Genomic DNA, 144,179 nt, shown 5'->3' with positions numbered 1-144,179 from the left:
AAAGTAATCGTATATATTCGCATATTGATGGAAACGAAGCCAAATTGACGTTGCAGGTCGGTTAATTTACGGAAAGCTCGAAACGCGTGAATTTAGCTCCCACCACCTAACGCAACAGTTACACTGAATCCGTGCACAAAATTATGCACGACACAGTGGCCGAACTTCCTCACCAAACCGTAGAAATCAGAGTTACTTTGCTCAATCAAACAGCGTTTTCCGAAAAATAACAGCGTCGATTCACAAGATCTGAAGCTTTTAAATTTCACACATGCTGAATTTATTCCGCTTGCGTTTATTTGAGATGACGTGTAGAGAAAGGGCGAACATTTTCATAATGCCGTCCTTTGAATGACGCACCAACGAAATGAAAGGAATAATTATAGATGCGTCCGTTCTTTAGCCAATGTGATCTTAGGTGCCATGCCTGAGCTACCACCCCAGATCAGCCGCTTAGTAGCACCAAAAATTCGGCTCACTATGGCAAGTTAGTGATGAAAAAGTCACAGTTTCACCTTAAGGGCGAAGCAATGAATGCGATAGCAAGAAATTGGAATGCCACAGGAAGAACGGCAAACAGTTAGAAACTTGCTGCGCGCTGCTCAGGCACAAAGGACGCCGGAAAAGAAAACAAACAAGGCGAGTGCGGAATAACAACTGTCCCAGCTTGACACTTGCAGCGCGCTGCTCAAACACGAAGATGGACGCACGAAAAGAACGCACAGGTATACACAGGACGATCACGAACTGTCACAGTTGTTACTTCAACTAACCGCTACTCTGGCTCTTCTAGCTAGCGCATCACTCCTTCCGCAAACGCGGCCGCTGCAGCGAGCAAAGCGACCTTCGTGTGGTATATAGCTTCAACGCAAACTTTGCTGAAAGCACAAGACGCACAAAACTCCCCCTCAAGTGATAATTGCCCGAGCGTGGTCGACCACGCCTTGCATGTCAAAGTACAAGTCGTAATAGCTTGGCAGTGGCACGTGAAGCCACGGCTCGCGTTCCCTGCGGGCGTCGATTCTGGTCACTGAGATGAAACTTATTTGGCTGTAGTAGGTACATATTCCTGAGGCTAAACATTACAGGGCAAAAACACTTCTTTGTCCTTCTTAATTTCTTTTCCCTGCACCCATATGAATATGATTTCATGCCTTCGCGTATCTAATACTCTATCAACCTTGTTACACGTTTTCGTTTATAGCTATTGTTGTGTGCGCGTGAGCGGTAAGTTTGGCCTGGGCTCGCATATGCACTGGCGTACGAAAGAATAAAGCAGTTTTCAGTCAGAGTTTGTCTCGTACGTTTCATTTCTTCGTGGGTGTCTTGTGCGTTCATGCTGTAATTTTAGCCTCAGGATTCTAGTCGCGGCGTAACATATATAGTGTGATTCTGGTTCAGCCGTATCGTTTCTTCCCTCCTCTGGCATAAGCCTACAAGAGCCAATGCGCTCCCACTAGCTCGCCCCACCACGAGCCATGGGACGCTCTTCTTTTTCTCTTGCCGACCGGCCACGAGTGGTGTGGTGCTACAACCCCAAAATCGGAAACTATCGTGGGTCGCCACCGATACGACACACACGCAGCGCTGGCAACGATGCAGCATGGCCCGCGCCTCGCATAATTTTAATTTCGTGGCATCTCGTGTGTTTCACGCAACGCCACGTGCGTTTGTATTCTGCCGTTAGTATCCCGGAGAACTAATGATTTGATGGCATTATTCCCATGCATTAAAGAAAAAAATGAGGAATGACGTAATTGTCTAAGGCAGCAAGCTGCGGAGCGAGGGGTCGCAGGTTCGAAACCCCGGTCGAGCGCTTCGCAATTTTTCTTCTGAATTATTTTTATTTCCGGCTTTTATTTACATATACATACATATACATATCCGGGACATGACGGAAACGGCAAAAATCCGCTGAGAGTGTCCATATAATTACTATCGCGATACTATTCCTACGCACACGGACACTAATCAATAAACACGAGTCCTAATTCGTTCAGCGCAATCCAAAACGTCAACAGTTTTAGCTAGTTCGACTGTACTGACTTTACTATTGCACCTCCGTAATTAAGAACAATTCACTGACAACGTAACGGTGCACAGAAAGGCATAGCCAAGGGTGCTGACCGGGCTGCACCATCGCCCCCCTCCCCGCTTAAATGTTTTATGCCGTTATGCACTACCCACCAAAACAACCACCTGTACAGGAAGTCCTCTCGGAGTTTTTTTATAGGGACCGCCCTACTAATCCTCTAACTTACCCGAACCGCAAAACGCCTCGATGGATAAATCTCACTTTTAAGCTCCGCCAAGGTCAATGCTTGCGAGAGTCTTTACGGTCAGAGCATAATCGCTTAAAACGGTCAGCCTGGCTATAAGGAATTCTTTTTTTGCAATGTCTGGGGTGGCTGCACCGGAAATGAAGGAATCGATGTCGGTCAGTGGGCTTGCGGAACAGCTTTGTGGAGAGATGTTCTTCGGATATGGCGACTGTTCCGTCGAGAAAATTTACAGCAGTGTGCAAAAAATAGCGCGAGAACTTAGTAGACGAGTGGAAATATTAAACTCTCTCACCATACAAACTTCATTGAAAATTGCAATAGACCTAAAAGTTACGCAGTTAAACGAAAGTATCCGGCAAAAATAATTCACGATGCCATAAGCTAAGCCGACCAGCTTAACTGTGCGGGCATTAAAGGGACACTAAACAGCAAAACGATTTACCTCATAAAAGTAAAGTACTCTTTCACGATACCAAAAGCACCACGCTTGCTGCGAGAAGACGCTTAGTAAGCGAAAAAACCCGCAAAAACAAAATGTGGGTGGCGACGCCACCTTGAATTTTCCGCACCATTCGCCGTGACGTCACATGCTTTGACGGCGCCTACTAGGGGCTACGTAGTTCGTAATCGGTAAAAATGAAGTACATTGTCCTCTGAGGGGGCCATAGACTTAACATACCAAGTTTGGGGTAATTTTGTTGAGCCAATGGCGCCAAAATACGATAAATACACTTTGAAATCCGTGACGTCACGCAGGGAGATTTCGGCGCGAAGTTTAAAAATGAAACTTTGAACTTGATTTTCTCCTGTATTAATAAACCCATGATGGCAAAAATAAAGGCATTAGCGTTCCCAGTGCACAATTATCAATCTCAATGAATTCATTGTTTCTCTTTAGCTTCCCCTTCAAGGCAGCGGAGGGAACGATAGTTCTGCCCAAACTAATTTTGTTGCAACATTTTCGGCACCAGTTCCAAAGCTTCGTGCTATATTAACACGGCACCACAATATACTTCCGCAATGGGACAATGTTAAAAAAATGACTCCTGGGTCACCTCGTGTTGTTTAACGACGTTCAAAAAAAACCTTCGCGACACCTTAGCGTCATCGAAAATTGGTCATCGAAATTGGCAGCGCTCCTTGTAAAAAACCGCTCTGCAAACTCTCTCTGCACATGCAAACCGCACAGAACGCCGCAAGCATGTTTTCCCAATTTTGTGTGAAGATTCGTGGCAAATTTTACTATGACAACTACAAGGTTGGGCACATGCTAGATGCGGTGCCTGTTCATCACAATACATAGGTCAAACGGAAACTCCACATAGCATACGCTTTAATAACCATGAATCGCATGTAAATACTTTCCCACATGTACCGTTATCACGACATGTTCGTTTGCCAGGCCGCTCTTTTGACCAAAGGAGAGCAACCATTCTTGAATCTGGCTTTTGCTCAGATCATGATCTCGAGCTCCGGGAATCATACGTGACATTAAAGTTCAACACTCTAGCATGTGGTATCAATGAGAATGCACGCACATTGACATGCCTTCCATCCACGTAATTTTGCCTGATCTACATTAACAACAAGCGTACCCTAAGGCGCTTCTTTATCATAACCGTGTATAATGACAATGGGATCTGTCTTTGGAAAGTGTTTAACTGAGAATGTTGAACGTGAAAGAGCAAGAGGTTTCGTAAGCACACATAAATTTTCCGCGGTGTTCCCCTTATTTTTACTTTCGCTGTATTTTAGCGATTTCACTGATCACAATTTCATTCGTTACTTGCGTTATCTTGAACCTGTTTTTTTCACGAAAGGACTGCTATTGCTGTCTTTATAAGAAAACGTTTATTTTATTCGCATTGTTGCCGCTGTGTACGCATGCATTCAGTTAAGTCACTTCATGTGCTGATAACTGACGCACGGTGACATCACACAGTGCCAGTGGGGTCTTTTGATCAGTGGGAAAGTTCTTTTCGCTGAAATACAATTGCCTTGTTGATAGACTTGAATACGTGCTTGGGGGAGCCCAACCTTTGGCCTACAAAAGTGCTCAGTTACGTATGCTCCGTATTCTCAGACGAAGGCCGGTCCCATTTCCGAAGAGGCGGAATGAATTGTACTCAAACATACGTCGTGCCCGAAATACCTGCCCAAAGATGCCTACAGTATCTGGGCCTAAATGATATATATATATATATATATATATATATATATATATATATATATATATATATATATATATATATATATATATATATATAGCAATGAAGCGTTGTAGCACAGGACTCCGAAATAAACGTTCAACCAAATCAAGCACGTAGGCAAAACGTTGCGGCCGCGAGACAGGCCTTCATCGGAGTAATGCAGCGGTGGCGTCATAGGAAACGAACAACGGCGTTTCACAGCACTGTGACTCGCTGACAAGCCATTGATCAAAGCGTTTGTGCGAACAGGGCTCGTGATATGACAAGAAAACGGGAATACACGCGTGCGCATTCGGACAAGTAAATAAGCCTGAAGCCGCATTAGATATGTGCTACCAGAACAAACATTATCAATACCACATCACAGCTGCAACTGAGAGCAGAATGTCGATAAACATAAACACGTGCGCAACATTTTCGCATAATCCGACAACCAAAATAAAGTAGGAGCTCATCTATCTGCGCGTAAATCTAGCAGTAATAATATCGCGGCGAATGTCAAGAGGATCTAGGAAACTAAATGGGTAGAAAGGAATGCAGCACTTTCATTGATACCACAAGTAAGGGCTTTAAATATATAGATTAAATACGATTCCCGAAGCTCTCTTTCATGGTGGGAACGAGAAAACTTTTCGTTTTAAGTAAAATTTGGTTTTGGTTCTTATAGATTGGAGCATTTTATATTGGCTTGAATTGGTTGTGCAAAAGTCTAAATGGCAGTGAATCAATGATATAGCAATATTTTGCAACAATATTATTACCATCCTGGCGCAATGGTGATGACAAGACTTGCAGAGCGAGTGGACCTTCCAGGCAACAGGCACACTATTCTAGATTGTCGGAAGCGTTTTCTTGGTCTTGGGATCGCTCGAAAGCCTTCAAAAATGCTTAAGCTCTTCTAAGCTTCTTATCAGTTGGTTTTAAGCCGCATTGCTTGTGATATCTTCTTCTTCTTCAAGGCATACATCGGTGCCCAATAATGTCATTCCAGTTGACTTCCATTTCAACTATACCATCTTGGAGCGAAATAAGGACATGATACTGTAGCGCAAAAATCGAAAAGAAATGCTTAGAGGCCGAAAGGAGTAGGAATGTCGGCCTCTTACTCTTTATCTTCCAGTCCTGTCCTACAGCATCATACCCTTGAGCAAATAGCAACTCGACCAAGATGTATTTGCAGAATAAAAACACGATAACGAAGCATCTAGGACACAAATGAAACAAATTCGATGCGGCCACGTTTGTTGTTTTGGTCATGATTATTGACGCATCGCTGCCTCAATGAATCTTGCTCAGTTTGATTCAAGCAGGTGCAGGATTTGGCTCAACTGATATTCGAAAAAACTGCTGTGTTGAGGCCGCGTTGCAATCAGGAATTGCCCCATTTAGAATCATTTTCAATCAAGTCAGTTTTATCGCCTTTTTTGGCGGAGTAGTTTGCTCAATAGCAACGAGTTGGCGCTTGTGGCCTCCGCTCCATGTGTAAAGACTCTGATATACTCCAGCGTAACGTCGACGCGCGCGTGCGCTCGTCACGGCGACGTTACGTCAGCAGAAAAACAGCCCTCTATAGTCCAGCGTCGGCTGACCGCCGACGCAGCCCACCGCTGCTGGCGCGCTCGGGGGTCGCTCGGCTCCGAATAGATTCTGCTGCATATCGCGCCGGATGCGCCGGACTCGCATGTAGAGGAACCTGCTTCGCGGGCTGTTCCGTCGGGTTCCGACAGGTGCCACGGAGCGTTCTTCGCCTTAAAGGGACACTAAAGAGCAAAACGATTTTTCTCGCATCAGTAAAGTAGTCTTCCACGATACCAAAAACACCACGCTTGCTGCGAGAAGACGCTTAATAAGCGAACAGGTGGCGACGCCACCTTGGAATTACCGCACCATTTGCCGCGACGTCACATATTTTTGACGGCGCCTGCTTGGGCCTACGTAGTTGCTAATCGGTTAAATCGAAGCACATTGTCCTCTGAGGGGGCCAGACACTTGACATAACGAGTTTGTGGCAATTTCGTCGACCCAGCGGCGCCAAAATGCGTTAAATGCTCTTTGAAATCTTTTACGTCACGAATTACAAAGTTCGGCGCGAAATTTAAAAATGAAACTTTGAACTTGGTTTTCTCCTCTAATAATAAACCTATGATGGTGAAATAAACTACACAAGATTTCTCCGAACACACTTTATCAATCTATACCAACTCATTGTTTCTATTTAGTGTCCCTTTAATGCGAATGCGCTCCTCGAGATGCGATCGCACCGGCTCGTTGGAGCCGGCTTGTCTGTAGGGGAGAGCGATTTGCGCATGGCGTAGCGTCGCCGGCTGGACGTGACGTAACGCAACATCCTCGCGCGCGCGCGTCGCGAAAGTCGGAGTATAAGAGAGCCTTAAGGACTCTTGATCATCTGAAACTAGCAACACTTTCCTCCGCGCGGCTATAGGGAACCCAAGCTCAAGTTTGCGGCGCGACGACAGCGCCCCGCTGCGGCTCTGGAGAGAAGCTCTGGTGAAACTGGGTGCATGCGCGGCCGGCTCAGCCTGTTTGTCGGCAGCGGGAACACGCGCACGCGCGCGCTGTTCAGTCGGTGCGGGGAACTGGGGCGGCGTGCCGACAGCTTGGCACGCTGAACCGAGAGGCTTGCAGTGCAAAACTGCATTTCTACGTTGGCAGAAGCGACCCCGCGGAAGCGCGAGCGAGGTCCGAAGTATTGCTGTGTCGTGGCCTGCCACAACAGTGCAGACAACACCAAGGCACGCGATTCACATGTGAAACTGTATCGGTTCTCGGGCATGTCGCACGAGAAATAAAGGCGGCAAGCGTGGATAGCTGACAGCGCTGTCTCGCCTTCTATTTTGGCTGTCGGAGTTCATCGCTTTCTTTCGTTTCGACTACATGAATCAGTACGTAACTCGGCGCGTGCACGCAGCGACCACAGTAATGATTACTCGCAGTCTTCTCGCATTGTTAAAGTCCAGTTACGGTTGTAGGTGAAACAACATTGTGTTTTGACTCCCCGTGTTTGTGAGACCTACCCGTCGTTGTTGAACGTTCACACTCGCGTTATACCAAGCGTTGCGCAGTTGGTTGAATTCACTTGAACTCGGCACATTGTCAGAAGTTTGGCGCCTGCAATTCACGCGTCGGGAAGGCTGCTTTCTGATGCCGGAATGGACGTCTGTGCATTTTCAGCAAGCTTTGACATTGTTCTGCAGGTTCGCTTTGTTTTTGTCACTTCATTAGGGTGGTACTTAAGCCGCTAACCATAACTGGCACTTAATACATGCTTTGCGATTGCAACCTTGAAGTAACCACCTTCCGACTTTGTGCGATTCTCTAGCCGCGTTCGCACAGCAAGTTTTATACGCCTGTCAAGTCGATATTCTCATAAAAAGAGAGTGCAAGCATGATGCGAGAGCCGAAAAAACGAGGCGAGCAGTTCATCTTGCTTCACAGAGATTAAAGCTCAGCTAGCTTCCTAGCGTCTTAATCGGCGGGTGATTCTCCGGCGGCACGGAGGACTTGACTCTAACCTTCTCAGGAAACAGTGTCATGGCCGTATAATTTCTTTTTTTCGCACGCCGCAAATGTTTGTTCACGAAAGTGCATGGCTCCTACTGCAAGCATGCCACATCAAAACAACAATCATAGGATTCGTATTCCGCCCCCCAGAACATCGATAGCGTGCACGGCTTCATATGGGAGTGCACGTGGACCATTACGCATCTTCAACCTGACAGAATGAGACTTACCTCGAGGTATACACCGTAACTGTGTAATCGCGACTTGGGAAATGCATTTCGCTTCTAGTCAGCCGTCGTTGTCGTCGATTGTCTGCTCTGCACCGTAAACGTGATCGACGAGCCTTTCTCATTTTATCAAGTTCGCTTTTCGAAAGTGCCAGTCAAGCTTGAAGATCCTTTTGAAGCCGCACTACAAGCGGTACATTGTGAGACGCCGCAAGTGCACCGCGAGAGCTCAGCACGTGCACGGAAGCAAGCGGCAGCGCATTGGAGAGAAGGGAAAACGCGCGTTGGTGGCACCCAGCTTCTATTTTTATGCCAGAGATGGCGCTGCCTGTCAAGAGCAGCCGCGCCACTAAGCGATGCTTGGGGAGCCTCCTCGATTCTGCTCGTGGTGCGCACGGCATGATTTTTGTCTCAGATCCGGCTGACGGGCCGCAGCGTTCGCTTCCAGCTGGGCGCCGCAGTGGTGCAGAAAATTTTGAAGAATGGTGATGACAACATCGGGAACGCTGAAACAAAGGTTTATGACGAGGTTGGTTTTTTACCGAAGCCCTGTGAATGGGGCACACTGATTTATAAGGACTTGAAGTTCTATGCTCTAGGTACTTTTCTGGCACATAAGAAGCTCTGCTGCTGCATCTGATCTGGCTTTTCTTGCGGCGCATCCCTCTGTGTTTGCCTTTTTTTACAGCGAATCTTGTTATGAGATCACAAGAACGTTATTATAAGATCACAAGAACAAGTTGCGTAGTTGTCCGCCGCCGCTGTCCGTAACAGCTATCGCGCGCAATGAAAAAAAAATATCCAGGATAGGATGGGAATTGAACCTGGGCCCTCTGCGTGGCAGTCGAGTATTCTACCGCAGAGCCACGCTGGTGCTGGAATCTCCTTCGCAAAAAGACCCTATACAGGCGTCTTGTAGGGCAAGCAATCGCGTTAACATATGAAATAGAGCGTGGCAGAAGAGTAAAATAACAACCAGGCGTCACACACTGCGAATTGCGTAACGAGTGCGTCGTTTAAAGCTTCCAACCCATGACAAAGGGCTCAGCCATAATCCTTCATCGTCATCAGCCACAGCATTACCAAAGTGCACATAATGCCTTACATATGTGTAGCGGGCACTTCCCTTCTCCGCATAATAACGAATAATGGCGTAGTTCTTTGGCATAGATGTGTTCTTTACTCTCTTATCTTCTGTCCTCTTTCTCTACTCCTATCTTCCTTTCCCTCCTCCCGAAAGAGTAGGAAGGGGTTGTGCCTCTCTAAGTGGCAGTTGCCAGCTTGCTCTCTTCCTCTTTTCTCTGTGGCCTTGTGTATCTGTACGTATGCAAATCGAATGAATAAATATAAATAAAATTATGATGATTTACTTTGTAGTGGGTACCTTGTTAGTGTGAATGCAGTAGTTGCCCCAAGGGAGTTTACAACGGTCTCTAAAAAGGCCGCTCTTCCGGCTTTTACTGTGACTGCACTGCGTATTCCACGCCGGCCTGGCGTTTTTAACAGCGAAGCTGTTCTTGGTCAAGTCTTTCATGTCCGGGATCCGTGGTAAAGCTTGTGGGCATCATAAACCGGTATGCGCCACAGACATTGGGTAAAGTCCACTACTCAGCACTGGTCCTCTAAAAATGAAGGCAACAGCTAGATCAAGAAACGCGTATGTGCCACAGAAATTGGGAAAATCCCATTACGCACAACTTACACTAAAAAGGAAAAAGGCAACAGTTAGCCCAAGAAATGGCGTGCGCGTTACACTGTAAGAAAAAAAAAAGAGTCAAAAGAGGGTCACGGCACCGTGGCTCTCTTCGGGTATCCATGTCACCCCTTTTTGAAGGTTTACAAGCAGATAAATAGTTACATTTCCGAAGGAATTACTGGACTCTCGTGAAGCGCGTTTTTATTGGCTTCCGTGATGATGGCGCCGCCGTATACGCCGTAAATAACGCGCATTCGCCGTTCGGCGCGTCGTGGCGCCATGGCTCGCCGACGGAGCCGGCCTGGCGCGGCGCCTCCGCCTCCTCTCTCAGTCTCCTCTGGTATTTTGGAATGCTTTGCGTTTGTTGCACGGGTTGCGCCAATTGCCTGTCTTGTAGTGTTGTGTTCGAGCGAACACGCGCATCTTCGGTGGCGGTGACGCTAGGCTCCGAGCTCGAAGTGATGCTTGGAGGGCGGACTATTCATGAAGCTGCGCACACGGACACCGTGCGCTGTTGCGACGGGGGTTTTGATCCGTCCTACCGCTGCAACCAGTTGTTGCGACGTTAGGGTTGCGTCGTACCCAGACTATATTTGGTAGCGTGAGAGAGTCTCCGGGTTGAGTAACTGATGCTTGCAAGTTCGGAAAACGAAAATAAACAAGTTTACTGGCACTTTTTGTACGCCTATTTATATAGGGAAAAGGTAAGAGTTCAGCGATGAGGGAACTGGATGAGCCTTTAACCCAGGGCTCAGAGCCCCTTCTTTCACTTAGCACCGTTGTTATAACCTCTCAGGCTGGCCCGTCCTCCTTGATTGTAACCAATCACACACATGACTTAGCAAGACTTGTGTTTGGGCAAGTTGGTTCATACATGATACGGACATACGAGCGCTATGGGACGGGGACATGGACAAGAGGCACACAGGACAGGCGCTCAACTTTCAACTGAGGTTTATTGAGCAGACGTGTAAAATTTATACCAGCAACCAGCAAGGGCGATAACAATTGTGAATCATCCACCCGATAACAAAAGTGCCAAAACCTCACCAAAAAACCGCGTCATGGCCACGCACCACGCCGAATCAAGTACCTACCACTCAAAGGCGTTAGAAAACGTCCGATATTGAAGACCGCGACACACTTGCATTTAAAAAAATATATATACCTGGAAAGACGCATGCGCACTCAAGAAACCTTAACATCAAAATCAACAAGCCTTAACATCGAAACCCAAAAGGAAGCAAGCGCCATCAAAACTGCACAGGCCGTCAACGAACCATCCTAGCAATGTGGAGACAAACTACCCCACCATCGGACAAAAAAGAAATGTGGGCTACAGAATCTGCACATATGCTCAACGGAACTCCTAAAAAACCTAACCACGAGCCGCGTAAGTAAAATAAACAATTTTCCCCTAACACCATAAAAACCAAAAACAAAACTTGAACACATAAGATCCGCGTCAAAAACCATAAGAAAATAATAGGTCATTAACAATGCTTAAAAACAAGGAGCTGCGTCAGAAAACAGTGGTAAACGAAGTATTAAAAAAAATTACCCACTCAATCCTATAAACAAAATCAACAGCACAAAACATATACGCCAAAGAATGGAAGCTTACAAATAACCTTCTAGGAAGGCGACTTCCTTGTCACAGAGTGTGATAGAAGGTGCACTGATACACTTATCACCAGACTTGTGTATATGGTATGCTTCCACGATTTCCCTTTCTGTTCTGTCATGAGAACGCTTAAGGAAATCAGTGCGCGCAAACTCCAGGCTGCACCCACACCTTTTACAATGCTCCGAAAGGTGGCCACCAGCGTTATTCTTGATTGACATACTATGCTCTCTCGCCCTTTCATTGAAACATCTCCCCGTTTGCCCTATGTACACTTTATCGCAGCTCAAAGGAACGCGGTACACAACGTTCGCCGCGCATGCGGTGAACTGAGTGGCATGCCGCTTGGAACACTGCGTGCGACCACCATTAGAAGTGAGAGAGCAAATTTTTGATAGTTTGCACGGCGCTGAAAACACAACGTTGGCATGGTACTTCGAGATAACTTTTTTCAAATTATGGGAAATGCGATGGATATAAGGAACAGCTAGAGTTTTCTGTATTTCGTTAGTCCCATTGTTAGTTGTACGAGTGCGCTTCATCTTCTGCAGAAGGGACTCACAAACACTGTTGACCAACCACGGTGGGAACTTGGCTGCTTTTAGACGGTCAACCTGGATTTCAAGCGCTTTTTTCATTTCATGTTGACAGGATTTTTCCAAAGCCGCTTTTACACATGTCGTGGCGATCCCCCTTTTGATAATCTTGGAGTGGGCACTGTCAAACGGCAACAAACCTTTCTTGGACCTGGGATTATACATCCAGCATAAATGATCTGGCTTGAAGATAAGTTTTAAATCTAAAAATTGAATGGAGTTCCGCTCTACCGATTCCCAAGTGAACTTAAGACCCTCTGCGGATCTTTCGAATAGGTTCAATATGCCTGCAGTAATATTGTCAGGAACCGGTCCTTCTACGTCACTGAATATCAGCTAGTAATCATCCACGTATCTGAATGCTTTAACAACCTGAAAATCGCCAAGTTTAGGTGCGATACGCTTGTTTACACAGGATAGAAAAATGTCGCATAAAACAGGTGCGACTGAAGACCCAATACATATTCCTGATTTTTGCACAAAATGTTGACCTTTAAAGCTAATAGCGGTCGACTCAAGGTAAAACTCGAGAATTGAAAGGAAGCTGTCACTGCTCACCCCCGTTGCGTTCTGGAATCCAATCTCACCGGTCCCGTCAATCACATCACGTAACGCACAGAACAGTCCCGCGTGAGGGATGGAATAAAACAGTTCCTCGACGTCCACGGACAGCCCAGTGGAGCCGGACACATCACTGAGACCTTTGATGATGTCAAGTGAACTTCGCACTAGGAAGGGGTCTTCTATCACCAGAGAACTCAGGTGCTCCTGTAAATACCGGCTCACAAGGCCTTGCCAGGATCCCTTTTCTGTCACGATCGTCCTAAGCGGACATTCCGGCTTGCGCGTTTTGCCTGTGAAGAAGGCTTCCAAGGCACTCGTTTCAGTCTTCTCAACCTTTTTCAAGAGCGATTCCAGGTTGAGATTCTTCGGCAACCGTAGTGCCTTCCTTTTTTGAGACTTTGCGTTAAAATCACATAACTTGAAGTTCTTCGTTACCGCCGCTAAGGCCTTCTCTTCGAACATGCCCTGAGGCATCAGAATGAAACCTCCTTCTTTGTCAGCCTGGAGTACTACAAGTCCTCGCTCGTCCAGAGCATTGGCTACGTACCTTAAAGGAGGCTTCCTCGTGGAACCAGTGGCAGCCTTTGACATTACGCAGTTCACGGCGTCACTGGTAGCCCTTTCCCTTTCTTGAAAGCTAGTGCAAGTTGCTGCTCGTCGAGCCATGGCGAGGAGCTGGTGCCGTTGGGCACCAGGGTCGAAGCTGTATTTTGGACCTTTGTCCAAAATCTTGCGAACGTTGTTGGGAAGGCTGAAATTGCCTAAAACCGTCACATTGTTCGAGGCAGACTTCGCTTGCTCCTGGACCATCGGGAAGCTGGTACGAGTACGCTGCCACAGGAATTCCGTAACCTGCCCTGCAAGCTTTCTGTACTCGTTGTAGCTTCTGTCGATGTATTTTTGATCCGTCCCCTCCGCCAGGATCACCCGCAGAAAATCTTGAAACAGTCGTACCTGCCGCCAGTACTCTGCCTTGATGATCTTCGCCATCCTTCGAACATGACCCCAAGAAGGGTAGACCACACCAAACAACGCTTGAAGTTCCAGAGGGACGATTTTTCTTCTTAGGCAAAAAGCCACTGCCCGAGACTGACAGGTTGCGACAGCTATGAGGTTGACGAGGGTGATGGCACCGTTGTGCTTGGTTGTCGCAGACAGAAAAGAGCCCAATGTAGGAGAAATTTGGCTTAGCAAGACTTGTGTTTGGGCAAGTTGGTTCATACATGATACGGACATACGAGCGCTATGGGACGGGGACATAGACAAGAGGCACACAGGACAGGTGCTCAACTTTCAACTGAGGTTTATTGAGCAGACATGTAAAATTTATACAAGCAACCAGCAAGGGCGATAACAATTGTGAATCATCCACCCGATAACGGGTGGATGATTCACAATTGGTGGAATTCACTAATGGTGGTCGCACGCAGTGTTCCAAGCGGCATGCCACTCAGTTCACCGCATGCGCGGCGAACGTTGTGTACCGCGTTCCTTTGAGCTGCGATAAAGTGTACATAGGGCAAACGGGGAGATGTTTCAATGAAAGGGCGAGAGAGCATAGTTTGTCAATCAAGAATAACGCTGGTGGCCACCTTTCGGAGCATTGTAAAAGGTGTGGGTGCAGCCCGGAGTTTGCGCGCACTGATTTCCTTAAGCGTTCTCATGACAGAACAGAAAGGGAAATCGTGGAAGCATACCATATACACAAGTCTGGTGATAAGTGTATCAGTGCACCTTCTATCACACTCTGTGACAAGGAAGTCGCCTTCCTAGAAGGTTATTTGTAAGCTTCCATTCTTTGGCGTATATGTTTTGTGCTGTTGTCTTTGTTTATAGGATTGAGTGGGTAATTTTTTTTAATACTTCGTTTACCACTGTTTTCTGACGCAGCTCCTTGTTTTTAAGCATTGTTAATGACCTATTGTTTTCTTATGGTTTTTGACGCCGATCTTAAGTGTTCAAGTTTTGTTTTTTGTTTTTATGGTGTTAGGGGAAAATTGTTTATTTTACTTACGCGGCTCGTGGTTAGGTTTTTTAGGAGTTCCGTTGAGCATATGTGCAGATTCTGTAGCCCACATTTCTTTTTTGTCCGATGGTGGGGTAGTTTGTTTCCACATTGCTAGGATGGTTCGTTGACGGCCTGTTCAGTTTTGATGGCGCTTGCTTCCTTTTGGGTTTCGATGTTAAGGCTTGTTGATTTTGATGTTAAGGTTTCTTGAGTGCGCATGCGTCTTTCCAGGTATATATTTTTTTTTAAATGCAAGTGTGTCGCGGTCTTCAATATCGGACGTTTTCTAACGCCTTTGAGCGGTAGGTACTTGATTCGGCGTGGTGCGTGGCCATGACGCGGTTTTTTGGTGAGGTTTTGCACTTTTGTTATCGGGTGGATGATTCACAATTGTTATCGCCCTTGCTGGTTGCTGGTACAAATTTTACATGTCTGCTCAATAAACCTCAGTTGAAAGTTGAGCGCCTGTCCTGTGTGCCTCTTGTCTATGTCCCCGTCCCATAGCGCTCGTATGTCCGTATCACACACATGACACCACCCACCATGGCACCAGCCAATAACACTGTCGCTGAAGGATCGTTGCACTCACTGAAGCAGCAAAGTTCCTCTGGTCAACGACACGCTTGTTGGGTCAGCCGGGAGAACAGGATACTCGGGCAAGTTCATCTGCCCTCCCCAGAAGGACAGGAAAGGGTTTACGGCGACTTAATGGCTCCTGTCAAAACATACAGGACCGGTCGGCATCGCAGCATACCAAACCATGTCAACGTTGCCCATTGTGAAGACGTCGTCAACTTTGATGCCTCTCAGCTAGTTCATTGTATCTCTGCCGCCCAAGGGAGCTCGTACGAGGCTCTTCCCATTGTGGGGCGCTTGCCGTCGCGGGGAGGCCGTTTCTGGGATGGATGCAGGTGCCACAGTAGTTTGAGAACGCATCGCCCGTCCATTCTCATAGTCACCGCGTCGCCACCGAGAGACAGTCATAACAGCGCCTGTTAACGGTGAGTGTACTGCTTTCGTAGGTACTACTTATACAGCTTACGATGGGCGTCTGCAACAGCTCTGCGGCTGTAGGCTGCCAGTCATTTACAACAGCAGCCTGCGTCCGCGGGGCTGTTTCGGATGCCCACCTAAAACTGTCATTTAACGAGTTGACACCGTTATGCGCGTTGCTGTACAAGATCTCATTATATAAGCGATGTGAACAATTATCAAGGGTCATTGTTTGCTGATCGCACATTGTGTCTGCACTGCTGAAGGTGCAAGATGTTGTTTTGAGATGCACTTTAGTCTACTTCATAATGAAATTTCATCGACAATAAGTGTGCAGCATGCTTCCGCGCGTGGGAACGTGAAAAAAAAGTCGGTATACAGAACACTTAGACGATCTATATTTAATGGTTTTGTTGGCTTAAAGACGATTGTTTAAGATGCAGATATAGTACGATGTTTCCAGCGCGTACGCGGTAGTCGCTTAAGTTGGACACGCCTATCCGGTAAGGTGAAAAGCTCGAGACTTTCGACGGTGCGCGTTCTTGCGGCCGCCGCCGTGCACTCTTTTTCCTCTTTTCTGTTTGCTGTTTTCATGGTTTGCCTAGAGCTCTGGTGACGTTTTGCGTTATAGTGTAACGCGGCGCTGGAATAGCGCGAAAGAAGAACGAAGAAGAAGAACGGGCGCGAGGGATTTGGTGCTCGGCATCATCGGATCGTCCCTTGTCTTTTGCCTGCCGCTTCATTGACCTCATTGTAAATAAACCCATATCATTCGTAACAGTTTTAGTGGACTGGTGCGGAGTAACCGACGCCCTGGACAACACTGTCGCAGACGACCTTCGAAGAAGCCGACGCCTAGCTGGACTACCTCCGGAACACACCAACATGACCGACGCCCGCGAAGGCACGTCGGCCGGCAACGCCCACGCACCAACCGGTGTCACGGAGCAAGGCAGCCACCGACCGAGACAACCTAGCTACTGGGCACCTGAGCCACGCATATTCTCAGGTAGGACCGATGAAGACGTGGACGATTGGTTAAAGCACTACGAAAGAGTGAGCCGCTATCACGAATGGAGTACTTCGGCGAAGCTCGTGAACGTGGCATTCTTTCTCGCCGGGACCGCCCTGCTTTGGTTTGAGAACCATGAACACGTGCTGACCACTTGGCCAACTTTTGTTGAGGAACTGAAGGCCTGCTTTGGGGACACAAGTTCTAAGAAAAAGAAGGCTGAACAGACACTCGCACGTAGAGCACAACTGCCCGGCGAAACGTGTACGACGTACATTGAGGAAGTACTGAACTTTGTGGCATTGTGAACACGAACATGTCCGACGAAGACAAGGTCGGACATCTGTTAAAGGGCATCGCTGAAGATGTTTATAGCTTTTTAATTACACGGGAAAACCTGCACACACCTTCCGAGTTTAGGCAGCAATGTCGGGCATTCGAGGCGCTGAAGACCCGACGAATTTTGCCGAAGTTCGGGCGCTTGGACAACGTCCCTACGGTTGCAAGTATGGACGTCGCCGCCTGCGAAGACCTCCCTCTGATCGTGCGTCGAGTAGTTCAAGAAGAGCTAGCACGGCTTCAGGGAGCAGCGGCTGGCTATCAATGCGCATTCGACGAGTTTCCCGAACCACCATCCTTCTGGAAGCGAGAGCGTCGCATCGAGTATCGATCACAATCTGAAGAGGCGCGCTCCAGCACGAGCTTCCGATCGCTCCCGACAAGTCACGGTCGCCGCCGGATGTCACCACCCCGTCGTGCTGCTGCGGAATATCCCCCGACACCACAACGTCCTCCTGCAGACTACTACGAGACATCACGACGTGCGCCTGCGGAGTACCACCCAACTCCGCGAGCCTCTGCTACTACTAATTTGAACCGTGACGTGCCAATATGCTACACGTGCGGCCTCCGAGGGCATATCTCACGCTTCTGTCGCCGCCAGCCACGAGCGCCACGTTTCTCGGCATACCCGGCTCGTGTACACGAAACCTCGACATCTCCATCTATCGTTAGCCCTCTACGACAGCAGTGGCCTAACAGATTGCGTGACGAGTCCCCAGCATCCGAGCAAAGCCTTACGCCGCCTTCTAGACGACCACGCCGTTCGCCGTCCCCGCGCCGTCGGTCGCCTTTTCCTCCCCAGCTGGGAAACTAGCTGGTGCGACCGATGGAGGTGCGGTCGCGGGACGGTCCGATTCGCCAATTCCTCCTTCTGCTGTGATGTTGAAGAACAAAGTGCGTGTCTGTATAGACGGTGTAAACACTGTAGCTCTTGTAGATACTGGTGCGACTATTTCGGTGATGAGCCTTCATTTTAAAAATCACTTTTTAGGCCATAAGGTTATGTTTGTGTGGGATCGCAATGAAACTTTTCGTGGAGTTGGAGGAGAAATGTTGCGCCCCGTTGGTGTTCGTTCGGCTTTAGTAACGATAGGAGGACAAAGTTTTAGAGCAGAATTCATTGTATTGGCGCAAGCTACTCATAGTGTTATCTTAGGGATAGACCTCCTGCGAGAATGTGGCGCTACACTTGACTGTGGGACTGGGGAAATTATTCTCCAAAGCACGTTGCCAACTGCCGTAATTGACGATTTTCGGGCTCAACCCGCCGACGTTCTTTCGTTGTCAGAAGATGCGTTGATCCCTGGTCATTCAGCCATGTTTATTCCCGTGTGCTCTTCTCGTGTCCTGTTGGGATCCTGCAGCGGCCTAGTGGAACCAGATCATACCAACGCCCTTAAGAAGAATGTGCTGGTCTCTCGGTCGTTTATTCAAGTTATCGACGGACGTGCTCTCTTGTGGACAGTCAACGCTTCTGCAGAGTCTGTCTGTCTGCCAGCCGGATTCAAATTGGGAACGTTTGTGGAGATGACCACAATTAACGTCCGGACGGTTGAAGGGTCCCGAGACATCCGTCCACCAACTCCTGACTACTCAGCCGACTTGCGGCGCATGATAAACAAGTCGTTGTCTTCTACTGAGCTGGATGTTCTCCAAGAGGTACTCGCCAGGTACGCGCCAGTCTTTGATTTTGCGCAAAGCGATCATTGTTTTACGCTGCCAAACTCCCGTATGCACCACCGTATCAACACGGGAGATGCTACACCGATACGCCAGAAGCCTTACCACGTATCCCCTTCGGAAAGGAAAGTGATCGCCGAACAGGTCAACGACATGCTGCAGAAGGGCGTTATTCAGGAGTCATGCAGCCCCTGGGCAGCTCCTGTTATACTCGTCAAAAAGAAAGACGACTCATGGAGATTTTGTGTCGACTACCGCCGCCTTAACGCCGACACGAAGAAAGACGTGTATCCTTTACCACGCATCGACGATGCTGTTGATTGCCTGCACTCCGCCTCGTACTTTTCATCCGTCGACCTCAGGTCTGGGTACTGGCAGATACCAATGCATCCGTCTGACAGAGAAAAGACTGCTTTCGTTACGCCCGACGGCTTATTTGAGTTTAACGTTATGCCGTTTGGCTTATGTAACGCTCCGGCAACCTTCGAGCGATTCATGGACTCCATACTTCGTGGTCTCAAATGGGAGATTTGTATGTGTTATCTGGATGACGTCATTATTTTCGGCAGGACTTTCCACGAGCATAACCAGCGGCTCAGCGTTGTTCTCAGTTGTATCAAACAAGCTGGTCTTATTTTAAACTCCAAGAAGTGCCACTTCGGTGAGCGCCAAGCCGTTGTCCTTGGATATCTAGTCGACCAGGACGGCATACGACCAGATCCCAACAAGATCACTGCAGTCCGCAACTTCAAGCCACCAAAGACGGTGAAGGACCTTCGTAGCTTCCTGGGCCTTTGTTCTTATTTTCGCCGGTTTATTAAAAACTTCACCCAGCTAGCTCATCCACTGACAGACTTGCTTCGAAAGGACACCCCCTACCGCTGGACCGCTGAGCATGAGGCTGCTTTCGAACAGTTGAAGTTTTTGCTCACTTCTGGGCCCCTTCTGCATCATTTCGACCCGGAGGCACTCACAGAACTGCATACCGATGCAAGTGGCATGGGCGTTGGTGCCGTCCTCGTCCAGTTTCATGACGGACGCCAACACGTCGTTGCGTATGCAAGTCGTGCTCTGACAAAGGCTGAAAACAATTATACTGTAACAGAACTCGAGTGCCTCGCAGTTGTTTTCGCCATACACAATACCCAGATCTTGCCTACACAGATCTCGCCATACACCATACACAGATCTTGAAATGATCGTAACCGACCATCATTCCCTATGTTGGCTTGTCGGATTACGTGACCCAGCGGGCCGGTTGGCTCGTTGGTGTTTGCGGCTTCAGGAATATAAGTTTTCTGTTGCCTACAAGAGTGGGCGATGCCACGCCGACGCCGATTGCTTATCTCGTCTACCGTCTCCAACTACAAGCACCGATGACGACGATTTCGACAATTACCTTGCGACGGTCTCCTTGGACTTTCCGAGTATGGACATCTTCAGTCAGGAGCAGCTGCGCGACCCATCACTGAGACCAATTATTGATGCCACCAACAGATCTCGACACTCAACGCAATTTGTGATTCGTGACGGTGTTTTGTACCGCAAGAATTACTCAAGCAATGGTGCCCCACTGCTTCTAGTCGTCCCAGAACGCTTGCGCCTTGCGGTGTTCCAAGCAATGCACGACGACATTACGTCTGGGCACCTTGGCTTTGCTCGGACGCTTCATCACATCCGACAGCAGTTCTACTGGCCTCGACTGTGGAAGACGACGAAGCACTACGTCGCCAGTTGTGATGTATGCCAACGGCACAAGCAACCGACTGCTCTTCCTGCAGGTACACTGCAACAAGTTACGCCACCGACTTCGCCTTTCGAAAAAGTCGGCACAGATTTGCTCGGCCCTTTCCCGAAGTCTTCCACCGGACGCCGCTGGATTATCGTCTGCGTGGATTATCTAACACGTTACACTGAGACGATGGCACTTGCTTCAGCCACCTCATCTGATGTGTCCTGGTTCCTACTGCATTCGATTATCCTCCGTCACGGAGCTCCCCGTGTGGTAATAAGTGATCGTGGCCGGCAGTTCACCGCTGTCGTTGTCGAAGAACTACTACGGCTCTGTGGGTGCCAGTATCGGCATTCCACGCCTTACCACCCGCAAACCAACGGGCTAACTGAGCGTACCAATCGTACCATCATAAACATGCTTTCAATGTATGTCTCCGCGGATCATAAGAACTGGGATGCCGTACTACCTTTCATAACGTATGCCTTTAACACCGCCAAACACGAAGTAACAGGTTATACACCTTTCTTTCTGCTCTACGCTCGCCATCCTCAAAGTTTTCTCGACACCGTGCTTCCTTTCTCGACCAACGAAAACGCAAGTGTCGCGCAGACATTGTGTCGCGCTAAAGAAGCACGTCGACTGGCCCGGCTCAGAACTCTCTCGTCCCATTCCCGTGCTAAGGCCCGTTACGACGCAAGACATTTGCCAGTCACCTTTGCAACAGGTGATCTCGTATGGTTGTGGACACCACTAAGAAAGCAGGCACTTTGCCAAAAGCTTCTTTCTAAGTACACCGGTCCATTCGTCGTCGTTAAAGGTTTGAGCGACGTCACCCACGTCATCGCAAAAGTGACAGCTGGCAACCGCCGTTCACGCAAGACGCAACTTGTCCATGTTGCACGACTGAAGCCCTGCACTCAGCGAGCCGTCTGACTTGCTCGGTGAGCTTCGTCTGGCCCCGAGGAAAATGTAACGCGGCGCTGGAAGAGCGCGAAAGAAGAACGAAGAAGAAGAACGGGCGCGAGGGATTTGGTGCTCGGCATCATCGGATCGTCCCTTGTCTTTTGCCTGCCGCTTCATTGACCTCATTGTAAATAAACCCATATCATCCGTAACAATAGCATAATCGAGTAAGTGCACGTGACTATAGGACCTATGTGCGGCAATTCCAGCATATAACATGCGCGACGTAGGCGGCGTCCGCGAGCGCTGGGTGTCGTTTGGGCGCTCGTACTCGCATGTTTATCTGTATATGGGTTACGTTTGTAAAACAGGCGGTCGGTAACCACTCACGATTTGCCCTGACCGCTAGTGGATGTGCTTCGGTGTTGGAATATGCCGGTGCAAAGCCGGGCTTATTCTGAAAGCAAATTTTGAAGGGATTTCTCAGAAAAGAAGGGCTTTCTCAGAAAAGAAGCCAGTGCCTATTGTGAAACGAAGTTTCCGCCTTCTTTTACGTGAAAATTTGTTTTCGTTGCGAAATTATAAAAACGAAACATATGTGTCAGATGTGTGTACAGAAACGGTGTTTAACAAAGGGTGGTGTTAAATACGCATAACCAGTGTGTGTGTGTGTGTGTGTTGGTTATTTCCAGAATCCTGGATAGCTTCTCCCGACTCTTCACTCCAGTTGACAGCCACACTCGGGGAAACGCAGGTGTCGCTGTGGTCTGGCGCCTCAACACTCGTGATGGGAAAATCAACAGTGGCGTTCGCCCTTTCAACGAGGCAGTCGGTCCTACATTTCATTTGGTTGGACAACGCGGCGTAGGAAAAGAGGTGAGTGGCACACACGCAAAGGAGCCTAAACCAATTTCGTTTGTTGTTTAAAAGAGGCTCACATCATCTTGTGCTGCAAGTTTGTCGCCAAGTGACGTGTGACAACAGCTACTATTTGCAAGTTGCGTTTTACACGATAACGTCAAAAAGCTTGGTTCCTTATGATGCCTGTTTGCATTTGATCTTTTCTTGTGAGCCTTCATTATGTGCGCAAATCACTTATTGTGTAGGTTTTGCAAACTCTTACTGCAATTCCATTTTTTCATCATATTATCACGTTCTGCTTTTCAGATACAATTTTTCATGGCTGCTCACGCTGAACAGGAGCGACAACATAGCAAGCCACAAATCTAATGCCTCCAGCCGTCAGCACTTTTTTTATTTATTCCTAATCATAAGGAATAAATATGTAAACATGATGCCGATTTCCGCAGTTTATTTTGCACCATATGACACTATGCACATCACTGTCACACATTTTAGTTGGCCATGCACATACAAGCATGTAAATAAGGAATACCTCAACGGCTTAATTGGAAATCAAATCACAGACCATGTTTTCACGATTTCGAGAATACTAGCTCTACTGGAAAGGTGTGTTGTTTTGACGAGTTTGATTAAAATAATGCTAAAATTGAACCATTTTTTTACAGTCGCTGGGCACAACGGGAAGTATTATTAGACTTGCATAAAATGAATACTTCACTATTTCCAACAGTTGTCGCGCAAAAGTAGAGAATCGGTCAACTAAGTAACTTAAAATAGTTGTGGAGTCGCTTGACGCTTCGGCGTGTGTCATGTGACCGCCGTAGGAGCGTTACCGGCAAGAGTCATGTGACTCTATCTTAAGTGGTAATGTGATCCTTAGGATAGGGGTTCTTCCACTGTTCCTAGAGTGTCAGGGCACTCACCTATAGCGCGCCGACTCTGACCCACCAAGAGAGACACCGTGCCTCCTTAAAGAGAATCGTTTACGGGACAAGTCAGAACTGTCCGAAAAGAGTGACCCATACTCTTTTTTTCTTAGTGTGTACCACACTCACACCACTGTCACGTGATAATTAGTGGTTAAGGTGGTGGCTATGCTACCACCTCGAAGCTTAACAAAGAGTGCTTAACAAAGAGCAGGGATACAACATATCGGAGCATCTTAAGCGAAAGCTTCTTTGTAAACCTGTGTATAAGAGCAATATTGCCACGCCCACTTCTTGTCTTGTTTTGGTGTATTCGGGTTTGATCGGCAGGGACGGTTATCAGCGCTCGACGCTGTCCGCGAAGCAATGTTCGAGAAGCTTCGCGATTGTAGTAGATCGTTTTGTTAAGATTGTGCCCCGCATGCGAATGTTCCAGCTTTGTCTAGAGATAACGCCGCCGCCAGCGATATTGCTGGAAAGTTCGATAGGGCCTGTATAAAAGCCGACGATCTTGACCGCTTGTCAGTTGATCGACGGTCGACGCTCTGTTCGCCGCTATCAGTGTATTGCTGTAGTTTGACTTTCAGTTGCCCGGCCACAAGTTCGGCCAAATAAAGAGTTTCATCTCTGACGTTCTGACTGCTGCCTTCGTCGACGTCTCGACCACGTGACAATATGGTAAAGATGCAATGAAACTATACTACCACCTCAAAGCTTAACGAAGAGTGTTTAATAAAGAGCTGTGATGCAAAATTTCTGAAAGACTTGAAAAAGATCGAAATGCATTCGCCTAACGAAGGGAACGCCTCCAGCATCGCTGTTTCATCAGTGTCCGCGAAGCGGAGCTGGTTGAATTTTTTTTCTTACCCGTGCGCTCATGTGTACCGCAGTTATTATTTTTAGCGTGGCATCTTGTAATTTATTAGTGGCTAGTACATCGTCGGTCCATGTGTTTGTCTTCTCAATGTGAAAGCGTTCGCGCTAAGGTCTCTAAAAGGAATAGGATGGTTACGCAGTGTCAGTACGATAATATTAATTGTTGGGGTTTTACATCGAAAAACAACGACATGATTCTGAGAGATGTAGTAGTGGGGGCCTCCGGAAATTTTGACCACCTGGGGTTCTTTAACGTTCACCTAAATCTAAGTATACGGATGTTCACTGCATTTTGCCCCAATCGACATGCAGCCGCCGTGGCCGGGGATCGAACCCGCGCCCTCGAGCTTGGCCGGGCGACAGCCTACGTGCTGCTCTACCACGGCGGGATAGTGTCGGTACGATCACTCATCGACAACAATAATGGAATGTCAGGAAAATTATCTTTCGGGATATTTTTAGGCGTACTTTTGAAGGAACCTTAAGCAAAATACAAAACAAAACATAACGGCGCAATAAGGTTCCATTATATAATTTCAAGATAGAGAAACGCCTCTAGATAAAGTATTCTGAGAGTTCACACCGAACTGCTGTTACATTATGTAGTAGAAAAGTTGAAATTGCGAATTTTATTAAGCATCAAACAAAATTATTGGAACTAAAATCAAACAGCAATCTGAGCAGGCTCTTATTTTTGTGAATGCGCAGATCTCTGGTTCACAAGATACACGTAACCGAAAAAAAAAATCCGCATTTCCCCGAAGGGGAGCATGAGGAAGTGCGAAGCACGGGGTGATGTTATGAGGGGGCGCGCGCGACTAAACTGCAGAGCCGAGCGAAGGAGACGGCAGCGAGAGAGCACGCGCCAGCCGACCCACGGAGGTCTGGCCGTTTTTAAGTGCAAAGCACTTTTACTGATGATGATGATCTGTCTTCCGAACTCGTTCCAAAGAACCCGCAACGCGTTCAATTGTTGCGCACGCCCGAGATGGGGCTCAGGTTGTTGTCGAACCACAGTCGATCGCACACCGCGCAGCTATATCCGAAGCTGCGGTCCAGGAAGTCTCGCTTGAAGCGCGCGTCCGGCCGATCGAATTCGAGGGCCCGCGCTCGCTCAAGCATCGCGCGTCCCCGCGCCAGATCGGCTTCGGGGTGCTCGGCTCGCTTCGCACGCTTTCGTTCGGCGTCTCGCCGCCGGCCTTGATCACCACAGGCAATGCGCGGGGCGCGCGCAGCCACGGAGCGGAGGGCGGAGCGCGCGCAGTCACGTGGGGCGTGACGTCGCTGCGCCGTTGCTACAGACGCTCCTCTCCGCTCCTCGCGCCGTTGCTATGGGACGGCGGATTCAGGGTCGCTTATAAAGTGCATTCGCACTTAAAAGAGTTTCATATAAGCATTCGCTATTAAGGCGAGGATTCCCGGCCTCCGCATAGAAGTTGATATGAAGAGCAAGCGAGTGCAGTCATCTGAACACCCCATGCACATTACCTATATCCGTAAGAAATGCAAATATTAATCGTCACCCACCTATGCATGCGTGGTACTGGGTAGCCAAGGTGGGGGGGAGGGGAGGGTAAAGGTAGAGTTGGTACATGAACTCTGCCTTGACGGGCAAATACTTTACCGTAGCTAAAATTACACTGATGCGAGTAGTTCAAAACTGGTTAATTAACTTTTAATTATGGACTTCCGGGCAATTGTTTATATTGGTGTTGTAGTGCGTGACAATTTGTGGCATACCATTTATTTAGGAATCTCCAAACATCACGTAATTTGACATATTCGTAATGGAATTTTCATGTCGATATCGAAACTGATTGCGCCGGCGCGGAGGAAACGCGACCACTGTTACGTCAGACCGGAATTTCCCGCGATGAGGAAGTGACGAAATTTGAATGAAGGCGCGTCGGCGCTGAATATTTTCTAAAAAAAAAGGCCAAGTCATCACACATGCGCTAGAGGATCGCCTTACCATTGCGTGTGGTGTTTGGTGCTTATCTGTTTCCTTCGAGCTGTGCGCGAGAAAACGGCAATATTAATCTTTCCTTTCTGTAACATAGAACAAAGACTGCAACTTCTTACAGAACGGCAAAATAGTTTTTCCCACCTGTTTATAGCTTCAGAAAGAAACAAGTAAACATCACACATCGCGGGCAAATAATAAGCGGAATATACTTGTGTATTTCAGACGGTATGCATATATTTTCCTGGCCAGATACTGATTCCAGGCGCCTTGATTCAAATTTCGTCACTTCTCTGTCACGGGTAGTTATGGTCTGGCGTAAAAGATCGGCCGCATTTCCTCTGTCCGAGGGCGGTCAGTTTCCATAACGTCATTAAAATTCGATTATGAATATCTCATACTACGTGTAGCTTTTGTTATTTCTAAAAAAACCGTAATGTCATACATTGTGGCGAACTACCGTTTCCTAATATAAACTACTGCCGTCGGACCACTAATTACAAAGTTAGTTAGCTCGTGTTCGTTAATTTATCGAGTCAATATCATTTTAGCTGCGAAGAGTATATCCGCCTCGACATAGAGTTCGAGTGCGGAAACGACAGGCATCTGACTGTCATAGAAGTTTTATTAAATATCAGTATTTTCTAACCGGGTTGATTGGCTGAACATGGGAGAGGCCTTTGCCCTGCAGTGGGCGTAGACAGGCTGATGATGATGATGATAATGATTTTCTAACAAACTACACCGTCTATGTATAAATTAAAGTTTATTTCATCTTCATACAAAATAGGAAGCCAGGGCTAACGGCCTGAGGAAGGCCTCGGGTCCCCTTGACATAAAAAAAACATCAGAAACATATAATTCCCTTATAAACACCAGCGCCACTTGATATAGACAGCGCCTGTCGTCGTCTGTCTTCCTTTGTGTTCGCCCCGCCACGGTGGTCTAGTGGTTATGGCACTCGACTGCTGACCCGAAGGTCGCGGGATCGAATCCCGGCCGCGGCGGCTGCATTTTCGATGGAGGCGAAAATGTGTGAGGCCCGTGTACTTAGATTTAGGTGCACGTTGAAGAACCCCAGGTGGTCGAAATTTCCGGAGCCCTTCACTACGGCGTCTCTCATAATGATATCGTGGTTTTGGGACGTTAAGCCCCAGATATTATTATCCTTTGTGTTCGTCCAAAATTCAGCGCTGCTTTCCCTTCTTTGCACAATGAACCAAGTTGCCCTAGCAAGCTTCATATGTTCGTTGTTTTTTTTTTCGCGCTGTAGATTTCTTGTGCAATGAAGTACGAACTGGCCCAAACTGCACCTTAAATGGATAGTAAAAATCACGACAAGTGCGATCGCGCATAATGGTTCTCAGCAAAAAACAGATTCTATAGGTTTGCATTTCAGACTGAATAATTCATGATGTGCGAGACGATGGAGCCTCAGCTGAATATTCAGCATACTGAGGTACAAGCCCTTCTTTATGCAACACAGAAATAGCCGCGAAAAATTCATGAGTAGGCCGGAAGAACGCAACATTCGGGGATGCAGAAGTGTCGTTCGTTGGGGGTCACACATTTGTAATTGGGAGGAACAGCGCGAAAGCAGACCAAGGACATGCGACCTCATCCCGTGTGTTCCATCAATTGTGTTTCGTCTCCCGTTGCGCTTTTTATCCCGTTTCACAATTCTCGATGCTTTGATAGCAGCAACAAGAAAGGCGCCTTACCTCGCAGCGAACGATGTTCGTTGTCGCAACCAAGTTCTTTCAGCCAATGTTGAGCAGCTACTGCTTAATGCACAAGCCATCGCGCATGCTTTTGGTATCATGAAAAGTGCATAACATTTTTCTGGCTTGTTGCTGCAGTTATATGCAGCTCGACATAGCGACAGCACAAAGCGCAGGAAGCAAAGCGCGCAACGTTCGCCACGTAGGCGGTGTTGGGCGACGGAGTGGCGGTACTTTCTACGTGTGTTGATTCAAGCGACACTGCTCCAGCTCCCGTCAGATCAGCTGTCGTAAATGGGACCGGGTGATCGCTAAGGCATCGCCCCGTGCGTTCGAGCTGCCAATGTGGGAACGCTATACGGGACAGGTACAGTCACACCCTCATATATCCAACGCGCAAAAAACGGAAATTAGTTCAATATCTCCTATGTGTCGATATAAAACTTTTAAATAACTTACCGTATTTCCAGTACGAATTTCGGTGCGGACGTGGCCTTCAAGGCACTGCTTGACGACAATGCAAAGAAGGCTGCTTCACGACAATACACGGAAGTGATTTTTTTTTTAGTTTTGTTTAAAATCAGTGGTTTTGTAGTTGGGGGTGTGCGTTATATGCAGGGAAGGGTTATACGCGAGTTAAACTAGGCAGGATATACAGGGGTGGGCTATACAAGGCACGTCGACCTCCTAATCACACCGTTCGCTCTCGCGAAGCGGTGCAGGAAAGCCCCGGTTTGCGAGGAAAAGCCAACAACTTCTGAAGGGTAGTCAACTTCTTAAGGCTTTTCGCTCTGCCCGGCGTTCGATACATCAAGTGCTTCGGCTATTTTATTGCGATAGCAATTATATGGACACCCATGAAGGCTTTTTGACGTCGCCGCCATGTCCGGTATAAAGCCCAAATTATTAACGTCCCCCCGCGCATCGTATGTTGTACCGCGGGTAAAAGCCGCGAGCGGGGGCGACGAACACGGCTGTAGCGGAGATGAAACGAGCCGGCCCATCTCCATCGCTCGGAAGGCGCATGCGATAACATCACCCCGCCCGGGAGGCCTGCCTTCGAAGCAGAGAGGAAACGCACCGCTCATCTCCAACGAGCATGAAACGACGCGAGGGGGGCGGGGTTTGTCCTAGCAAGGATGCGGTCACGAACGCCGGCGCGCGCGCTATCTTGGCAGCGGGCGGCTCGTATACCCTTCTACGTGGTGTGCTCTCAACGCTAAGAGACTGTGCGGAAAGAGCATCTCTACCTGGAGCGGTCGTATTCTCTCACACCAGCGTTTTGTAGAGTTACGTGAGATCGGATCCAAAAGACTTAGCTGACATCCTCAGTTCAAAAACGTTACAATTTGTTGCTGTCGCATTCATTACTTCGCCCTTGCGGTGAAACGGTGACTTTTTTTGTTCACTGCGTTGCCGTAAAATTTTCTATTCATTGATGTTAAAGCATGTTCATGTTCGAAAACATTCCGGTATTAAGGGTAATTCGATTTACCCGAGTTCGATGTAGTCGGGTTCGACTGTATGTGCAGTAGTCGGCTGCAGAAAGAGAAGTTGGATATTGACAGAGTAAGAAATGCGCGGCAAGTTTACGGACCTCTCGTACAAAATTCGACTGACCGTGCTGGCCTTTTGTGATGAGTGTCTTTCCTTGAAGACAAGAAAACGTGCTCTTGTCAGCATGCGTTAGTTGCCTAACATTCAATTAAAGTGATTTCACTCCCGAATGTCGGGAAGAAGGAATACTGTTCACATAGAAAACAACTCGCGTATCTTATGGCGAACGATAATTTGCAGCGGGTTGCTTTTCACGTGGCAGGAACGACTACAATAACGCTGCCTGTTATTATCGCACGTTTGCCGCTAGTGTTCGATTGTCATGAGCTGCACGTGACCAAGCCCGCAGTCCCTGGGCTGCGAATTCCTGCAGGTGATGATAAAGGTGTGGCCATGCCAATGTGTTTGAAGAAATCAAATTTTTACATGCCAAAACGGCGATATATGAGGCATGCCGTAGTGAAGGAACTGGAGTTTAATTTGGGCTTTGTGGGTATTTTAACGTGCACCCGAATCTACGTATACATGACTTGTATTTCTCCCCAATAGAAATGCAGACGCCGTGGCCAGTAATCGAATCCGCGCGGTCTTGTTCAGCAGCGCAATGCAGTAACGTCTAAGCCATCACGGTGTACTATTCTAACCGATCACAAGGCTAGTGTTCTTGCACTTAGCTGAGGGCATTGAAACTGTCCTTTTCTTTTACGCAGACAACCAGGAAACGCCAAGTGGTTAGGCCATGAGGCTGCTGTTGCTACCGTTTCTCCTCTTCATGGCAACCTGTCCCTTCACCTCGGCTGACTTTCGTGGCTGGATGCGCAAAGTCCGCGAACAACCGTCATTGTTCGAGATTGTCGAAGGGGAGCCGCAGAGCAATAGCCCAGTCTGGGGATCTTTTGTCGACAAATACTCAACCCAAGGGCAAGCGAATTAAATTGTTTCCTAAATAATTGGGACTGTAACGGCTAAGTGTCCAAAGCGCTCGTACAGCTCAATCTCGCAGCATGTACCCGGTTTCTCCATAATCAGGCGAATTCATCAAATCCTCCGAAATCCCTGGACAACTTTTTTTAAAGCAATAACTATATTTCTGTGCTCAGTACACTCACGGATTTACTCCGTGAGTGTACTCAACACAAAATCAGCGGGCGCGGGAACACTCACAATTCCGTGAGTGTTTAGTACACTCACGGCATCAGTGTTAAATTCGCTAATTATAGCACATTTTCTCACTTGGTTTTCATGTTGCATTTTGAAGCCCGATTCCGGTATTGTAGCTTTTAGGTTACCAAAGGAATGCGTCAGTTGCATTCTTTGAAACTTTCAAACGAGAAATGTCAAGTACGTGTGTTTTGTAGTTATTAAAACTGCGCCGAAAATTAGTTTCGGTTCGATCTATCCATTGTAAGTGACAGATGAAGCATTGTAGAAAAAGTACACGTTTGCTGTGTCGCGAGTGAAGTTACTCAGGACCGTCAACATGAAATTAGTGGGTTGGTTCTTGAGGCTTAACGTCCCAAAGTGACTCAGGCTATGAGAAACGCCGTAGTGGAGGGCTCCACATAATTTCGACCATCCGGGGATCTTTGACGTGCACTAAAGTCGCACTGGCCTCTAGAATTTCTCCTCGATCGAAATGCAACCGTCGCAGCGGGGAAGGAACCATCGTCTTTTGGATCAGCATCCGAGCACCACAGACCCATTGCGGCGGCCTCAACGTGAAAGCAACATTAATTTCCAGGGTGGTCGTTGTCAATGGTGTACACACTTTGCAATGAAGTTTCTGATAAGTGCGGCAACGGAACACGTGGTCATTCATAGATATGATGTGAGGACGTTATCAGCCCCGTCAAATCTTTCCCTTGTCTCTACATACCACGTATCGTCGGTGAGGAAAGGCATTTCTAAGGCGCTCGCCCTCCATAACACTACAATGCTGTTTCCTGAGAAATCTGCGATAATAGGGGCCAGTGCGTTCTCAATTACAACCAAGCTATCCTGTCAGCGTCTACACGAAGGTTTTTTTGACAAAATGTACTGAGTAATTGATTAATTTCTTCGAATATTTGTTTTTAAGTAGAGCAGTAAGCAGTTCGTTACACTTTGCAGGGTTTTAAGAGCCAGTGCGCATAATGCGTAACGTCTGGCCGTATAGATTGATTGATTTGCAATGCCCTGTGTGACTGCTTTGAAATTCATTCTTGAAGCAGCGCTAAAAGACAGACACTAAGAAGGAACAATCACACAGGACGAGTACTGACTCGCAACTAAAAAATTATTTAAAAAGGTCATCTAATAAAACAAGAAGAACAATGAAAGGCATGCAAAACCATGTCTGGAACATGGAAAGACATGGAGAACATGGAAGGACATGGACATTGAATCTGTCCTCTCGTTAGGACAAAAATAGAGCACCGTAAGCGTGGTAAGTGAAGGCTGTGGAACGAACCATGTAAAGTCCACGTATGTGCCGTGTAAGTGTGGGGTCGTCTGCCAGATCCCACATACTTGTGGGAATTCTTACGTGGGGCAAACAAGCAGATGTTCAAATGTGCGTTCAAATGAGCATGACCAGTCGCTGAAGAAATAGGATGCTTCTCGTCGCACTGCTGCACGTGTGGTTGTTCTCAAGTATTTTCAGATACGACAGTCTTGTCGTCACACAAACGCGAGGTCACTCGAGAGGTGATAGAAGCCTTCCATATGAAAAAAATCGGTGACGCATGCGTCAGTTAGGCATCATTGTAACTGACGGAAAAAGAGCTTTCTTTTCTGCTGAGCGCGTGTTCTTTGAAGTAATGCTTACGTGTGTGACTAGATTACCCCATTTTTTTTTTTGCTTTTGCACACGGTTTTCCATGTCTTTCATTGTTCCTGATTTCTTGGATGATCTTTTGAAATAAATTTTTCAGTTGCGAGTCAGCGCTCGTCCTGTCTGATTGTGCCTTCTTAGTCTCTGTCTTTTAACGCTGCTTCAAGAATGGGTTTGTACCAATTAGCCCAACTTTCTATTCTATTGCTTTGAAATTGCAGATGCCGGTCAGGCGGCTTTCCATAAAAGTTAATTTCGTACTCTGAATTAGAGGTGTGCGCCGCCGCCGCCGCGTGTTTTGGGTCACGCCGCTCGCGCCGCCGCCGAAGTCCCAAGAGAGATCACGCCGCCGCCGCCGCCGCCGCGCAATAATTGCGGCGCGCCGCCGTTAGGCTTTTCTTTTAATTCGAATGGGGAATCTGGAAATAAAATACAGCATTTCGCCGGAAGAGCTTTTCTCGATGTGTCCATGTAATGAACTGTCCATTTCAGTGGCCGCTGAATAGCGGTAGCTCGGCGAGAAGCGCGCTCACTGTTTCCGGTTCTTGTTCTGCAGCGCCATCATGACATCACGAAGCTTTCAAAGACTCTCGACACAAATGATACGGACGGAATGCGCTTCAATGCAACGAACGCAGCCCTCAGAGATCAGGTTTTCGGTGCACATATCTTTTGATCGTGTTAGCCATCGATTTAGGTTTAACGCGGCCGCTCGTCTAACGCAGATGTAAGGTCGGTACGCACTCGCTGCATCGTTCTCAAATATCTGGGACGCACTCATATGCAAATTCAGACTTGAAAAGGTCCTGTTTCTGTGCATTTCGTCCACTCTCTTCTTAACGCTAGGAATGTGCTGGCGGGTTCGGTGCGGCGACGTGGTCAAGAGCGAAGTGACATCACGGCTCACCGCTTTTTCGAATCACTGAATGCGCTCGGCCGAAATGAACTGTGGGCATCTCCTTTGGATGAACGCATCGAGAATAGCTCCCCAGAAGTTGTAGTATCTTTTTCTTCTCCAGAAATATCACGAGTATTGCCTGACCTTAACGTTGCCGCGTCCTCCAGCCTTAAAGGGCGACGACCCAACTCGCTCGATAGCATATTCTTGGAGTGTTGGACCTAGTACACTGTGCATAAATAAATAAAAGAGATAAGTTACATATATATCCCGGTGCGTTAGTACACTTTTTCCTCTCATTCTTACTCGAGTAAATCGATAAATAAATACAGAACTAAAGAGAGTGGTAAACTTAGAATATAGCTGAGCTAGTGGGTAGATATTCATGCTAAAAAGACATGACGTGGAAACAAGAACATAATAGAAAAGTCGAGAGAGTGAATAGCAATCTCTCACGTAGACTGCTACTCGCACTTGATTGATAGGTATGGCCTCTTACGTGGGAATGCGCAGATAAATATCTGTGTCTACCTTCGGTTCCGCCGCTGTGTTATTCTTCAGTTCTCAGCGGCATTTCTGGTGTCTCGACTACTCTTCTGTGTCCGTGTTTGCACGCCCTGTTTTTATAAAAGGCGCCCAACAGCCTTTGAAAATACAACAAAAAACAAAAACAATGAGCGCGTTATTCTCTCTTGGCGTTTCTTGTCTTTTGGTGCACTTCGTCATGCCAGAACAGTGATTCGCGTGACATCATCAGGGTACATACTCTCGACTGGTCCATACACGAAAAATAACAGTTGTAAATTGTCTCCCATACTGCTTTGCTATGCAGCCGCCCACCCGCTCTTGCTTATCTCGCAGGACTATCGTGCGCAATTAACTGATTTCGCTCCATTTTGTGCGTTTGTGACCGCGCATGCAAAGATAACAGACTGTCGCCGACAAGCGCGAAATCATGATAGGTTCAACGCTTAGTGCTGACATTGTACGCGTGCTTTATGAAGAAATAATTGGCGAGAAGATGTCCCCTGTAAGAAGGGTATTGAAGGCGAGAACGAAACCAATGGAAAAGTCGCCGAAATATATGATTCTTCCAACGGCGCACTCTTTACAGCGCAGACGATGCAGCTTTCCAGGAAAAAGGCGAGCCCGCTTCGACGGTTTTTTGTATATGTTTTATTGCGTTATAAATTGTATGGGCACTCAGGATATGTTTTCACCGTCGCCGTCATGTTCCGTTTAAACTCTAGATCGTTTTGTCATAGCCATATCAGTTATTGTATAGAATCATGGGGCGTAACTTACAAAACATACCTACAATCTTTACAAAAATTACAGAAAAGGGCATTGGAAATAATTAATCCTAACAGTAACAATGATATAATTCACGACATTTTCCAGACACAGCAAGTGTTATCGCTTAAGGCTCTGTGTAATTATAAGATTTCAATTTCGGTTAATAGCATTATGAGCACTGACTTTCCTATTCCTCGTAATGTGTTCTGTTTTCCGACGCGCAGTACGAGACATGCTCTAAAAGGCAATCTGAATTTACCAAAATGTTATAATGTATACGGTGAAAGAGTGATCGAATTTAGTGGAACAAAAATCTGGAATGTCCTACCTTTGGAGGTTAAAACCGCACCTAATTTTAAGCAGTGTAGTAAATTCTTTTTTCTTGCGAACCAGGACCTTTAACATATCTGCAATAACTATTCGGGTGCACTTGTGAAAACCATTGTTCGTTTGTTTGTCTGTTAAGATATGTAATTGTATACCTAACTGTAAATACTGCACTGACCTGAATGTTTTATTATTAACACTGGACCGGATACTAGCCTTTTCTGGCTATCGGTCCAGATATCTGTATAAGCATGAATGTAAGAAAAAATGAAAATAAAAGCACTTGACTTGACTTGACTTGACTTGACTTGATAACATCGCTCCGCGCATTGTATGTTCTACCCGCGAGTAAAAGCTCGCGAGCGTTGGCAAGGAACATGGCTAAAGCAGAGATGAAACAATCTGGCCATCTCCGTCACACGGATTAACATCAGCCCGCGTGCGAGGCCTGCCGTCGATTGCTCCTCAAGCAGAAGGAAATGCCCTGCCCGTCATTTGCTGGGCTAAGGAGCAGGAAGGGATGTCTGGGGAGAGGGACTGCGTAACTCGAGCAGCAACTGTGAACTTTGACTATAAGGGCGCGGTCAAGAGCGGTGGCGCGCGCTTTTTCTGCAGACATCCCCCAGCGAACGGTTCGTATACGTTCTACGCGCTGTGAGCGATGTGATCTCACTACTTCGTGCTCGCACCACTGATACGACCGCTTCTCTCCCAAAAACGACCGCATTGCCATACACCAGCGTTTTGCAGAGTTAAGTGAGACCGGAGCAAAAAAGTTAGCTGCTAGCTCTCGTTCATGTAACATTACGGCGTGTACTTAGCGCATTCACTGCTTCGCCCTCCCCCCGCGCCGCGCCGCCGCCGGTGAGTTTGGGTCCGGCGCACATGTCTACTGTGAATGCATAAAATTTTGGGGTCAGTTAAAACTGTAAGTGTGGAAACTTACACACACACAGATATATATATATATATATATATATATATATATATATATATATATTACAGGATATGTCCGAAAAGTAATCGCGCTTTTGGGACATTAAACCCCAAATATCATTATTTTTATATCCGAAAAGTAATGTCGATGAGTCGATTAAAAAAAGATGTATTGATCATATCAGTACAACACAAAGAAAGGTTTCAAAATGGGCTCCTCCTGCGGCGATACATGGCTTCCAGTGAGATTTCCAGACACCTAAAGCGTCACGGAAGGTCTCCTCCGGAATGTCCTTTGAAGGCTTGGTAAAAGCATCTTTGACTTTGTCAACTGTCCCAAAATGATGCCCTTTCAGGAGGTTTTCAAGCGCGAAACAAAATGAAGTATGGAGGTGCCTTGTCGGGACTGTAGGGCAGGTGGGGAACTCTTGGCACCTTTGAATCGACGAGGAGACGGGTCAAGACGAAGACGGTGTGGACTGGCACGTTGCCATCGGTGATGGTCATTAACGGCTGTCCAGCTGACTGTCACAAACGAGCGCGTTGATAAGGTGCGCGCGTGGCCGCTCTCAGACGACCGCGGCACACAACGCCAGCAGTTCGCTCAACAAGCGCGCGCAACAAAAAAAAAAACAAATGTTAAAAGACGCCGGCGCAGCGCCTCTGCAGCCTCTTCCTCACCCACTCGAAACAGCCGCAGACAACCAGATCAAACGCCCGGCAAAGTCCAGAACCCTATCGAAAGAAACCACGATGCGACACCGCCGCGATTTGAACCGTCGAGAAGAATCTCGCCCTTTCCCTGGCATTGGCTGTGCTGCACCCCGAAGAACCCACCCGACGCTTCTTGAACCTAGGAGCGAGGAGATATAAACTCGCACGGACGGTCGGTTAGAAGTCGGTCCTGAGATGGTGAAGTTATGTTGAGTGTGGTTCCGTCGGCCAAAGACGTGTTTATGATGTTGTGCGGTCAGTCGATCGTCGATCTCAAAGAATCGAGTGATGACGCCGTGGGAGCAGTGAAAAGTTGCGTGAGTGTTTTCTGGAAGAGAAACATTCGGGACCGTCGACGGAAGGGATCAACGACGATCAGCGCTGGCGACTGCGTCAGTGTTTCCTGGATGCGAAACATTCAAGTTACGGTCCCAGAACTGTGGACTGGGCACGTTTAGTGAATATTCAAGACTTTAAGAGTTTTTGAATAGTTTGCAATGCATGAAATTGCAGTTGCAACTGGCGATCTGTTTTGTTCCTGTTGTTTTCAACACCTTCCAAGTTATGTTGTGAGTTGTAATTAATACCAACCGAGTGTGCATTTTTGGTGATGTTTGTACTGCCTTAACTGAGAATATATTTGTTGGTGTTATCAACTCTTGGCTCTGACTCGGTCTTTGGTCCACAACCGGCGTTCGCTGGCGCACTAAGAGGACCTGCTCTAAATTGTCCACTCTTTCGGGCCGATGTTTGGGGGGGCCGATACGTCAGCCCTTGGAATCTGCCCGGCGATTGCCACCCGATTAACGGGACAAGTGACAGTGGGCTTTATCGCTGTTGGGTAACAGGTGTCTCAGCTTGCGACTGCTTCTGCGCAGACCTGATAGACGGAGCGATCAAGGCGACGGTGAGTGAAGGCAAATTTATATACATATAAACAGAGGCGTTACACATTCGGCGCTGGGGCCGACAGCTTATTGGGCTCGCACAGCGGTGCGACGACGACCCGGGATTTCTTCGTTCGCTGTCTCGCTGTCTCCGCGCAGCTTGGTTCTTTTATAGCCTTGGGTGATCGCTTGCATCAGCCAGGAGCTCGAAGCCTCCAATCAGGAACCGCCGTTGGTCGCTGGCTCGAACCGGATCCGCGGATGAGAGGCCGTTGCGGGAGAGATTTCCTTCGGTTGCGTCAGACGCAGCCCCGGAGTTGCCGGGGATTGCGTAAGGCTCCTGCCTCGTTGCATCAGCTGGTGATGATGCTGGTTGCGTCAGCCGCATCGCCGGAGTTGCCGGGGATTGCGTAAGACTCCCGCCTCGTTGCATCAGCGGGTGTTGGCGCTGGTTGCGTCAGGCGTTCTACCAGCTTGAATGCCTTGTTGAAGCAAGGAAGTTTGGGTTGGGAGCCCTGGCATACCACCTTCTTACGACCGTCTTACGACCTTCTTACGACCGTCTAAAAAGGCCTTGTGGCGCCGGTAGACTTGAAGTTATGACAAAGAAATACCACCAAATGTGTTTATCATGAGAAAAGTTTGCACTTGGGACTTGTGGAGTTTTACACAAAAATAGATGACAGTCCGTTGTTCCACGAGCCCTGCATTGTGACAGATGGTAGCATACGAGAGCGCAACCACACGTGGGTAAGCTAACTTCCCCCTCAACCAATATCAAGAGGTCCTAGCTTGTTGTGAGGTATAGACGCTTTACAATATAATCACTGACATTACTTTTCGGACAAACCCTGTATTTTGTATTGACTTCATATTGTGACAAGCGTAATTCCCAACTGCTGCCTGTGTAATATCGGCCGAACGACACGGCGAGGGGCTTAGAGAGATGTCTCCATCCTTCCTGATCATTCACTTGGCAAGTGAATTATTGTCCTACGCCCTCTAAGTATTAAAAAGTATGTCTAGCAAGTATTTTTGCAAGTATTACTCGCTTCTAATTACTAAATTTTTCTCTTTCCTATAGCTACGGCTTTCTCGAGTTGTACACTAATGAAAGCTACTCGGACCGAGACCAAGCGTTCAACGCTGGCATCTTCGAGGGTTATGCAACGGCGGACAGGGCGATCATGCACTATGACAATTTGTGGAAGCATTACTGCGCTCATCAAGCCGACGGCTGTGTCAAACTGTTCCTGTTTATTGGCGCTACGCTAAACTACATGCAGCAGCAGGTCACGGAGCTTGCCGTCAAGGACCCCTACTGGCACCAGGTAGAGAGCATTTTTTCTATATTCCAAAAACCCAGTCTAATATTTGGCTTTCTTGATAATAGTGCGTCACAAAAAAGCATTTGTTTGGCGTGACATGGAAATAAAAGGAAAGAAACAGTGTGCTAAAACAAGGCAATCTTAAGGGTTGTTTCTTTAATTCATTGATCTATCAAGGACCATAGTGCAAGAAGTGCAGAGCTGACAGAAATGCAACAAATTGGCGTACTTCTTTGGAGGAAATGAAAAGATGGTCCAGCCCTCCCAGGCATTGTATCGCTCCGCAAGATATGATTATGTTACCTTCCCCTACGGCTGTAGTCGGTCCGAGGACGAATGTTCTATAAGCTTTACTTCGCTCCTTTCATTAGGGGTTTTTAGCTTCTACGTATATTTTTTCACGTTACCGTGTTACCGGAACGCATGTTTTAGAAAAGTTTTAGCATCTCATACGTAAACGTTTACGTACGTACGTCAACGTATACCTTTACGTTTCCGCAAACCACTAAATGTTGATAAAAAATTACACCATCTCCCGCTAAAGGGGACCATGAGGCGATGCGAAGCCGGAGCACTTGCGCGATCGCGTTCTGTTGGCGTTCGTTGGGCATGCTGCCGACCTCGCGTCGTGGAACGCGAAGAGGGACGCTACGCGCGTCGTATCTTCCATCTAGCCTTGCCGTTAATTCTCACAGGGTGAGCGGGGAACGCAGTCGACAGGCGGCGAGAGGGGGGCAGCGTAGGAGAGGAGAGAGGAGGGGAGGGGACGCGCATGCGCTCGAGCTCATCGCGGCGTTGCGCAGGAGAGAATTTCGGCATGTCTAGCCCGCGTTTCAGAGGAAGAGTGGAAAGCGGGAGGGGAGAGGAGAAGTGGAGAGGGGTATAGGAGAGGGGAAGGGGAGAGGGTGAGTAGAGAGGGGAAAGGGGGAGTGGAGAGGAGGTGTGTGGAGAGGGTATGCCCATGCGCAGTAAGGATGGTCACGCCGCACACCACCACCGGATTTAGCTCCGCCTTAAGATACTTCGCATCTAATAACTGCAGTCAAACTATAATAATTTAGGTAAGGTTCAATAGCCGCTGCGGCAAAATCGCAGTAGAGGTTTTTAGCGTGTACGGCATCCCGGTATACGCAATGTGGTGTAGGAATACTAGAGTGACCTGGAATGTTGGGAGAGTGTCCGAAGCGCCGGCTCCCGAGTGGGTCTTTTGCGGTGAACTGCTGCGCCGCGCCGCTGCTGCGCCAGACCCGTGGGCTTTGTGCGCTCGGGAAGCGAGAGGCGTCTGCTACGCGCTGAAGTTTTTTTGCGTTGGGTTTTGACACAACTCACTTCAACAATGCGATGCGGCATGACGCTTACCCATCTTATAGGCGTCGTCTTAGTGCTGCGGCAGCAAGAGAATGCAAAAACTCATGTGGCAACATCTTCAGCAAAAACTGCGCAGCAGGACGAGACACCAAGAAAGTAATGACGAAAACGAGCGCAGACTCCCAACTAATTTATTGAAAACCGTGTCAACCTTAAAAAGCCGCAGCAAAGACGATGTGTCACAGACAACGAAAGAAGATGTGAAACCACGCAGCCAAAGAAACACCGGTCAAAGAATTTCAAACTGACAATGACTCCCGCTTAGTTAACGATAGCATGTGGACCGCAGATAATTGAACTCCTTGTCGGACACACTGATAGAGGGAGCGCTGACACATCTTTCACCCTTTCCTCTGATGTGGAAGGCCTCTATTATCTTGCGGCCCAAGTATCTACTATCCCTGGACACTACTTTCGCGTCATAAAAAACGGGTTCACACCCACACTCTCCGCAATGCGCGGGCAAATGCAAGCCCGCGGTACTGGAAAGTGATCGCTCATGCTCTCTTAGTCTGACGTGGATGCATCTGCCGCTTTCTTCGATGTAAGATTTCCCGCACGTTAACGAAACCTCATAAGCTATGCCTACCTTGCATGGTACATATTTATTCTTATGTCGTACGTGACATTCATTGTTCTGCTTCCTGCTGTCGTGTTCCATCCTATGATTTACTAAACTGCAAACTTTCGAAACGTCGAAACCCTCGTGTCCAGTTTTTGCGGTGTTTGCGTGTTGTGCGCTCTTGCCGCCGTGGTGGTTAAAGGCAAGCACCAATCGTACATCATGCAACAGTGCACGGATACTTTAAGAGCGGCCGAGTTCCGCAAGATTCTTCCATATTCCGAAAAACTAAATGTGAGCATGCGGCTTGCGTTAGCAGCCACACATATACGAGTTGCAGTTGGATAACAAGTTATTGTTTTTTTTTAACATGCCTGAATCATGAATAGCAAGATTTTTTTTTTTTTATCTGGGGTTTAACGTCCCAAAACCACGATATGATTATGAGAGACGCCGTAGTGGAGGGCTCCGGAAATTTCGACCACCTGGGGTTCTTTAACGTGCACCTAAATCTAAGTACACGGGCCTCAAGCATTTTCGCCTCCATCGAAAATGCAGCCGCCGCGGCCGGGATTCGATCCCGCGACATTCGGGTCAGCAGTCGAGCGCCATAACCACTAGACCACCGTGGCGGGGCGAATAGCAAGATGTTGCAGTTAACATCGCTGTTCCTAGAAGCAGTGAAATTAAAGCACTTGGGACTCATAGTTTAACTTTTGCGTCTATGACATGACTGCGTGATGGAAGTGCGTTTTGATTTTTTTTTGCCTGTTTATCACTCGCCATCGTTTGAATACGCGTTTCTGAGACTGTGACAGAGAAGTTGCGACAGGTAAGCCCAGCCGTACACAGAAAGTTCAATGGAGAAAAAAGTGACAAACGGCTAAGGTGCGCGTTCAAACATAAGAAAAAAATTGTTGATTGTCAAACTAACGCTGTATATAAAATTCCATGTTCCTGCGGTAAGATTTACATAGGGCAAACTAGTCGATGCATCAACATTAGGATCCATGAGCATGCGCAAAATGTTAAAAACGGCACAGGTTCTCATTTGGCTCTTCATTGTCGAAAAAGTGGTTGTAATCCCAGTTTTGATAGGACGGAAATTTTGCACAGGCACAGCGATCAGCGCACACGAGAAATAATGGAAGCTTTTTACATGTCATTGGAAAGTCACATATGCGCCAGCCAACCTTCGGTAGCCTTGTCACAGGCTGAAGTCGCTTATCTCAGAGATAACTTGCCTCATGTTCATGGCTAATCACTCAGGTAGCGTTTTTTTGGTTGTTGTTGCTACTTTTGTCGCCTTGTGCATACGTGATAGTCTTCTGATATCCTTTCCCAGATGCTATTTATTCTGTTCCTTGTGAAATAAAGTTTAGTTGCGAGTCAGCGCCGTGGTCTGTTGTTTCTTCTGTTCGTCCTCGTTCTTTCGCGCGTTTTATTCATTCAAGATAGTATACGGACCACGGCAGCGCGTGCCGAAGTTGCGGTCTGCGCCATCTAGTGGCGAGCTGTCTGTTGTCGAGAGCATTGCACTGGCGATTGCGCGGCTAGACCTATGCTCTCGACTGCAGAAGGTTAGCCACTAGATAGCGCAGAGCGCAACTTCGGCACGTGCTCCCGTGGTCCGTATACTTTTGCTCACGGCAGTACGTGATGCGTGATGACGGCGCGTCCCAGCGATGAGCAGTTTTATCGATGGCCGACGCTCTGTTCGCCGCTATCATTGTACAGTGTGTATTGCTGTAGTTTAACTTTCCGTTTCCCGGCCACAAGTTCGGCCAAATAAAGAGTTTCATCTTCGATACGCTGAGTGCTCCTTTCGTCGACGCCACGACCCCGTGACATCTGGTGAAGGTGCGGGGTATGTTCATGTTCCGGACGCCCCCGTCGAGCCGTGAACCCAGCCCCGTTCGTGAAGAGGACACTGATACCATCAGGGACAGTCGAGCAAGCCGTAAACTGAAAGGACTCGCCTCTGAGTTTGGACTCTAATGGACAAGCGAAGAGCCACGGCGACGAAGACAACGGGCACGATGACGGCCGCAGTGTCCCCTGCAGCTGTCGTGATGCAGCCGCCCAGAGAGCCGCCGACCTTCCATGGATCGCTAAGCGATGACTCCGAAACATGGCTGGAGACGTTCGAAACGGTATCAGCATTTAACAAGTGGAATTCCGAAGACAAGCTGCATCACGTGTACTTTTACCTGGAAGACGCGGCAAGGACTTGGTTAGAGAATCGGGAGTTCACTTTTCGAACCTATGACATCTTTCGCAACGCTTTCTTGGAAACGCTCACAAGCGTCGTCCGAAAGGAAAGGGCTGCAGCCTTGCTGGAGACACGGATGCAACTACCGAACGAAAGTGTAACCATATTCGTGGAGCAAATGACCCGACTATTCCGCCACGCTGACCCCGCCATGACCGAGGAGAAGAAGGTCCGCTTCCTCATGCCAAGAGTAAAGCAAGAGCTCTTCACCGGGCTGATGCGGAGCCCCCCCCCCCCCCTCGACAGTTCAAGAATTTGTGTCCGAAGCAACGACCATCGACAAGACGCTGGAAATGCGAACCCGCCAGTACAATCGCCGATCAATTCAAGACAACCAAGCTGTTCATTCCCTCGGCTCCGACGGCCTGCGTGAAACGATCTGAGCGGTCGTGCGAGAGGAACTGCGCAAGCTGTTACCCTCACCACAGCGTCAAGTGGACTCGATCGCAGATGTAGTTCCAGCGGAAACCCAGCACCGCTGGGCAACCCTGAAACGCCACTGCCTCAGCCGCAAGTCATGAGCTATGCTGCTGCAGCCCGACGCAACCCCCCTCCTCGCCTACGTCAACCCGCCGCACAGCCGCAGTGCCGTCGCCATCACCGACGCCATACCGCCTGGCTGTCGACCAGCGCAACACCCCGAGGAAGACCGACGTATGGCGCGTCCCCGACCACCACCCACTCTGCTACCATCGCGGAGAAGCTGAACACACCTACCACCACTGCCAGTACCGACAAATGGGACTGCGAGGGTTCGCCATCGACGCGCCGCGTCCACAGCAGGGTGAACGACCGCGTGACATCGCCGACTATCTCGAAGGAGCGCATTGGATCCGCCCGAGGACTTTCCAGATCGCCGTCGCCAGGCCACTACGTCTCTGTCCAACGCCGACCGCACACTGGCCCAACCCGGGGCTGGTCAGCTAGCCCGTATCCAGAAAAGTAAGGGCAGCAACAGATGGAGGAACGGTTGCGGTGCTACGAAATACCGATGATCATCCGCCGCCGACGACGACGCCGCGATGAAATCTATAGAACACGCCGCAAGCCGAACGGAGCCCTGGCATCGAAACTTCGCGGCCCGAAGCAGACCTGACGACGCAACGTCGAAGCAGCGGAACAAACTGACGTAGCCGTGACCTGACGCCACGACCTAACTGCAACGCAAGACAACGGCATAGCGACCTCGACGTTCTTATCGACGGCCACAGCGTCACAGATCTTGTCGACTCCGGAACCGACTATTCTGTCATCAGTGGACCGTTTGCCACGAAGCTGAAGAAAGTTAGGACAGTCTGGGAAGGCCCCGAAATCCGGACAGCTGGAGGTCACCTAGTAACACCGGAGGGAATCTGCACAGCGAGACTCAGCATTACCAACCACATTTATCTGGCGAACTTCGTAGTCCTACAGCGTTGCTCGAGAGATGTGATCCTTGGCACGGCCGCTACATAAAAAAAACAGGTGCGGCCTGCTGCGTGGCGCCGAAACGGCGTCCGGGGCCTAGTTCTCCTTGCGCCCGCACTGGCGCCACCACACTGGTACAGCTGTTCACGGAGAAGCGCTTCGACAGCCGCGTTTGTACGCCCGACACTTACTCCAATCAGGCCGTAGAGATAACGCGTTTTATAGTTGCACATTACTGGTTGAATATTGAAGTCGTTGTTAGAACTGCCGATTACCCCACATGGCCGAACTTGTGGCCGAGAAACTGAAAGTCAAAATATAGCAATACGCTGATAGCGGCGAAAAGAGCGTCGACCTTCGATCAACTGACAAGCGGTCAAGGGCGTCGGCTTTTATACAAGCGCTATAGAACTTTCTAGCAATATCGCTGGTGGCGGCGTTATCTCTAGACACAGGTGGAACATTCGCGAGCGGAGCGCAATCAGAACAAAACGATCTACTACAATCGAGAAGCTTCTCGAACACTGTTTCGTGGACAGCGTCGAGCGTTGATAACCGTGCCTGCCGGTCAAACCCGAATACATCAAAAGAAGACAGGAAGTGGGCGTGGCGATACGAACTCCCCAGTACAACCACCGCGGCTTGATTCAAGACAGCGCAGTGGTTCAAGTCTTCGGCTCCGACGATCTGCGCGAGACCATAAGGGCCGTAGTTCGCGAAGAACTTCACCGAATCTTCCCGTCGTGCCAGCCTCAAGTTGCCTCGATCACAGACATCGTCCTAGAGGAAATCCAGCAGTCGCTGGGTATCCCCGAGTCAGCGTAGCCGCAGCTGGAAGAAATGAGTTATGCTGCTGTAGCCCGACGCAACGCCCCCGCTCCTCGTCCACGTCAAGAGCCGTGCCACCGCAGCAGTTCCGCCGCCACCACCGACGTCATACCGCCTGCCAGCCGGCCAGCGATACACCCCGAGGAAGATCGACGTTTGGCGCGCCCCCGACCACCACCCACTCTGCTACCAATGCGGAGAGGCTCGCCACACCTACCGTCGCTGCCAGTACTGACAGATGGGACTGCATGGGTTCGCCATTGACGCACCGCGTCCACAGCGCGGTGAACCACCACGCGACATCGCCGACTATACCTAGTAGGAGCGCAGTGGACACCCCGACATCCTTTCCGCTCGCCGTCGCCAGGCCGCTATGTCTCACCGCAGCGTCGCCAGTACACTGGCCCAACCCGGGGCCGGTCAGGAACCAATTGAGGTGCGGTTGCTGTATGACGAAACATCGAAGATCCTCCGCCGCCGATGACGCCGCCGCGACGAAATCGAAAGACAACGCCTCAAGCCGTACAGAGCCCTCACGTCGAAATTTCGCGCTCCGAAAAAGACCTGACGACGCAACGTGGAAGCAGCGGAGCAAGCCGACGTAACCGTGATCCGACGCCGCGACTTAACCGGAACGCAAGGCGACGGACTAGCGACCTCGACGTACTATTCGACGGCCACACGTCACCGCTCTCATCGACACAAGAGCCGACTATTCCGTCTTCAGTAGCCCGTCCGCCACAAAATTGAAGAAATGTAGGACTGCTTGGCAAGGCCCCGAAATACGAACCGCTGGCGGCGATCTAATAACGTCGGCTGGAGTCTGCATCGCCAAAGTCACCATCAATAACCGGACTTATCCTGTGAGCCTTGTAATCTTACAACATTGCTCCAGGGATCTGATGTTTCCTGAGTCACCACAGCCCCGTCGTCGATCTGAGGTATGAGTCAATAACACTAACCTCAGAAAAGGCGCTGCCGCCGTACACCACGCCAGGGAACCTCGCATTGAATGCGACAGAAGAGCACGTCCCCATTCCGCCTCTCTCCAGCATCATCATTTCCGTCGGCACCGCAGAACAAGCAGACCTTGAAGGCGTCATCGAGGGCGATCAGCACCTGCTTCTGAACCGTCAGATTTGCGTCGCAAGAGGCATCGCCGAGCTGCGTGATGGGGCAAAGGATAGGTAGTGCTGATGAAGTGCAGCCACAAATATAGGCACTTCAACATTGGTACGGCGGGCGTCTACATCGACGAATTCGGGGACGCCAGCAATGCTATCGCCCTCTTCGATTCTACCGAACCTGCTTCGATGGATCGAGGTCCCCAACCAGATTTCGACGTCAACCCGAGCCTCCCGATAAACAACCAAGACCAGCTCAAAACCTGGCTCCTGCAATTCAATGACTGCTTCTCGTCGTCGTCAAGAATTCGACAGACCCCAGTTGCGAAACATCGCATCAGAACAGAAGAAAGTGCCCGACCACTCCGTCAGAGCCCGTACCGAGTTTAGACGCGAGAACGCGAGGCGGTTGAGAAACAGGTCGACCAAATGCTACGCGGCGACATCATCCAGCCGTCCAAGAGTCCGTGGGCGTCACCTGTGGTGTTAGTGAGGAAGAAGGATGGCAGGCTACGCTCCTGCGTCGACTATCGTCACCTGAACAAGGTCACGAAGAAGGACTTGTACCCTCTCCCACGAATAGATGACACCACAGATCGACTCCACAACGCGAAGTACTTTTCGTCGATGGACCTCAAGACCGGCTACTGGCAAATAGAAGTCCACAAGAGAGACCGAAAAAAGCCTGCCTTTATAGCAATAGACGGCCTGTTCGAGTTCAAGGTCATGCCCTTTGGTCTTTGCTCGGCACCTGCGACTTTCAACCAGTTATGGATACAGTACTGGCCGGCTTCAAGTGGAAGACGTGCCTCGTAACTTGGACGACGTCGTTTTGTTTGCTTCAAGCTTCGACGAACACCACCGGCGCCTTGAAGCTGTACTGCAAGCAATCAGGACCTCCGGACTCTCCTTCAAGCCTAAAAAATGACGCTTCGCGTACGAGGAGCTCTTCTTTTTGGGTGACGTGATGGTGCTCGCCGATATCCGCAGAAAACAGCTGCCATCACTGCCTTCCCGCCACCCACCGACTAGAACGCCGTACGCTGATTTCTCGGCTTGTGCGCATACTACAGACGCTTTGTCAAGGAATTTTCGCGAAAAGCCGAGCCGCTAACGCACCTAACTCTTACCGACGCGCCATTCAACTTCGAGACGGTGCAAATCAAAGCATTTCAAGAACTGAAGCGACGCCTTCAGATGCCTCCGATACTAGCACATTTCGACGAATACACCGATACTGCGATCCACACCGACGCGAGCAGCGTAGGCCTCGGCGCCGTCCTTGTGCAGAAGACTGACGGGCTGGAAAGAGTCATCAGTTATGCTAGCCGGTCGCTATCAAAGACAGAAAGCAACAATTCACAACAGAAAAGCAGTGCCTGACCATCATCTGGGCTTCATCGAAGTTTCGCCTCTACCTCTGCGACCGGACCTTCAATGTTGTGAGCGACCACCACGCCTTGTGCTGGCTAGCTAACTTGAAAGACCCTTCAGGTCGCCTGGCACGGTGGAGCCTAAGACTTCAAGAATTTGACATTACCGTCGTGTACAAGTCCGGAAGGAAACACTCCGACGCTGACTGCCTGTCTAGCGCCCCCGTGGACCCATCGCCGCAGGACGACCAGGAGGATGACTGTTTCTTGGGAACGATAAGTGCCGACCACAACGAGCGGACCCAGAACTCAGGGGCCTTGTGGAATACCTCGAGGGCAGGACCGCCGTTGTCCCGAAGGTATTGAAGCGATGACTGGCGTCGTTTTTCTTGCGAAACGGCGTTCTCCTGAAGAACTTCTCGCCTCTTCCAACCAACCACCTTCTCCTGGTGTCTTCGGCATTGAGGCCAGTAGTCCTCCAGGCCCTACACGATCACCCGACGGCTGGACACGCCGGCGTTTTCCGCACGCTCGCAAGAATGCAAGAAAAGTACTACTGGCCACGTCTTGTCGCAGACGTCACTCGCTACGTAAGGATATGCCGAGACTACCAGCGACGCAAGACACCGCCGACAAGACCAGCAGGCTTTCTTCTTCCGATCGTGCCTTCTGGCCGACCATTCTGGCAACTCGCTATGGACCTACTGGGCCAAAAACACTTTGACTTGGGCGAGTTGGTACATACTCGGATACATGCAGCGCGACTTGGACAGACACAGTAGACAGATAAAACACAGACATAAAACAGGGACATCTGTGTCTTATGTGTCTCCTGTCTTCGCCCAAGTCGCGCTGCATGTATCCGCGACCTACTGGGGCTGTTCCGTACGTCGTCCTGCGGAAATAAATGGATCGTCGTCGCTACCGACTACCTCACCCATTACGCCGATACAAGGGCCTTACCAAGAGGCAGTGCCGCCGAGGTCGCGAAGTTCATCGTTGAAGACATCGTCCTGCGTCATGGTGCCACAGAGGTCCTTATCACCAACAGAGGTACGGCCTTCACTGTGGAGTTAACTCAGGTGATTTTGAGATACAGCCAGACAAGCCACTGCCGGACCACCGCTTACTACCCTCAGGCGGATGGCCTCCCCGAGCATCTAAACAAAACCGTCGGCGACATGCTGGCCATGTACGTGCACGTCGGCACAAGACGTGGAATGTCATCATTCCGTATGTGACCTTCGCATACAACACGCCAGTACAAGAAACAACGCAGCCGTCGCCGTACAAGTTGGTCCACGGAAGGAGCCCGCCAATGACTCTCGACGCAATGCTTCCAGCTACAACCTACGAAGACAATATCGACTTATTTGCAACGCGCCGAAGAAGCTCTACACCTCGCCCGCTTGCGTATCAAGAACCACCGGAGGATCGAAAGCCGTCATTATAATCTTCGGCGCCGCAACATGGAATACCAGACCGGTGACCGTGTGTGGATCTGGACACCGATACGCCGACGTGGGCTCGGTGAACAGCTTCTTCGGCGATACTTCGGGCCAATCAAGGTGCTACTACGTCTCGGTGCACTGGTCTACGAGGTCCCTCCGGACGGACGGCATCACAAAGTCTCAGCGGCGCAGCGCACGACCTGAAATCGTTCACTTCATGCGTCTCAAGTCGTTTTATGCGCATTGAGAAACCTGAGGATTGTTGTTCTTTCAAGTTACATGCATTTTTTTACTTCCATCTTCTGTTTTGGGCATCGGGACGATGCTTTTTCAGAGGGGGGCATTGCCACGCCCGCTTGTTTTATTTTCATGTATTCGGGTTTGACTCGCAAGGACTGTTAGCAACGCTCGACGCAGACCGCACCACAGCGTTTGAGAAGCTTCGCGTAGATCACTTTTTTAAGATTGCACGCAGGACACGAATAGACTAGATTATTCGAGAGCTTCCATGACCACCAGTGATAAGACTCGAAAGTTCGGTGCGTTATTAATAAAAGACGGCGTGTCCCAGCCATGATCAGATTATGGACGGCCGACGCTCTGTTCGCCGCTATCAGTGTGCAGTGTGTGTTGCTGTAGTTTGACTTTGGGTTTCCCGCCCACAAGTTCGGCCAAATAAAGAGTTTCATCCCGGACACGCCGACTGCTGCCTTCGTTGACGTCACGACCTCGTGATAATATGCTTCTAAAATTTATTGTGCACATGAGTTCTTGCTCCTCCGCAATATCTTTGTGAGACGAAACTGTGCCCCTGAGTTGCAGGCAGTACAGTGTGTGAGAAAATGGCCATTATAATATGTTTTTTATATTCAGCTGATGCTCCCGATCATTTACGCAGCACCTCGTCTGTCGTATACGGAGGATTTCCCACACGTTAACGGGATCTCACGGATTACTTCCGCGGTACATCGTACATATGTATTCTCGTACTTTTTTGCGCACCAGCAAATGCGCTTATCGCCCGAAACTAGCGAACGCATCCGCGCAATCTTTTCAGGCGCGGATGCCACCATGTTGATGCCGTGTGGATGCACAACCATCTTCAGCTTATGCGTCATTTTTTTGCACGTAGGGTTGCTGTTGTGGTTGCTGTTTCGCATGCAAGGCTTATTCCTCCTTCGTTCGCTTCTTTCTTGGGCGCCCTTTAAACTTCTGGTCTCAACTACTCATGCGAGCACCACCAGCTGACCTTGCGAAGTCTTGTCCTCACAAGATGTAGAACTTCTTCCTTGTACAGACTAGGAGATTAAAGTCCGCTGGGTCCCCGCAATCCGTGCTCGCAAGAGTAGTTGAGACCCTCCTACAGAAGTACGAAAGGAGAGAGAAAGCGCTTACGCGCGACTCCTGCTCGTACTTCAACGTTTCTAGATATTTTGCCGCTGTCGATTCGTGAGGAAATAAACTTCCTTAATCAAGTCATTCGTTCATTACTTGGAAAAGATGCAGGGCCTCTTCAAAGCGCGTGATGAACCCCTGTAACACCACTCTTTCTTGACGGATTCGAGAAATTTTTGTGGCAATCTATTCGGGAATCAATAAGAGCCGACACTCAGGGCATTCGATGATTATTTGGAACAGTGGTTCATGTCATCTTTAATGCTGCCGCTAACGGCACTTGGTGTCATGCGCGTAGAGGCGTCCGTTTGTCGTTTTTATTATTGTGGCTTGGAGTAGCCTGTATATTCTTAACCATTGACGGATATGAATCCTCATACCCCGCGAGGTCGCTGTTGTGACTGAAAAAAGAACACTTTAAGGACAGACCCATCGGAGATAAAGGCGCGCAGTCGGCGGAACAGAGAAATTCGGGTTGCAGGTGAAAACAATTACACCATCTCCCGCTAAAGGGGACCATGAGGCGATGCGAAGCCGGAGCACTTGCACGATCGCGTTCCGTTGGCGGTCTTTGGGCATGCTACCGACCTCGCGTCGTGGAACGCGAAGAGGAACGCTACGCGCGTCTTGTCTTTCCTCTAGCCTGGCCGTTAATTCTCATAGGGCGAGCGGGGAACGCAGTCGGCAGGCGTGTGAGAGGGGGGCAGCGTAGGAGAGGAGAGAGAGGGGGAGGGGACGCGCATGCGCTGGTGCTCATCGCGGCGTTGCGCAGGAGAGAGTTTCGGCATGTCTAGCCCGCGTTTCAGAGGAAGAGTGGAGAGGGGGAGGGGGAGGGAAAGTGGAGATGGGGAGAAGAGGGGAAGTGGAGAGGGGGAGAGAAGAGGAAAAGTGGAGAGGAGAAAGGGAGGACGGGGAGTGGAGAGGGGAGGGGGAGGGTATGCGCATGCGCAGTAAGGGTGGTCACGCCGCACACCACCACCATCACCACCACCACCACCGGATTGAACTCCGCCATAAGATACTTTGCATCTAAAAATGAGGCAGGTACACAACATTTGATGGAATACGATTGAGTCAAGCGCGGCAAGAGTGGCAAGCGCATCGCATCGGCCACAGATGGCCGCGGTAATTATGAATTGAGGGCTTTAACTTCGGTTACCTCAAAACATTATAGTTGGTTGTCGGCGTAGAACTATACGGATGTCGCACGCTGGCCGAAAACACTACGAGAAGAAAACATAAAGCGAAAAGAAAAGAGCGTCTTCGAATGCAATGGAAAGCGCTCGATCATGCACAAAATTGCGTGGTGTACTGTCTGACGCCCATTCGTGCCTGCTGTGCCACCAGAAGCTCGCCAGCGAAAGGATATTTGGCACAAATAATGATCAGAAATACGCCAACGGTAAACGGCAGTTACTTTTCTAGTAATGGCCCCCTGTGGCGTAGCCAGTGGGGGGGGGGGGGCACACCAGGCCCATGCCCCCCCCCCCTCCCCGAAGTTTTTTTTTTGCCATGGCATACAGGAGTTCAAAATGACACTCGATCACAGCTGCCTAGCCGACCCCAATTTCAGATCAAAGTGGTGCCCTTCCCCCCCCCCGAAAAAAATTTCTGGCTACGCCCATGCTGGCCCCGCTAAATACGCTCGCATTTACTCTATCGGAGTCTTCAAAATCTTATAAACAGGTAAAAGATGATTCATCAGCAAGTAGTACTATTTGTGCAACGCTGTTTTCTGTCGTTCTTTTTTTCAGGACAATTGCTATATTATTTTATGACTTAAATGTCATTCGAGCTCTATTAATATCGGGGTTTCTGTAGATCAGAACGGTGTGTGGAGACACTTTTTTGCCAACCAGAAATTACTATCGTCGCAGGTTGACATGGTTCTCACACAGCTGTCCGCAGTTAGCGCAGGCATCAACGCTCGACAGAACAAGGAGCGCTTCTTCTCACCGCAAGATATCAGCATCATCAGTGCAAGCATGGTATTGTAAGTCTATATCTCCGATGCATTCGCAGACTTTCAAAAAAGGGCATTCGGAAATGTAGTCACTGTGTTTGCTTGTTTGTTTGTAGCCTGTCAAATCAGGCACATACCCAGTCTGGGGGATTGGCCTAGAACACGTATTGTAACCTACGGATGTTACCTATATTAATTTTTGCCTCCCTATCACTAAAATAGAAAAAAAATTACTAAGATCAACAGCAATAAAGTGAGAAAAAATGAAATTAAAAGGAAGAAAATATATGCTATTACAGTAAGGGGTCTGAAATTTTGAGACGACCAGACAACTGAGTTCACCTGACTCGACCAAATTTGACTGTATGTCTTACCTTTAATCACGTTTTATAATTATTTCACGAGTATTTTTTCAGTATTTCCTAAAGTATATTTTATGTTGGAATACGTTTAGTGGCTAGAATGAAATTATACACAGCATCAAAAACATCTCTGTGGCAATGTCTCAAAACAGAGGCACCGAAATTTAGAACGTTTTCTGCCGTTAAACTTAAACCTATCGTCGAAAACGGAATAACCAGGTATTTTCCTGAGTATTGAATAGTTGCGACATGATATAAAATAACGTTAATAGATTCTGTTTCTTCGCAAAATGGGCAAAGGGGTGATATTGCCAGACCAGCTCTGTGTATATATAAGTTTAATGGAGGGGCACTACATCGAAATTTGGTAATAATATCTTGAAACTTTCTAGACTGACTCCACTGAGGTATCCATGGAAATTTAAGGTGCTGATATTCTGTCCATTTAGTTATAGTTTCAATCATACCTGTACAAATTGCTAATTTTCGATATCTGATCGCTGCTCTGTATTCTACTTCTGGGAGTACCAAAATTATTGATCCATCAAGGGCAACCTGGGCTAAAGAATCGGCCAGTTGATTTAATTCTATCCCGCAGTGACCTGGGACCCACAATAATTTCAGAGCTAGGTTTCAGCAGGGACGGTACTAATGTGTGCAAAGTCATTAGGGTTCGTGATTGTTCTGAAGCTGTAAGTGCTGTACATACCGAAAGAGAATCTGTTATGATGATTGCACTAATTTTGGTTGAAGGCCGTTTTCGAAGCGCCAAAATAATAGCCATGAGCTCAGCTTCAAAAAGAGGAGTAAAATCTGGCAGCCTCACTGAGAATGACCAGTCAAGCAAATCGGAAGCAATTTCTACCCCGGCCTTATGATTATTCACAGAAGCATCTGTGACTATTATGTTTTTTGTTTCTGCATTTACCTAGTAATCTGTCAACCTGTTATTAAAAAATCTGAGCGATTGGAACTTATATTTTGGGGGGAAATTTTCATCATGTTCTATCGTAATATTACGATGTGAGCCATTAATTTTGAATTACCGTTCTAATGTCCACCTTAATGCTGTCCAGCTGCTTATGAACAAAAATGATTTGTGGTGTGTGAAAATCGTGGCCAATGAGCAAGAAAGAAGGAGTCGGGGTCACTAATAAAAGCGTATGCAGGCCTTCTAGCCCGTAAGCCGTAAAATTTAAAAAAAGTTTGCACCGTTAAGATGCGGAATCGACAAAGAAGTGTTGGAAGGCGTGCTTATTGATGCATAACAATAATGGCCACAAACTTTGGGAGGCCCAGACAAATTCGCAGCGCTTCACGCTCCAATAGAACTAAATGTTTTGTTTTATAAGCTGGGCCGCCCGAAAATATTATGCACCCAATTTGCAATATTGGGCGCATGTTCATTTTGTACATCAACAAGGTGTCTCTACGTAACCCGTATTTTCGGTTGCTAAGCCTACGCAATAAGCCTAACGCCCGTTGTGCCTTTGCTGCTATATATTCTATGTGTGGACTCCAATTAAGTCTTTCATTATGAATCATGCCTAAATGTTTGATATAATCCACGTGTGGAATTGGTTCCTGCTTATATTATACGGAAATTGAAATTGAATTTGCTAGGGGAACACCAAGAGCGCACTTTTACTGATGTTTAACGACAATGATATCGACTGCAGCCAAATTTCCATGGTATTATTATAACTTTGCAATTTTTGATGTAGTGAGTAAATGTCACTGTCTGCCGCGAAAGACGAGATGTCGTCTGCATACATGTGGACATTGACATCCTGGTGATTTGGAATAGACCTATCAGTACGTTGAATAATAGCGGAGATAGGACTGCCCCTTGAGGAACTCCGCGTTTCTGTTTGAATTTAGATAAGCAACATCCATTCTTCACACAATAAAATTCTCTTGATTTTAAAAATCCTGCTACCCACTGAGTAATATATTGTGGAAAATTTAAGCTCTATAGTGTATTCAGTCAAACGGAGTGCTCGACGCCACAATAAGCTTTAGCTATATCAAGTGTGACAAGAGCAGCGTAATGTCTTCTTTTTCGGGCAAGCCGTATTCGTCTCTCTAAATCAGCTTTAGCGCACCAAATTGAAGACTCATTACGAAAACCAATTTTAATGTTGGCTTGGCTGCCATCCAGATATTTATTCTGTCATTTAGGACCCTGTCTATAAGCTTGATGATATTAGACGTTAGAGATATAGGTCTGATATTTTCTATGTTAAAACCTATCCCTTGCTTTTTAGTATGGGAATTACTTTGGCTATTTTCCTGTCATACGGTATTCAGGTGTGATTTAAAGAATAGTTTATCAGACTGACGACGTCACCAGGTAATAACTTGTATAAAATTTTAATCATAGGCACTGTAATTCCATCAGGACCAGGAGCAGACGAAGGTAAATATCTAATCACGTTTGTCACTTCGGACCGTGTCACTTTTTCAAAGTTAGTCGTTAGGGTACAATTTTGCCAGTTGTTCGGTAAAGTCGAAGAGAATCTACTTCCTGGACCTTTACCAATTGACTCTTAAGATTTTGTCATTTCTTCCGGCGATGGACTTTCATAATCAGTATTTACTAGAGACGGTAGGATTTTGCGGTATCTCATATAAAGAAATGACGCACTTTTAGGTTTGCAAAGAAAATCGAAATGTCCTTTGTCATAGTCTTCTTTAGCTTTGGCCAGCGTGCGTTTAAATCCAGCAACAATAAATTTGTAGTCTGACCAATTTTTGGGGGACGTGATTATGAATTAGCTGCTTCCAAGCTGCCTTTCGTCGTCTGTGATCACGTGAACAATCTGAATTCCACCTTGGACTATAAGGCACCCTCTTGGCCGATTTAATAATAAACTCTGCTCTTTTGTATGATCTTTTAATTACTGCGCTTAATTTCATAGCTTTAGTTTCATCGCTGTCTTCAGAAGGAGATGCTAAAGCTGCTTTCAGGTCATTTTTAAATTTGGAATAATTTATAAAAATTCGAACATGAGAACATGATGGTATTATGGGGCAAGCAATCTCAAACATTATGGGCAGGTGGTCACTGTGGCGGCACAGCCCAGGGCTGTCCACGAAGTGCTAGAAATTGTCGAGCTTACAAAAATTAAATCTAAGGCAGAGCGGGATCGATCTCGAATAAATGTGGGGGTTGTAGCGTTGAGGCACGACAGATTGTTGTGTATAGACCAGTCCCACAAACGTTGGCCACATTGATCTATTCTAAAACCCCAACATGTGTGGTGAGAATTAAAATCTACAAACGAGAATTTTTTCTTTACACCATGAATGGACAGCCATATCTAAACTTTGCGTGTCTCGTACGCGCACAGGAAAGTATACGTTTACTAGAGAGAAAGGAAGGCATCCTGGCAAGGTAATGTCTAAGGCGAAAATTTCGCATTCTTGGGGCATGCATTTGTACGAAATTTTAGCCTTTAAACTAATTTTATTATTGATAAAGAAGGGTAAACCTCCACCTTTGGCTGGACGGTCTAGACGACACGATCGGAAGTTGGTTAAGTGAAATAAATGATGTGCGGAAAGCCAAGTTTCTTGTAATGCAATAATCTCTGGAGTGATTTTAGAAGACAAATACAACAAATCTGTTATAGCTGAGTGAACAGATCGGCAATTCCAATGCAGAATTTTCAGGGACCCTATGATTTCGACAGCATAGAGTCGGCGACAGCCTTATGTGTAATACTTTCTTTTAAAAAATCGCTTTTCGAGAGGTTGTCCTGGCATTTTTTACTTTTCAAATTTTTTCGTGAACCAGATTTTTTGGAGATAGGGGATCTAGAGCGCTTTAGAGACTTGAGGTCCATGTCCATATCATCTGAATCTTGATTATCATCCGGTATGATATCACTTTCCTTCTGGATGCCTCCACGAGAGGACCCTGCAGGCTGTGCATTCGAAGCTGTTATCCCAGATTCGGCTTTACTTATCAGGGGAGTAATCAGCATTTTGTGAAACTGTGTCCATATCCCTCGACGTGTCGCGTTCGTGCGCCATCGGGTTGGCTATAATATGTGGCAAGGACTCACAAAGAGTGGTAGCGAGCCGTTGTTTAGCCTTTTCCATTGTCTTTTCCATCATGTCCGCAATGGACAGGGAAAGAGACGCTTCCATTGCTATAGTATGGCGGGCTGCAGCACCAGCGTACCTCTGCGTTCTAGGCTGAATTTCAGCAATGGCGTCTTTTCGAGAACATCGTCTTCGATCGACAATTTCCAGAATTTGTATTTCCCGTGCCTTGGCCGAACAATCTGGGTTGTCTGCGTAGTGCGCTTCATGGCAAAGACAGCATTTTTCTTCATTACTTTTTACATTTATGCGAATTGTGCGCCTCACCACAAATTCGGCATTGGGAGCTGACCTGCAACCTTTCATTGTGTTAACGTAGCGCCAGCACTTTATACACAATAGGGGACGAGGCGACAGTGGTTCCACTCTTTATATTAGCGGCCACGCCTTGATTTCAGTTGGGCGACTCGACCCGGCAAATGTAACGGTCACCAGTTTGGACCTTATTCTTAGTTTGGACCTTATTCTTATCTACAACTCTTCCACACCTATAAACTGCGATCGCACCTGCCTTGGAAAACATCTCTAGTACCTTAGCTGGAGTCATGTTGCTATCGACGTCCCCAACAAGTGCTTTAACGCATGATATGTGGGGGTCGAATAAAGGCGCTTACCGGATTGGTAGCGAACACCGAACATTTTAGCAAATCTCGAACACAGAGCTGGTCAGACGAGAAGCAGACAATACCACCCTTGCCGAACTGCCGTGCCTCTGTCATGCTGTGGAAGTGAGCTGTAGCTGATCTCAGCGCCGCCTGGATACCTTTTGTGTTCTTCATTCGCATGACAACTTGGTTGTTTGGGACAATGACCACAGGGACAGATGAGATTCCATTGCGTAGAAACAGGTTCATTGGTAACTCCCGCGGAGGAAGAGAAGCTGACCAGAGGAAGGTCCCTGGTCCAGGTGAGGAAAACGCATCTGTCTGGTCTTACTAGCCAAAAATGTACTCGCTAATCAAATCTGACACTAGAGAAACACCTATCAGAAAGGAAATTCAGTAGTCCTCAAACTTTGGCCCAAAACCCCCAGAGAGTCAAGACCGAGGTAAAACGATCGAGCCGGTTGAGGCAAGGAGCAAATGAAAAACGCAGGCGACCGACCCGATCAGATGCTTTCTCCTTCTGCCGTCCGCCTGCGTAATCTTCTTCTCCCGTTATTTATTGGACTTCATCTTCCTCATCTGGAAGACAACTATCAGCAATCATGCCGCTCGCGCGTCTTCGACGGCGCCAACTTGCTTTTCGTGCAATAAAGCGCCGGCTGAACCGAGGTCTGGTCTACAACTCTCACATTTTCTTACAACTGTCTTCGTCGAGCAACACCAAGGTAACAATTTACAACCACTGGAAATCAGTGAAGGCAATATCGAATAATGAGTTATGCTTCAGGCTTTTTTGCTTTTTTTGCGTGAGATGGAATCTTGGAGGGCCAGTGTTATGAGGTCCTTCATTTTGGCGGTGACCATTTTACAAGTGGTACTGATTTTGCTAAGAATAGCCAACAGTTGTAAAAGTTAAACATGCACCACTATGTATTTCTGCGAGAGAGAACAAAAATTTTCTTGAATAGCCCAGCCATGAACTTACATGCACACTGCTCCATTTCGTGTCGCTCAGAGGATGGATTTTGATGTAATTTTTTTCTAGTTTGATTTCATTATTTGGGGTGGCTCCCAATAGCCCGGTGGCGTTTGTCACAACTAGCTCAACAGCGAGTGCATGCGAGCCAGTTGGTACGTCTCCATATTTAAAAACAGCACGAGGTATACACGGACGAGAAAGTACATTAAACAGCAATACAATAAACCAGCAGTTGGCTGTCACCGCTAGTCCTGTCTACTTTCTTGTCCGTGTATACTTCGCGATGTTTTTAACTATAGATACGCAACTAGCTCACTATGTCATACACATCACATTTCTTCCGCAGTAGGAGAGAATAAAGCAAAAGAGGAAATAATTCGCGAAGTGAGTAATCGTACCGTTTTCTTAGAGTATAAATCATACCAGTTTACTTATACCTTGGGGTGACTATGTTCCGCGGAACGCTAGCCCAGACTTCGCTGCCGCGCGTGTGCGTTGGCGAAGCTAAGCAGCCCAGGCGGCTTGCTTTGCAGTGAAGCGGATATTAAGTATCTGAATACTTGTAGCACCCGACCGCACCGCCATGGGCGTTGCGGCAAAGCGCGCTCCATTCAATCCTGCCTCTTGTGTAGCTCCCGCGTGGGGCCGTTTTTAATGCACCGAATTTCTTACCGAACTTCTGTAACGTTGAGCGCATCTATCTATCTATCTATCTATCTATCTATCTATCTATCTATCTATCTATCTATCTATCTATCTATCTATCTATCTATCTATCTATCTATCTATCTATCTATCTATCTATCTATCTGTGTGTCTGTCTGTCTATCTGTCTGTCTCTTCTCCACTCTTTCTATCTTTATTTCTCTTTCTACCCTTTCTTTCTCTCGACCTATTTCGATCTCTTTCTCGCTCCTCCCAATTTATTTCTCTTTCTTCCCTTTCTTTCTCTCCCCATTTTTTTCTCTTTAGCGCTCTTTCCATTTTTATTTCTTTTTCATCTCTTTCTATCTATTTCGTTCTCGCTGTTTCCATCTTTATTTCTCTTTCTTCCTTTTATTCTTTCTCTGTCTACTTCTTTCTCTTTCTCGCTCTTTCCACCTTTATTTCTCTTTCTTTCTCTCTATATCTATTTCTATCTCTCTCTCTCTCTCTCTCTTTTCTTTCTTTCTTTTTTTTATCTATATATCTATTCCTTTCTCTTTCACGGTCTTTCCATCTCTTTCTTCTCTCCCTACTTTATCTATTTCTTTCGCGCTCTTTCCATCTTCATTTCTCTTTCTCTCTTTATCTATATTTGCACGCTCTTTTCAGCTTTATATCTATTTCTTTCGCCATCTCGCTCTTTCCATCTTAATATTTCTTCTCTTTCTCTCTCGATCTTTTCATGTTTATTCCTCTTTCTTTTCTCTCTATTTCCATCTCTTTCTGGCTATTTCCATCTTTATTTCTCTTTCTTCCCCTTCTTCCCTTCCTTTCTTTCTCTTTCTCGCTGTTTCCATCTTTATTTCTCGCTCTCCCTTTCTTTCTCTCTCTATTTCGTTCTCTTTCTCGCTCTTTCCTACTTTTTTCTTTTTCTTCGTCTCTCTATTTATTACATTCTATTTCTTCCTCTTTCCATCTTTATTTCTCTTTCTTCCCTTCCTTTCTATTCTCTTTCTATATCTCTCTCTATTTCTTTCTCACTCTTTCCGTCTTTATTTTTCTTTCTCTCTTTATCTATTTATTTCTGTTACTCGCCCTTTCCATCTTTTTCTTTATTCTCTTTCTCTATATATTACTTCCTCTTTCTCGCTCTTTCCATCTTTATTTCTCTTTCTTCTCTTTCTCTCTTTATCTGTTTCTTTCTCGCTATTTCCAGCTTTATTTCCTTCTTCCCTTTCCTCTCTCCATTTCTCTTTCTCACTCTTCCCATCTTTGTTTTTGCTCTTTAACTATTTCTTTCACGACCTTTCCAGTTTTATTTCGCTTTCCTCCGTTTCTTTCTCTCTCTATGTACTGCTTTCTCTTTAACGCCCTTTCCTTCTTTATTTCTCTGTCTTCTATTTCTGTCTTTACCTTTCTTTGTCTTTCTCGTTCTTTCCATCTGTTTATCTTTTCTCTTTCTTACTCTCTCTTTGTTGCTCTTTGCATGTTTATTTCTATTCCTCCCTTCTACCTCAGTTTCGTGCTCTTTCTGCTCTTTCCATCTTTATTTCTCCTTCTTCTGTTTCTGCCTATATATACCTTTCTCTTTCTCGCTCTTTGCATCTTTCTTCTGTCTCTCTTTCTGCCTATATCTTTCTCTTTCTAGCGCTTTCCATCTTTATTTCTCTATTGCTTTCTCTTTCTTGCTCTTTCCGTCTTTCTTTCTCATTTTGGCCTTTCCTTCTCTACCTATCTATTGCTCTCTCTGTCTCGTTCATTCCATCTTTCTGCTCTTCCTTTCTCTCTCTATTTCTATGTTTTTCTGGTGCTTTCCATCTTTATTCCTCTATCTATTTCTCTATATTTCTTGCTCTTTCTATCTTTCTTTCTCTTCCCGCTCTTTCTTTCGCTCTATACATTTCTCCCTCTTTCTCGGTTTTTCCCTCTTTATTTCTATTTCTTCCCTTTCATTCTATCCATTTCCTTCCCATTCTCGCTCTTTTCACATGTATATCTCTTTCTCGTTCTTTCCATCTTGATTTCTCTATCTATTTCTTTCTATTCCTTGCTCTTCCCATTTCTCTGCCCTTTCTCTCTCTTCTATTTCTCTCATTCTCGCTCTTTTCTTCTTTATTTCTCTTTCTCCCTATATCGATCTTTTTTCTCCTTCATTGTCTCTGTATTTCTTTCGCTTTCTTGCTGTTTCCATCTGTATTTCTCTTTCTTCCCAATCTATATCTCTCTCTCTATTTCTTCCGCGCTCTTGCCATCTTTATTTCGCTTTGTTTCGTTTCTTTGTCGCTCTATTCTTTTCTCTTTCTCGCTCATCCTTTCTTTATTTCTCTTTGTTCTCTTTCTTTCTCTCTTTGTCGCTTTCTCTTTCTCGGTCTTTCTATCTTTATTTCCGTTTTACTCTATATATTACTTTCTCTTGCTCACTCTTACAATCTTTATTTGTCCTTCTTCTCTTTCTCTCTATACCTATTTCTTTTCTTTCTCGCGCTTTCCGTCTTTATTTCTGTCTTTCCTTTCTTTCTCTCTCTATTTATAGAGACTTTCTCTTTCTGGCTCTTTTCCCCTGTATATCTCTTTCTTGTCTTTTTTCTCTTTAAAAATGTCTTTCTCTCGGTCTTTCCATTTTATTTCTCTTACTTCTCTTTCTCTCTCTATTTCTTTCTCGTCATTGCTATTTCCATCTTTATTTCTTTTTCTTCTCTTTGTCGATCTTATTCTTTCTTTTTCTTACTATTTCCATCTTTACTTCTCTTCTCCTTGTTTCTCTGTCTCTACATATTTCATTCTCTGTCTCGCTCTTTCCACCTGTATATCTCTTTCTTCTCTTCCTTTCACTCTATTTCTCGTTCTTTCTGATGAATCGTCATTGGCACATGTCACTGCCACTGCACACGTTGTATGCCCATACCCTCCAGAGGCTGTAAAAATTTCACCATCTCCCACTAAAGGGAACCATGTGGGGATGCGAACGAGCGCATGGGTCGACTTAAAGGAGTACTGACACAGAAATTTTGGCTTCGCGTTTTTTTGCTGCAATATGTTCCTGGGGCCCTGTTATTCATAACACGACACATCATTTGCTGCAGCGCGCGACCTATAATTAATTACGGCCTCCTCATTACCGACCAGTGTCAGTTTCGCTTTCAAAAACGACAAGCCTCCGAGTGCAACTGTCACCACCTAGCGGGTGCAGTGCTAGATAACGTCAGAACACAGAACTGTGACGCACTTCTGCGCGGTTCGCGAGCAGCCGCCGAGAAGTAGGCTGCTGGAGCGAACGTGGCAATAAATGGCGGCTATGTCGTCATCATAATTCTTGCAGCGTGGTCACGTGAGGGAAGTAGGGGGGTCACCAAGAGTCACCTTTGAGGGTGTCAGTAGCGAGAGGGTGTCGATCGCTCACGCAAAGTTCAAAATTCATTTAAAATATATTCCAAGCTATATTCGCTGTTGATATCTTGCACAGGATATACGCATGTTCACGGGAGTCGATACCGCAGGCCATCTCGGCCGATAAATTTTGTGTCAGTACCCCTTTAATGTTCCGTTGATCACGGGCACTTTGCCCGATGTTAACGCGTCCTTGCATGTGGAGCACACCATGAATTCACTGTAGTTGCTGTTGCTGTTACTCGTCCCGAACTCTTGTTGGAGCACGCCACGCAGGTTCATCGCGCGTCTGCAGAATCTCGTTTCCCAACGCCATCACGTGATTGCTGAGAAAGTGTAAGGGGGAGAGGCCACAGCGTCTTACCCAGCCTCTTACACAGGCCCGAACGCGCTAGCGCATGCCAGCACACGTGGGTTTGTCTGCGATACGCCAAGCTAGGACAGCATACGGCAGCCCTGGCTCCTAAAGTGCTCTGCACGTATCATCATCAAGGCAGTCGAAGAACAAGACGAAGAAGACTTCTCCTTGGCGCGAGCGCGCGCTCGATATGTTATAGATGGCTATGGTAGGTTTTAGAAAGCGGACGGTCGCCAATGGAACTACGGACAAAGCCCAGCGCGAAAGCTGCTTCGCATCTAAAAGCCTCGTTCCCAATAAACCTTGTTCAGTGTTCTACACTGGTGTCTGTATGCTTCAGTGGCGACGAGGCGGTCGAACCGTTGGTCGCACTGCGACCATAGATGCGCAGAAACAGTACGTGCTACTCCTACCCAATCTCTTCTACGGCCACTAAACTGCCCGAACAGCGACACAAGTGCCTAAGGAACACAGAGACATCGCCCATTCCGGCAAGCTCCGACCTTCTGTGTGCTACGAACAATTAGTGCACCGAGACGCTGACCCTCCGAGCTAAGCCTCTCTGGGACTGCGCACCTCCGCCGACACTGCCAGCGCCGCCTACCGTTACGATGGAAGTAGCGGTTGAAGGCCACACTATCACTGCCATAACATGCCATAACACATAATCGTTCTGTTACCTTGAGGGATTCCACAGGATAGATTTGTCACGCGAGACTGTGAATCAAGGAAAGAACGTGACTCTTAAGGGCTCGTTTTTCTTTGTTAGACACAACATTAATGAGAACTGACAGACAGTAATGCCAAGGAAAGTATAGGGATAACTTGCCGCCGACAGGGACCGAACCTGCGACCTTCGAATAACACGTCCGATGCCCGACGACTGAGCTACGGCGGCGGTCATCCTCTCATCTGCTTTCTGGGGTATATATGCACATTTAAACCCAGGAGTGTTAGTCAGCGCCGATTGCAGCCATGACGGCGAGTGTTGAACACTCTTTTTCTGCCTGCTGGCGTCACGTAGCACGTGATCTTTTTACGAGCTGGCAGCTGACCAATAATCCCTCGCATACTACCTGTAGGCATCAAATCTGCCAGAACGAGACCCTCGCTATGAATGAAGGAAATAACGTGACTATTAAGGGCTCGTTTTTCTTTGTTAGACACAATATTAATGAGAACAGAGAGTAATGCCAATGAAAGTAGAGGGGGTATTATTTGTAGTAATTAGAATATAAATGTGAAGAAAGTAAAGTGGACGAAAAGATAACTTGCCGCCGGCAGGGACCGAACCTGCGACCTTCGAATAACGCGTCCGATGCTCTACCACTGAGCTACGGCGGCGGTCATCCTCTCGTGCACTTTCTGGGGTATATATGTGCATTTAAACCTAGGAGTGTCAGTTAGCGCCGATCGCAGCCATGACGGCGAGTGTGGAACACTTTTTCTGCCTACTGGCGTCACGTAGCACGTGATCTTTTTACGAGCTGGCAGCTGACCAATAATCTCTCGCATACTATCTGTAGGCATCAAATCTGCCAGAACGAGACCCTCGCTATGAATGAAGGAAAGAACGTGACAATTGAGGTCTCGTTTTAGGGGCGAAGCTCCTTAAGGCGGCACCCGTTCGTCCCTCGTCGTGCTCGTAGTAGTGAGTAACAAGTCTTACCCTTTGACCTCCAAGGTGGTGCCGGTGGGAGATTTCTCCTGTGCGTTGTTGAACAATAAAAAATTCGCAGCGTGCGCGTTAACTAAAAGCCGAATTCTTCTGTCTCTGTAGAAGTGTAAGTGTTAGCTAAAAGTCGACTTCTTCTGTCTCTCATTCCCATTAGCAGCCATTGTTTACCTCCAAGGTAGTGCCTGGTGAGATTTCTCCTGTGCGTGATTAAACAATAAAAATTTTGTTCAAAACGCCGTTGATTGATGAAATAAACCAACGAAAGACGCCAGATGTTTTGTAAAAACAAAACGAAAGAACGCCAGATGTTTCTAAAGCAAAACGAAAAAGACGCCAGCTGCTTAACGAAAGACGCAAGGTGTTTTCTAAAGCAATGGTTTTCTAAACAATGAAAATTCACAGCGTACATGTAAAATTAAAGTGAGCTGCAAGTCGTCATAACTCATCGAACCTTTAGTATAAACGCGCCCGATCTCACGTCGGTGATGATGTACTGGGCAGAATTCACGGAAGATTCACGGTTTACCGATGAACCTCCGCAGCTTCGCCCACTCATCATCATTCACTCCGTGGATATGCTGTGATTTTTTTCTTTGTTAGGCACAATATTATAGAGATCTAACAGACAGTAATGCCAAGGAAAGTATAGGGGTGTTATTTGTAGTAATTAGAATATAAATGTGAAGAAAGTAAAGTGCACGAAAAGATAGCTTGCCGCCGGCAGGGACCGAACCTGCGACCTTCGAATAATGCGTCCGATGCTCTGGCACTGAGCTACGGCGGGGGTCATCCTCTCGTCCACTATCTGGTGTATTATGTGCATTTAAACCTAGGAGGGTTTGTCAGCGCCGATCGCAGCCATGATGGCGAGTGTGCAACCCTCTTTTTCTGCCTGCTGGTGTCACGTAGCACGTGACGCCAGCAGGCAGAAAAAGAGGCTGTGAAGTATTATAGATCAACTCCGTGTTTCTCCACACGTGAATTGTACCCCACTAGATTTCTAAACCTCGATGGTGAAGTGGACGACATAGAAGCCAGCCTTCGTCCAGTGGCTACATCAGGCGTCCACGACGATGAGCCGGTGGCCGGTCGGCGTGCCGACTCGGTGCTAGTGAAGCTGCTGCCAGGAAACAAGGACCTCCTGCTGTCGCATGTGAGAGGTGGCCCGTACGCCGGCATGACCAAGATCCTAAAGAAGTACTCACTTAACCTGCACACCGCAGCTAAATCTAGTGAGCTGATTCTCATTCCCAGTCTCAATGCATTCCAAAAATTGCTCTCACCGTAGTACTCTAGTTAAATTACCATAAAATTTTTATTTGCAAAGCATATCTTATCGAACCAAACGCACTGTGAGAGTATCTATCTATCTATCTATCTATCTATCTATCTATCTATCTATCTATCTATCTATCTATCTATCTATCTATCTATCTATCTATCTATCTATCTATCTATCTATCTATCTATCTATCTATCTATCTATCTATCTATCTAACTGCTCCATGCAGGTCGCGATTTACATAAATCGGTATTGGTTCTTTCGCCGCCGTTTCAATGATTAGGTATATAGAAAATCAACACGGCCTGACCAATGTGTATGACGAACACAAATGTCTGGTCGTAACATGAAAATGATTATATAAATATTATGTACGTCATGGTTTGCATGACATGTTGTTCGTGCGCTCGCAGCCGTGTCATTAAATTGATACCAAAATTGTTACACCAGACATGAGCGTATGACGAACGTAAATGACACGTCGAACATGAAAATCGTAACATGCATGTCATGTAAGTCAGAATTTACGTAAAGCGCTCTTGGAGATCCCGCGGTCGCTTTACTAGAGAGTAATAGCTAAGCGCCTCAGCGGGCCAGCAGGCCCGGCGGACGAGCGGAGACGCCAACTGCGCATGTGCGGCACGCTGGGACAGTCAGCGTTTTTACGGAGCGGACCGCTCGGCCGCTGGTATCCTCTGCTCAGCGGAGCGTGGCCAGCGGACCAGCGGTTTCGCGAGACAAGAGGACACACAAGCGGCAGCGGCATGTTGTCGGCGAGACCCGCCAACGCAGCGCTCGCTCTGCTCCAGGCGAAATGTCCCGGCGCTGCTTTTCAACATAAGAAGACCTCTGAAGGCGAGGCCGTTTGGAGATGACCTAAAGTGGATTCAAATCATCGAAAACTCGTGTTGATCTTTTGATTCGAAATAGGAGACAAGAAGACACAAGAAACTTGAGAAAGTACGTGCTACTTTGACATCTTTTCCGTACAGATTACATTTGATCGCGTGTTCACAGACGTGCAGATAACTGCATACATTTCGCGTTTTTCTCAAGCGCGTCTTGTCGAGACGCGGTCAGCTTGGCTGCAAAACGAAGGCGAAACCAAGTGGACGCACCTTCACGCTACGCTCAACTGACTCCACAGCGGAACGCGAGGTGCGTTCTACGTTCAACGAGCGGGGCGACGCTAAGCCGCTTAGCTATTACTCTTCATTTCGTCTCGCGCTCCGCTGCCCTCTCCGCTCCTTCGTTGGGCCCGCTGGCCCACCGAGCCGCTTAGCTATTACTCACTACTAACACAATATGTAACAAAACAGATGTCAAGACATGAGCGTATGAAGAACCTAATGGCAGGTTTTAACTGAAAACCATGATATGAACTCATGCACGTCATGATTTACATGAAACGCTCTTGGTTCTCTCCCACCCGTTTGTTAATGTGCACCAGAATAGGTATGCCGTGACATGTATGTATCAAGAACATACATTACAGGCCATAATATAAAAATTGCCATGCACGTTATGTATGTACGTCATAATCGACGTGACACAATCTTAGTGTTGTCGCGGCCATTTCTTACACTTGTTATAATATACCAATATTGGCATCGAACCAGTATGACAAAATGAATAATAGGTTATGCGAGGTATACACCAGGAAATACACGTCATCAGCACTGTATACACCGCAACTTACACGCATGCATGCATTATAAATATGCGATAGAGCATCAATGACAGGGTATCAATGGCTTGATTTGTCTTTAAGCCAAACAATGCGGTTTATGCAGCTCCTCGCTGACTGCTTCGCATTGCATCAATTTCCACAGGGCGTGGTATCTGCCAGATTTTTTGAAGAACTGATTTATTTAATATTCCGATTACATCTTTAGTCTCCAGTCTTCCTGTAGCTTCCTATGCAATATTTTCCCGCGTAGCAGGTGACAACCTTAATTTTATTTCGAAGCAGCAGCCTTTGATAATTCGTTGCACTTAATGTGACGGCACTGAAAGCACCGCGCCTTAGGCGCTACTCACGTCATATATTTTAAAATTCCCGAACTTTAAAAAACGGCTGCAAAGACAATAAGCAGTGGAGTTATCTGAGCATAGATCCGGTGCTTCTGAATAAGCTCAAGAACTTTTGTATTCAAGATTTTTCGCTGGGGTTACTATTTAAAAAGTTCATAAAGCAACCTTTGTTAGTTACCAACCTTGTCGGATTGGCAAAAATATCATGAGGTGCTCCATGTGGCTCAGAACAATACTGCGCCAATTCGAGGTGCGTAGCACCTATTTTTTTTCCAGTTTTTTGTTTTTTTAATACCTGGTGCAAGTTAGCTGAAAGGTCCCGTATAATTCCTAGTCATCATGTACCAACGTTAGTAGTTACCTCGCACTTGTGAGTTCCGAATAAATAATGACTAAATTTCGTACGAGCGCAGAGAAGAAAATTTCGGGCAGTGTTCATGCAACATCATCTAGCCCTGGAATGCTCACATCAGGGGATGACTTCTACCTCCTTTCAAATGGACTAGTGAGTACAACGGAAGCTTTCTCTACCGGTTTTTATCCCAAATGTCTGGTATAGATGAATAGTGATTGTATGTTTTGTCCATGTGTTCCTGATGTTGATGAAGAAATGGTATATGCAATGAAAGAAAACCAAAGTTGCAAGCGTCGCCACTTACACGCGGCTGCGATTTACTGCTATTCAAAGGAATTCTACCAACCATGCGCCGAAAACTAATGCTATTGCGCCGGTTCTTCTATGGCCTAAAGGAACACATAGAGGTACGCGAAAATATAGAGTGCCTGAGGAATTCCTACCATTGTTAGTTCGAGCGAAAACTTGTAGTCGTGCGCGCCTAATGACTGTACACTCGCAATAGGTGAACGACAGGCTGTGTTAACGCATTCCACATACAGTACGTCGCACTCTTGGAAATGCAATTATTGTTTGAAGTGAATAAAAGGACTAAGAAAGGAGAGCACATGCGTTGACTAACGACGTTGACATTATTTCACCGACCCACTATATAGAAAAAGCAGAGCCTTCCGCGCATGCGCAGAACACAAGGTCAAAGGTGAACATAAGCGTACGTTGCGTACCAGGTGTAGCCATTCTTCAATTATTTTATTAAATTGTATTGAATGCGCAAGTGTACCTGTTTACAGACTACAACCGCGTGCGATGTGATGTTGGAAAAACTCTACCACGAGACTGCGTGGGTCGTAAACGTATGTGGCCTTTAAAGACGAGAAGATCCAGGCATCGCGAATACGAAAGTAGACGCTTGAACAAGTTTTGGCCGCGAGCATAATGCATCCACGACTGGGCAGTCTTCAGTTTGGGTCCGTGATCGCAGTTATGATAAGCTTCGACATCTGTATGCACTTGGCAGCCATCAGGTTTTAGGCCGCTATGTAAGGTACTCACATAAACCATTATGTGAGCGTGTTGTGAGTGACATCACTATTAAAAAGCATGACTCTGCGGCTTCACCTGACCTTTGTGCGACCAGTTACCATCATCGTCACGCACAAGTGCCAGTAGAAATCGAGTGCCCCTGTCACCTGCAAAGTACGCTGCCGTACGTTCGTGGTCTAGTTGTGCGTGCACGCATGCTTCGCAGACAACTCTCTAGGTACCGTCCACCACACATAGTGCGTATCGGTATGCTTCCGCTTTGTCTTTGAGCCATATAAAGTGCTAATTTGCGACGTAAGCGTCACATGCCTAGTTCGAAACCTTGACCGGCAGTCAGCCCCTTCATCTTTTCCCAAAGCACATTTACCTAGTTAACGTACGAGAGAGAAACCGCGTGAAGATAAAGAAATTCTGAAGTAAGCACAAAACGCTTTAATGGACGTCATATCAGCTAGGTTACTGATATCATTGAATCTAAGAGTGGGTGTGAATTCTGAGAGTAATAATTAAAAAGTAACGAGGAAGCGTGGGAAGGTAAAGGTTATGGGAAAAAAGGCGTAACTTTATTAGCTACGAAGACGACGGTGCGAATGGACTAGAAATGATTTCGGACGCGTCATGTAATGCCTGAAGCGAATAACGTGTGGTCTGTTAGGCATGTCTGTGTCTACAGAAACAAGACATATTTCAGTTGCGTGATGCAAGTCGCAAATATGCAGGTACAGAATTAGAGTCAGTTTACTAAGAACTGGAGATCCCTGTGGAGATCTAGTCGTGAGGGAAGCCTTTGCACTATTTAGTGGACATAAAAGATACAGGCTGAGGCGAAAAGCGAATTCAACAAAAATTAAGTTCAACTCTGGTAAGTGAGCTTGCGCTCGGGCGTTGAATGCTGCTATGTAGTGAAGCTGTGTTCGTTCCTCTTTCTAACGTATCTGGCAGGCACTCATGTCCACGGGTATCGAGGTCCACAACAACTCACTGTACCGCTTCATCACACCAGACAGCGTTTTCGAGTTCGTGCGTGCCACTGTCGCTAACCGCCTAGCGACGTCGGCGACGGACTGGATCGACATTTATAGCAAGAACCCCAGCGGAACGTAAGCATGCTTTTATCTACGCCCTCCCTATGCAACACTACGAATTTTGTTTTGCCTTAAAACCTGTCTCATTACCATACTTTTGCTGCAACAGCTGCGCGCTAACTTCGCGGGGGAAAGACCCTCCGTAAGCATCATGCGTTTAGCGTTTTGTACATCACAATCACCTTCAAGAAAAACAAACTTTTATAGACTAGGCGTGCATGTTCGTATTATAAATAAATTATTATAGCCCTTTCTGACAGACCCAAGGATCAGCAACACGCACCAGCAGCAAGGAATGATACCGTCACCACTTTGTTCACGCGTGATCAAATCTCCTATTGGTTAAAGATTCGTGTGTCATCATAATAATTTTAGAAAGGGCCACTGGGCTTCACTAGTTTAGTGAAGCTTGACAAGTAAGCTTCAACGTAATATGTGTACATTAGGCGGTGCGCTGCTAAAGGTGTCAATTGTAACTGATGGTAGTGTCAGTCAGTTATTAAACCAAAAGCTCTAGATGCCTCATGAAACACGAATATTGACGGTCGGCGGCGTCAACACGAGTTATGCAAAAAATCATCATCACGTGATGATGCCACCACATGACGTCGTGATGGCGTGACAAAACGCCAGAAATAGTGGCGTCATCATGACGTCACATAACGTGATGTCATCACATGACAGCGTCGCTTGTTCAAAAGGTGCACCGATCACAGAGGCAGTGCAAAACTGAGTGATGTGCACAAAGCTTACAATGCCTACAAGAGGCAGTGCAAAACCATGTTAGGTGTAGAAAGCTTTTGGAGGATTGCGTGGAAAGATCAGTACATCGACTTAGAATAAAAAGAAGAAGGTGGCTTTCGCTTTTGAGTCGTCTTAAGGTACGAACACACTGGCGGGGCGGCACACTCCCGCGCGACGCTCACCACTCACTCGACGCTGCTTTTCTCTCTTTCTCCTGCGGAGCATCAAAGTTTTTCTCCCGCGGACCCAATCGCTCCGAGACCTATCCTCTGTTTCACAAGCTGTTGGCAGCGCAGCCAAAGGTAGAGCTCTCTCGTGCAATCAGAGCTGTAGGGGCACAGGAAATAGTCGCTCAAATATTTTAGCAATCCAGTTCTATTTCGCAAGCTAGACCCACACAAATTGAAAATATTGTTAGGATTCACTTTTTCAAAGCGTGCAGAGTGTTTTTTTTTATTAGTGGAATTAAAAGAGAAAGCCCGCATGGACGCATCTCTGCGGAGGCTTGTTGTGAGGTGGTGATGCGCCGCCTTTCGGAATCATGGCGTCGCCCGAGTTGGTTGTGTCTGTGGTCTCAAGCTGTGCGACCAGCGAGCCATCATTCGGATGTGTGCGGTTTTTCCAAGCTGCCGAAGCAGATAGCTTTAAATGTTTTTGAAGGGCTTCGCGTGGAGTGCGGGGACAGTGCAAGTGTGGACGCACTTATCAAGAGGACCGCAAAACTGACCCAGGCCGACGTCGAATTCACGTGGGAAACGTCGCAAGTTCAAGCATTCCAAGAATTGAAACGACGCCTGCAGACGCCTCCGATACTTGCTCATTTCGACGAATACGCCGATACGGAAATCCACACCGACGCAAGCAGCGTAGGACTCGGCGCCGTCCTTGTGCAGAAGACCAACGGATTGGAAAGGGTCATCAGTTATGCTAGCCGGTCGCTTTCAAAGGCAGAAATCAACTACTCCACAACAGAAAAGGAGTGCCTGGCCATCATCTGGGCTACATCGAAGTTTCGCCCCTACCTCTACGGCCGGCCCTTCAAAGTTGTGAGCGACCACCACGCCTTGTGTTGGCTAGCTAACTTGAAGGACCCTTCAGGTCGCCTCGCACGGTGGAGCCTACGACTTCAAGAATTCGACATAACCGTCGTTTACAAGTCCGGAAGAAAACACTCTGACGCTGACTGCCTGTCCCGCGCCCCCGTCGACCCACCGCCGCAGGACGACCAGGAGGATGACTGTTTCTTGGGAACCATAAGCGCCGACGACTTCGCCGAACGACAGCGAGCGGACTCAGAACTCAGGGGCCTTGTGGAATACCTTGAGGGCAGGACCATCGTTGTTCCGAAGGTATTCACGCGAGGGCTGACGTTTTTCTTGCGCGACGGTGTTCTCCTTAGGAAGAACTTCTCGCCGCTTCCAGCCAATTCCCTTCTCGTAGTGCCCTCGACATTGCGACCAGAGGTCCTCCAGGCTCTGCACGACGACCCGACGTCGGGACACCTTGGTGTTTCTCGCACGCTCGCAAGAATACAGGAAAAGTACTACTGGCCGCGCCTTGCCGCCGACGTAACTCGCTACGTCAAGACCTGCCGGGACTGTCAGCGACGCAAGACACCGCCGACTAGGCCAGCCGGACTTCTGCAGCCTATCGAGCCACCTCGACGGCCGTTCCAGCAAATTGGGATGGACTTACTGGGGCCGTTCCCGACGTCCAATACCGGAAACAAATGGATCGTCGTAGCTACCGACTACCTCACCCGCTCCGCCGAGACAAGGGCCCTGCCCAGAGGCAGTGCCGCCGAGGTAGCGAAGTTCTTCGTTGAGAACATCGTACTGCGTCATGGCGCCCCAGAAGTCCTCATCACCGACAGAGGTACGGCGTTTACTGCTGACCTAACTCAGGCAATACTGAGATACAGCCAAACAAGCCACCGCCGGACCACAGCGTACCACCCACAGACAAATGGCCTCACCGAGCGGCTAAACAAGACCATCACCGACATGTTGGTCATGTATGTCGATGTCGAACACAAGACGTGGGATGCTATCCTTCCGTATGTGACCTTCGCATACAACACGGCCGTCCAAGAAACGACGCAGATGACGCAGTACAAGTTGGTATACGGAAGGAACCCGGCGACGACACTCGACGCCATGCTACCCAACGTCACCGTCGAAGAAAATCTCGATGCCGCGGCTTACTTACAACGTGCCGAAGAAGCTCGACAGCTCGCCCGCCTGCGCATCAAGACCCAGCAGCACACCGACAGCCGTCGCTACAATTTTCGACGACGCTTCGTGGAATACCAGCCCGGCGACCGTGTTTGGGTCTGGACGCCGATACGCCGACGTGGGCTTAGCGAAAAACTCCTTCGGCGATACTTCGGGCCATACAAGGTTCTTCGACGCCTCGGCGCCCTTGACTACGAGGTCATGCCGGACGGCATTACGAACTCCCAGCGACGCCGCGCACGACCTGAAGTCGTCCATGTCGTGCGTCTTAAGCCGTTTTTTGCGCGTTAGGGAACCTGGGGACACTATTTTTTTTCTTTGTTATTGTAATTTATTTGTGTATGCACTTGTTCTTTTTTTTGTTGTTTTCTCTTCTATGTTCTTTCACAAGCATCGGGACGATGCTTTTTCAGAGGGGGGCAATGCCACGCCCACTTCTTCTCTTGTTTTGATGTATCTGGGTTTGACAGGCAGGGACGGTTATCAACGCTCGACGCTGTCCGCGAAGCAGTGTTCGAGAAGCTTCACGATTGTAGTAGATCGTTTTATTAAGATTGCGACCCGCACGCGAATGTTCCAGCTTTGTCTAGAGATAACGCCGCCACCAGCGATATTGCTGGAAAGTTCGATAGCGCCTGTATAAAAGTCGACGCGCTTGACCTCTTGTCAGTCGATCGACGGACGACGCCCTGTTCGCCGCTATCTTTGTAAAGCGTGTATTACTGTAGTAATAGTTCTCATTTTCCGGCCACAAGTTCGGCCAAATAAACAGCTTCATCTTGCAAACGCCGACTGCTGTCTTCGTCGACGTCACGACCACGTGACAATATTTTCGCCGCTGCCGCCGGCTGGCGCGCAAGCAAACCACCAGTCAGCGCCTGCTTTTCTCCTGGTCCTTCTCACACGGGCTGTCGACATAACGACCAGACATTGTTCCCCTCACCCGTGCTACCTCTCTCCGTCTTTCTGGGAAAAATTGCGAGCCGGCAGCGAGCGGGTGGGCACGCGCCCCTCGACATGTTCACTCCTGTCTCGTGACTCGCGCCGGCAATGTGGACAGCGTGACGCTGCTTGCCGCGCGGAGGTGCCGACGGGCGGGACGCCACCGCAGCATGCTTTCCGCCAGTGTGCACATACCTTTGGGCGAAGGCATAATGGGCTCTGTGAGTTTTTCAGGAAGTAAGTCGTGCTTGCTATTTTAACCAACACTAGTAAATCATATTAAGGCGATCAATTATTACGGCGCCCAGCTACGCGATGCTTCATCCAGTAGCTAAACGAAGCTCACGCGTTTCCAAGTGTGACCATGATGATTGATAGTGTTTATTGGCACAAGCGCATCTAGGACAAAGAGTCCCGTGATGTTTTTATTAAACTTCGTCCAGACCTAAAATAATTATAACGATTATTTCCTCCGACAGTTGGTCAATAGGTGTAAAAAATGCCTTGAGCCAGAATGATCATGGTCGAGTTTAAGATTATGGAATGACTGAGCTTAAAAATAAAAATGTCATAGCTTCGCCGCAACGGCGAAGCAATGAATGCGATAGCAATAAATTGAAATGTAACGCGAAGAACGGAAAGCAGCTCGAAATTGCCAGCGCGTCGCTCGAGCCCAAAGGACGCACGAAAAGAACGCACAAAGTACGAGCGCGAACTATCATGCGTCACAGCTCGACACTGTAAGCGCACTGCTCAAACATAAAGCAGGACGCACGAAACCAACGAACCGGTACACACAGGACGAGCGCGAACTAACTGTCCCAGTCGTTACTTATTTCTGTTTGAACAACGCGCCCCTTTCGCAAACGCGGCCGCTGCAGCACCGAAGCGACCTTCGTAGGCTATGTGACTTCAGCACAGAGATCGCGGGGAAAGCACAAGACATACAACCCCGCGCTCCCCCCCCACCCCCGCGAGCCGCCCCCTTCTTTCCTCGAGATAAGCGCTCGAAGGCGACCACGCCCTGTCGGCGAAGAGCAACGGCGTTCGCAGGAACGGCGCGACGATCTTTAAAGCGCGCGCCACGCTAAAGCCCCTGGATTTGGAAAGTAGCGACACTCTCCTCCGCGCGCGCGTTTTCCTCCTCAATTCTGCTCGGATTTCTCCCCTCCCCTGGCTGGCACGGTGCGCACGGCACGCGGAACCCTCCACTGGCTCGCCGCAGCCGCATTAGAATCACTGCGTGCGCTTGTTCATTCGGCCCCTTGAAGCATTAAATGAGAACCTGTCGCTTAAAGACAGTCGTAACGAAAGTGGGCTTCCGATGGGACATATTGACAAATATATAATCTTAAGACCCTTCGATAAATACAAGCGGATGCGTTTCGAAAAATCACGCCATCTCCCGCTAAAGGGGACCTGAGGCGATGCGAAGCAGCGTTTCGGCATGTAGAGCACGCGTTTCAGAGGGGGAGTGGAGAGGGGAGGGGAGAGCGAAAGTGGAGAGGGGGAGGGGAGAGAGGGAAAATGGAGAGGGGATGGGAGAGAGGGAAAGTGGAGAGGGTGAGGTGTGTGGAGAGGGCTTGCGCATGCGGAGTAAGGGTGGTCACGCCGCACACCACCACCACCGGATTGAACTCCGCTATAAGATGCTTCACATCTAAATAAAATTAACATACCAACTGGCGGCAGAGCGGTTTACTTCTCCGTGGGCGCTTCGGCTGTCCGTAACGCGGAGTTTTATTAAGCGCATGTAATTTATGCAGCATAAAGTATAGTCGAGTATTTTATTCGTAATTGTTGTCTTGATGAGCTCAAAGAAGGTAGCCAAGAAGAAATGTGGTGGTTTACTCGAAATGGTCGAAATGAGTGGGCCGGAAGCCTTTTTGTGCCAATGCCGCTGTCAGACACGTACGCACCAACATATATACACATGCGCGTACACACGCAACACAGGCACGCACGCGCGCCCATACACGCACGATACGCACACACATGCACATACACACACGCGCACACACGCGATACAGACACGCACGCACATACACACGAGCATACACGCGCGACACAGACACGAACGAACGCACATTCACACGCACACGCTATACAGACACGCACGCACATATATACACACGCGCATATACAAGTGACACGCACGTATATATACATGCACGCGCGATACAGACACGCACATACATACATACGCTCGCGTGCAGGCACGCACGCACGCCCGTACAAACATGCACACGCGATACATGCACTCACATACATCCACACGCGGGTACAGTCGCGATAGACACGCACGCACATACACACGCGTGAATATACACAACCGCACGCACGCACAAGCGCACACATACACACACATACGCGCGCACACGCACGCGCCAATACACACATGCACACACACACACGTGCGCGCACGCACGTACAGGTGCGAAGACACATACACAAGCGCACACACACCATGGCGCACAAAATGTACTGATGGGCTAGTTGGTGAGCCATGACTTTCGAATAGGCAGCGCACAAAAAAGATGCAAACAGAAGCGCTGTATATGTATATTTCTAACAGCGCTTGTGTTTGCGTCTTTTTTGTGTACGTGTTCGTTGCCCTTTTGTGCGCTGCCTATTCGAAAATCACGGCGCACACATACACAAACCTACGCACACGCAGGCGCGCACATGCACTCGCACACACGCAAAAACACGTGTGCACACGCACTTACACACGCAAGCGCACACATGCACACATACAAGCACGCATGCACCCGCACACACACGCCTGGAGGGTTCACTCCTGGAGGGTTTATGGCGTGCGCGAGCAACTAAAAGCGCGCGAAGTTTCCTCGCGCGCGCTTTTCGTGACGTCAGGGTCACCTGACTGGGAGGTATCGCGCGTCGCAGCCACTCAGCGTTGCGGATGCGCCGGCTTCACGAAAGAGAGGGTGAAAAAAGAGGAGGTTGACGGCGCGACGAGGGTGCGGCGGCGTGGATAAAACAGCGCCGCTACTTTCCAACATCTAGGGGCTTTACGCCACGCGTGGACATCGCGCCATCTATGTGGTAACTCAGAAAGCATGCTGATGTAAGTGGTGTATATAAATAGCTCGCCGTTAGCAGGCTGAAAAAGGGTGCTGTTCGTTGCCTAACCGTCTAACGCCGCGCGCTGGAAAGCGGGAGGTCTCCCGTTCGATTCCGCGCGTCCGAAAGTTTCTATGAAATATTTTCTTTCTGGCTTTGGTATATATATATATATATATATATATATATATATATATATATATATATATATATATATATATATATACGGTGCATGGCGACGGCAAAAATCAGCCGAGAAAGTCCATATATTTGCTATCGCAACTAAACAAAAATGCAGCATGAATGCAACATGTCAGGCAGCCTTATGTATTTAGGCTTGCCTAGCAAGTGTTACGACGCCCCAGCCACTTGACTTCAGTCTCTGCTGACCCAGGTCTCAACACGTAGAACTGGGCTGCAAGTTAGGTTGAAAAAATATATACTTTATTAAATCGATGCCTTTAGGAAAATGGAACACTCTTCTGTACGAAAACATAGCGTCATCAGAAAGGAATAAAGCAAGATGCAAGGACATGCTATGGGCCATGACTAAAAACTTCCGGAATGCGTTATCTTCACTGGCTTTATTTACTGGGACAAAAGATCACAAGCAATACAGTAATAGGATCTCTGCATCTCACACACGTTGGTGGCTCTCTACCGGTCAAAAGATGAACATGCGTACCATACGTGTGTCCTATTTGCAATACCTACGGTTACCTACGGAGCAGAAACTTGGAGCCTTACGAAGAGGGTTCAACTTAAATTGAGGACGGCGCAGCGAGCCATGGAAAGGAAAATGATAGGTGCAACCTTATGGGACAAGAAGAGAGCAGAGTGGGTCAGGGAAAAAGCGTTGCAGAATAAGTGCTGGTCATTAAGAGTAACAGACTGGTTTCCAAGAGAAGGCAAACGCGCGAGGGGGGCAGAAAGTTTGGCTGGCAGGTGAGATTAAGAAGCTTACGGGGATAACGGGGCCGCAGGAAGCACAAGACCGGGTTGACTGGCGCAACATGGGAGAGACTGTAGCGCACTTGCGGGGGCTAGAAGAATCCGACCAGGAAAAGACGACGACGACGAAGCAACCAGCACGAGACAGTCGCGCGCGTTCTTGTTCGCGGATGTGTAAATGGTTCCAGACAAAGTACATAATTTGTGGAAACACCACAAATTATGTATTTGGTCTTCCCTAGCCGGACGCCCGGTCGAGTCACGCCGCTCTCTTTGCGCCACCGATTCGGAGGCGATTGGGGTGGTATCCATAACCTCCGAAGAAGTGCTGGACACACGTTCAAAAGATAGTGATTGTTGAATTTGTGGTCTTGCTTCATAAGAAGCTAAGGCTTTGGTACCCGAGCCAGGAGTGCTCGGGGCAACTTCCATTGCTACTTTTGATGTAATGGCTGTACGGGAGGTTGTACGCCCCTTCCCATCCTGTGTGTCATGAAGGAGGTTATTCAGTGACCTTGCCCCTTGGGCAAGGCTCTTTCCAGCAGCCGATGGCTGCTGTTTGGGGCAGAGCACTGGACCAGATCAGGTAAACTGTGCTGCGATCCCATCGTGGACGTATACCGCTCTGCCCACCGACGAGCAGCATTAGCGTAGGTGTTTCCTTGTAACGTGGCATGTCTTGACGCGCCTTTGTTTCGAAGTGTGAGCAGTGGCAAATTCCGAGGCGTTAAAACGACGCGGATTTTGTTAGCAGAACAAAAATAGATGTAGTCATAGGTAGGAAGGTTCAAAGCATTTAAAATAAAAATATGACTTTTTTCTTAGCGCAGAGCGTGTGCTGAGTTTTTGCTGACAGTAATTATTATTTGAAGGAGCACTCGCTATCGAACGTACGACCTCCGCGAAAAACACTTTGGCGCAGTTAAACCATGGCACTTTAACGCTTGTACGGTCTACATTGAGTTCTACTTTTTGTATTAATATCAACTTGGCCGTTGACTTCATTGATACTTCGTCTTATTGCTATCTGTTTTTTTGTATAGAAACAGCAAACAATGGATGATCATTGAATATAACAAGTTTAAACCGGGACAACAAATACCGGATGGACTGCTGTGGATCTTGGAATGTCTGCCGTAAGTTTTTACTGATTCGTTATTTTTGCGAAAGTTGTCATTTGTCCATAGAATCAACAATATCAAGAGGATGTATTTAATTCTACTAGATGGGAGCGAGCAGCATTATTCTCAGTCGACAGCGGCCAGCTTGCACTATTTGGCTAATAAAACAAGCTTGCTTCTCGAATATTTCTTCTTTGTCGTCCTTTTCTCTCGCGTACAGCTGTTGGCGAGCCGTATAGACGGAATAAAATAACGTAGTTATCAAAGGCAAGTAAAAGGGCTGCGCTTTAACAAATTGTGGCAATGTCATGCCATGAAGCGTAAATGCGCGACGTCGCTACCGCTTCCACTTCTGACGTCATTTTTTTTGCTTGCTGTTACTTCTCCCCACGATACGTAGATGGCGACGCTGGCAAGAAGCCGTCAACTTCTTGACACGTGGGTTTCTATGAGAGTTTCGCTACCAGTTTACATATATCTTGTACCCTGTTCATTGACAGTATTAGTATTTTTTCACTGGTAACGCGATGGATACGTTTTTTCGGGTACACACAAAAATATCCTTTATAAAAATTGTCAAATCATACTTTATCTTGTTACTCAAAAAAAGAGAAAAAAAAATAAGAAGTACCATGCCCACTGCGTGCGAATTACTTTTGAAGACTCAAGTTTGATGCTTCGTCCTTTGCAGCTTCAATATATTTTTCCCCGAAACGAGAGACATCGTTACATGCAGCGCATGAATCCCTACATAAAGGCAATACATACAACTTACGAAGGAGAATTTTCAGGGCTCGTTTTTCTCTTTGTTAGACACAACAATAATCAAAACTAGCAGACAATCAAGTCAAGAAAAGTATAGGGCAGGCTATTTGTAGTAATTGGGATATAAATGTGAAAAAATTAACCCTTTGTAGGCCAGCGTCCACATATGTGCACAGAATAAAGGCGCAAACTTCGATTAAGCTAGCCAACGCCTTGCCTTAATATAGATTTGAGAGAGAGAGAGAGAATTTTATTTGAAGGAAGAGAGGTCGGCCCGAGCTAGTGCAAATTTTGGCATAACCCTATGCAGGAGTAATGCCACCGTTTCAAATCGACTTAAGGCAAGGCGTTGGCTAGCTTAATCATGAGTCACTAATACGTTCTGTACACATATATGGACGCTGCGATACAAAGCATTGAAGTAGAGGAAAAAAAAAATCTGCCGCCGGCAGGTACCAAAGCTACAACCTACGAATAACGCGTCGGATGCTCAACCAATTCAGCTACGACGGCGATCATCCGCCCGTCCATTTTATTGGGTATATCTGTGCATTTGAAACTTCGTAATGTTAATCAGCGCCGCTCGTAGCCATGACGGCTAGTGGGGAACACTGTTTTTCTGCCTGCAGGCGTGACGTAGCACGTGATCTTTTTACGAGCTGGAAGCTCACGAATAACCCCTCGCATACTACCTGAAGGAATGAAGTCTGCCAGAACGAGACCCTTGCTATGAATGAACGAAGAAGAGGAATTTTAAGGGCTCGTTTTTTTCTTTGTTCGACACGTTAGACATAACATTAATGAGCACTAGCAGACAATCAAGCCACGGAAAGTATAGGGGTTGCTATTTGAAGTAATTGGTGTATAAGTGTGAAGAAAGTAAAGTAATTAAAGTCAGCATTTCGTCTACTTGAATTTCTCCCCATTTATATCCCAAATACTACAAATAACATACCCTATATCTTCCTTGGCTTGATTGTCTACTAGTTCTGAATAATGTACCAAACTTGTAACACAACCGATGAGCATGCGTGTGCATGCGCATGAATGCCAGTTCTCAACTCGATCTTTACAGTTGTTTAGTGGTGGCAAAGACAGATGTTACAAACGACACACATCACTAAAATGCTCACAAGCGTCACATCACTAACATGCTTTACGTGTATCTCCTGCATGCGCAGTGGCTTCTTACACAAGGAGGACGTGACTGCTGTGCTCCGGAAGCAGACCTATTGGGCGAGCTACAACATCCCGTAAGCTTCAACGAACCATGCAGAGGGGGGCGGCCATCCCCCCCCCCCCCCAGTCACCTGTCTGCCCCATACATTGACCTAATAGTGAGAGGAACCTTCGCTCCCCCTGAAGGGGAACCCTGCGCACGCCTATGGAACCATTTCTCTCTCCAGTAATAATAATAATAATAATAATAATAATAATAATAATAATAATAATAATAATAATAATAATAATAATAATAACAACATTAATTTAATAATAATAATAATAATATCTGGGGTTTACCGTCCCAAAAACACCATATGATTTTATTTTGAGAGACGCCGTAGTGGAGGGCTCCGGAAATTTCGACCTCCTGGGGTACTTTAACATGCACCTAAATCTAAGTACACGGGGCTCAAACATTTTCGCCTCCATCGAAAATGCAGCCGCCGCGGCCGAGATTCAACCCCGTGACACTCGGGTCAGCAGTCGAGTGCCATAACAGCTAGACCACCGTGGCGGGGCCCATGTATCTCTCCAATGCGGCGTACTACGGACAAAGAAGACATGCAAAAATGCCGCTGCACTCTTTCGAATTCCCAGACATCAATATTCTATAGTCTCTTTCACAAGCTGCTTGCAGCAGGGTAGAAGCTACGAGGCGTAACAAAACACAAGCATCACATACCTCTGTTTGTCTTTGCAGTATAATTGGAGAAGGTTAATACAACTGCGTTTGTTCGGCACGTGCTGCGTCACAGCAAAACGTGATACGCTATTCCCGATACGCATGTGCGTCATAAGCATTTAAGTACTGTATCGGTAACTACCAATAATTGTGATGACGAACCAAGATGGCAGCGTCCATGCAGACGCGATCGCCCGCTTCGATCCGAACTCGGGCTTGCTACTTGCTCACCGTCCTGATAGACGTCAGACTCTGCCCAGGCGGCGCTGCGAAAAACATGGCCACCAGCACCCTCATCGCAGCCCTGGCGCTAACTGGGTAGTGCAAAGAAAGGCGCCCGTAAACGAATGTCCATAGGCCACGATAGAACCCCCCCCCCCTCTTTCGTTGATATCGAGGCGCGGTTTCCTGAAAATCAAGGACGTGGAAAGCTTCTTCCGCCAAACCACGCTTTAAAAAAGTAGGAAGCTCATCAAAGAGAACTCCGGGCACAATGCAAACGAAGTTTCAGTTATTCTGGCGCATTGCAACTCGCAAGTACAAGCGAGCTTCGCACATCGAAGTCGAGGCAAGATCTCCGACGTCCGTTTTGTAGCGCCTAAATGCGTTAAAATAGGGTATATACGTAACGCCAATGGGATGAAGTACATACACGATCATTTTACTTAGCTATGTATCATATAATCAGCGGTACAAAGCTCGGTTTATCAGGGACGAACGGCCCGGCGATTTTCGCCTTTTCACTTGCATTCTTCCTTCATCACTCGCTTTTTGTGCATTGAACTGTATTATTACGCATCCTCAAATGGTCTCTTGACGGCTGTTTTCCGTTTGCATATACTGCAAATGGGGACACGTGAGTGACCACTTAAGCGGGGTAGAACCAAAGGCAAAATAGTGGCCTCCGAGATAGCTACGGCAATCGCGGGGGCCACGAGCAAAACTAACCCGGAGGTGGTCACGACCAACATTTTGCGATTTACTTGTTTGACGCACGCGTTAGCTAGTTAGAACCGGAACTCTGAGCCATCAAAACGCAAGTGAGCGATGCTCTGTGGTGACGACCAACTCAGATTATAAGATGTGGCGGCGTGCGTATCACGCGTCTTCCGTCTGCGTCTAGCTGCTCACTCCGTGTTAGAGGGCATGCACCGTGGTCAGAGCCTCTGCTGAGCTTCATAGTCAAGTAAAGGCTGCCACGGTTCTCCGTCAGGGCTACGCAAAACAACAGCAGAGCCCCGTTACCACACCTTCTCATGCGACCGGCTGTGGAGAACGCGGGTACTTCGCTTACCCAACACGTTCACAACGGCCCGTATCCCGCGCTCTCGCATTTCCGCTTCATACGACAACTATGGAAATCGGTAAAACTGAGCGTTGCTGTTCAGTCCTTTTAAGTCCATGGCAATTCAAAACGCAACAGTAGCGTCGATTGCGGCGTTTCTGCATAGCGTGCGGAGCGGTCTCGTCTGCTGTTGTTTTCGCCGTCGTTCTGGGGAGTGATCCAGCATGCACTGCATGGCGGTTCGGTGGCGTGTCCGACCAGCGGAGAGACATTTACAGCTCTCTTTCTGAGTGTTAAATGGACAAACACATTCAATATTAAGCTCAATCCTTGTTTCGCACTCGCTAGTTCGACCTGGTCCCACAACAAATGTGCGAGGGAGTCGGTCTTTGTACTACCCAATACTTCTCCGACAGGTGGCGCCACTAGTCTTGAAAACTCCAGAGTTTGACGTCTATTGCCAATGCTACTTGCCGCGCAAGATACCTGACGTACTACATCAAGAATGGATTAGTCCCGCTTGATCAGCAATAAGTATACGGAAGAATTGGCTATCGCTTTGTGCCAACTCACGCCGAGGTCAGGTACGTTTTGTCCTTATTATTGATAATCTGTTTGTTCAGCCACGGTTTCCAAGAATGAATATTGTAAACAGTGCAGAATAGACAATAATACATTGCTGTCCAAGCGTCAGGGCGCAAATATAACGTCGGTGTAGCGTCGGTGTAGAAATTACGGCCACACAAGCGTCGGTGTAGAACTTACGGGCCACACAGTTCACGATGGCGACTTCATAATTTCGAGGCGCAAGGAACCGGCTTCGACGTGTGCCACAATTTTCGTTTTGTTTTTCTCATGCCATACCGTTTCTGCCCACCGCCAAGAGTGTTGTTTGCTACTACATTGAAGTTGTTACCATAGAGTTTCATACTTTATGAAGCTCTATGGTTGCAACAGTCTGCTCGCTTTACTGACCCAACGCCGGTTGTTTTTCTCCGGCGCTCCCGCTGCTGCTCAACGCTAAGAGGGTTGGTTCCTGCGGTGTGCTCTCTCTACCCCCCAGCGCTTGAGCGCAGACGATATAGGGACGCCGAGTAGACGACGTGGCGCGGATGAATACACGGTGAGGGGTGTTCGCTCTTCCAATTGGCCACGGTGTAAGAAAAGTAATGTAGGTGCTGACACTCTGCCCCACGGCGCGCTTACATAGCGTTCGACGCTTTCAGTCCCTCTAGGCCCCCATATCGCAACGCCCCCCACACTACTGCGGCCGGCTCATGTACTACGCACGACGTACTACACACGACGAGCTGCGTAAGTAACCAGCTACAGTCTGCCACATGGCACGGGAGTGCCGGAGCAATACATCCAAACCAGATGTCTTTAATGATTTCAGTAGGGTTGTGTAGGAGGCAGCACTGTCCAGTCCGGACCGGGGGGTCCAAGAGGCCCTGGTGACCCGCTCAAGCACCGGGGTCCATGCCAATGGGGTCCCGGACCAGGGACTCCACCCATTCATTAACAATCAACACATAAAATAAAAACTTTACAACCAACAATGTAGCGTCCGTAACGGCGTCGCGTACGTGACAACGCCGCGTTCGAACCATGGTTTAAGAAAAATAATTTATCATTTTTCTTACACCGTGCCGTGCAGGCAGCGGCGGCATTCGCCGCACGGGGCGTTCTTCGGTTGCGAAAAACGTGGCATGCATTTCTAGCTCTAGTTGCTAAGCGTGCGCGGTGCTTTAAGAAAAATACAAGGAGGAAAAAAAATGAAAAACCTGCGTCCGCCTCGTCGCGCTCGGTCCCTCTAGGACCCTAGCATCACTGGAAAAAACATGGCTGATCCCTCTGTCATCAGAATCGGTATAACACGAATGCGAAACATGTCTTCAGAGACGTTCTTTCACCCCACGCGCGAAGGAATGGATGCTACAGTAACGAATTGTAATGTCACGCGAAGAACGGCAAGCAGCTCGAAACTTTGCAACGCGCTGCTCAAGCAGAAAGGACGCACGGAACGAACATACACAGGATGAGCGCGAACTAACTGTCATAGTTTTAACTTATTTCTGTGTGAGCAGCGTGCTGCTTTCGCAAAAGCGGCCGCTTCAGTTAAAGAGGTGACCTTCGTGCGCTCAACACAAACTTGTGGTGAGAGCGCAAGACATACAAATCACTGCCATCACCAAATAAGCGCGCGTGCGATCAACCACGCCCTGTAGAGGCGCGCGCTCGTCCGCGTGGGTCGAAGACCTTTAAAGCGCGCTCTTCGAACCCTTCGCGCTATCTCACTAGAAATAACGAAAACACGCTGATGTACCACCGATCTCTGTGTACCGCCACCGGCAAACGGTGTATATAAACGGTGTGTATTGCTCGCAGTTAGCATGCCAAACGACGTGCAGTCTGTGGCCGAATCGTTTTGCGCCGCGCGCTGCGGATCGACGGGCTTTAAGTGCGACTCCCGGTGATGAAACTTTTTCTTCTAGTTTTTTTCTTTGCCATCTGTTAGTCTTTATATTTTAGAACGTCATATCCGTGACCGAAATATATCAGTGGAGCTGTGGTGAACCCCGGCATAAAACACTTTCGTGTTAAAATTTCAGAGTACGGCATCTGTTTTCCGCGTGCCGCCGCCGATGCGATTGGTGCACTTGCGTCACGTGACCTCTCGCCGCCCTATCCCTTCCAAGCGCTTTGTGTGCTTGCGCGTTGAAGCATAGCGTGCCGGACATTTAGCAGTACCACGGCACCTAGGAATACTTTATAGCTTTTCTAAACGGGTCAAGCAGACACGAGAAAGTGCCTCAGCGGAAACTAAACATAATGTGGGATTTCTTTTTCTTGCATTATAGGTGCGGAAAAACGTCAAAGAACGACATACTACCTGGGCGCAAAGAATACAACCCTTCACAGAACACTTTATTCTGCAGTAACTTACGCGATGATGGCAAGATAAGCTCTCGTGTGAAAGGATACTTCCGGCAATATTGAAAACGATCGATGCAGTACGTACGTTTCAAATTTACTCGGCTCTCTCTCTGTTGATACCGCCACGGTGGTCTAGTGGCTGTGGTGCTAGACGGCAGACCCGCAGGTCGCCGAATTGAATCCTAGCCTCGGCGGCCGCATTTTCGGTGGCAACGAAAATGCTTGAGGCCCGTGTACTTAGATTTAGGCGCACTTTAATGAACTCCAGGAGGTCGAAATTTCCGGAGCCCTCCACTACGGTGTCCCTCATAATCATATCGTGGTTTTGGGACTTTAAACCCCAACAATTAATTAACCTATCGCTTTAATAGGTCGTGCATGCATTTCGAGTGATTTTCACGCATGAGAGAGAAACTTAAAATTTATTGATTTATTAACTGCTCTCTGATAAACCTGGCTCCAGTCTTTCATCATCAGTTTCCAATGCGCTCAACTGAAGCGGCGCTTACAGATTGCGCATACAACTCTGATGATCAACTTGATATCACGAAATCTTGTTAGGTGAACTCTTACGTTGTATTGCGCCGAGTGTAGAATTATAATACTGTTCAGACGGCGAGAAATGGTCACAGCAAGAAAATATGCACGTTCGTTGTTAGTTACCGTCGTTTTTGGGACAGTTGGCATCGTTACATATATGACATAAAATGAAAACGTAAATTTCAGCCCCCCCAACGCTTTTTATTTCCTTTTCGTACAAATCTTGTTGACGTGTCTCGTCCTCGAAGTGATCAGATAAGTATGTCGAGTCTAAGCATAAGCATAACGTCTTTCAACTGAGAGCGAGAGGTCTACATACATACTGGGCGCGTTAAGTTAAGGGGCTCGAGCGCGCTCTAGCAGGCGGAGTGTGCTCCTGTAAACTTAACGGTTGAAAAGCGACTTCGGGTGTGTGATTACTGAGCGCGCACTGCGCGCTCCAACCCTGAGACGATGCACGAGAGCGTGAACGACACCTCGCGCCTGCTATGGCTTCCGGAAAAGTGACGTGTTCGCGACTCTCTCCTCCGATGAAGTGCGCTCTCCTTCCCCACTCGTGCCTACCGCGGAAGCAGTTGATAATATTCGCCATGTAACGCTATCGTGCGCCCGAAGGCAGTCGGCGGAAATCGCCGTTAAGCTAAGCTCCGAAGGCATCGCACTCCAGCCCATTCGAGCGTGTTCTTTTTGGAGTTTGGAGTGCGCTAACTTAACGCGCCCACTGTGTTGCTTTAACATGTGCTCTAAAAATTACGGGACTATGTTATTTTCGACTAAAAGCACATCAAGCACTGTTCCGAGGAAGCTTTAAAAGAGTGCATGATCGAAAAAGTTGAAAATAAACGCAGTGCAGGGACCGCACCCCCGTTAAGGTGCTCGCAACGTCAGCAATAAAAGTTTCTCTAAAGGCAGTAAAATACCAACAAATACACGTACACTGCAAGGTTGAGGATATTAAGGAAAAAAGAAATAGGAAATAAAACGAAGCCATTATAATGAACACACAATTACTTTCGTGTTTTTTTTTCTCACTAACATACCACATCTAGTGTGAAGTAGGGTCGACAGCCAATCCTTTAATGTGCAACTTTTCTACAAATACCTAGCAAAATGGCGCAGAATTCGCCAATAAATACTCTAGTAGCTACCACGCGCCGATTTGCCCGCACGTCATGCTACTGGCGTTCTATCTCGAGACGTCAATAAATGGCGCGCTACTTAAACTTACCGAGCTACGTCAGTCCGATTACACATGTCAACCAAATGAACAGCAAGTGGGTGCGCAAGCAAGGTATGCTTCAACAACCAGCAAAGGATACAATCGGGCGCTCTGAAGTGAACCTGAACACGGACTGCACTGAATATTCACCGAGTGCCCTAATAAGCGTCGTATTAAACGAAGCCCCTGAGCGCATGCAGCTCTGTTTACAGCTCCGGACCTAGCGAATGCACACGACGTGATGAAGCGATGAAGACAGTTCGCGAGCACGTGGCAACAATCGTCGCACATTTCATTCACAGTCACGCCGCTTACCGCGTAGTCCATTCACAACCATCGATGACTCGAAACCACTTCCAATATCCTCTTGAAGAATCACACGCACAAATTCCAGTTCCACCGAGCGGAACACGATGTCGAAGCGGAGAAGCCGGTCTCTTCTCAGCGCACGCTAGCAATGGGCCGGACGGCCTGGAACGGAAATGGCCGCCGCCGTTCAATGTTGCCCGCATGCAGCCTACCTTTGTGTCACTATGAAAATTTTCCAGTGAATCTATTGGGACCCTAGGGTGCCTCGATGTGCGCCATGGAGGAAGGAATACTAAGGAGAGGCCCTATCCTATTTCAATGCATTGCGAAAAGTGTGGCGGAAGTGACGTCAGATTTATGGGGCAAACAAACCGGTATGGGGCAAACAAAACAGCAGACGCCCCGCGGCGTGCTCTCCGCGGTGGTTAGCTTCTGCGCAGATTTGTAGTCCCGGCGTAAACTTAGCGCTTATTGTGCGGTTCGCACGCAGTAAAATGTTGTAAGCAGACGTTTACAAGGCTGTTCGTGCGTGGCAGGCCCGAGCGCGGCGTGCTGAAATTCTTCGTGGAGCGTTTTTGCGCAACAGTACAGAATACCGGTACGTGCCGTGATCAAAAACGTTCAGCCCCTGCATCATCGTATTCGAACTCACCTAGCAGTGACTTACGCGTTCTGCTGGGCGTTAGGCCTTCCCTTTCTCGTAGCCCGATTTCCCGATCTGTTGCCGGATTAGCGGTTCTTTGTTCGTGTATATGCAGTGAACGTAGTAGCTATTCGGCGCAACGCCAACCTATAGTTGACGTAACTTCACTTCGAAAAGAGGACACCGCTGTATTGTATACGCGATCGTGCACGTAAAGTTTGTAATTCCAGTACGCACACAACAAGCACGCAGCGAGCGCACACCGCACAATACATACATCACGTAGTCCGATAACAACATAAGTTTATTGCCCTTTCGTTGAACGACACAGCCTCTATAAACGTACGATGCCTTCGGCGCATGTTATGTACGGCGCGTCAGACGCCAAAAACAAAAGTGCACGTGTGTTCTGAGTTGACACAATGAGTAAGAAGCAACAGAGCGCACATCCGAGAGCTTCGCATGCAAATACCATGCATTAGTGATCAGCAATGAAGCGAACGTGTACGTACACATGAAAAGTGACACCCGGTACTTTCCGCAGCGCACGCGATTTGCACCGGGTATACGCAACCATACGCAACAGCTGGGCATTGCGTAGCTTTCCTAAAGAACGCACACAAGGAGCAGCATGCGTGAATCGACTGCGCCGCGGCGCCGCTTGCACGGCAAAAAAAAAAAAAAAAAAGCTCAAATCTCGCATGCGCTTGCAAACGACACGGCGGAAATTGCGAAATGTTTCGAGGCTCCTTCGCTAGGAGGCGATGCGGGTGTTTGCGATGTGGAGGCTTCAAGAATGTGACGTCAGGGCCTCTCCTTATTTTTCCTTCCTCCATGATGTGCGCGTGCCTCTGCTTCCAGGGTGGAGACACCTTTTGAAAGACTCCGCGCCGCCTGGCGGCCATATTGGTTCAAAAGTGTCGGGTGGCGCGCAGACGCTAGCGCGGGAACGGTGCTGTAAACACGTTGTTCTTGACGTATTGAGATCCGTTCTTTGACCGCTATGACAGGCTGCTGTATGCCACTGTGTACTAACTCACACGCAAAGGCCAGCGGATGTTTTAACGCGATAGCGTTAAAGAGCTCGTATCGCAGAAATTCCGCCGTCGGCGTCGGTATCGGCGCCGTTGGTTGTGAGCGAAAAATCATCATCTTGTCCGTGACCCAAAAATCGAAAAAGCTGCAAATAAAATAAATAATGAAAACGTTGGGTCCGAGTGAGAATCGAACCCAGGCCGTCTGCGTGGCAAGCAGGTGTTCTACTACACAGCCACGCCTCTGCTTGGAGCTGCACTGAAAGTAACTTTCAGGCTTCCCAAAAATACGCGTCCTGTATACAGGTGACACAGTACGAGATGTAATATCGCAGTAGTATTGCGTGGTACAAGCGTACATTGCCATCGGGCGTCGCACCATGTCAATATCATAACGACTTGGTGGTTTAAAGACAGCCACCCATTACAAAAGGCACACACATTACTGCGCGTATTCTCTTAAGACCACGTAGTAGGTGCATCGCAACTTCGAAAAAGTTTCTCGCGAATAATTGCTCCTGGTTTAAAGCATGCTACCCATTACATAAGGCACACACCTTAGTGCGCGCATTCTCTTAAACACTCGTAGTGTTCGAAGTGCGCACTAGGGGCAGGATATCGCTATCGCGTTCAACTCTTAAAGGCGAAGCTTAAGTGTCCCTCAATTTTGCTTCCCTCGTGACAGCGAGTGAACAAGAAAATGGGAAGCACAAGTGAAACGCGACCGCTGGCACCCGACTGACAGCACCAAGATATGCGAGGTTAGTTGTTGACTTGTCCAGCATGTGGCCGTGAATTCTCTATCGCAGGCAGTGAGCATGCTGTTAAAGAAATCCTTGCTTGTCTCGCTATAGCTGCGTCGCATAATCATCGCGTGAAGCTGCTTTTACAAAGAGGATGTTAAGCATTGCGTTAAGCCGTGCGAAGTGAATAGATGCTTCGGCTACCTTGCCGATAAGCTTAGATAAGCTTGGTCAAGACAAGTTAATCATAGCCCATGCTAAATAAGCATAGTCAAAACAATCAATATTAAATGATACAAATCAATACTGACTGATACTCATTGATACCAATTGCGCCGCCGGATTAAACTAGGGTAAGCTTGGAAAAGCCTCGTTAAGCCAGTATATCGCAGCCTAATTGAGTTTGGACAAGCCAATTTAACGCTAGTCGATACCAATCTATACTGATAGATACCTGTCAAGTGTGATTAGGCAAGATTAGTGGAGATTATTTCGAATCCCGCTAATCCGGTCCAAGATGAGATGGCATAGCCATGAGGTAGATTAGACCCGACTAGGCTATGTTCTTTCGGATTAAGCTTGAATAAATAAATCCGGGTTAAGCTAATCCTGAACAAGTCAATGTTGAGTGAACTGAGAATGACTAGCCGTTTGGGTGACTACGTATGGTCACATTAAGCCTATCCGAATAAATTCGATTAAGCTGGATTAAGATAGTCCGAATCTTGAACCATCCAATTTTCAATAAGTTGAGATTGCCTAGCCAGTTGGATGACACAGTATAGCCACAATAAGGCAATGTGGATTAAGCTAATCCACACTAAGCTAATCACGAGCAAGTGAATTTGGAGTGAGTTGAGATTGTCTAGCCTGTTGGATGCCGGGGCATGGCCACGTTAAGCTCATCCGGATTAAGCCAGATTAAGCTAATCGGAATTAAGCTATTCTTGAGAAAAGTCTCTTATTAGTAAGTCAGAATTGCCGAGCCGTTTGGGCGACTGAGTATGGCCACAATAAGACAATAGAGATTAAGCCGGATTAATCTAGCCCGGATTAAGCCGGATCAAGGTAAGCCGGACTAATGTAATCCCGAACCAGCCATTTTGAGTAAATTCCGTTTGTCTAGTCAGTTGGATGATAGAGTATGGCCACAAAACAGCGTGGATTAAGCCGGATTAAGCTAATCCGCATTAAGCTAATCACAAACAAGTGAATTTGGAGTGAGAGTGTCTTGCCTGTTGGATGCGTGAGCATGGCGACGTTAAGCCCGCCCGGATTAAGCCGAATTAAGCTAATCCGAATGAAGCTAATCATAAAAAATCTATTGCGGGTAAGTTGAGATTGCATAGCCATTTGGATGACAGAGTATGGCCACAAAAAGGCTATGTGGATTAAGCCGGATTAAGCTAATCCACAATAAGCTAATCACGTGCAAGTGAATTTGGAGCGAGTTGAGATTGTCTAACCTGTTGGATGCTGGAGCATAGCCGCGTTAAGCCCATTGGGAATAAGCCAGATTAAGCTAATCCGAATTAAGCTAATACGAATAAGCTAAATTAATAAAGTGGCTTTTAGAGCTCCATGACCGGGTAATGTATGTCATGGCCTACATGACATGCATTACAAAGTTCTCGTGTTATGATCAGCTATTTGTGTTATTCATATCTTACATGCCATGTAAATTTTGGTACTCAACAAGTTAATAAAAGCGCCATTAGAAGCTCCATGACTGGGTCATATATGTCATGGCGTACATGACATGCATGACATCTTTTTGGTGTTATGAACAGCTTTTTTTTATCTTACCCTCTTATCATGCCCTGTCAATTTTCGTATACATAAAGTTAATAAAACGGCAGTTAGAACATTATGACTGTGTCATGTGTGTCATGACGCACATGACATGATTTTCGTGTTATGACCAGTCATTCATGTTAGACATACGCTCCTATCATGCCGTGTCAGTTTTGGTACACATCAAGCTAATAAAGCGGCCATAAGAGATCCATGACCGGGTCATGTATGTCATGGCCTACTGACATACATGACAAGGCTTTCGTGTTATGACCAGTCATATATATTTTCCTCGTGCTCTTATCATACCATGTCAATTTTGGTATAAATGAAGGTGACCAAACATCCGTTGTAGCTCCTTTACGATGTCACGTATGTCATGGCGTACATTAAAGGCAGTCATGATTTGCGTGTAATGAGCAGTCATTTATGTTTTTCACATGCTCTTGTCATGCTATATCAATTTTGGTTCTCGTCAACCTAATGAATCGGCCGCGTGAGCACGAGGGCCTACGAAGCCAGTGAGATAGCTACACCCATAGATACGCTCTACTAAACGCCTTTATTTCGCCGTCAAATGCTTCGTGCGTAATAATTAGTGCCTAATCTATTTTTTACCAACATTATATGTGCAAGCCCTACTGCCAGAAAGATTCCAAATTACCGCGCATTTCGCTGAAAGCGTTCTATCTTTGCATGCCAGGCATTGCCACCGGACGTGAACGTTTGAATCAGTATGGCGTACACAAAAGCAGTGTCTCCACCCTGTTCCGGAGGAGCACAACGAGTCACCCTAGGATGGATGGATGGATGCCATGAGCGTTCCCTTTATAACGGGGCGGTGACAAGTGTGCCACCAGGCTCGACAAGAAAAAAACCCTTTACTCTTCTTTTTCTTAGTGTTGGCCTAGTGTCTTTACTTCAATTAAAACTATCTTACTCCATAAAAAAAAAACTCAAGTTTTCAGCTCCGTTCTCTGCCTTTACGGCAGAATGTCCTTATTTTTTTCCAATATTTATTTTTGTCCTTTCTGTCTAATTTTCTGCCACCAATACTCTAACAGTCTCTTACTTATTTCAATCGCAGGTGTGTTCAGCTTTCCATTGTCTCTAAAACCCAAGGCGTCATGTAGGCTCGTGCCCAAACATACACCTGGGTGGATGTCTCCACATTCATTCAGAACATGCTCTGCCGCTTCCTTATCTTCCCCTCAGCACGTGCATTGTTCTTCTTCTTTATTGAATCTCGCTTTATAACTACCCGTTCTAAGGCAACCCGATCTCGCTTCAAACAGTAAAGTGCTTCCCCTTGAATTATCGTGAAATGCCTCGCTCCTTATTTCATTTTTGCCCTTTCCGTAGTTACTCAAAGCCGGTTTTTTCTCCATAGCTGCCGTCCAGTAAATCCTCTCCGCCTCTCTGACTTTTCGCTTAACGCTCTTGTTGGCATACTGCTTACACTACCAGCCGTATATTTACTAGTGAGCCTCCTAGTTCTTTTTCTCCACTGTGTGTCCACGGTCTTCTTATACAAATAACGGAATACCTTCTCGGCCCATCTACTCTCCTTCATATTCCTTAGCCTTTCTTCGAACCTTATTTTGCTCTGAGCCTCCCTCGCCTCAAAACCTGCCCATCCCATATCGCCCTTTACAGCCTCATTTGTCGTCTTCCCATGAGCACCCAACACGTGGCGTCGCACAGTCCTTTGATTTATATCCATTCCCGATTGCACCTCTGCCCTCATGCACACCACTGAGTTCCCAAAAGTAAGCCCCGGAACCATTACACCTTTCCACAGACCTCGAAGCACCTCGTACCTACTGTATCAACACAACGCTCTGTGCTTCATTATTGCAGCATTCCTCATCCCTTTTGCTGCTGAGGCTTTTTCCTTTACCTCCATGTACCTGTCACCCTCATTTATCCATACTCCGAGGTACTTGTATTCGCTCCCCCTCGGTATTTCTTGGCCCTGTATTGACACCGCCTGATCACAAGGATCATTGAATACCATCAATCCACATTTTGTTACAGTAAATCCTAGTCCTAGAGCTTCCCCTTCCCTTCTGCATACCCTAGAGTTACTGTATATGCTACCTTTAGGTAGCAGAGTTGCGCATAGGTCCGCCATCTTGCCCGCCGTGGCATCCACGCTAAGCAGGAAAGCCACCCCTCTGGAATGTAGGAGCCGACGCGGCTGCTGCTGTTGCTGCTGTACTCTCGGCCCAGCGGCTCCGTGTACTTTCTCGTTCGTTCATAACGCGTCGCTGGCGCAATGACTTTCGATTCGAAAAAAAAAAGAATTGAAACCTCGGAGAAACAATAATTTGAGATGGAACAGGTGGAGATGGAACACTATCGCAAGTAATATGTTTCTTTTAAATGGCAAATAGGAAAAGTGCGACGGTCACGATTCTGGACCAATTAAATTCAGCCTAATTATTCGTTTCACGTAGTTTTTGGTGCAGCGCTTCAAAAGATTGAGTAGCTCGAGAAAACAAGTGCTAAAATTATCACTGTGTTTTACAGATAGCGCAAGCTAACGAGAGTTTCGCGTACATCTAGGTAGATATGGCATATAATAAACACTCAGTCATGCTTCAAACTTTTATGCCGCACAGTGTGAATCATGCTGTTTTGATAAACCTGTAAGGTTCATATTCACACACATCGCCTCCTTCACACAGTCACTCGCGCATATTTTTACCGTTTTGTCCCGTTCGATTTTTAGCCAACCTTTGACCAGTGAGAGAGAAGCGATATATATCCTGTTCGTTACCGCATACTTTAGTCGCAAAAAATATTGCCATGAGATTAATCATTACGTTCTATAGTCAGATTTTGTGCGTGACGTGTATGGGGATGTGCATACTGCATACTGGAACGTAGTGTTATGCTAATGAGTCGCATAGAACTGCCGACGCATTCGACCTGCAGTGACGATTTTTACAGCTGACGAATGTACTGTCGTGAGCAATTGATGAGCTGGAGCGCCGCATTCAGGTATCTTCGGTTACTTACAATGTGCTGTTGAATTTGTCGCACATAATTGCCAGAAATAACTATTCAATTATCTGCTTGATCATTTAGTGTCATGGTCAATTTAGCATTTGCCAACTACGTGTAGTCGCTATGTCCCTTGAAAGACAATTTCAGTGTTCCACTTCGCTCTGCTCACGACTATATACATACTGACCACGATTGTTCAACAATGTAGCTTCTCGAGTATCGCTTTTTTCTATTTCTAGCACGTTTGAAAAGGCAGTTTATTTTGTACTTTGGAAATACAAGCTGGTAAGAGCAGAAGAGAGCAGAACATGGACGTTGACAACTCTGCCCAATATATAGCTCAGCAAGTCACAGATGTGGCACTGGCTTCTTTGTCACGGTCACTATGAAATGGGATACGCAACGAGACGAGAAACCCGATCACGAAATATTGCTGCTTCAAGCCTCCTTGCTATAAAACAATTGTGGTGTGTTGAAGGACTGCTTTCTGCATGCAGAAATGTTCACTTTGTGTTTACTGTGACACAATAAACACAGTCATGTTTTGAAGTGACCCTTTATACCAACAGTTACTGCATTACATAATTGCTCTGTACTCAGTCCTCCACAACTCACGTGAAAGGTTTTACATCTGTGAACTGAACTGACAATACAATTTCAAGCATTCACTGAATAAAAGTGTAATGTCTTAACCAAACATAACAAAAACTATTATATGGACTGTGTGCCGAAATGAGGTATGTTGTCCAACAAGTCACTGCTGTCAGTGCCATGAAGCAGTACTCTGATTTCATCAGAAGAACCACAGCTCAATGCTGGGAATATCAATGGACAACAAATATCTTAGTTCTTGTTACACTTTAACGCAGTAATCATAAACGGCCAATTGCAGCAGCTAAAAATTCTTGAACTTACAGAAGCTAGCCTGAAATCGCCTAAACATTGATGGTGTCGGTCAAGTATGCAATCTGCTCCTGCTTGGGTGCATTCGGAGCTATTTTTCGAGACTTGCTGGCTATAAACTCTAAAGTCGCACAACCCAAGAGGTTTTAGTGCAGAAGCTGTTATGACCTCAACGCACCCAGAAGAAGCAAGCAAACTCTTTCTAGAATTTTTTTACATGCAGTCATCCACCCTCCGAATAAAAATGTCAAAGTTTTGCATAAAAGCTTTTATTATTTCATAGCTGCAAGCAAAGCAGAAGCAACGGCTTCACCTTCCATACCTCTACAACAACGAAATAAATCAGCAGATCAACAGTAACATGAAAATATTATTTACACTACAACAAATAGACAGAACAGGACTAGATAGGCTCTTCAAACTTCCAGATAATACAGTGGTAGATAACAGTACATTATATACAAAAGCTAGTACGAAGGAAAAAAAAAAGACTAGTATGCTGGTCTGCATTTGACAGAGTGATGCATCATTGTAATGAACAGGCAATGTGATCAGTAGACATCACCCTGATTTAAAAAAGCAATTAAAATGGTCATTAACAAAATGAAATCTTACAACTTATGAAAAAGTGCTGGGCTGCCAAACCAAAGTTCACAGTCTTTCGAAATTTATTTATTTATTTATTTATTTACTTATTTATTTATACATACTGCAGCCCTATTCAGGGCTATAGCAGGAATGGGACGTTATATAATACTAAGCAACGGAGAAAACAAATACAAAGAAATAATACAAACAAATAATACAAATTGTAAAGCAAGTACACGTAACAAAGCAAAAATGAAAATGAAGTTGATTACACGTTAGTAAGATGTTCATCGACTGCAACTATGAGGTCTTTTAGTGGTAAGGAGCGAATGTTATCAGGCAGGGAATTCCACAGTTCTATTGCACGCGGGAAAAAAACTGTATTTAAAGGTATTAGTACGAGCAAAGAAAGGTGTCACGATCAAAGCGTGGGAACTGCGGGTACAACTTACATCAATGAATGTGATGAGGTTACCGTCAAAAAGGCCGGAGGAGGAGTTAATAATTCCGTATAAAATTTTTAAAGCTTCGTTTTGGTATCGCGAGAGTTGTGATAGAATGTTTAATGATTCAAGGGCCGTGGTCGGGGAGAAGTTGCGGCTATAGTTATTAAAAATGAAACAGATATATTTCGCTGAATGTTATCTAGCAAGCTTATTTCACAGTGTTTATAAGGAAACCAGACTACGGATGCATATTCAAGAATAGGGCGAATGATGGATTTATATAAAAGCAGTTTAGTATCTCAAGGGGCGTTAGGTAAGGTGGGGCGCAAGTAACCTAATTTTTTTAGCGCTTTACGGCATACATGATCAATGTGGTTTAGCACATGAAAGGTGTTCGGTTAGAATTACTCCTAAATATTTGTACTCTGAAACTCTATTGAGCTGGGTGCCACCTACAGAATAGTCAAAAGAGAAGGGGTTGCGCCGATTGGTAAAAGACATTGCGACTGTTTTAGTGCAGTTAACGTTCATTTGCCACGTGTCACACCAGTTGCTAAAAAACGTGAGTGATTGCACGAGATGGTAATGATCGTCAATGGAATTGATAATTTCATAGAGGACGCAATCATCTGCGTAGAGTCTTATTTTAGATGAGATGCAATGAGGTAAATCATTAATGAAAAGTAAAAATAATAAAGGGCCTAGAACGGATCCCTGAGGAACACCGGAGGTGACACCAATGGGAGATGAATCTGTCGAGCTGAAAGAAACGAACTGTGAGCGCGAATGAAGAAAACTGGCTATCCAAGAAACAATACGGGTGTTATCGAGGATGACGTTTAGTTTTAACATAACTTAGAATGAATGACGGAATCAAACGCTTTGGAGAAATCAATGAAAATGGCATGTATTTGGTTACCTAGGTCTAAGTTATAAGCAACGTCATGCATGAAATCGACTAGCTGTGTTACAGTACTATATCCACGACGGAAACCATGTTGAGCTGATGATAGGATATTATTAGAGTCAAGGAATTCGATTATATGTTTGTGAATGATGTGTTCGTTCTAACATCTTGCAAGAAAAAGGTGTAAGAGATATTGGTCTGTAATTAGGAAGAAGTTATTTATTGCCTGATTTATGCAAGGGAAGCACTTTGGCAGATTTCCATGAGCGTGGTACTACGCCAGAGTCCAAGAATTTCTGAAAAATTAAATTAAGGTATTCTGCTGTCCATAAAGAGTATCGTGAGAGAAAAGAATTAGGAATACCATCGGAACCGGTGCATTTTTTAGTATCAAGTTTCAGGATGAGGTTTACGACACCATCACAACTTATTGCGATATTTTCTAGTTTATTAGTCTGAGCAACATACCTAAACTCAGGAACTGCATGGTTATCGAGGGTGAAAACAGATTGGAAGTATGAGTTGAAAGCATTCAAAATGACAACAGGGTCGTTGGTTATAGCGTCGTTAATCTTAAAACAGGTACTGCCAGTCGTACTAGGCGATACTGACGTCGAGAAATTTCGAGGATTTGATTTTAGTAGTTGAGGAAGTTGCACTGAAAAATAGAAATCTTTAGCATTTTTAGTGCGAAGTTCATCCTTAGCTTTTTCAGAGCAGACGCGAGCCTCGGGATTAGGTTGTTTAGTTTTACGCAACCTGCTTACACGTCGTGATAGGTGCAGGATATCCCGGTTAATCCAAGGAAGTTTACTATTTATCTTTTTTGTTTTCAGTAGAACGTGGCGAGCGATGCATGACTTCACTAGTGACTCAAAGTAATCAACAAGCACATCAACATGACACTCGGTACTGAGCAACACAAAATGATGAAGGTTATCTGCCAGGGCGTCAGTAATAGACGTATCAACAGCCTTAGTAAAATCATTATATGTGGTATAACTGAAACGTTCATGTGGAATGGGACAGTTAATGTGCACGAGGACTGCATTATGATCAGAGATACCTTCTAAGATATCGTATGTGACACCTAAATGAGCAAGACTGTTACTAACAAACACTAAATCAAGAATGGAGTTCTGCCGAGTATTTTTATGAACTAATTGTATTAGGCTATGTGACAGGGAAAATGTAACTAGATCCCTGCATACAGGGGTACTAGGGGCGGAATACGTAAGTTAAGGCCAGTGAATACCGGTAACATTGAAGTATCCTAGAAGGATTAAGTTTGAGCTATCCAAGTGATGCTCATGCATGAAATGTGAGAGATCATCGAATAGATAGCTAGGGCCGTCAGGAGGGCGATAAATACCACATATAGTTAAATTTTGCTTATTTATTATTAGTTTTCACCAAACTGATTCAACGTTAGGGGGACCAGATAGAACCTTAAATCTAAAATCTGAGCGTAAAAGCAAGGAGACACTACCACCTTTTCCATTCTGGCGATCACAACGGAGAGCAATGTAACCAGGAGGCATGAATTCAGAATCGTGAATTTCATCGTGAAGCCATGTTTCTGTGATGCAGATAACGTGAGGAGAACACGAAGAAACTGGCGAAAAAAATTGCGAGAATTTGTTAGTAATGCTTCTGGCATTAACATTCAAAAACGCAAGATCGGAGGCCGTTTGATAGGAAAGTCAAGGTAGTGATGAAGATGCGTTAGTCGTTCTGGGATTGCTGTCAGAGCCACGAGCTATTATTAGTCTGTTTGAGGGGCCATCCCAATTATACCAAACGTTATCGATAAATAAATGATCGAACCTGGTTCGATCTTGACAACCGATCCATTATTACGATGCTCAGCTGAAGCGTCCCATAGCTTTTTACGTACAGCGCGTACCTTCAAGGAAAAATCTTCGGACAGCTTGATATCAGAATTTTTCAACTTGTAAGCATTCTTTAGCAATAATAGTTTTCATTGAAATCTAGCAACTTCAGAATGACAGGCCGAGAACGTCCAGGACGTGTTCTACCTAATCAATGGGAACGTTCAACACGCGGACAGTCAACGGCAAGCCTGTTGAACACGTTCACTACCTTGGAATGCAGAGCGTCACGACTCTCATGCTTATCTTCTGGTATACCATGAATAATGATGTTGTTCCTTCACGAACGGTTTTCAAGATCTTCAAATTTAGCCGTTATGTCAGCCACTGTGCGTTTTAAGCAAACCAGTTCGGAACGAAGCTGCTCAGAATCTTGCTCAGTCAGAGCTTTGGAACATGTGTTTTCGAGAGCAGTCACTCGCAATTCCAAGACGTCGAAACGTGTCTTCACAGTATTTTTCATTTCGAATATGTCTTGCGATAAATTTTTCTGGCAAGCAACTAAACCGGAAAGAACCTTCACGAGAGGATTATCACAATTTGACACTGCTAGCTCAGCCGACGACTCAAGAGCGGTTAGGGAAGATTCATGGGACTTGTCAGGTTTACTCGATTTTGAAGGCGGCACTTTCTTTGGGCCTGGATTAAGCTCAACGTCCCCGCTCAGGAGTAGGCGACTGAGGCAATCAGCTACATAGGAATAGTAGCACAAAAGACCAATACGTGAATAACCATGTGGGCAACACAGCAGCAGCAAGAATCGATCATCAGACCGGATACAGCACGAGTTGTCGAGGTAACATACCTGTGCAAACAAGAAGATGCATTTAGGCAACATGCCGAGGCTGCTGCTGCTGCTGCTCCTGCATTGCCCACTGCCGAGATGTGCGAACGACCGGGCTTTTATACTGGTGATGCCTGACGTCACCGATGTGGTGGCGTCGCTTAGCGGAGCTGCGATGATTGTAGCGTCCACGGGTGTGCGCAGAAGTGACTGGCTCCCGAACGGTAAGAGAGGAATGTGTATTTAATCGACAGTCATGGCGAAGTGTCTGCCCTGCAGTCCACTCGCGAGCTCTGTCCACTTCAGCTTCCTCCTCTTCCCTCAGGTGCCGTACATTTTGCTTTGTTCCGAATAATTTTGCAGCACACCGGTTCGATCTCGGCCACAGCAGTCGCATTTTGATGTAGGCAAAGTGCTAGACTTCCATGTACTGTGCGATGTCAGTGCGTGTTAAATAACACCAGGTGGTCGAAATTTCCAGAGCTCTCCGCTACGGCGTGCTTCATAACCATAGCGTCGTTTTGGCAAGTAAAACTTGATATCATGTATTATTACAAGTTATTTGATTCACAGTTGTTACAGCAAGCACTAAGCTGACATTCTGAATGAGAACACGCATGCCTACGCTCTTTGATGCGCACTTCCCCGACTGCCGCAACTTAGACAGCAGTTGCGCAGTGCGCTGCTTTAGCGAAAAGCGAAGCCTGCACAAAAAAAATGCGCTGTAACTTTCTCAGGGACACTGTGACAGGCTGGGAATTTCTCATAAACATCTTTATCTTGCACTGCCTTCTTCAGACTGTCGAGACTGCACTTGGACTCGATTAGATTTTCCTCACTGTAACGAAAAAGTTGCTCACAAACCATTGCAAGGTCTACCAACGGCTGAGAAGGCACCTTCAATGGGTTGTGCCCATGCTGTACGTAGCATTTCAGGGCTATAAGTTCCGGCACTTCTTTGGTCCTATCCCCAAGGCTGCCACGACAGACATTGCACAGTTTGTGCTTGTGTGTGACGGCGTATGCGACATACCCTGCAAAATAAAGTAGGCTATCTTGCTCCTCCTCGCAGAGTTCTACAATGCCATCATCGCATGTCTCTTCGCCATCTTCTGTGGAGGGCTGTAAAAACTCTTTTTTCTCTAAAAAAATGTAGAAGGTCCTGCGAGTCGTCAATGGCATAGGAACCGTGCCTACTGGGTTGAGAGAACTGTCCAAGCACAATAATTCTAAAGGTGCATTTGAATTCTCTGGCTCGTGGCACCGGAGTCTTGAATCTGATGCTACTGAAAAGATTTTCCAAGGCGTCCTGGCTCAGCCGGCTCAGAAGTAAGAACTTGAAGCCCTTTTCTGCAATATAATATTGCCTCAAAGATAAAGCAGACAGGGTTGAAATGATGGCACCCGTTTCAATAGGCTTCCAAGCTCCCTTCCCCAACCCGCCTTGTCCATTATAGTTAGACCAAGGAACATCTTAATAAAAGCCTGCAGAAAATATGTGGCCTCGGCAGCTTTTTGAGCACACAACTCACACAGTGCTGTTTTCCTATTCCGAGATGTCATGATTGTGAACCACCTGAACACCTCATCAAGGATGAAGGCTGTAGTGATGGCTTCCTTTTGCAGGAGGTTTTTGTTCACTAAATACCGCAAGCCTGCAGCCGTGCTGTGGTGCATTAATGCATGCGCAGAAGCAACATTCATTTTCTGGAAGTGGATTGGGTCAAGGTCGCGGTACTTGAGGTGTGGCACGACCTTCAGCTTGTGCTTATCGTCCAGAAGGCAGGCCTGCCGGATATGTTCCATTGAGACCTTGAAAAGAGCATAATGAAAAACTACACAGTTAGCATGAATTGCACGCAAAACAGAAAATGTTACAGCATTGCTTTCTGGTTTTATATGAAAGAATTTTTTACAAGGCCTTTAACATTATCTAAAAAAAGATGTATTTCTGTGAGGGCTTTTAAGAAATGATAATGAAGTTTACGCATGCAACCTAATTGAACATACAAGAATAATAATATCAAAGAAAACAAAGAAAAGCGTAAGAATAGCAGCATTTTTTACATGAAGTGATACAAGTGCTTGGACTGACTTGGCTGAAAGGGATGAATTGTATATCACAGTGTGTGCAATGCTGTGTTCCCTAAGGAAGGCCAGTACTGAACAATTCTGAATAGATGCGAGATGGTGCGACTGACGAAATAACAAAATCCGTGTATCCATTTCGACAGCCCGCTTTCAAGGGCCCCTCACCATATTTGACCATTTTGAGCTGATGAGCGCAATGCATACACTGGAACGCCTGCCAAATTTTGGAACGCAACGCGCAGCGGAAAGTGGTCAATTTCAAGCCGAACGCCGCTTTTCCTTCCTTTCGTGGGCGCGCGCCCCGAGGTGAAGAGGATGACGTACATCAGATGAATGGCCCTACGTAGATGTTAGTGCTCTGACGTCGCTCCTCTACGTAGAGGTTTGTGCTCTGATGTAGCACACAGTAGCACGTGACAATGCGATAATTATTTGGCGCTACGCATCTAACTAGCGTAATTTGTTGCTCAAGTAGAGTAATGAAATTTGAGAGGAATAATAAGACACGCAAACACAGTGCGTGCATGTTTTTTTTTTCTGCAAATCGCAGCGAGATAGGAGGCTAATGTGCGTATGTTTCGCATGCGTTTGTGTGTTTCGCATGCTTGGTGCATTGAGCAGATGCCAGCGCTGGAAACAAAAGTAATTTTCTAACACGTTCAAGCACTCATTAAGCCCATTTATTCTCTCGCGTCTAACAAAATGTTCATGTGGCACTGGTTGATCATACCGAACGTCTTGTGTGCCGCAGTTTTCACAGTGATAGCGTGAATACAGTCGGCATAGCTTGCCTAGAAAACTCCGACACGGCGCCGCTCCCGTCTCGAGGGCTCGAGCTATTTTGCGCACGTCACGGGCTCGGGACCTCGTGTATGCATGATGTGTTCATGTGTATGCGTCATGTGATCCTCCTGCTTGCGTGCAGAAAGGGGCAACGAAGGGATGTGGCTTGCGAAGGCTACGCGGGGCGAGTGGCAAGGGTTTCAAGCTTTCCTCCTCACATCATGGTTTCGCGCCGCTTCAAAACATTTATTTTCGCAGCTTATAATGCATCGATTTGAAAAATTTTTGCGGCACAATGCTCTCCACTGGGCACACAACATCCAGCGTCTGAAATTCGGTATGTGACCTGGTGAGGGGCCCTTTAAAACTATTCAAAAGCCTGTTTATAACTGACTGGATGCTATGACTCCGCTACACCCCATCAGCAGACTCATAGGGACATGTCATTCGTTGCATCAAATGCTCTCGTTGTGAACTGCACTGATATCCTATAATCGAGTGAAAAATGAGTGTTAGTGAGTACTGGGCATGACAACTTTATGCTTGAATATGTTTGAGAATGCATTCCAAGTGCATGTCTTTATGGTGATAGACAAGCTCACCTTGCTACTAGGTAGGCTGTTTGCTTTCACTGTGGCATCATCCAACATTATTTCCTGTCCTCGAACTAGGTGCCCTCTCAGATTCTTCAGGAGATGTGGGGCATCTGCCAAAAAATATAAGTGCCGCCCATTGCCACATGGGTGAGGGCAAGAAGTTCTCGGTTTCCCAAACTTGGAAGCATGAATTCCACATAGTCGCCAGATAGCAGTGTTTCCGGGCCCCATGTCTGTCACCACAGCACTCACTGCTACACCAGCACTTTCTGCTCTTCGTATCACATTGAAAAGGCACTGTTTAACTTGCTCGGCATCAAAGGAGGAGGCTGTTAGAAAAGACGTGAAACAATTATTGTTTATACATCAAAGCTGTGTGATGTACAAAATTCATTTTGAACCTGTAAAATATCTCAGTGTGCTTACTCTGAATAAAACAAAAATTGGGGGACCCTTAAGCTTCGCCTTTAAGAGTTGAACGCAATTGCGATTTCCAGCCCCATATGTGTGAGTAACAGAGTGTGCGCACTAGGACGTGCGCGGTAATGGGTCGAGTGCCTTTAACCAGGTTGGGCTTTGAAAACACCCCCTCATTGCGCAGTTCACATCTTTTGACACCTGATGTGATTCTACACTTCTGCCAGGCAATATTAAATGTGCTAAGAGGACCCCTTCCACTACATGACACTTATATAGTGTGCTTATGCGACATAGTTTCAAGCAGCATGGTGGCTCAGTGGTAGAAATTCTGCTTCCCACCCAGACAACCCGGGTTCGATTTTCACTCGGACCGAAGTTTTTATTATTTATTTTAGTTGCAGGCTTTCTCAAATTTTCGGTCACGGATGATTTTTCGCTCACAACCAACGCGCCGAAGCCGACGTACACGGCGAAATTTCTGCGAAACAAGCTCCCTAACGCTATCGCATTAATAATGCTACCTTTCTTGCGAACGTAACAGACCTTGGCTTCAATCGTAAAAACTCGGATGGCAATTACAAGAGTACAAAGATACAGAATTGGCCAGAAGATATTCACAGCTAATATGTTTACAAATGGAAACGCCTTCCTTTTATGTTCAGAAATAGTTCACACTGACGTGCGCATTCTTTTCTTTTTTTTAAGGAGACAGGATTTTACCATTAAAGCTTTTGTTATGGTAGCTTAGTGGTAGCTTAGTGCCGAAAGTGATGTGCTGCTAGGTCCAAGGACATGGATTAAATTCCATGTAAATATTGCCATAATACAAAAATAAGATGTGAAAACACTGGTGCACTCAAATTTACGTACAGGTTAAAAACGCCATTGATTAAAATTATTCTACATAGTGCTCCATAATTAAAATGTGGCTCTGGCATGCGAAGCACCACTTGTTTTTTTATAGGTAAGACACAAAAATTGATACAAAGTGAAAAACGGCAACAGCTTTGTAAAGTGCAACCGTTACATGTGAAATGGTAAGCAACAGCTTGCTTCCAGCGACTTGTCATGCCCGCCAACATGAACACGAGTGCGTGGGTAGCAAGTGCCTCTTTGGTAGCTGCATTTGATGGCCCTATTTTTGGCTGCCCTGAAAAGTTCATTGACGTACAATATGAGATTAACACACAGCTGAATCCTAGGGTCAATGAGAGCAATGACTGAGAGTAGCAATACGCATGCGTTGACATGAGAAGTAACATTTCGCTCCAATTGCTGTACATTCAATAAAACTTGTAACTGGGCGAGTTGGTTCATACTTGAAGGTAAAAACTGGTAAGCGCAAATAAACAAGACAGGGACACAGGAAGACTGAACATGGACAGGCGCTACTTTCAACTAACTTTTATTTATCTTCAACCTTCAATATATACTCATGATACAGGGATGATCCTGAGCACGTGGTCACATGGTCACAAATCTAACCGGTTACAGAAAAGCACTCAAAAAAGCGCGTTCACTAGCAAACAATGATACGGACGTGTCGCTAACACATGCCTTCCCTCTTGCAGATATATGGAACGCCTCCATCAGTTCACGGGCGGTAGTATCTTTACTCCTGCCTAATATCTTAATGTTCGCGAAAACCGGTGCACACATGCAAGCCTGGCAATGCGCAGGTAAATGCGCGTTCCCATTATTCCTAATTGAGAGCTCATGTTCCCTTGTACGGTCGTTCACGCAGCGCCCGGTTTGGCCCACGTAAGATTTCCCACAAGACAGCGGTATTTCGTACACGACGCCAGTCGCACATCTAGTATACGCCGAAGCGTGCTTCTTTCCGCAACCGCCAGGTTTTATCTCGCCAGAGGAGATTCTGGGGCAAAGCCCAGCCAGCTTACGCGGGGCGGAAAAAACCAATGGCACATCATGCCTGCTCGCTATCTTCTTCAGGTTGTGGGATACGCGATGCATATATGGCATCACCTCGGGGCGCCTCCTACGTTGCGGGCCAGGGTTCACTTCATTGGAACGGGCTGCCTTAACAACACGCAGAAGTACCTCTGCGATCGCCGTCACTACCGTGCAAGGGTAACCAGCAGCTAATAAGCGCCGAACCTGATCGTTAAAGCTAGCTTGCATTGCATGTGGGCATTGCTGTACATTCAAAGACAAGAAGGTATACCGGGTGGAGTATCGTAATGATATAAACACGTATCGTTTTTGGCGTAACAGCTTCCTTTTGGTCACCAAACAAAGTGCCTTTAGTGCTAAGCTCTTCTGCACTGGGGAGCTGAACCGCAAATGAAGCACTAACATCCACAGTCATACCTATAATGCTTCCGGTTGACGCATCATAATCAAGTCCTGGTGAGATTTGAATCTCATCCATCAGGACACATGCATGACGTTCCTCTGCTTGCATCCCAGACACTTTCTGCTCCAAAGCGGCAAAAACTTCTTCAAGGATCCCTGCAAAACATTTCTTACATCAACATCTCAGGGAGAAAACAGGTCTGTAATGTGCAGTCACAAAAAACAGTAATCAGCCATATTTACCTGGAGTGAACTTAATGTGTTCTGTCTGCCGTTGCAAAGTTCTTTTTGCTGGGAGAGGTACAACATTTTCTTTAACGAAGTCGTACCCCTTGCTACCACAAGCAACCTTCAAGTGCAGGGCTTTTTGGAGGGATTCGGGGGACCAAGAACTTCCCCGCATAGAGCCTTTTTCAAGAACACGGATCTTTTCGTCAGAGAGCACCCGCCTACAGTGTCCTCGAAGTAGCTCTCTGTCTTTTTCAGCTTGGAGCCGCCGCTTTTTTTCTAAATTCAGCTTACGCTCTAGCTCGAGCTAGAGCGTAAGCTGAATGTAGAAAAAAAGCGGCGGTCCTTTAACTTCATGCAGGATGCACATCCTGCTCGAATTCGAAAAGAAAAACCATAAACGTATGACTTTGTTACTTTTTCACACGGGCTCCAAAAACTGTTATGCTCATCATAAAACATTGGAACCTAATCACTTTTTGTACATTTTAACTTTATTCCTACAGATAACGGAGAGAAAATTTTGAAGCACTTTGGGCAACCTGGTTTCAGGGGTATTACGTATCATGTCATAAACATCATTTAGAGACATTAATCAGGAAGGGCAGACGTGACCACGTTCATCATGCTATTGCCAACCGTCCACGCTTTCAGTACGTGTTATGAGTAACTTAAATACTAGCAGAAAGATGGCTTTTGGATGTGTTTTGTCTTGATAACCAAACCACAATTGATGCAAGAATAGCAACAACATAGCTACCAATGAACAAATTTGCAATAGTGCTCAACAACCCCCTCTACTTCAATATCTTACCTGCAAGCATGGAAGGCAGGCTAAAAGGAAATGTAGGTGTGCCTGAATATTCAGGCATTGTTAAATCTGTAAAAATATAAAAGCACGAACATGTTTTTATGCAAGTGCCTGGCAAGGTCATCTAAAAGGAACTGTGACATTGAAACAATTCTGCCGATAAACCTAGTAGTAACTAAAAGGTAACAGTAATATATTGCCAAGCAACCTTTGTAAAGATGACTGCTGTGATATCTCATGCACATGCTGAGGGAGCCTCCGATTTAGATCTGGCTGGCTTTTGTAGCAAAAAAGGGGCCTTAAGTGGTCAACTTTACGTTTAGATATATTTATGATGCATAACTGGTATGGCTCATTTCTGCAAATTAGTTCATTTCAGCGGCTGTCATCACGAGCTTTTCATGAGCAATGATAACTCAACACGTGCCCACAACGCCACGACCAAACGTAAATTCAGCTTCATCTCACCTTCTGACATGACTGAGAGCTGTGGTTCTGAGGCAACACACGCTTCTGGTTTTTTGGCGTCTGCAGGGAAAATATACTTGTTGAAGAAAACAAAAAAGGAAGTTTCGGAGACACTTTTGGAGGGAATTAAGCGAACAGTTTGTATGCTTGTTTTCCCCAACTGCAGAAGCTAATGCAACATAAAGCCCCAACACATCAACTGACATTTCTCAAAATTCTGCCTACTGTCTTACCGATGGGTGTCGATTTCATGTCACTGCAAGGAGTGGAAGCATTGTAGCTGTCCGACTGAACTTCCATTTCGATTCCCTCTGAAAAAAATGTCAACAATCCCATCACAAAATCGTGACTGCGCTCACAAGTGGAGATTTGTAAACCTGTTGCTGTATTGGAGGAACTTTCACTTGGTATGTCACCAGCCGTGCATGGCAATTCTGACTGTGTAGAAACTGCAATGCAATGAGCAAAGTAGATTACTATGGGCAGAAAGGATAAGCTGGAATGAAAAGTAAAAACTTGAACCACTATTTCTATAACACTCACAGCTGAAGATGCTGGGGATGGCATCTGGCTTCAGCCGTTTCTTCCCTTTTACAAGGACCTCCTCAAATTGATCTTGGCTGAAGTGATCCTGTATAAAAGCAGAGTTCACTAACCATTCTGCGTAACTGTTTGCAAATAATGGAGACTACCTGCCTATCGTATCATACTCACTGCACGCGGTGGCATCAGAAGGAGCCTGGTGGTGGTCAGATGAAGATTGTTACATATGCCGCATGCTGCATAATATGTATCTTTTATTTACGACAAAACACCGATTAAATTCTGCTCGTTGGCCCCGGTTTCTACTGGTGGCCCTCATTATCGAATAAATCTAGCAGACACGCGCAATTCGGTTTAGAAACCAGCCCGACGCCACTAGACAGGAGAGCAAGAGCAGAACATTATTACTGTGCTCGCCTGACTGCCGGGATGCAACGCCGCATCCGTTCCTGTTCATATGTTTTAGAAGCAAAAGCATAGAAGAATACGTCCTCCCTCATTTCTACGTATTGTGGCACTTGAATGCGCAACAGTACCGCCAGCATTCTTTAGTTTTGTTTCGGTGATACGCGCCCGCATCGCCTCAACCAGTCGCCACTCTTGTCCGCGGGAGCGGCTGGAGTATGCGCGCTTTGACCGCCAGGGCGGCACTGCCCACTCCGCGGAAACTCCAGCGCTGGTTCCCTATAAAGTGCACGGGGGGATGGCCGCCGCGGTAGCTCAGTTGGTAGAGCATCGGACGCGTTATTCGAAGGTTGCAGATTCGGTCCCTGCCCGCGGCAAGCTATCTTTTCGTCCACTTTTCTTTCTTCACATTTACCTTACATTTACTACTAAAAACATCCCCTACACTTTCCTTGGCATTATTGTCTGTTAGTGCTCATGCGCGTTATAAGCGTGACATAGCGTTCTTCACAGGAAATTGGAGAGCGCCAAGTATTCATGATAGGAAAAGTATGCAAACCGGATGCCGATTGCTGTATGGGGGCAAGAAATTGGGGCAGCTACGCACAAGTAGTACGAAGAGTGAAGAAACAGCTGAGCTGATGGCGTTCACCTCCACTTTTCCCTCCTCCTCATCCCCACTTCGCATTGTCACCGCCTGGCTATACTGTACTACACAAGGCTATGCAATGCTTTGATCTCTCCCCTCCTCCTGAACTTCACTCAACCATACCATGCGACACATGACCATCTCTCCTCCCATCTCCCCTCCTCTTCACTATGACTTCCTTTTCCTGCCACCTTGCTATGCAACGCTTACATCACCTCCTCCTTCCCTCGCGTCACTCCTTCTCACCCTCACCCCTCTCTCTCCCACCCCGTTGCTGCGCTACACTATGAATGGCTATGCTATTCTAGGAGCGCATGTCCGCCGAGTTTTCTGCCTCCGCTACGCGGACAAACCTCGAGCTTAAACAGCTTCACCGTGAAAATGCAGGCTTTCTGTCACGGCGCGTCTGGCACTAGCCGGTCATCAACCGTGCGCTCGCTGTCAGCGTTACTCACGGTGTAAGAATATTCAGGTGCTGACACTGCGCGCGCCTGAGCGCCCAAATTATGTTCGCCTACTCCCGGGCGAACCTAGTAGCTCTGCTGCGAGCCAATAGATGGCGCCGCCTTCAGAGGACCCAGCTACACGGTGCTGGCGAGTTGAAACTCCTCTGCTTCCCCAACGTTTTCGTTTGTAGTGGTGTGAGTAATACTGAAAGCGCGAAGGAAATTCATCATTTCAGATTAAAACGACAAGTGGATCAGGTCTAAGGATACGCTAGCATGAAAACATCTCGTGCAGGGTGTGACTGTCGTGAAAGCGGGCCGATCGGGCTGCACTCAAAGCCCACTCAAGTTCTGTTCGCGCGCACTAGTAGTCTCGTCTGTTCACGGCATTCATTCATGGAAAGAAAAAATTTAAAATAAAGCCAGCGTGCTATCCCTCCATAAAAATGCTGATGGGGCCAAAACGAACACCCGTGTACTTGGATGCATGTTAAAGAGCCCCGGGGGGTCATGTCGGAATTAGTCAGGAGCCCTCCACAACGATTATCATATCGTGGCTTTAGCGCGTAAACCCCCAGCAATCATTATTATCCCTCCAATAAAAGAAAAGAGTGACTGCACCAGAAATGTATTTCATACGTATCGATGCTTCCATAGACACAGGAAACAGGTGAAGAATAGTCGCAGTGTGACCGCGATATGAATAAATATTTGAAGTGCGCAAGTATTCCATATTTAGCGCATTAGAGCAATGCGGGTTTTCATGGCTATAGATGTTACGATGGGTATGCGCACATATTATGTAAAAACTATTTCAAGTGGAAATTCATCAGGCGGTCTGAAGGCCGGCTTCTTATCTTGGATCACAGCATCACTAACAGTTTACTGTTGCAAACCTGAGTAAATAGCTTTTTTCTTCCATTCCGATTATACTACACAAATATACTACATACCACACAGACATTTCAGTCTGATTTTATTTTACAAAGACACAAGAGGGAAAGAAATGTGCTCGAGGCAGTTTGAAAATTTTTAATAGGAAAGAACCATCCCAGGGACTTGTGCTCTCGTACACTTTCATGATGCAAAAATGTAGAATATTAGCATCCAGGCCTTAAGAGACCCCTTACTTGTTGTTTACAAAAATGGAAGTGTATTTCTTTGTGAACCACAGGCACTTTGGGCGTTTCTATCTACGTGTCTATCTATCTTGCCGCCTACGTCTGGGTGCTCTCGTGATCGCCTCCTTAACTTCGTGTAGAACAAAATTGACATGAGAGGGTAAGAGGGGTGACGAATATGACTGTGTGGTCATAACATGAATAATATGAAAGTCCTGTCGCGTGCATCATGAAACCATTTCGTCCAGACACGTGTGGCAAAAGGGCCGCGATATGCTGGTATGCACCTCAGGTGATTGACAGTTTATATCTACCCAGGAACGGCGAGAACAGACATTGGTAATATAAATGCGAGAGCGTTAACAAAAATCGGGGCATCGGCAGCTTTGACCCGACGAATGCAGCGAATAAAAATCCAGGGTTGCAGCAGGAAACGAACCCTAGCATTCTGCGTGGCAGTCAAGTACTCTACCACAGAGCCACGCCAGGTCTTGAAACTGCTCTGGAAAAAGAACATATGCGGGCGCAATGTCGCTGCAACGTCAATTGTGGTTGCGGTGCTGGCGGTCTAATTTTATAACAAGGCAATAAATATTACATATGTACTCCTATAATACAGGCGTCATGTCGGGTTAATGTCAGTTGTGTCTCAAGTGTCGGCTGCACTTTTAAGACACTCTAATAAGCACAACATAGGTATTCCTGTGATTCAGCAAGCTATATTCAAGCGCTGCTCGACCCCGAAGGAATACGTTGACGCATGATATTCGCATCATCCCACCGTAGCGTGCACTTCGTTTCCATAAACCTGACGTCTCTGCTCTTACGTTAGTGCTCAGATTACGTCCAACCATAAGCTACCCTTTATGCGCCAGTGTAGCGACGTGCCTCGTAAGCCCACGAGTGCACACAGCTACTCTACTTAAAAAAAAAAAAAAAATGTCGATCCAACGCTTGGCTGAAAGCCAAAAAATGCAGCATGGACAGTCTGACTGCTTCGCATGAAACCAATTCCCACAAGGCGTGGGATCTAGCAAAGCTTAGCCATTTTCTTTTTTTTTCTCGTGCCTCTTTTTTCATGCTCATTTTCTTGCGTTTCAACTGCGCTTCGATACGAAGCGCTTCCTACCTATTTCAAATACCTCTCAGCTGCCGCCTTCGTCGAGAAAACATGGTGAAACGCACGTGAACAACAAAAAAAGAAACCTGCCTTTAAAACAGCGCGGCCGCATATGCCAGCAAAGAGACGCAGAATGAGAAGAGCACGCGTGTTGCTGTCGAAACTAGTGGCCCCGCTTTTCGCAGCGCCTTCGCCGACAGAGCTGCGAGCCGCCTAAAAACAACCCGAACATAATCTGGCCTCGCGGAAAGTGCGCACTCCCATGCATTGGGGGGAAAGTGTTGTCTATGTATATGCTGACACTGTGGCGTCACTTAGTATTCTTCACGGGCAAGTGACGCGTGCACAGTTCTCGAGAAAGAAAATGCAAGCAAGCCACCTGCAGTAAGTGTCGTGGCACAGAAGGACACCCTAAATACACCCTCATTTTGAAGGGTGTATACAGTCGCAAGGTTAGCATTATTTGCCAACTTTCAGCATTTATTTTGATTTCATGTAAAAAGGTATGTCCTTCGCATATTACATCGGCTTGGATACAGGCAGGTGTGGGTGAAGAAAGATTGTTGGGATGTATCCATGCTTCAACAATTGGCCAGGTTGAGTACAACGATTGGCAAGGACGTATTCAAGCTTCGACAGTTGGCCAGGGTGAGCGATTGGCATCTAAAAGCTACAGAAACGTTCAGTTTTATGAATCGTGTTTCGTGAACTTTCATGCTATGCCCATTATAACCTGTGCTTGCTTTAATTCAAAGTGTACATCGTTTGTGGAAAGAGAAACATTACATTTAAGGCAACCTGTTCAGTAGCTGCGCCTTCGCTTTTTGCTACTATACCGGGAGCGTCATGTTCTAATTTCTAATTTGTTCCGTTAGGTACTCTCCCTTGATGTTCCAACTGAGTGGTGCACCGTTCAACGTGCAGAAGTATGGCGACTGGTTCACTTACGACAAGCACCCGAGGGCGCAAATACTTAAGCGGGACCACATAAAAGTTGTCGACACAGACTCCATGGTCAAGTTGATGAGGTAAAATCATCACAACTGTCAATTGAGCGAGTTGGTGTGCTTCCATCATGAACGAATATTAGCGTGCCAAAAACGAAGACGGGAATAGAAAAGACAGACTACAGCGCTGAACAGACTTGAGCGCTGCACTTTCTCTTCTATTCTCGTCCTCGTTTTTGTCGCGCTAATATTCGTTCATGATGAGGTAAAATGTCCTTCGAAATCACTCAACGCAACGTAGCACCTAGACTGCATCGATCCTGGCGTGTCACTAGCAGCAGTGTCTGGGCAATTTAATACGCCAACGGTTATTGTCAGAAGTGCCAAATGTAGCTGAATATAATTAATGAATTCTACTGCTTTGCGGGCAAAGAAGTGCGTGATTATCAAGCAGGCTGTAGCAATTGGACTACCACATAATATTGACCACCAGGGTTTCTCTTACCCGCGCCTAAATCTAGGTACGCGAGATTTATTTTAAGCGCGTAACACTTTAGGGGCCCGGCTAGTCGTCCATCCCTGTCTGATGTCGCATGGTCTCCCGCCAGTCAACACAGGCCTAAAACAAGGCTAACAATGCTGAAAATGAGTCTGAAATAATATAAACTATAGCAAGAACCCAGAATTAACCGCAACAATTTATCCGAAATTGCGAAAAACGCTTTTTAAACATCCGGCTGAAGACTAAGCCGAGAAAGAGAGGGCGCCGCCCCTCTGCAAGCGCTTCATTTCCAAGGGAATCGCTGGGTTACCCGTGCTACGCACTTCCCCAGGTTTCACGGCAGTGCATAAGGCGCAGGATTTAGAACTACACCAGGGCCTACACGAGAACGATATTAGGACTACATTAACAGCAGAATTAGCGGTGAGTAAGACCAGAATTAGCGCTATTTCTTTAAGAGCGAAGCTGTTTAGAAAACCGTTCCTTGTCCAGCGAACCAAAAAACTATCATCAAATTAACGGGCATGTGCCACAGAAATTGCGTAAATCTCCCTACTCATTGTCATAAGCGGGTATGTGCTGCAGAAATTTGGTAAATCCAGCTACTCACGACTGGTCCACTAAAAATGAAGAAGGTAACAGTTAGCCCAACAAAAAGAAAGAGAGAAAGCAAGAAAGAGAGTGTGTCAAAGAAAGACGTAGAAAGAAACAGCAAGAGAGATAATAAAAGCCTTGAATAGTACAGTATAGCCACGGGGTGAGAAAGGGAAGTGAGGGCAAGGAGCAGGGAAAGACATATAGAAACAGATAGAAAGAAACAGGCACAAAAAAGATACAAAATACAGGGAGCAAGAGAGAAATATAGGGAAACGAAGAACGAGAGAGAAGGAAACACACACAGAGAGAGCAAAGCTAGAAAGAAAGAGGAAGCGAGAAATAGAGAGAGAGAGAGAAAGAGCTAAAAAGTGAAAAAAATGGATGGTGAGAGAAAGCAAGAGAGAGTGACAAAAAAGAGATAGGAAAAACAGAGAAAGATAGAAAAAATAAAGAAAGAGACAAATAAATAGAAACAAGGAAGGTCGTCCAGCTGCGCTCTTCCTTCCGGCTTCGTCCCAGTCCGAAAGCCGCTGCTGCGGCAAGGGTCCACCTGCTAGCTCGAGCTAAGCAGTCCGTAGCCACAACGGAGCGAAACCTAAAGCCAACATAAGTACATATAAAGAATTAGCCTGGGCCCCGCCACGGTGGTCTAGTGGTTATGGTGCTCGACTGCTTACCCTAGGGTCACGGGATCGAATCCCGGCCGTGGCGGCTGCATTTTCGATGGAGGCGAAAATATTTGAGGCCCGTGTACCTAGATTTAGATGCACATTAAAGAACCCCAGGTGGTGGAAATTTCCGGAGCCTCCACTACGGCGTCTCTCATAATCATATGAGAGACGCCGTAGACGTTAAACCTATGGGACGTTAAACCCCAGATATTGTTATATTACTTTAGCCTGGTGTGCGGCGTGCCTCCCGTACAAATATACAGCAACTTGATTAGCCTGGTGGATGCCATTGCAGAGGCGCTTAGGTACCCGATTCTTTGGTTCACGCATTCTGGCAGCCCAGTGCGTGGATGGGACTCAGTCGGCTTTTAATTTATTCTGCGCGGAAGGCTTGGCATTCCTTGCCCCTTGTGCAGCTCATGTCTTATCTTTACTTGCCAAGTGGTTTATTTGTGTACTTCATTTGAGTGTGTAATTTTTCTACCGTATATAGCGCTTACCTTGTTATTTCTGTATCATCGATGCGCCAGCAAGAGATCCTTTTGATGCCCTCAATGAGCATAGCGAAATAATATAACGACAGTTTCGCCGCAGTGCTGAAGCAGTGAATGCGATGGCAACAAATTGGAAAATTATACGAAATATGTTTAGCAGCTGAATCTGTAGCATGCGACCTGGCATAACTCAACATAACGCTGGCGCAAAAAAATGGAGCAGCTGCAGCGCGGGAAGGACCTTCATTATGTCTATGAATTCATCGCAAGCCGAGCGGTCAGGACACAACGCGTACAAAGGTATGAGCCGTCTGCTGACCCTGTACAAACTAAGGCGCGCGCGACCGTGGGCGACCACGCCCTGCGGGCCAGGCTAGTTAGTAAATTTTCACAGTAGAATAACTAGCAACGCAACACAGTTGGAAAACGGACAGTATAAGAGGACGGTACAAGCGCTGAACTCGCAACTAAGTTTATTTTGACTCAAGGAAGAAATGATAATGAATCAACAAAGCTCTGCACATACGTTACAAGCTAAAAAGCGAAGCCACAAAAGTGGTTCAGCCGTCGATCACTCTTGATACCATTGCTCGGGTTTCACGTCCGTCCCAAAACCACAACGTGATTTTGAGGGATGCCGCAAATTTCGACTACCTAAATATAAGCACACGGGCGCTTTGCCGCGACCTTCGCGTCAGCAGTCAAGCACCACTTGAGCACGGCGGCGGGTCGTCAATGAATCTCTTAGATGATTACAATGATCTGTCAGCCAAGGCATGATTCACGTTGTTTCGTAACGCATGTGCTGAATTTACTTGATTTATTTTCATGTTTATGTGTGTCTTTCTGTGTCAATATAAAATGCGCTCGTGTCCTCTTCTACTCTCCGTTTTCTAAATGTGTAAGTTGTTATACAATGATCAAAGTACGCAGCTCCTGCCGGATGCCTGCTACCCCCTCTCCACGCGCCTTGCGCGTGAGCATGGAGGAGGGAAAGCTAAGCAGAGGCTCCGCTTTTGAAGCCGTAATAGGGGGATGATGACACCTCCTCCTCGCCAGGTTGGTCACACTTGAGCTGGCTTGTGCATGCGCCGTTGGCGCCGCGGAGTGTAAGGCGAGCGCCGAGCTGGAGACCTCGGTCGGCACTGGCCTCCGCCAGCTGACAACCGAGCCTGAAAAGCGAAAGTTCTGTGCGGATCAAGAACAATTGTGCTGCGATCCTTGCCTGTAGCGTCCTTGAGTTGCGCTCGCAGCCTCATTACGGCCCATACTGTGCTTCTCCAATAAACTTCCAGCTTTGCATTTCGTTTTCAATCAGCTAAATGCATATACTTTGGCATAGCACACCGTGTACCGGTTTGCAGCCGTAGAATTTAGACGAATAATCGATCTTTTCTGCCCATTACCTTGTACTTTACTGTTTGCATATGTGTGCGCCATCACATTGCACGAAACTGAAACTGCAGCGTAATCGAGAAAATTAATTTTGTATAAGACTGCCACAGTTACCGCATTATACACTTCGGCATCATCGAAGCATCTGGCAGCACAGGTGGCTCAGTAGTTACCTAGTTAAGGGTGGAGGGTCGCACAGCCACCATCTTGGGAGTAGTTCAGATTCTGCCATCAGATGACGCCACTTAGTGAGGATTACGTTTAGTAGGCGAAACTGCAACTCTATGCCGGCACGCGACACTGTGGGAGGAGAAGACGCGAAGTTTGCTGTGGCGGCTCGGGGAGCGGAAACACTGAGCCTTATTGTTTTCGTACTTGCAGCGGTCTTGAAGCACCATTGCGCTACAAACGTCACGCATGGCCTGTCGGTTGACAGCGCTGAGGTGCGGTCGCTTCCTTGAGTGGGAGGCTGCTCACAGTGTTCCTCGAACAGTCCTGCATCGCTGGTCAGCTGCTCTCCATCACAGAACAGTTCCGCAGTGTGGGACTAGGTGACAAGCTCGCTCGCGAAGGTCACCTAACAAGCGAGTTGTCTGAATAGTCCCCCTCTGTCCTCTTCCTCTCTCACTCCTACTGCATCTACTTATCACCACCATTCAGTTGTCGTCTGCTTGGCCTAGATGGCGGTCATCGTGAAAAAAGACTTTCCTTTTCCCCTTCTTCTTTATATACTTTCCTAAATAACAACTTCTAACTGCTACTCGATCCAGTTGCACCTCCTGCCGCAAGCGACTTACACAACAAAGATTGCATTTATTTTGGGAAAAATCGAAATCAAAATGCTGTTACTCGAGCGGTAGTTGCCTTGTAAATACCTAATATTTGTTCAAGCTTGGCCAACAGGGGTAAATAATTATGGTGAATGCGGGAACCATTCACGGTTTTTTTAAAGACGATAGTCTTTCTTGGGGAACCTAAACGCAGAAATTTTGGTCTGTCTTTCTGTCTTTCTGTTTGTCGGCACGTCCCTCGATTCAGCCACTCGGCCAAAGTTGAACCACTTGCCCAAGGGCCAGCCGTCTTGAACTGGTACCGCTGTTCATACTTGTGAACGTTGTCGATCAAAAAGTAAATATCATGCCTATCTGAGGTGCAACATCACTAGGTAAGTATTAGGTGGCGTGTTCCTTTAATAGAAAATGCATACATACGTAATTTTAAGGACCCTAGTTTCTTAAGCTGCGCTGAAAATGCATAAGAATGGAAGCTTCAGCGAGTTGGTATGCGTTCATCTTTGTTGAAGCAGCGCTCACTAGACGACGACGAAGTAAAAGAAGGCACAGGACAGGCGCTGCCTGTCCTGTGCCTTCTTTTACTTCGTCGTCGTCTAGTGAGCGCTGTTTAAACAAAGCTGAAAATGCGACTGCGCTGAAATTTGCCTTCGTCCGTGCCCTTCGCACGAGCTCATTGTTGTGTTTCGGTTTCGGTTCTGTATTGCACTGTACGAATGCCATGGGTTGGTGTTGAAAAACTTTAGTTTTGAGAAGGCCAAGAAGGTGAAAAAAAATATTTAAAAAATGAAAAAGCAGCGTTGTGGGCGGCCTTCAGGCTGCCGGTTGTGGGCGCCGCTCTGGCGTTCCTGTTTTACCCAGGCGACGTGTAAATAAAAGAGTGTGTGGAGAGTACTCGTTGAGTGCGGACGTTTCTCTGCTTCAGCGCTTCGCGCCAAACCGCGTTTTCGGGCTGGCTGGCGTCCCCGCCGGTCGCGTTGGTCACCGCCGGTCTTCGCCTGCTGCTGCGCCGGGACTACCAGCACGCAACACAGCACTCATGTTTCTCGACGTATTGCCAGATAGCGTCCATATCTCACACAGCGCCTCTTCTATCGTCTTTACACGACATTTGCAGCGAAGCACGCAGATACGCGGCCAATTTTTTATTATATACAAATACACAGCAGAGTTCTCTTGCCGTGGGCAGCCGGCTATGAAGCACCATATGCTCGCAAAGGCTGCACAAGCTCCCGACAGGCCGTGCGTATGGTACAAGCTCAGTGGGCCAGTCATAACGCTGCGTGGCCGCAACTCAACGCGGCATCAAATATTTTCACCCATGCCCATTGCGGACACAAGATAACATGTGCGGTTTTGTCTGCTGTCTTCGAAATCCTCGTATTCCAGCACATGAAAGAAAATTTAGGGTCGAAAAGCGATACTTGTAAGAACCACTTTGCGATGTATGCCCATTTTCTGCTTTGTATTTCAGTTCATTTTTAACGCTAAAGCACGTGTTCGTTTTTAGTCGTCTGTGATGCTTCTAATGGTACTGTTTTTCATTCGATGGTAGCATCGGGATCTATAACATCGCTGCAGTAAAGCACGGTAGAGATACATGTAATGAACTGCTATATCACTCTCTCTTGGGCATGCATAGACCAGGCACCATAAAAAATGTGAACGGCAAATTATATCTTACAAGGGGTTTCGAGTTCGTCAATAGTGTCACGTGGTCGTTACCGTGAAGAAGACTCCAGGAGAACTTGGAATTGCGTAGTTCCTTATTTGGCCGAACTTGTGGCCGGGAAACGGAAAGTCAAACTACAGCATTACACACTGTACGTTGATAGCGGCGAACAGAGCGTCGGCCGTCGATGAAGTGACAAGCGCTCAAGCGCGTCGGCTTTTATACAGGCGCTATCGACCTTTCCAGCGATATCACTGGTGGCGGCGTTATCTCTCGTCAAAGCTAGAACATTCGCGTGCCCCGCGCAATCTTAACGGAGCGTTCTAAAACAATCGCGAAGCTTCTTACACATCGCGGCGCGGCCTGCGCAGCGTGTTGCCCACATGCTTTGTGGGTGAAGCTTCAACTCATGAAAAATAATCCGCGCGGCAATGCCCCCCTTTGAAAAAAGCATCGTCTCGATACTTAAAAACAGAACATCAATACATGCAAGCGCAGCGCTTACGTGTGGAAGATGTGCAATCACGCGGCATGATGATAATACCTGCCGGTGGGCTAAAGCGTGCTGTTTTTAATTCGAGGGGGGGGGGGGCAGTTGGCTAGATTGGGCTATAAGGCGCCGACAGCAGACAGGCAGAGTGTGAAACGGGCACACAGTATTAAAGCATTGACAGCCAAGCAAAATGCGTCTAGCCATGACGATAGCGACGAAGCCAGCGCGGCACACGTTTGGAACGTAATAACCTCAGTATAAAAGGAGTAAATTTTTTTTAACGAGCGTCATCCCCAAAAGAAAAAAAAACATAGAGTTTCTTACAATATTACCTAGAGGGGAATGTGACGCTAGTTTCTACGCGAGCTCCTTGAGCAGCGCTTCAACTACCATGGGAATAATGGGAAGTACAGGCTTCGGATTTGCTTCGGATGGATTAGGTTCTTGAGATTCGCGACGCGTGTTTGCCGAGTGTAAAAGCAAGCGAGATGCAGTTATTTACAATTAAAACTTGCTTGATTCTTTTGTACGCAAAACGTACTGCAAAACGTTTGCGGGACCGTGAGATGGAACTGAAACCTGGGCAAATTCAGCCACCAGGGTATGCATTTCTCTGCAATTGTGTTCCAGAGTTCGCATCGCAATATAATGAATTATTTTCTTTACAACACCTAAAAGAAACACGCTTGTTCTTCCCTCGAAAGTACGCATTATCTATTTATGGAAATAACAGTAATGTATTGAGTGAGAAACACTTAATGTATCATCTGCTGCAATGCCAAGGGCGTCTGTCCCAGTGGTTTGCCCCCAACGCATCTGTCGTGTTGTTGTAAGTCGAGTCAAAGGAGCGTGAAGATGCGTCTACTTAGCTTCGCCGTCGTTTTGCAGCCGATTTGAAGGAGTTTTGGCAAGACGCGCTTCTAAAAAAACGTGAACTCTATGCAATTTCCGCACAGGCATGGGACGCTACATCTATGCGCAGCGGTAAGTGCACGACGCTTTACTAAAACTGCCACATACGACCTATAAAGCTGCAATGTCGCCGCAAATCAAGAGATCTAGGGGTTTTCAGCCTCTTTGAAAACAAAGACACTGCTTGAATGCTTTGAAACGCACCCCACCACCCACGCCTCAAAAAGAACGAAACTGGAACTGTAGAAAACGATCCGCACTCTAAGAAAAAAAGGACTAAAAGGGGTAGGGAGGTTAGTCCTTTTGGGGATCAACTGATTTGCCACAACCAATAGTCCTTTTGGGGATGAACTGCAAGGGGATAAACAGTTAGTCTTTGAAGGATTAACTGCAAAGGACTAACGGTTGCTCCTGTAAGGAGTAACAGTTGATTTTCGGATATGGCCCCTGAAGGAGCAAATGTTACTCCTGTAAGGACTAACAGTTGGTTTTTGGAAATGGTCCCTGAAGGAGCAAATGTTACTCCTTGAAGGAGTATTGGTTGATCCTCAGAAATGATCCTTGGGAGAGCAAATCACGCTTCGCAATTGTAAAAAATGGTGGCGAAGTTCCTGTGCTCTTAGGAACGGACATTTCACGGAAACATGCCACTTAAATAGTGTTTTAGAAGTGGTACCCAACTTACATGTATTAACTGCTATTAATGCATTAAGTGAGCGCTTGCAAGCAATAATGCTGATCATTCGAATTTACTTTGCCGAACTTGAGAGAAATTGTGTATACCGGCTTCAAGACTTGCCCTAGCGAGAATATTTAGTTGCGTGCCCTGATCTTTCAATCCTTTAAAACACTTTGAATCCTATGAACAAGGTAAAAACTTGGCGAGAAGTGGCAAACCACGACACGGGAACACAGGTCACATGAATGACACCAAACACACACACATGCACAGTGATTCAGGTTACCGACGGTTTTGATTTCTTGATTGTGTAAGTTGCAGATAACCTACGGTGTTCTATAAAGTATTCAAGGAAGAAAGAGAAACACGATTCTATTAACATCAATCTTTATTTTTACGAAAACACCAAAAAGGAACGAATGCCATCATTTAGTTGGTGTAGGGCCTGTTCCCGAATTACTAGGGCGAGTCCTACCTGGAAGAAATACAAAAAAGAAAATTTTGTTACAAAATGAAGTAGCTAGAAGAGAACGACTTAATCACGTAAGCCCCAATAATTGCGCAGTCGCATGCTCAAAAACCTGCGACGCACAATGCTTTTTTAGTCTTCATATTATTTATAATACAATGTACCAAGGCAATGAAAATAATAAACTTACCTTCAAAATTAGCAGAGGGACGTTGTTCGCAGAGCAAGTAAATCCAGAAATTGTTGATCACACCTCGATGTGACGGCGTCCATCTCTGAAGCTTTGCAGAAAGGAAGCTGCGATGGAGTCTTGCATGTAAGCTGAGGTGTCCATTTTTCCGCAGGCAAGTTACGATGTTGCATCCAATGAACAGCCGGTACACAGAAACAAACGTGCATGCGCGTCCACAATTGCAGCACATGTAGCGAGTTATGTTCTTCACAGCTGCGTTCATAGTCTGCGTAAATAGCGGCACTCGCTGACCCCGAAACAAGAGCAAGATAGATCACAAGTGACGAACAAGACCCGCACTCGACACTCCGGCGAGCGATACTGAAGAAGAAAGAGTGCGGCGCGGAAGGATACCCAACATAAGCGCTGAAACGTCCGTCAGATTTACACGATTGTCACCGCCAGTGAATATTTGGAAGCTTATTGGTGAACTAAGTTTCAAGTCCTCATAATTTATGACACAATATTAACACACTACCAATAAATTACACTTTTCTCGCGTTATTTTCTTGATCGCAGCAGTAAGCGCGCCGACGCGCCGATGCCTTCTTGTCATCTGTGCAGTGGACATTTTGAACATGCGTTCGCCGAATTCCTTACCCCTCAGGTCGTCGCCGCCTGCAACCACTGCAACCCGCACCGCGACAGAGTAGAAAGGAGGGCTTCGGAACAATAGGGCGCACCTGGCCGAGAGCTAAGCTCGTGACCTTTGAAAGAGGCATTCGTGGGTCTACGATCACTGCTTCGCGTTCGTTCGATGCTGAGCCTTGCTGCAAACAAAGGCCACAGAAAAAACGTCTTCCCTTCAACCTCTACCCGCGGGAGTAAATGCAATCCTTCGTCCCCCCATTAGTCTTTTCCGAGGTATGTCTAGTCCTCCGAATTTGCACACGACACGCACTTCGCGACAGTTGGGACTAACGACACGATTTGAGGACTAAAGCTGACTTTACTCCCCGTTCAGCCGGTTTTTTTCTTAGAGTGCGTAGACAGTTCGCTAGCTAATGCTATCCAATCCGAAGCATGTACTTCTCATCATTCCCTTGGTGGTTGAACGATCGCAGCGCCAGTTTCCTGTCTAGGTTATTGTAAGAAACTCTGGGGAAAAAAATTGCAGTGGCTTAGCTCGGCTATGCACTCTAAGAAAAAAAGGACTAAAAGGGGTAGGGAGGTTAGTCCTTTTGGGGATCAACTGATTTGCCACAACCAATAGTCCTTTTGGGGATGAACTGCAAGGGGATAAACAGTTAGTCTTTGAAGGATTAGCTGCAAAGGACTAACGGTTGCTCCTGTAAGGAGTAACAGTTGATTTTCGGAAATGGTCCCTGAAGGAGCAAATGTTACTCCTGTAAGGACTAACAGCCGGTTTTTGGAAATGGTCCCTGAAGGAGCAAATGTTACTCCTTTAAGGAGTATTGGTTGATCTTCAGGAATGATCCTTGGGAGAGCAAATCGCGCTTCGCAATTGTAAAAAATGGTGGCGAAGTTCCTGCGCTCTTAGGAAAGGACATTTCACGGAAACATGCCGCTTAAATAGTGCTTCAGGAGTGGTACCCAACTTATATGTATTAACTGCTACTAATGCATTCAGTGAGCGCTTGTAAGCAATAATGCTGATCATTCGAATTGACTTTGCCGAACTTGAAAGAAATTGTGTATACCGGCTTCAATACTTGCCCTAGCGAGAATATTTAGTTACGTGCCCTGATCTTTCAATCCTTTAAAGCACTTTGAATCCTATGAACAAGGTAAAAACTCGGCGAGAAATGGCAAACCACGACACGGGAACACGAGTCACATGAATGACACCAAACACACACACATGCACAGTGATTCAGGTTACCAACGGTTTTGATTTCTTGATTGTGTAAGTTGGAGATAACCTACGGTGTTCTGTAAAGTATTCAAGGGAGAAAGAAAACCATGATTCTATTAACATCAATCTTTATTTTTACGAAAACACCAAAAAGGAACGAATGCCATCATTTAGTTGGTGTAGGGCCTGTTCCCGAATTACTAGGGCGAGTCCTACCTGGAAGAAATACAAAACAGAAAATTTTGTTACAAAATAAAGTAGCTAGAAAAGAACGACTTAATCACGTAAGACCCAATAATTGCGCAGTCGCATGCTCAAAAACATGCGACGCACAATGCTTTTTTAGTCTTCATATTATTTATAATACAATGTACCAAGACAATGAAAATAATAAACTTACGTTCAAAATTAGCAGAGGGACGTTGTTTGCAGAGCAAGTAAATCCAGAAATTGTTGATCACACCTCGATGTGACGGCGTCCATCTCTGAAGCTTTGCAGAAAGGAAGCTGCGATGGAGTCTTGCATGTAAGCTGAGGTATCCATTTTTCCGCAGGAAAGTTACGATGCTGGGTCCAATAAACAGCCGGTACACAGAAACAAACGCGCATGCGCGTCCACAATTGCAGCACATGCAGCGAGGTATGTTCTTCACAGCTGCGTTCATAGTCTGCGTAAATAGCGGCACTCGCTGACCCCGAAACAAGAGCAAGATAGATCACAAGTGACGAACGCGACCCGCACTCGACACTCCGGCGAGCGATACTGAAGAAGAAAGAGTGCGGCGCGGAAGGATACCCAACATAAGCGCTGAAACGTCCGTCAGATTTACACGATTGTCACCGCCAGTGAATATTGGGAAGCTTATTGGTGAACTAAGTTTCGAGTCCTCATAATTGATCACACAATATTAACACCCTACAAATTAAATTAATCTTTTCGCGCGTTATCTTCTTGATCGCAGCAGTAAGCGGGCCGACGCGCCGATGCCTTCTTGTCATCTGTGCAGTGGACATTTGGAACATGCGTTCGCCGAATTCCTCACCTCTCAGGTCATTGCCGCCTGCAACCCGCACCGCGACGGAGTAGAAAGGAGGGCTTCGGAACAATAGGGCGCACCTGGCCGAGAGCTAAGCTCATGACCTTTGAAAGAGGCATTCGTGGGATGTACGATCCCTGCTTCGTGTACGCTGCTGAGCATTGCTGCAAAGGCCACAGAAAAAACGTTTTCCCTTCAACCTCTACCCGCGGGAGTAAATGCAACCGTTCGTCCCCCCATTAGTCTTTTCCGATGAATGTCTAGTCCTCCGAATTTGCACACGACACGCACTTCGCGACAGTTGGTCCTCTCGCGGACTAACGACACGATTTGAGGACTAAAGCTGACTTTACTCCCACTTCAGCCGGTTTTTTTTCTTAGAGTGTGCCAGGGTATACGTATACGTAGCGTTAGCAAATGTTCAGCTGATTATTCTTCGCTTTCCAGATTGTCTAGGATTATTACCCTTCTTCTGTTCATTCTTCGTACGCTGAACCGCTAATTGCCAGGAAACTACTTCGGAATCCGATGAGATAAGCTTCTCGGCTCTTCTGCGCCGTCGAGCAGCATTTGCGCTTTCCTTCTCCATGGCGTTACCCACCTGCAAACGCCAGTCAGAGGCGCTATCAAGCGTCCCCAGCGCAGTGTCAGACGGCGAGTGCACAGCGAAGGCGAATAGCTGCGCGCGCGCCGGCGCCACTGTGTCTATGGCTGCGACGTCACTCCTCTCGAATGCGGCGCAGGACAGCAGCGGCGAGCCGCGCGTGGCGGTGGCGGAGTCTGTGCGCGCGCCGGCGCCAGCGTGTCTGCCGCGCCCACGACGCCATTTCTCCCGATCGCGCAGACCAGCAGCGGCGAGCCGCGCGCGGTGGTGTCGGAGAGCGCGTGAGATGCCAGCTCCGGTGACCCAGCTGTGTGACATCACTGATCCTCGCGTATACGCAGCACGGCTCATGAGGATCAACGCGAAATCGGCTCCGGCTAGGCAAGTGCAGCTAACGCTACAAAACGGATTGGAGCCGCGGATAAGACGCCTGTTTCGTTGGGGAGACGTTGAGCTACACAAGGAATACGATGCAGTGTCTCCAGTGTGCTTCACATGACTCATATCGCGCCAAATGTACGAGCAGCGCAGCGCTCAGTGGGCAGGTTTGAATGCACCTCGAATGAAGTTATCGTGCTACGTGGGAAGGCTACCCGTGCTGGGTGAACTAGAACTATCCATGCGGTACAAAAATGTGTCCGTCATGTGCACGCTAATGGTGTTCGATTGTGAAGGACCGAGCTTCCATGAACGTGACCTGATGACAGCGCTCAGCAAGAGGGACGTGCCGGTAGAACAGCTGACAGCCCGGATTTGCCTGCCGTTCCAAGTTCTGCCGCCTACAGGGTGAACAGTCTGCTTATTGACTATGACGACGTCTTCTCGGCAGACCTTGGTCTCATCAAAGGTCCTCCAAGTCTGAAGCTCAAGGCGACGGCGACGACAAAGTTCTGTAAGGCTAGATTCATTCCTCCCGCGCTCCGCGATAAGGTCTCAAGCGAAACTGATCGGTTGGTGTCTCCGGGAGTGTTGTTGCCGGTACAGCATACGGAATTGGCTGCACCTATCATTGTAGTCTCAAAAAAAAAAAGATGGTACTGTTCGAATTTGCGGAGACCTTTAGGTCACCCTCAACCTAGCTTGCGATGTGGAGCATTACCCGTTTCCGGTAGTCGAGAACATGTTTGCTAACTTAAATGGGGGTGAGAACTGCAGCACATTAGATTTGAAGGACACGTACCATCAAGTGCCGCTGGACGATGCGCCGCGCAAGTTGTGTGTTGTAGGCTTATGCCGCAGGAGCGAAGGAAAGAGACGGCTAAACCGTAATTGACGCCAGCATGCAGGGAACGGCAGCCGTGGAGGGACATACCCATAGGAGGGACATACCCATAGGGCCAATGGGGACGTTTTTCCGCTTCCGGCGACGGTAGCGGTGCCTGGGAGCGGCGGTACTTGACTGGATTTCTAAAATCTGCTGGAGGCGAGCCAATTCGAAAGGAAAAAAAATCCAATATGACCGCGTTCACCTGCGGTCGCTCGCTTGCTGGTGGCGCCGCCGTCCCCGCGGCCGCGACGTCGGTTCGAGCGTTTGCGCACTAATTGCTACTGCACTGTCTTCCTTCTTTATTGCCGTTTTCCTGCTTCGTTGTAGCCTCTATGGTAACATGGCGAATGGTGGCGAGCGGCGCCGTCGCGGCTGCATTGCAGCCGCTTTCGGCGCTCGCTGGAGAAGCAAAAAGCGCATATAACTTTCTTCACATGACATTTTATTGAAGGAAACGTCAATTGCTGCACGTTTACGCAATATTTGGGCTAGAATATTAGTAATAACCACAAAAGAAAACGAAAAAGATTCGAAATACTGCTGTGGTAAAACCTGAATAGAGGAATGCGTACATCGAGCACGCGTACAATATAAATAAGATACGAAAACGCATATTACAATCACATAAGCAGGCTAAGCATATAAAGAAATGCTACATCAGCATAAATAAGTGTACACATACGAGTTGTAGATTATGATTAACAGCATGAAGCGAAACATTTCCGCGCGTTGAAATAAATCATAACAAAACAAGTTGTTCGAATGGTTGGTTGATACTGTGCAAAAGATAATGACGCAACGCAAGCCGAAGAAAACAAGGGGTACAGGAAAAACATCTTTTCCTGTACTTCTTTTTTTTCCCTGCGTTGTGTCATTGCCTTTTGCACATATACACACACAGATACTTTTGCGTATATGTACACAGAAAGTGCAGCTAACAGTCATACCTTCTGGCTCATGTGGACGAACTCATGGAACATAAGTAGATCAACGTCATAATATGCTGAGTGCTACAGCATATTATTTTGTAAAAGCAGTGAGACAAATCTACAATTTGGCTCAGCTATCCCTGATCATGTTTTCCTCCAGGTAAATGTGTTGCAGGCAAGCTAACGTGATGTGAACAGGACGCGAAATGCTTTAATTTTCAAGTAATAAAGGGAGAAAAACGTAACAAGGAGTGGTCTAGACTCGGTTGCAGAGGTGACCTTTGAAACTTGTGGAAACATTGTGGTTGTGACTGGTGCACAACAGGAATGATCACAGGTCGTTAGTTAAGTTCGAAGTTGTGCGAAATACTCAATGTAACATGAAATATACACGAATATAAGCATCCTATCAAAGAAATAAGTAGAGTAAAGCGCAAAGTTGAACGCAGCTTCCCTATTATTTTTCTACCAGGTATCATGTTCGATCCATCACAGTGTCAGAAGATTTCCTGAGCAGTACTTAAATTGCAGATGGGGAACGTTGCATAGCTTCATCATAGTGTGTTACCAACTAGAACTGCATCCCTTGTCATTTGTTGGTTCAGGAAGTGGAATGTCACAGTTTACAAAGTTTAGTTAAGCAAGAAACACAGTTGCTCTATATAAACAAAACATTGTGAATAGTTTCATTGAGTATGGATGCATGCTTCTATTTCAAACTAACATGCATGTCAACCGAGTCGCAGCTCTGCACACACCCCTCTGGAATCCTCACAGAGCTGAGCACTTCATCAATGTATCTTTTGTGCCTGTGAATAGCTGACACCATCAGTTCTTTGCAGTGACACAACAGTCATGACCAGAGGTTTGTAACTGAAAAGTGACCTAGAGCCCCTGGGTGCTGAAAATCTTTTGGACTTTGTGAGCATCGGAATCCATGCATGCTTCAACCATCACGGCCCGTCGCAGTGGTCTAGTGGTTACGGTGCTCAACTGCTGGCCCGAACGTAGTGGGATTGAATCCCGGCTGCATATCAATGGATGCAATATGATTGAGGCCCATCTGCTTAGATTTAGGTGCACGTTAAAAAAACCCCAGGTGCTCAAAATATCTGAAGCACTCCACTACTGCATGCCTAATATTCGTATCATGGTTTTTGGACATAAAACCCCTACATTTTTTATTAATCAACCTATTTTTGCAACGTTCATTGTGAATTGATCACACTGTTACTGTTTATAAGGACTGCTTCAGTGTAAAACTAGTCAGTATTATATAAATTTTGGCATTTTTTGGGAGGCTGGATGTTTGATTGCCTTCCAAACCATGTCAAGCAAACAGAAAGAAAGCAGAAGGAGCAGGGTTTTCCAGTGCCTTTTGGGAACTGTTGGCATTTCCCAATACTAAAGCAATCCAGAACCTCTGGTCATAATACTCATGCTGATAAGGGCACACAAGGCTTAAAAAAATACAAAAGTTAGCCGGTTAAACTTGTACAATACAAAAGTAACGCAGCAGGAGCAAAAGTAGTCAATGCATTACATACAACCATAGCAGAATTATAAATACACATATATAAATATATACATAAAAATATATACATAAAACGTACATATATACATAAAAAGAAATAGAGCAACACATCTAAAAATATCGATAGGAAATGGGTGCAGAAGGCTGCACTAGAAATCTAATTTACATAATCATGTTCTAGAAAGGCACAAGATAAATTTAGCCTGCTACTTTATGTTTTTTCCTGGCAGCAGCACTGTGCCTTGACTTTGTTTCTTGTGTGTTCCTGTTTACAAATGTAATGTGCCAATGTAGCCTTGTGCGGCAGAATGTTTTAAGAAATTTCTCAGTGCAGCCAACTGAACAGAAAATAGCTTGCCGAATTGGCATCCTTTCCACCAGATTTTTGCACACATTGGAAAAATGTGCAGAATAGTTGATTTCATGTCTGAAGGCCGAATCCAATTCCTTTATGTAATTCAGACATGATTCAGAGGTTGCTGCAATGGAACCGAGGAGTTTCTCGGGTACACCACTTTGCTTGAGTAGTGCAAAGAATTGGTGCTGTCCATGGAGAGAGCCGCCATCAGCTTCAAGGAGTGTTCTCTTGCATGTGCACTCACTAGTCCTCAATTCAAGAAAGCTCTTCACAGGAGTACCAGCGACATGGTACACAACATTTTCATATACCATGTCAGTGGCATCTTGTGAAGATCCCTGCAGATCGAATGAATCAGAGGCCTGCTTCGTGCTGTGGCTTATGGTTGGTGTGCTGCTAGGTGACAACAATGCAGATGCACTCTCCAAGTTGGTGAGGAAAGCAATTGTTGTCACCTCACAGTTTCCTTGAGAAAGCTTGAAGAGCTTGCCAATCGAGCCGCCGCGAATTGGTTCACATTTGGTGTCTCATTGCAGCCATGTTTTTGACGAATGATTCCAAAAAAGTTTCCTAGGGGATCTTGCTGCAATTAACGTGTGAAAAGATGAGTGAAATCAAAGTCCTCTTTTAAATCAGCCCATTGAGAGTGAATTGTTTCATCTGTTTGGACCAATCTTTTTTTTTTTATTTTGGAAATGTACCAAGCCTGATTTGTGCTTCAGCAGTTCAAAAAGGTCCTTTGGCAAATCCGGTTCAAGCTTGTTTAAAGCCTCCTGCTGCGTTACGCGCCTCGCCTCGTGCATTTTTTTCATACGACCGAGTGCCTTGCGGTACCTTTCACTTCGTGAGTGATGTGTTAGCAGCTTCTTTTTGGTGCGAGGGGTGTGCACAGAGCTGCGTTTTCTTCGCGCACTTTTTGGCGTTTCTTGCGTATGCTCCGCGCTGCTGCCCTCCTTAGAAAATTGGAGGCCGCTCGGACCAGCATCAGCTGAAAAAAAGAAGACATGAAAAAATGCGAAGGAAAAGGCTTTCATCTGTCTTGTAGAGAAAGAAAAAAAATCACGAGTAAGCTATCAGGGTGCAATCACAGGGCTACTAATATACGGACCACTATGTGCTGCCACATCATTTTTCGTTACAAGCGATGTGTATTCTGCGACTAAGCGAGGAATCATAATTGATTTTTACATTCCAAGCATTTTATCCTAAAGGAATCATTCATAACCAAAATATCACAGAAAGCATTGCAAAAATGAACATTTCATAAAATGCTGAACAGAGGCAATGACATTTACAAAGTGGAGGATTTTGAATTATTCATTTCATAAATAGCTATCCGGGCTACATAAGCCACATTTACAAGAATGCACACCTGGTGCATCATATTCCGCCGGCCTATCTCGCAGAGCTACACTCATCAGAACAAATCGGGCAGCATAATTTTCAGTGTGGACCTTGTAGGTACAACTGCACCCACCTTTTATTTGAAATATAAATAATTGTGTGAACTAAATCACTGGTTGCAGGCCCTGAACTATATGCATGGTTTTGTCAACATTATAAGTTGTGACAATATTACACAGCCTTAGGTGTCCATGTCTATCAGGAAAACATCAAGACTACTGGTCCATATTTCTTAATGCAGATGCCGGATGTGTACTTTGCAATAATTCTCCCTCTCAGTTTTTGCACTTACCATCACTTGGTGAAACCTGTGACGGGGGTGTGGGCCTTCTTGTGGGTGTGCTTGGCGAAGCGGCTGTTGAAAAATAAATAAAAATGCTATAAAAGGCTTGCAAGCAGGTATTTTAATAACCTCACTTTGCATTGCACGTGTGAATACTGAGCAACAGACTTGTGGAGCAATTTTCAAATGTGCCCGAGAAAAACTACTCAGCGTTTTCATCACTATGGAATGAGCTCAACAAAGAAAGCACTGAGTCTATGCATTGATGTACAAAAATAAAGGATATCTATACCACGCAACAAAGCTTTCTTGCAGGGAGGTTGGTTTGTTGTGAACTCATAACGAGCTCCACAAACACTAGAGGAGTAAGGACGGAAACAGGACAGAGTACAGACTGTTTATACTGTCAGATGCTAAAAGCCATTTTCGCTGCTCTATCTCCCTGTTTCTTCATTTTGCGTTTGCGCAGCATGCTATCAGTTCATCCTTACCATGTAAACAGTCAACTAAGACATTCTTACTGGAAAGCATGCAAAATGCTACTCTATGAGTGCAAGCTAACATTTTTTTCCCCTAGAGTACATTTCCTGCATTTAAGGTTTACATACAGCAATTGTTCTCATGGCACTGGTAATTGAAAAAAGATCTGTGGCATTTCTACGTACTGTCTTAATTTCAGAGAACAATCTGCTCGAGTGGGCAGGTGTAGAATACAAAATAGTATCGCTGCTTGTTTTTATTTTTTGCAAGCTGTTCGTGCAGTATTACAGTGGCACCAACAACGAAATATTCGGTACCCTTTCATTCCAAGCAGAAAGGTGAAACAGATCCTTGTTCGGTACACCTACCTTCCACTCTAGGGGGGCAGTCTCAGCAACGGGGACGGCAACTCGCTTGCAGTAAACTGGTTGTCTGCAAATAAAGTACTCGAACTTAGTCCCCTACGGTGAAAACACACCTAGTAGAGTGAATACACTTGCAAGCTTTTAAAGGCATGACACTAAGCATAATAAACGTGCTTGTTTTTGATCTCCACTAAATTACAAATACAGATTATTACATATCCCGACAATATTCTCTAAATAAAACTTGATATATGAAACACGACTCGATCGAGTTCTTGTTTTTCCACTGCTTTTATATTGTAAGCTTATAAGGAATTATGGTGTGTAAACGCTAAGCGGAAACAGCGCATTGAAAAAAAAAAAGAATACAGAAAAATGAAAAGGCGGCGGTGGGGATGGGTTCAGATTAGAGAGGGAAAAAAAAGTGGCCCCGCGCGATAAGCGCTGCCTGTTTCATGAACATCCAAAACCGAGCTTGCCCATGCCTTCACCCGTTGGAAGCATCACGAGGGAGTAATGAAGAGATAAGCGAAACTGTTTCCGGGAGCTTCCCGAGAGCGAAAAAGGGCAGGTGGGTATCACGTTTGGTTCAAGGTCCCTCGTCGAGCAGCGCGGCAAGGTGCGCCGAAGGGAAGGAATGAGGACAATTTACGGCGACAAAACTCCGAGCAGGCGGTCGGTACGTAAACGTACACACAGATGAGGAACGTGGTGGTTTTCGCTTGTGCAACACAGCACACATTCAAATCTGAGGGCAGTGTCCCAAGTTAGCTACTGGGGCCTCCGCAATAACTTTGGGAGCGATACTTTCGTCGGCTGCGAACACCACCCATAAACTACACGGACGTGATGTATACGCAAACATTAAAGCGCTAAAAAAAACAGCTGCAGCGAGCACAACTATCCCACTAATGTTACTAGCACGCGTAAGTTAAAGTAACACGTAACAAAACACTCTGAAGACACGGTCGTATGACACGCTAATCCGAGTTGGTTAGCTTTCATAAGATAGTTAAGGTAACGTCAGGCAGTGAGGCACGCACATATATACTCACGTGAACAACCATAACTAGCGAACAGCTCCGCTTTTGAGAGGTGACGCCGCGTCGAGCCACAAACTGCAGCCCGCCCACTAATATAAACTTCTTAAGTAACCATTTCTCAAACAGATAGCCGCAGCAACGAATGGCAGCAAAGAAATCAGCTGTTCATTCAGCAGTTTCAAATCATAACGGTCAACGCCAGCTAGTTGAATCAAAACTTTGTGAACATCTTGGCACATATATAATAGTGAACGTACCTGTGGTCAGCAGGGATTCTGAAGCAGGGATTCGCCTTCATTCCCCGAGGAATCGCACCACTTCGCGGAGCAATAAAGGTGCGACATCGCTGCTCCTCGCTGCGGTGGTAAAGTTTGCGTTTCTATGCGCTTTCGTGCTTGCGCGTCGTCTGCTTGGGCGCTGCGCAGGCGTGATGGCGGCGGTACCTAGCGGAGCCACGCACAGTCATGTTTACAAAATTTCTTTAAAACTTTGCCTTGTAATACTCGTGGCTGGTTATAGTTTAATGCAGAAGCACGTTTTTGTTTACTACTGTGTACTACCGTGGCCGCGTTATTTTATTTTTATTAGGCTTACTGAGGCCTCGAAGTACCGCCCCTACCAGCTTCGCTGCAATCGTTTCGACGGTAGCGACGCCCCATGGCCCGGACGCCAAACTACCATCATGCCTCGGGCCTGGCTTCACGTGCCACAGCTAGGCGCCGTCTTTTTTTTTCTTGCGGTCGCGCGCCTTCCGATTTGCTCTCTGCCTAAAGGAGGGCGCTACAGGCTCCCCCGCGTTAGAGTAAATAGAAAATTTTCAGAGTATCGCATCTGTTTTCCGCGCGCCGCGGCCGACGCGATTGGCTTACTCGCATCACGCGACCTCTCGCCGCCATATCTCTTCCAAGCGCTTTGGGTGCAGGCGCGTTCGATGCAGAGCGTGGCCGGACATTTAGTAGTACCACGGTCCAGAAGTACTTCGTCGCTCTTTTAAACGCGTCATGCAGACAGGGGCGTAAGCAGACATTATTTTCGGGGGAGGGGGGCACCTCGGTGATCCAAAGTGGGGCCCTCGCAGGTAGATGTGGTCGAGTGTCATTTCGTGCTACAAATTTTTTTTTTTTTGGGGGGGGGGGGTGGGCACGGGCCTGGTGTGCTACCCCTGGCTACGCCAATGCATGCAGATGCCAGAAGGGAGTTTCTCACCCGCAATCGAACGTTACTGGTGAGCTACTCTGGGAATCTCGTTTATTTTGGCATGCCGTGTGGGAAAAATTAATGTGAAGAGCACCGTTCTACGTGGCTGCATAGTTGGCCGGAATGAATTCGCCCCCCTCGAATAAAACTCCTTCGTGCAGTGAACTACACTTTGCTGGAAAAGATCTTATGCGAAAGGATACTTCATGTTTTCGGTTCGCTATGGTCAGCGATATTGAAAACTATATACCTTTCTATTTGCTTGGTTGTTTATATCTCGATCTGTTGAACAGATTACGCATGCTATCCGAGTTTTTTCAAATCAAAATCAAATCAAAATGAGTTTATTAAGACGTGTATACAAAAACTGCGTACATAATATTTGGACCAATAGCCTACGTGGCTAGTAGCTGGTCCAATAGAGAAAATACATAAAAGTTAGCAACGCACATGATTGGTCATGAAAAATGATTGGTTTTATACATATGGAAGTTTCAGTGATGTACATTCTATGTACGGAAAGGTGATTACAATTCATTAGACAAGAAAAAGCGTTTGCAAGAAAGGTTGAAGTTACGCGTAGTTTTTATTTCCAGAGGCACAATATTCCAGGTTACAGCTCCGAAGAATTCTAGCAATCGTTCGCCATAAACGTTGTTACTGGGAGGAAGATTTAAATTTAACTGACTTGTTTGTCTGGTGTTTGCACGCGGGAAGTTGAATATGGTGTTGGGTAGTGGAAAGTTCCTGTACAGTATTTTGTAAACTAGGCAAGTTACCTTATAATTTCTTAGCGCCGTAATGAGACAATATGAAGATCATTGAATAGGATGCCACTGGGGTAATGAACGGCGGAGAATGCTATTATTCTTAAAGGACGTTTTTGTAACTGGAGTATAGGTCTTAAATAAGTTTTGTATGTTACGCCCCAGGCCTCACAGCAGTAGCCGAGGTGTGAATGAAACAGAGAAAAATATATGCAACGAAGTAGAGAACGAGGAAAATATTGGCGGGAACGGACCAGTGCATAACAGCTAAAAGCTAGTTTTCTACACACAGCATTGATCTGGCCTCTCCAGTGCACAATGACGGTCAAAAAGAATTCCCAAGTATTTGAATGAGTCGACCTAATTCAGAGTTTGGTTGGCCAGAGAAATATTAAGGCTGCTGGAGTTCACTATTTTTCTACTTGAGTGAAATACGAGGTACTTCACGATGTCACGGGCGCACGGCTGAGGTTGTGTACGCGTTGTCCATTCGCGAAATCTAGCGCTGCTAAACAAATTGCGAAAGCGAAATTGTGCAAGCATATTGTTATAAGCGTGTCGCGCATGAGGGCGAATTGGAAGATTTATTAAAATAATAACTGTTTACTGGTATACATTGCGTGCAATTGTGGCATGATCATTTGCCATTGCGCAAAACAGAAGCGTGGAACTCTTTTGATAAACAGGGTATATGGCAATGTTATCGCGTATTTTTAAATTTGTTGCAAAAGAATGCTGCTAATGCTGCATTGCGCCGAGCGTACCCTTAAAATACTGTTAGTGGGTGAGAAATGGTCACAAAAAAAAAGGCAGATCCCACGCATTTAGGGAGTTGATTTTATGCGAGCTCTAGGTCTATATACATACTGTGTTGCAGCAGCATGTGCTTTAAAAATTCCGGGATGTGCTATTTCAGATCAAAAGAACATAAAGCACCGTGCCGAGGAAGTTTTAATAACAGTGCATTATGAAAAAAAAAGTGCAGCAGTGCAGAAATCTAACCCCAGCTGTTTACGCGCTGGCAACGCCAAAAAAAAAAAACTTTGTCGGAACACAGCAAAATATTTGCAAATTCATTGCAACGTTGCGAATATTAAGCAGACAAGAAATAGCATATGAAACAATGAAGTAGTGATGTCAATAATTTTTGATGGCCTATTTTCTATGTATCGCAAAACAAGATGCACCTTACCTACCGCACGCCGATTCGCCCGTGGGTTCGGTGCTGGCGTTCCGCATCAAGACATAAATACGTCGTGCACAACTTCCAATTACCGTACACACACAACTTGTATTACACATATCAACCAGTCGAACAGCAAGCATGGTGCGCAAGCAAGCTATGCGTCAGCGATCAGTCGAAGGACGCAATGTTGAATGTTCTCGATGATGTTCGATAACGTTCTCGAGTGCAGTGAACCTGAACACCGACTGCAAAGCTAGCGCAAACAGTCAAGATTCACCAAATGTCGGAGTAAATGGCATCTCCCACGATGTCAATGCTCTAATGCAACTATGTTTACAGCTCCGGACCTAGCGAACACACCCTAGCGTGACACGAACAGAGACCGATGAAGCCAGGAAGAGAGATCGCGAACACATGGAAACATTCGCCGTACGTTTCATTAGTTACACCGCTAACCACGCAGTCGATCCATACCTGTCGATGACTCGAAATCACTTCTAATATCCGCTTGAAGAAACACACACACACACATAATGCCGTTCCGCCGAGCGTAACATGGCTAAAATTTCGGTCACTTCTCAACACACGCTAGCAACGCGCCGGGTGGTCTGGAAGGGAAATGGCCGCCGCCGCCCAATGTTGCCCGCGTGCAGCCTACCTTTGCGGTACTCTGATTTTCCAGTGACTCTACCCCGCGTTAGAGCCGTACATGGGGAGAGTCTGGCGAATGGACGAGGCAGTGACGTCGCGGCGCGGCGATGACGCCGTTCACGTCACCGCCACGCCTCCGCTCCGGCGCCGTCCGCCATATATAGTCTTCCCGCGCGACGGGCGCACGGCTGTTGTGTACGCGTTGTTCATTCGCGAAATCTAGCGCTGCTAAACAAATTGCGAACGCGAAACTGTGCAAGCATATTGTTATATAAGTCTAATGAAGAATAAAGAGAAATAAATGTGTCGAAATAACCGAGAAACTGATTTCTAGAGCTGAGTACGCCGATTCGAGTCCAGGACGTTCTACGATAGGCGCTGTGCTTTTAGAACGCAGCTAGCTCTTAGGCGCCCGTTCCTGCGTTGTTCGGCATCGCCGTTGGCGTCGTCGGCGTAAACAATGAACGAACGAGGACGAAAGACAGCGAACGCGGAGTCTGTAGATATCACGAGCGACTGGCCTCTAACATCGCTTTCGTCCTCCGTCACGCGCGCTCGCCCTTCGGTCGGAGCTCGTGCGCATGCAAGGCTGGCGGGTGCGCTGCGACTGTCTCGCTTGTCATGACGGGGATGTCGATGTCAGCATTTCGGTTGCTTCGCGACGCCTGCAATGCACAGAGTGGTGTGCGTAGCACTCGAGCACTGGCAGTTTCTGTGGCAATATGTAACGAGTGTTCCAATGCGGATAGCCAGAACTTCAAACACAGTTGGCGTTGCCTCAATACAAAGCTGAGCTCAGAATTCGCATGAGGGATTATCGTGATCATCGGTGAGCTTTCGTGCTAGGAAGACCTGTGGGTTTGCGTGAATTTTGTTTGTTTTCTTGATTAAACATGGCGCGACTGACACGAGATACAAACAAAGAATACACATGAACCCATACCAGCTTGCCCAACTATCAGTGTTACTGATTGTTTTCTCGATTAATTTTTTGAAGCTTAGGTTCAATAATAACGAAGCTTGGCAACGTTTCTGACGCTGAAGATGTTCAGTACGGTTCGGCTGGCGCTTCTGTGCACAGTGATATCGTGAGAAGTTTTTCGACCTTGCGATGATGATCGCTCCGAAGATGGAGTGGAACTGTTGAGTGTACTATGTATATATCATTGATTTCTTTATTTCCTTCGGGAGTGGAGTACCGGCGAGTGCGCCAGATCACTACAGTCAGAAATTGGATCTGCCATGCTTGCGCTTTCAACAGTATTGGGGGTGTTCATGCAAGCAGAATTCGCGCTGCTGAATGTCATGGTCATTAAAACATTGCTTTTAGGGCGAACGCCTTAGATGCCTCATGAAACGCGCGAATTAACTGAAGTACCAAGGCTTCGGCGCCAACACGAGTGAGGCAAAAAAATCATGTGATGACGTCACCAGGACGTCGCATATAGCTCAAATTTGTCACGTGCCAACGACGTCATGCTGATGTCGGATTACGTTACGTCATCTGATAACTTCATCACATGACATCGACGCTTTACACAGCCTCTGTGATCGGCCCACCAATCACGGAGGCAATGCAAGACGCGGGGAGGTGCAGAAAGCTTGCAACGCCTGCGATCTTGGATGCGTTGCAATCATGTGATGACGTCATCGCGTGAAGTCACGTTATTCGACGTCATCATGACGCCATGAGCTTTGGTCGTATTTGTCGTATGATGACATTACGTAATTTTTCACATCCTTCGTCCTGACGCCGCCGACGCGAGATGACGACGCCGCGGACACCGGCGGTCAATTTTCACATTTGCTGAGGCGTCTAAGGTTTCCGCCCTAGCAGGTGCAGGGCCCCTAGAAGGTGAGTGTTAAATGAAAACAATACTTCGTTGAGCTAGTCTGTGATCGATGACATCCTGTTGGTTTACTTCAGAAAATCATTTTTCTGCTCAACTTCATCACGCCCTATACTTCCTAATCACAAAATTTCATCGAGCACATGAGGGCCCCTTGCTATAGTAGAAGAGATTCGTGCACGAGCACAGACATCGTGCACTATACGTACGTGACTAAAAAGCTCAAGGCACATTCGCTTAGCACAGAGGCGCGCATTAATTTACATGCGAGAATTAAGCGTGAACCTGGTAGCATGTACAAAAGCGGCAACACAGCGGTAAATGACACCATAGGCTGAGAGTCACAGAAACGCAGACCACATAACGTGCCAGAAACACATGCCAGATAACCGCCGCAGCTGACGCGCGGCGGCACTAACCTGCGATATCAAAATAAATCTTCCCCTCACAACATCACGGTAACATCCCAAGCTCATGCTCAGTACGCGCGATAAATTACGTAAACGCCACACATCACGCTTGACACAGCGTGATCGCTGCAAAATATCATTCTGCCCGAGCGTTTCGAAACGCGGACCATAAAACTCATTTTTTCAGCGTGACAAAATGATTTTTAAAATTTTTGAGCCTGAAAGGGCCCCATTGCGCAACGAATAATAAATTTCTGTTAATGGTACCCTGTTTACAATACCAGCAATATTCAAGCGAAATACACTGGTACGTCAATCGCATAACACGGAGTAGTCTGTAGGGGTCCATTTGCTGCGTCTGATTTTTCTAATCCAAAGGCGTCGTCGCTTATTTTTCCTGGGAAGCCTAAAAAAGCGAAAACCCTGCACGTTGTTGTTTGAGCAGCCGATCGCTGAACAGCCCATCGCACGCAACAAATTGACGCACGAATACACGCGCTCCTCAACAATCGTGTGAATTCGGCGCGCCGGAACCTCGCCTTCGCGGCTCTGACATACTCCGCGCCGCCCTGCCGCCCGCCGCCGCCGGCGAGGAGAGAGGGTTCATGTCACAAGAAGAGGGCGGCGCAGGGGCGGGGCGCGGAGAGCGGCGAGATGAAAGAATCGCCAAACTCTCCCGAAGGGTATATATGGCTCTGCCCCGCGTAGGCTGGAAATTGGAATGTCACGGAAGGCCGTTTGTGGCAGTCATACGAGAGGTCAGGCGTTGATGTGAGGCTTTCTATAGCGGTCTCCAGGTGAGCCGGCTTAAGTCGGTCCAGGCTGACTGTCTCTTTGCCGCCGTTCTTTAGGAGAGTGGCAGTTTTTGGGGTGCAATTAAGGACGCGGAATGGTCCGTCGTAGGCTGGTGTTAAAGGTGGTCGGACTGCGTCGCGGCGCACGAGAACTTGTGTTGCAGTGGCCAGGTCCGCGTAGCCAAATACTGTTTTGTTGTGGGGAGGCCGGGGTGGAGTGGGCCGGAGGTCTTGAACGCAGTCCCGGAGGCGTTGTAAGAATTGTTGTGGCTAGGCTGGTAGCTGCGTTGATATGAAGCCTCCAGGGAGCAGCAGAGAACTTCAACGCACCAGCTCGGGTGCTGAGCACTGTAGGTCTGCCCGAATGACAGCCCGTGAACCCTGGAGCACCACGGCAAAGCATCAACCCAGGTGGCACTATTGAGGCGTGTGGTCGGGGTTATCTTCAGTTGTCGGTGAAGACGTTCCACCATGCCGTTGGCGCAGGGATGATACGTAGTGGTATCAGACAGTTTCAGGCTCTGAGGATGCGATTAAGTTAGGTAAACAACTAGGACTCAAATTGACGTCCACGGTCTGTTGTCACGATGCCTGGACAGCCAAAACGAGATGCCCACGTGGAAATGAAAGCGCAGGCAACCGTCTTAGCGGTAATATCATGAATGGGAATAGCCACCGGCCAGCGTGTGAAACAATCGACCATTGTGAGTATGTAACGGTAACCTTGAGACACGGGAGAGGGTCCACAACGTCAAGGTGCACATGGTCGAAACGACGACTGGGTTGGAAGGAAAGCTTGGGGAGGCGTCTTGGTATGCCGGGAGGCTTTTGTCATCTGGAAGGGCAGGCACATGCGCGTCCAAGCGCGAACATCACCGTTGATTCCGGGCCAGACGTAGCACTGGGTGAGAAGGCGCTGAGTAGCCTGGATGCCTGGGTGATATATGTCCTGTAGATAGCGGAAAATGGTGCGACGTAAGGAAGCCGGAACAAAAGGGCGGGAAACGTCAGCTGAGACATCGCACCACAGGGGCTCAGATGATAATAGATGGGACACCAGGCGTAGTCGGAGAGAACGGGGTTTCTCCGGGAAAGCGGTGAGATCTCTATCATTCTGTTGTGTGGAGGAGAATGAAGCCAGTCGATGCTTGGAGATGAAAACGCAACCGTGGCTATACGAGAGAGGGCATCTGTAGCGGTGTTGTTAGCGCCTTTCACGTGACGGATGTCATTTGTGAATTAAGAAATAAGTATGGGGAAAATAGTATACTTAAGAAATAAGTATGTGGCCGCGGCGGCCACATTTTCGATGGAGGCTAAAATGCTTGACGCCCATGTGCTTATGGTTAGGTGCACGTTAAAGAACCCCAGGTTGTCGAAGTTTCCGGAGCCCTCCACTATGGCGTCTCTCATACTCATGTCGTGGTTTTGGGACGTTAAACCCCAACATTAATTTCCTATTTCTTCTGTGTGTGTGTGTGTGTGTGTGTGTGTGTGTGTGTGTGTGTGTGTGTGTGTGTGTGTGTGTGTGTGTGTGTGTGTGTGTGTGTGCGTGCGTGTGACTATACGTAATATTTGTGTGTACATGTTGTCATTGCATATACCATAATCATCACTCTACACCTGGAGTAGCGTGCCAGCGGATAAACCAGGCTTGCAACCACGGGGATATCATTACAATATATTGTAATAGGACTGAAACTTGGCCAAGTTGGTCGTACTTCATAATAAAACGGCAGCGCAACCACACACGGACCGAAGAAAGAATGATCAAGCAACACAGCGCTGCGAACACGGAACGATGGCGCTGTGTTTCGTGTTCCTTCTTTCTTCGGTCCGTGTGTGGTTGCGCTGCCGTTTTGTTATGATATCATTACAAATTGCTACCTATCTTGGCATGGAATTGAGGCGAACGCTTAAGGCGTTAAGTCATCACGCCGCTTGCGCTACACAAGTGACTCAATTATACGAGGCACACGACATTGTGTTTCCAACAAAGTCACTGAATATGTGCGATAAGATATCACCTGCGTTTCCAACATCTTCCACTACACCAATCTGCATTTCCCAGGTATAACGGCTTCAAGAGTGACCCGCTCTCCAAATGTGTCTGCATTCCTCCGTTTAGTGCTACCAATGGCATATCAGGTCGGAGTGACCTCAATATTATGACGGGCCATTACGCTTTTCCTGCTCTCGGGCCGGCATCCAGAGGAGGCGTAGACATGAAGGTACGCATTGCATGACCCTGACATTGACATTCAATTTCGATTTGCCTTCTTTCTTCATTTTACGCTTGGAAAATGGTGACTAAACAAGTCAAGAGCTGTTTGCCCTATGCACTCTTTGTGCCAAGAGAAGTTTGCATTTTATTCTCCTTGGGGTCATTCGCACGAGTACAAGTATCATAACAAGATCAAATAGCGGCATTACGTTTCCCTTTCTCGCGTGTGGGATGCCACGAAGCTTTAAGCTGTTGGCACCGTTGAGAAGCCTTCTATACGCTCGTATTTCTGACAGCGTTTGGTGATAGCATGTCTGTTTATTTTGCCAGTGCACAGGATAGATCAACCTATAAACGTTATTTGATTTAATTATCTTCCTTGTGAATGTGACCAATGTTGAGAAACAGCGTGGCTATATTATTTGGTGTATTTGCACATTCAGCTAAAATCATCTTTTGTTGTCATAGTGTACATGTACTTGCTTCGAAAACGGAAGTGTATTCATTGGCGCTGGCGATGCACACAGATGACAAATACGTCGCTTGCCATTGGACTTCGGTTCGTTTCTGTGGCTGGGCCGACGCACGACCAGCAGCCGCCGTTCCGCTGGTCTACATCCGGATTCCACGACCCCCATGATGGTCAGCCCGACCTATGGAATTTCACGCCATTCGTCTGCACCTGGGAAAAAGGCCACTGTCAGCCATAATATACCTTAGTACAAACGTTACTAAAGATTTCTTATGGTCTGTTTGTGTCCCATTCTTGTTTTGATAGCCCACTACTGGTCATGCAGGCCGATGAAACGTTCATTCTGGTTACTAATATTGTTATTCAAGAATCAAGAATCAACAAAGTTTGTTTCCAACATAAAACTGGGGGTCAACCCAGGTGAAAAGCCGCGAAATGCAGCTTGAAGGCGCCTGGGGGCCCATAGAAAAGGCAGCGTACACAAACGTTTCAAGGCAACATAAGGGTAGTAATGAACAAAGAACATTTAAAGTAGTAAAAGAAACAAAGTAACGACATAGAATATTGGTAAATATAACACATACAGATGTGGCGACACACTGCGCACAAACCGGCGCAGCCGCTGCCTCGCCACTAGCTAGCCCGGCGTGACATGGCTGCATGCTACACCACGCCGCCGATAAGGGACAGCGCCACCGCAGCGTCACC

The 144,179-nt window shown here is 47.0% G+C and overlaps 1 protein-coding gene and 1 pseudogene across 2 annotated transcripts; one reads left to right on the top strand and one right to left on the bottom strand.

Moving 5' to 3' along the window:
* Positions 1 to 38,259: 38,259 nt before the first annotated feature.
* LOC119405544 (putative phospholipase B-like 2) lies at positions 38,260 to 143,709 on the top strand. Of its 2 annotated transcripts, XM_049413810.1 has the most exons (9): positions 38,260 to 38,502; positions 65,363 to 65,598; positions 68,096 to 68,187; positions 70,024 to 70,181; positions 79,165 to 79,257; positions 81,189 to 81,260; positions 113,822 to 113,974; positions 142,847 to 143,006; positions 143,527 to 143,709. In XM_049413810.1, exons 2-9 carry the CDS (start codon positions 65,544 to 65,546, stop codon positions 143,707 to 143,709), a joined length of 966 nt encoding a protein of 321 aa, XP_049269767.1. In that variant the 5' UTR covers positions 38,260 to 38,502; positions 65,363 to 65,543. The 2 variants fall into 2 exon arrangements, with proteins under 2 accessions (XP_049269767.1, XP_049269769.1); XM_049413812.1 differs by lacking the exon at positions 113,822 to 113,974.
* LOC125757739 (uncharacterized) lies at positions 101,956 to 104,727 on the bottom strand (annotated as a pseudogene).
* Positions 143,710 to 144,179: the final 470 nt, after the last annotated feature.

Source organism: Rhipicephalus sanguineus, chromosome 1, assembly GCF_013339695.2.
Source record: "Rhipicephalus sanguineus isolate Rsan-2018 chromosome 1, BIME_Rsan_1.4, whole genome shotgun sequence".
Taxonomy (NCBI): Eukaryota; Metazoa; Arthropoda; class Arachnida; order Ixodida; family Ixodidae; genus Rhipicephalus; species Rhipicephalus sanguineus.
Note: the sequence above shows the minus strand (reverse complement) of the source record. Positions and strands in the feature narration are given on the sequence as shown.

Excerpts from the sequence above, each read along its gene's own strand:
- LOC119405544 (XM_049413810.1), top strand. The coding sequence starts at position 65,544 with ATGACCAAGATCCTAAAGAAGTACTCACTTAACCTGCACACCGCAGCT. Across the intron at positions 68,188-70,023 it reads ACCTCCTTTCAAATGGACTA|GCACTCATGTCCACGGGTAT; the intron begins GTGAGTACAACG and ends CGTATCTGGCAG. Across the intron at positions 70,182-79,164 it reads AGCAAGAACCCCAGCGGAAC|AAACAGCAAACAATGGATGA; the intron begins GTAAGCATGCTT and ends TTTTTTGTATAG.